The sequence below is a fragment of the Anabrus simplex genome, chromosome 3, assembly GCF_040414725.1.
Source record: "Anabrus simplex isolate iqAnaSimp1 chromosome 3, ASM4041472v1, whole genome shotgun sequence".
NCBI classification, from domain to species: domain Eukaryota; kingdom Metazoa; phylum Arthropoda; class Insecta; order Orthoptera; family Tettigoniidae; genus Anabrus; species Anabrus simplex.
In genome coordinates this window covers 375,479,810-375,623,988 of record NC_090267.1, presented here as the reverse complement: position 1 = coordinate 375,623,988, position 144,179 = coordinate 375,479,810, and positions in this window count along the sequence as shown.

The window sequence follows — 144,179 nt, the reverse complement described above, 5'->3', positions numbered from 1 at the left end:
TCAAAAACACGTGGGTTTGTTTACCTCATGCTAGTTAGGTTAAGTTGGCACTAGTGAGGTTTAGGCCCGTCAAGATGGCAGCAGTGAAGTTAGCGATGCGTTGTTGTCGATGACAGCTGTCAAAAAGCACGTGGCTTTGTTTACAAATTCAAATTTCCCGCCAAAATTCAAATTTTCCCCCAGAATTCAAATTTCCCGCGGGCGGAGGCGGCCGAATCCCTGCATTATACTACTCTTTTCCTATCCCATCGTCACCATAAGACCTATCTGTGTCGGTGCGACGTAAAGCCACTAGAAAAAATGTTAATGAGTATATTACTCAAAATTAGTTTCGGCAGACTGAAGAGCCTAACTTTTACAAATTAACTGAGTGGAATTTGAAAGGAGACGCCTTCAGATATTACAAATTATATACTGTCCCCTTCTCCGGGGTCGCTCAGTCGGCGAAGCGAGAGTCCCAAAAGGGTGGACCGTTCGCAGGGCCGATTATGCTATTAAGGGACAACTTCATAGAATTTATATTTTCAGGACCCTTGGTGACTGGATAGGTGACACAATATAAATGAAAAATCAGGGCAAAATAACAACAACGTTTATTAAAAACATAATGGAAACTCAGTCTGGACAAATGCATGAAAGAAAAAAAAATTATTAAATACAATGTGATTTTTGCAATGAAAGGAATATCTCAATCTTTAATGGCTTGTGAATAAATGAATACGACTGTAAGTCCTCGCATGCTTCTGGAGTTAGATTCCATTGCTTCTCCAATGAAACTCCACCTAAGATTTTACTCTGTAACATCGAATGAATCACTAAATTAGCAAAGCTGTCATTTCCCGTTATAACTCATGTTTAGTCATTTACAGGTAAAATAATTTCATACATTTTGAAGAACAATTACTATTAACTCAGCATTTACTTGTTCAAGAAAATTTCTTGAACATTCATTTCACTCTACCTGTGAAAAATCCTCTAACTCATTTTGTCATCATAAAATTCCTTTACAATTTCATTTTAGTGTTGGGAAATATTTTTTTTTACAAATTCTTCACTTTAGCGTTTGGAAATATTTTTACAATTTCTTTGGCATAACTCCCTCTCTCTCGTAGACTACGCTTGACTGTATTCTTTCTTTACTCTATTTAACCTTTCTAAATTACCTAGCATTTCATGGATGGATAGAGCATCATGTGATCCTACACGGAATCAACAACAACAACAACAATGCATCACAGTCACAAAAAAAATATACAAGATAAGTTTCCTTGGAATGATAAAAGTAAATGACACCAAATAACCCAATTCTACCAACTGGTTATAAGTACATTTTTATCACACAATGAATCTGTAATATTTATTATTATTATTATTATCCAGTCATTTATCACGTCTTCCTCTTGGGTTTTATTGAAGATCCCTATAATCATCTGACCAGAATAAAACTCGCTCATGACTGTAGTTATGATGATACAGAAATCCAAATTTCTCTCTCGAAGAATAACCATCACCATCGTCAGTGATAAGAGCTCAAGAGCCTCGAAAACATCTAATAACGATTAAGTCGTGTATTATTCATATCAGTGGTTGAGCCAGAAATAGACCTATTATAGTCCCTAAATCCGTACATCCTCATAAATCATTATCGCCATAATCATTCATTACAATCATTGTGACTCATAATACCGTTTAGGCCCGACATGCACCCTAGTAGTCCCATGTCGTCCATTAATGGCGAACTCCATTATCACAATGACCATACAAGTTGAATCTCAACAACTTTTACATTATCCGACCTTTACTATTTTGATCATTATTATTATTATTACTATTACCCTATAATGGCTCCTAGATCGTTCTCTCGAAGAATATTTCTAACATTCATCGTTCACTTTCCCTTCTACCATCAATCACTACACATGACTAACAGGGTTTTAAAACTACGATTTAATTATAGTTTACTCCTACATTTAATCATATCTTCATTTACTATTTTTATGAGTTTAATTTACTCTTATTATTATTATTATTATCATGATTGTTAGTAGACCTTATTCCCCTAAATCACTTTCGAAGATCATAATCATTCACTCTTGTCAACTCGAGAACAACTGGGATTATTCATCATCACGTCCAAAAATAAAATTATCATTATTCCAAGAAAATGCAAAGATAGAACAATATTGAAAGTACAAATCAACGAAGTAAGGAATGCTCTCCCATCACCATTACATACAAAATTACTAAGGAAACTACTTTACTCTACACAAGAATACAATCTAGTCATCTACTAAAAGAGAAGAAATTTTACAAGGGTACTCATATTTCCGGTGAAAATCCTTGGCGTCGGGATGCTGCTTCAGGCGACAACGTCTCTTGCCTCATCTATGGTGGTTTACGGATGTACAAAGTCATCGCGTTGGCGTGCACTCTGGAATTTAGTTCCTCATGACTGTAGCTATATTCAGCGTCTTCTTTTTACTCCAGCAAAGTCCCAGAAAATCTCTCGATTTCCCTCTTGATCGCCGCATGTCGACACCTTGGTTTCCTCGGAGATAGCTGAAACTAAAATATTCTATTAACACAGGGATCCACACTAGCTATAACTCACTAAGTTATGTACAACACTTAACTTGGCGCAACGATGTACTTTAGGTCCATTATTACTATAAGCTTCGTCTTCTGAACACATTCATTAAGTTACGATACGCCTTAGGCTGACAAATAATAGGGCTGACTATTATGATGATTAAATAAAGGTTAGATTTCCTCTCGCCTATCCACTTGAGATCGTGATTTTCTTTCATAATGTCCAATGGAACATTCCTAAAGCTTCTATGGCAAGAATCGGCTTTAATGAGCACGCTGACTGTCTGCGGTTTAACATTTTCCACCCGGGAGAATGCACGACTGTAATGAGCTCGCTGGATACTGCGTTGAGCTAACAATGAATTACACTGGCATTCAAGTAATGTAATGATCGTGCCCTACAAGGATTACACTAGTATTCACGTCGTCTGAACATATTCTTCTTTCCCGTAGAGAATACACGGTTCGACTTCTCGTAAGAAACAACTGTCCGACGTGCTCTTGAAAAACTGTTCTGGCCGTCGTCTCGTAAAATTTCTCTTGAACTGTTCTGACGTTCTTACTCAAGAACTTCCTTCGACTTAGTTCCAGAACAATCCTAATATTTCCAGCACTTTCCTCAATTTCTATTGGCTGGTATTCGACCTGCGCCATAGCTCGTCCTTGACCGCTACGAGTGGATTTTATGAGAACATTTCTCCTCCCCTTTGTCGTCTGCCGGTGTCATGACGTAACTGCGCTCTGGTCGCCCTCGATCAGCTGTTGACCTAGTTTCGGCCGGCTCGCTCTCGCACAACTGTGTCACAGCTGGTACACGCGCACTCGTAAGCAATGCTCCGTAATAAATATTCCCAGCTTTCTCAAATTAACTGAGGTACCATTTAGACGGGTTTGTTTACCTCATGCTAGTTAGGTTAAGTTGGCACTAGTGAGGTTTAGGCCCGTCAAGATGGCAGCAGTGAAGTTAGCGATGCGTTGTTGTCGATGACAGCTGTCAAAAAGCACGTGGCTTTGTTTACAAATTCAAATTTCCCGCCAAAATTCAAATTTTCCCCCAGAATTCAAATTTCCCGCGGGCGGAGGCGGCCGAATCCCTGCATTATACTACTCTTTTCCTATCCCATCGTCACCATAAGACCTATCTGTGTCGGTGCGACGTAAAGCCACTAGAAAAAATGTTAATGAGTATATTACTCAAAATTAGTTTCGGCAGACTGAAGAGCCTAACTTTTACAAATTAACTGAGTGGAATTTGAAAGGAGACGCCTTCAGATATTACAAATTATATACAAAATTACTAACTACTGTTAACTAACTACTAAAAGTTTTCATTGCCTCTTAGACGGTGACGCCGTCTCTCAGGGCGGGAGATTTGTTACGGTGAAGGAGATGTGCGGAGAAGGTGAGGGGGTGGGCGGCCGTGGCCTACACTACGAACTGTCCCGGCATTCGCCCTAGTGCAGGAGAGTGGAAAACCACGGAAAACCATTCTAAGGACAGCCGACGGGCGAGGCCAGGCAAGAAATGCAGCACTGTGCCCCAGGCCCGTCTCCCGAATGCAGAGGCGTAGAGCCACGGTAGAGCTGTGACCACCTCTCCTCTGCTCGGTTGACCGGTCAGAGTACAGAGCTTATGGGACAACAACCCACTCTGCATCTACCGACTTATGAGCTACTTAATTGGGTTTCCGAATAAAGTACAATTATGAACGGGAATTCTAAAGGAAATTCTCGTTTAGACATGATGTAGGCTTTTGGGCTTATGCTGCGTTGTTTTGTCTCGGTGTTTTCCAAATTCTTACGTTCCTCATCGCCAGATGTTTCATTCCATGCTTGTGTCAGTGTCACACACCAGTCAATGTTATGTTATGTACACATGTTATGTGACCCACTTATATTGATTCTAATGGTTCGGTCAGCTACCGCTTCGAACGCTAGCGCTGTGCCACGTCCGGGGAGCCATCTGGTGATGAATGAACGTACGATTTCCGCTTCTATCATAACGTCTAAGTTTCAAAGCTCATTGTTTAAGAAGCCTTTCTCGTGGACAGTCGAGATTTTCTTCTGATGACGCAGAGCACAGTTCTCTACGAAACGTAAAGAATTTCACCTTATTTTCTTGACACGGCATAAGCCCAAATGTCTATATCATGTCTATAACTACGGGCCGTGAAGGCATCAACGGCAAAATTCTCGTTTGGCTGGGCTTACAAACAAGCTGTTATTCAGAATACTAAATTTTCTCCCCTTCGGTCAGAATTTTAAACATTTTATTGTTAAATATATGTGAACAAGACCAGAATGCTTTGCTTTGTTAACTTTTTTCTGGAAACTGGTACAGGGATTATCCTTCAGTGAATCATGAATCGCCAGAGGAATCCATTATTGATTTACTACCTCTACTCTCGCGAAGCAATGCATCGTCTCTGGAATTTACAGGAATAAATTGGATCACCGGAAGATGCTACAAGTTTCACCGAAATTGCCTTTCTTGCTCCTATAAAAGAACACTGTGATCAAATCAATTCTAGAGTTCTAGTTCTTCTACCCGCAACGGCCAGAATGTACATCAGTGTAAATAACTTAATTGCTGAAGATGAAAATGAAACTCCCCTATTTCCCACAGAGTTTCTGAATAGCCTATAATTAAGTGGCTTAGCTCCCCATGTCCTTATTTTTTTAAATGCTATTTGTTCGGGGCGTCGATTTACAAAGGTCTTTTGCCCCTACTTGCACTATATGTGAGGAACCTACGAGTATTTTGTAAATGGCGGAAGTGTAAAGTGTTGAATGTGAGGAAAGGAACATTAAGGATGACACAAACAGCCTGTCCCCCGGCCAGGAGTATTAATAATTTACAATTAACAAACTGTGACCCGGGCAGGTATCGACCCCGGGGCCGCCGGGTGACAGGCGGATGCGATGCCCCCTACACCGCGGGGTCGGACTCCCCATGTCCTTAAGTTAAAACCTGGAGCATTGAGAAACTTAATGCTTCACAAAGTCTTGTAAAGGGAACAAAATTAATTGTAAGAAAAATGCATGGCAGTTGTTTGAATCTCGAAATAATTACGCGGTTAAGTGTTGGACAGAGAGGTTTGATTCCTGGAATAGATTTAACACCATCGACACTACTCTTCCATTTAATTTTAAATATGTCAGTTTCCTATTGGCCTTAGATTCAGTATGACAATTAACAAAGCTCAAGGTCAGACTTTAGACCGTGCTGGTGTGTATTTACCCTCCCCCCAAGCCTGTATTTAGAATTCACCAGCTGCACGTAGCAATGTCTCGAATTCGATCATTTGACAGTTTGGAAGTGCAAATAGTGCCAGCGAGCCGTATGACAATAAATGTAGTCTATAAGCGAGATGCTCTAACAGCACTACGTGTGAGAGACATTGAATCTAAATTTATCTGTAAATAGGTACTACTCACTTCAGTCTGTAAGTAAATTCCTGGAGCCTGTATTCAGCCAGCACAGAGGACACTCTCTGTCCCGCGGGCGCCCAGCACTGTAAGTGAGCGGACTGGCAGGCGATGGGCGCAGCGTATGCTATTCAATCACAGTGACGTCACAGGTAGTGAAGGTTGGGCGAAGTTCTCCCAGTCACTCTCGATAACTGCAGCGATACCCGACTTTGAAATGGGAGCAGAAAATAATGAAACAAGGTATAAATCAAAGTCATTTTCAATTTATTTTGTAGGTAGTAAGTTACCTATATTCATTTGAGTGTATGTGTTTTGACCGGATACAATAAAGAGTTGCATACAACTTCAAATTATTTTATAACGTACGTATTGAATTACAATTTTTACATTTTCAGAGGCACTTTAGAAACAGTTCTAATACAATACGGGATTAAGGTGGATAAGTTGTGGCTTGTGATTGTTTGGTTATAAATTATAATTTAATTACCAGATAAACTCACCAAAAACCCATCATGCTTACCGGGAATAAAATCAGTGAGATGGTTTATTTGAAGGCATACTGTGCATCTATCTGATAGATATATTTACTTTGTTCTGGTACTTTAATTTTGGACAGCAAACATGTATGTCCTCACTCGTAATGAAACCCCCATTCGCCATTTAGAGGTTAGCTACTCTCAACGGGCTCTTCTTAATTTTTAAACACCATTTTCAGAAATTCAGTGAACAGGGAAAGTCACACAACACAACACTGTGCAAAATTATTGTTGTATTATGTGATGATATTACTTTTGCTTTATAAATAACAGGAATTTTAGTTTTTAATGGAAGCACTGCCTTTCCCATCCAATTAATTTTAAATCATATATTGTATGCTTAAACCCTGTACCTTGTAGATTGTAACACAACCATTATAACGTGTCTGTTTTCTTTGAATAAATATAAGAATATAAAATTGACTGTTTATATCGAGCTCAGTATAAATCAAACCGGAATATCTTGAAAAGGTCAGTTTCTGTCGCTGTGAATATAAAGGTTTATTTTAAATAATGTACTCCAATCAGCAATTCGTTGAGTAGTGGAGGAGAGCTTCGTAATCACAATCGAACGTCCATGCTCCCTCCCTTCCCTGCAAAGTGTGTTCGCTCTCTCACTTTACTGTGACGTATGCTTGCTACGTAAGCTGCCCGCATTTACGTCGTACCAGCCCAGCTGCACTGGGCTAGCCTCATCGGACGCCCAGCTGAGCACCTCTGGAATGGAAAATGCTGCCTCCCTACTGTTAATAAGTGCTAGATGAACGTGCATTATTCCGTTGAATTTCAACTGGTTCATCCTAGATATAAACTAAAAGAAACACAGTCAATTATGTGGTCCGGATGTGTGTAAATGACTGCTGCGCAGGCAAATGGCTTCCGCATATTGGAGTATCAGTTGTTGGGGATTGCTTGACTCCACATGCAGTTTCTACTGTCTCTGACTGCTGCGTACGAAGACTTGCCACGAAACTGGAACCAGCCATATGGGATGAATCCTTCGCAATGCTCGATAAGGAGTGGGCGAACGTGGGCTGTGAGGTGGGGGGGGGGGCACAAAATAAGACAATTTGTATGTTTTTCATCACATACTAGAGTTTCCACCAACCAAGCAAAGAATGCAGAAGTATGAGATGTGATCAGTCTTGTGAACTTTATCCGAAATGTGAACAGAGAGGAATGCCATTGATTCGGTTCTGCTTCCGAGACTGACTTCACTACCGCATATAAACTCCAATGCAGGTTCTGCGAATTTCAAATTTTATTTCATTCCATTTTATTTGATTACCTCACTTGCCTTTCCTAACAGGGTTTTCTACCTCTCATACTGAACAGAAAGATTTCCAGTTCAGATCACGTTATCTCAGTAAATATGGGTAGTGGGATATTCACACTGTAGGTCAATATGTTTCGTCTACGTACAATCATCTCGTCTTCTTCCTGATATATACGGAATATCACTTAGTATGGTTTCCCAATTGCATTTTCTCTTGACCGCAGATTGACCAGAGTGCGGAGGGGTTTAAAATTGCCCATTTTTCGTAACATTCTTGGCATTTTCCTGATATTGTAACTAGAGATCTCCTGTCTCTGTTTTGTGCGTTTAAATGAGTGTATTTTGTTATTTGGTTAGAAAAATGCCCTAATGTGCAATGGAAAATCAAATGTTTCTATCGGTGTTGTAATGGACATAAGAGAGACCCCCTTGGTGCCCAAAGAAATCCGTATTTTTATATTAGTATCCAGTTGTTTTAGGTACTTCTTGATTCAATATGTGTACAACATCCGGTATTGCTTGTCACAAAGTTAGCAAATGTGAAAATGTTTATTTTAACAACAGTAGAGAGATAGTACGTATGCATATCTTGTGTCTGTTTGTAGTTTTCCGTACAAAATTACTGACTATTTTTCCCAGGGCAAATTGTTGTATAGGCCTACGGAAGTTATTCATTAATATTATTAATTCTACTCCTGTATCTGCTTCACATTACATTATGTAGCACAATAGGAAGTTTAAGACGGAGAAGGCAGCGACCGTGGCTTTAATTAAGGTAGTTAAGGTACAGCCCCAATATTTGCTTTGTGTGAAAATGGAAAACAATCTTCAGGGCGATCGACAGTATGGTTCGAGCCTCACAGTCTGCACCCCTGAAGATGGTTCCCCGTGGTTTCCCAATTTCCCACCAGGCAAATATTGGGGCTGTTGGGGCTGTATCTTAGTTAAGGCCACGGGCGCTTCCTTCCCACTTCTAACACTTTCCTATCCCATTTTCGGCATAGGACCTATCTGTGTCGGTGCGATGTAAAGAAACTTGTGTACTGGGCGAGTTGGCCGTGCGCGTAGAGGCGCGCGGCTGTGAGCTTGTATCCGGGAGATAGTAGGTTCGAATCCCACTATCGGCAGCCCTGAAAATGGTTTTCCGTGGTTTCCCATTTTCACACCAGGCAAATGCTGGGGCTGTACCTTAATTAAGGCCACGGCCGCTTCCTTCCAACTCCTAGGCCTTTCCTGTCCCATCGTCGCCATAAGACCTATCTGTGTCGGTGCGACGTAAAGCCCCTAGCAAAAAAAAAAAAAAAAGAAACTTGTAATAATCAAATATAATATTTACGCTGGCGGATAAAAATCCAAACAACAAGAAGGGGTTTTGCTAGGTTAACGAATGTTGGTAGGCGTGTTCATGACGTTGATTCACATTTCCCGCAAATCGCATTAAAATGGCGATAGTAGCGGCCCCATGACGTCGCACATCAGGTTTGCTTTAAATACGGACTGTACTGTGCGAGAGTGTTAGTTACCTGTGAGATTGGACGGAGTGACTGTGAGTGGGTCAAGAATGCCTTTACGAATACGAAGTGGCCAGTATCAACAGCCCACTGCGGTTGAACGAGGCCATATAATCGCGTTACGTCAAGGAGGATTTTCCTTCCGCGTTTTTTGCAGAACGATTGGGAGGAATATCTCCACTGTGCATGCGAGCTGGCGGCAGTGGTCACGAGAAGGCACGCTCAGAAGAAGACCGAGCACCGGACGTCCCCATGGCACCGCCGAGAGGGAGGACGCCGTATTCGGCGTTTGGTTGTGACGCTGCGGATTGCGCTCGCAGAAGCAGTTGGCACCACAGTAACGCGACGAAATGTTCGAAAACAGTTCCTTGAAGGACTTGAAGGACAGCTGTCTTCGGTTTAAGTGATGTCCGGTGGTATTTGAAGGTGCTCATATACGTCAGCCTCGTGTCGGTAGATTTACTGAAGGCACGTAAAATAACTCCCGCGGGACTAAATTATGGCACCTGGGCGTCTCTGAAAAACATAGAAGTAGTTAATGGGACGTAAATCCAATAACATTAATTATTTTGTACCAACCGCGTCCTCTACTTTGTCGTGTGAGACGTTATTTGGTTCCTGTCCTAATAATCTTCCTCAAACACATTCTCTCTTCCGTCATACGCATTAATGGCCACTCACACCCACGTTGTAGGCATTTAGAAAGCTCATAAGTGAGTAATGAATGAAAGCTTCACCACACAACGGATTTCAGTTCATAAATAACAATATTTTAAATTATTCCTGTTATAGTAGTAGACTGGCACATTTCAGATCAAATTTCGTGGCAATTATTCCACTTGGTGTCGGTGCGTTCAAGTTGTACATATAAACAGGCTTCGATAATGAGGGCATGTGAAGCGAATGAAGGAGTTAGTTTACTACATGAATAATTGGTTAGTACTTGAAGGATGAAAGATGCGGAGGGAATAATTTAAAGATGAGGGTTGTAAACGTATGCTAGGGAACAATGCTAGTTGTAATAGATTATGGTTAATTCATAGAGCCTTGCAAACTGATAGGCAGAAAAATAGTCTATGTTTAGTTTTTAGAGTACTCACATTAGTTTCATCTTCTGCTACTAACCAATAAGGGCATTGAAGGGTCGAATACATTTGTTCGTATAATGATTCAGTATGACCAGGAAAGACTATAAATTGCAATCTCGACGTGCTGTTACAATGTAGTAGCTTATTTTGCATTGTCTGAAGTAAGCTCATAAACTGAGTAGAATGGAGTAAATGTAATTTAGGGCTCTCGTCAAAGGATTTTCATTACTCCTCGAATCGGTTAGACAGACAATTTGAGTCGAGGTGAACTTACGTTCGGAAGCTGGTGAGTGAGAAACCTATAGCAGACAGTTTAAAATTGGACTTAGGAAGTTTGAGTTTTCACATGTCACCTTAATGAATAACTTAGTTGCCACCTTCCTATTTCCAGACCTTTCCTACCAGCACGTTACTACCTGTGACGGGAGGATGTAAATACCTAGAAATAATGAACATTTTAATAAATCATTAGTACAAGTGGCAACCATCGCCGAGTGACTCGCGCAGGTCATAAAATTCTACAGAAAATAATAACTATTGTGACTATTCCGAACATGATCTCATGAATCGCACTTTGTGAAACAAAATCGCTTATATTGGAGGATGAGTTGGTAATCATTCCTGTCGGACCTGCCTTGATCAACTTGTTCTCTTCTGATTGCCACGGATTTAGAATTTCGCAATGCCTTTAGTGTCTTTTCTTTTCCATCCTCATCGTAGTTTTTTTCTTCTTCCAAAGTTCGGAACGCCTGTAAACTTGTCCTCTCATTGGAGTTCGGAATGGATTTTTTCCTTAGTTGTTCTTGCCATTAAAGCAACGATCACCATCGACAATATCACCATTTACTCTTGTGGTGGGGGTGGTAGAACACATCCACGGTAGTTCGCCTGTCGTAAGAGGTAGCTGAAAGAGGACCATAGGCTTTCAATTAAGGAGCGCGGAATGGCGACCACGGTTCACATAAAGATGTCTGGCATTGCTTCTACTTACGTGTGCCAGTTTTCTCGCCTGGCCAACTCTTGTTCTTAATCCATCCTGATGATATCAGGTTTGCAAGGCCTATGAACACACTCATTTTCACGTCCTTAGTGGCTCTTACACATCTTTTACCGATATTATATTTCGAATGGTTGTAACTCTCCTATCTTTCTCTGATTTGTGTTAAAGACAGGATTGTTGCCCGGTTTTCTTCTTAAATCAATCAATAATTACCACTAAGACACCATTATTATTATTATTATTATTATTATTATTATTATTATTATTATTATTATTATTATCTGATACAACCATCTATTGGCTACAAAGCCACGACAGCCTTTAATTCCGTATTCAAAATTATGTCTTTCTTTGCAGTATCCTTTCCTACCCGAGTTCGTTTAGCCTCTAACTTCTCCTTAGCCAGTCCTCTGCAGAATAATATCGGAAGGGGGATCCTTCACCCCTGTATTTTTCGTCTTAAAACCCTTCTGTTCTAGACATCTTTCGATACACCCCTTCCGGGTGTCCTTAGCCAAGGATGTAGTGATTTTTACTTGTCATGAGCGACGAGAAGTGTGTTTGGCAGACTGTTTGTTACAATTATTTTGGTGTGACCCATAAAACATTAATCTTTCCTATTTTATAATAAACCGTGCCAACCCCATGGTGCTAGAGCCATGACGAGCCTTAAATCAATAAATGATCGTAGCTTTACCCGAAGACCTTCAGATTATAAGGTGACGCATCGTAAGTGCGACGAATCCTCTCGGCCATTATTCTTGGCTTTCTATATCGGGACCACTATCTCACCGTCAAATAGCTTCTCAGCTGTTCTCACTTAGGCTGAGTATACATCGAGCAAGGTCTTAGGTCCAGGTAAAAATTCCTGACTTGTCCTGAAATGAAATTTGTGGCCTTCCGGTAAAAGGCAGGTTCGCTACCCCTAAACTGCTGGGCCGGTTTCTTTTTCTCATGCTGACTGACACCCCTTCAAACTTTTTGTAGATATTATCTTAGCACATGGCAAGAACTGAACGCAGGCCCCCACGTAAGAGGCATGCACGTTAACCCCTACGCCGAGGGCGTTATATAATACCATATTAATATTATGTTTTTACAGATTGTTTAAATTGTTCTCGGGGTTTATCTAATATCGATCCATCCCACTGAATAGGCAGTACCCGTACGTAACAAAAGTATCCACCACTGTGTGTATCGAACACCCTGCAGCAGAAGCCAGCGGACTCGATAGTGCAGAGTAATAAACTCGTGTTTGACACAACGAGTTACGAACTAGGTGTGGTTCAGAGTGTTGCGTGACGCGTGTGAAATACGATTGTACAGTTCATGGACAGAGAAGAGATACGATCTGTCCCAGGAGACGGGAACGGATCGAATCTCCAACACACACATATTATGTCGTTTCTCTATTTATCTGTACAACATGAAGTGCCACGAAGTTGCTGTAGTAAAATGATTATAGGATAATTTAAAATTAAAGAAAACTCTAAGCATTCTCTGATGGTAGACCGCTGGCCTTCTGAATCGATCTTGCCAGATTGGAATTCGGCTCAGTCCGGTGGTATTTAATGTGATAAAATACGTCAGCTTCGTGTCGGTAGACTTATTGGCACGTAAAAGAACACCTGCAGAACAAGCTTCTGGCACCTCGGCGTCTTCGAAACCGTAAAAATGTAGTTAGAATTAGTGGGATGTAAAACAAATAACATTATTTTTGTTATAAAGCCTCCTTTCAATTCTCACCGACCTGCAGAGATTCATTAAGAAATCTAGTCATCTCATTCCACTCACTTGCCTTAAGTTGACATATATACATACATCTTCATTATAGACTGTTATAGCCGGGCTGAGTGGCTCAGACGGTTAAGGCGCTGGCCTCCTGACCCCAACTTGGCAGGTTCGATCCTGGCTCAGTCCGGTAGTATTTGAAGGTGCTCAAATACGTCAGCCTCGTGTCGGTAGATTTACTGGCACGTAAAAAGAACTCCTGCGGGACTACATTCCGGCACCTCGGCGTCTCCGAAAACCGTAAAAGAGTAGTTAGTGGGACGTAAAACAAATAACATTAAATTATTATTATTATTATAGACTGTTACCCCTTTCAGTGATCAGTCTGCACGCCTCTGTGAACTTACCAAACCCCGCCACAATCCTCTATTTGTAACTAGTTCTGTCGCCTCGTTTAGTTCTCTATCCCTTATCTATAAATCGTTAGAAACTGAGTCTAACCTCTGTCTTGGTTTCCTTCTACTCTTCTTACCCTCCATAACAGAGTCCATTATTCTCCTAGGTAACCTATCTTCCTCCATTCGCCTCACAAGACCCCAATACCGAAGCCGGTTTATGTGTACAGCTACATCCATCGAGTTCACTCCTCACTTAGCCTTTATCTCCTCATTACAAGTATCCTCCTGCCACTGTTCCCACCTGTTGGAATCAGCAGTCATTCTCTCTACTTTCACGCCTGTTACTTCTACACATCATTCACTCCCGTACAACGAAGCTGGTGGGAAAACAGACCGATGTAAAGATAAAAGTTCATAGTGTGGATTACTGTAGTCGCATCCTAGTTCGTGAACCGTGGACAACGGCTGATGGTCTGAGTAAGTGGTCTCGAGAGTCGGGATGTCAGTTGCTATGGACTGAGAGTGGGCATCTCGGACATATTCTGAGTCATAGCCCTCCTTATGCTCAGGCAGCTAGGGCTATACAATCCACCGGTGGTTCCTAGGCCGTTAGAGGAGAGATCCTCCCATGGACTATGTGTAAGTAGTGTAGTATCCTGCTTTACAGAATTTTCAGCCAGCACGCTCAGAATGTTCTAAGCAAGCCTCAAGTTGATATTAATAACAATCATACTGTACATACATCGTCGTTATAAACTTATGACTTTCAGCGTTCAGTATACATTTCCTCGTGAAACTGAAATAGCTACGCGTCTCCGTACTCCTCTGTTTGAAACTAGATCTGCGACCTTGTTTAATTCTTCACCTATTGTCCATAAAGCATTAAAAACTGAGTCTATCCATCGCCATCTTGATCTTCCGCTATTTCTCGTACATATTACGATCGATTCTGTTCTTCCTCCATTCGCCACACATGACCCACCACCAAAGCCGCTTCATCCATCGTAATCATTCCTAACTTAGAATTTATCTCCTTATTCTGAATACCTCCCTGAAATTGGTACCGTTTAACTATACCGTTACCAGGCGAGTTGGCCGAAGGTTAGGGTTGCGCGGCTGTGAACTTGCATCTGGGAGATAGTGGGTTCGAATCCCACTGTCGGCAGCCCTGAAAATGGTTTTCTGTGGTTTCAAATTTTCACACCAGGCAAATGCTGGGGCTGTACCTTAATTAAGGCCATGGCCGCCTCCTTCCAACTCGTAGGCCTTTCCTCTCTCATCGTCGCCATAAGACCTATCTGTGTCGGTGCGACGTAAAGCCAGGAGCAAAAAAAAAAAAAACCGAACAGGTATTTCTGTCGAATTGAGAAATCCTTATGTTTTCTCCTGTTTTCCTTCACACACGTAATATTGAAATACAATTTCAAGCTCGTTATGTATCATAGGTCTCGCTGCAGTTTCGCACTTACCACTAAGTAAGTAAATTTTGCTTTAAACTGGCCTTATCGCTTTAATTCGCTGTAATTCGCCAAGTAAAAATCACTGTTGTCGTATGGGTGGAAGTGTGTGCTGCTCTTATTATTTCAGGAGAGGGATAGGACAGGTGCTTTGATACTCAAAATGATGTGTTACCTAAGCACATCCCTGGAATATGGGGGAACCGCAAGGAATTACCACATTGACAACGACCGGTGTAGGCGTCGAGATTCGAACTGCAGGCATCCCAATAGTACGGTGAATAAAGGTCTTAACCAAAGAAAAATGCTAAGGAGTTTTCAGTTACAACAAATCAACATTACACGTACCCACTGCTGGACTATATCTGCTAGTACTTTGACTGTAAAACATTCCGTTATTAATATTTCCACTAGTAATCCTTCTATCGGAAGAGTGTACATGAGGGTTTCATTACGATTGGTAGATTGCCATTAAGTTTTCGTGGACGAGTAAAATCATATTTTTTTTTGTCTTCCTCTAAACCCTTCGTACATTTAAAGATTTTGGAATGATATGGACTCCAAAATGTACTCAAAGAAATGTGGATTCTAAATATGAAGTTTGGTTGAAATCTATCCGGTAGTTTTGCAGTTGTAATAACTCAGAAAAACAGACACCAAAGCTAATCAAGTATGTAGATGGTCATTATTACACTTGAAGCGGAGAACTTTAAGAAAATTTCGCTAAAATAATGAGTGTACAGACACACGCTCGTTGAGATTTTATTTATGTAGAATATTAATATATCTTCAGTTTGTACAGATTTTTAAGGGGCGCTGGGCGATTGGAGTTGTTTCATTTAATAACCTACAAATACAACCAGCCTTGGACAGAATCAAATGTTGGAAATAGGACATCATCTAACCGACTGCGTCAGAAAGGACGAGAAATATTTTATCATTACTGTAGAAGGAATCTTTCCTTCAATATTTGTCATGACAACAAGAGAAACTTCTAGGTGTAATGCATAATTCATTAGCTAATTAGTGCCCTGTCAGATCTCAACGAGTCTCACCGAGTGAAGCTCATGGAAGACACCAGTGTTCCGTACATGAAACAAACATGCAGTACCTAAGATATGTCTCATCCATGTCTACAAATGTGATATAAATTTTTGAGTTACCCCCTGTGGATGGGGACGCAAATGAAGAATACACCCACGGTATCCCTTGCCTGTCGCAAGAGGCGACTAAAAGGGGCCCCAGGTGCTCTCAACTTGGGAGCGTGGTTTGGCGACCAGGGGCCCCTTAGCTGAGTCCTGATATTGCTTCAACTTACTTGTGACAGGCCCCTCACTTTCATCTAAGCTGTGGCCTCCTTTGGTCAACTCTTGTTATTTTCCGACCCTGACAGTATTAGAGCATTTGAAGCCTAGGGAGTCTTTCATTTTCACGCCCTTCGTGGCCCTTGCCTTTCTTCGTCCTTTACTTCAATTTTTGAAGTGACGGATCCCTTATTTTTCCTTCTCTCTTTCTTCTCTCTGCCTAACCCCTGTGGGTGGGGGACGCATATGTAAAATACACCAACGGCATCCCCTGCCTGTCGTAAGTGGCGACTAAAAGGGGCGACCAAGGGATGATTGAATCAGAAACATGAAACTACTTGTGATTAGTACCATCACGCGGGGAACATCATCGGTTGCCTTTACTTGCGTGTAGTACCGATATGTTAGGTACTCAATAGTTTTGTGATCAGTAGCAATAGTGTATGGTTCACTATTGGTTTACTGTACCTGTCATTAGTACCACTATATGCGGAACACCACGGGCCTACGTTGCCTGTGATTAGTACCATTGTGAGAAACACCACGTATCTGGGTGTTACCTGTGATTAGTAGCACTATATGAGCGACGCTGTGGGTCTCCGTTACCTGTGTTTAGTACCCACTATGTGAGGAACACCACAGGTTTGCGTTGCCTACGAGTGGCGCCATTATGTGAGAAACACCATAGGTCTGCATTACCTGTAAAACGTACAATACTTACGAGTAGTACCATAACTTTTGGTACACCGTAATTGTGCGCTACTCTTGATTAGTACCACAACTTGAGAAATACCATGGGTCTACTTCACTAGCGATAAGTACCATTATGAGGGGCCGTTGTCCTGGATTTTGGACCCCTTTAGACAACAAGAGATTCAGAATCTTGTTTTGTAGGCAGTCCCTTGGTCAATAATACTACTTTTAAAATATATTTTCTGGGAAAGTGAGGCTTCGCGGGTCGGATCCACTGTTTGTTAAGTTCATATTCATCCTTCATTGTCATCTTTTTGAATTCTAGCCAAAGTATCTATTTTGGAATTATTTATAACTTTCAGTATTGTGCGTTGGCTCCACTGATTATTTTAAATTCATGTTTATATTTTCATTATTCATCATCACGTTTCAAATTCTAGTCAGTGGATGAGTTTTGGACTTTTGAATTCTCATTGAATTTCGTTTCATTTCGTACCATTAGGGGCCGATGACCTAGATGTTATGCCCCTTTAAACAACAAGCAGCAGCATCAGCATCAACAAATGTTGAGTAAACACTGAAATGGAAAATTCACACAATACAATATATAAAATACAACGCATAATTTCAAATATCCTGCTCAGTTAAGAGTACATAGAAGAAATATTTATGGAATACTGCATGGACTTTCAAAATATTCCCCATTGGTTCTTCCACAGAATACCAATATTTGTGCACAGCTAGAATATCTTAATTATCTCCTTATGTGGATGGAAGGGATTAGAATAAATCACCTGTACCACTGTAACTTCTTAAGTGGGATACTAAAAGGACGACTACTATCAGGAGAGAATTTGAAGAATAATGGAGAGATTTAATAGCGTAATAGCGAATGTTTTGTTTCAACATGTAAATATGCACAGTATCGAATGTAATATGAAACGAGATATCAATTCGGTGTCTCATATTACAAATTAAAATTTTGAATGTAATGTGTTACTTAAAAATTCTTTCAAATTGCTAGGTTGGTTGATTGGTTTGGTTGGTTTGGTTGGTTGGTTGGTTGGTTGGTTGGTTGGTTGGTTGGTTGGTTGGTCGGTTGGACTCCAAGCCGGGAAACCCTCCATTGAATCCCGGTCAGGATAAAATAACAAATAAATATCTTCAAATATTATGTTTTGACGTTGCCGGGTATCGTCTGATGAATGCACTTAACCGTATGTGCACACAGGCTAGTCTATGTATAATAGTAATTTTGTATGCATATTTCGTATGTTGGCCTCGCACTTACTTCCCTTACACCTAAGTCGAAAGTAGGTTCAGTTAAATTTGTCGTGTCTGTCTCTCTGTTTGTTTCTCACGATATCGCGCAAGAAACGACATATAATTAGTGGAAATTCGCTGTCTATGTTCAGGAATATGTGGATTTTTCACTAGGCTATATATTATTTGAGTTCTCAGAAGCTAAAGCAGAAAATATCAAATTTCTCCAATATAATTAGCTGTATAGAAATAGTGTACGTAATAAACGTTGCGGAATATATCATTTCCGAACATTTATATTTCATGCGTTTGTACCATACGAGGAGAAACAGTGGTGATATTGGTGATTTTTAAAAGTATTTATTTTAGCTAACTTTCTTCAATGTAGGTTTTAGAAAACACCTGAAGTTGAACCTTCCTGCATTATTGCCTGACCATAAATACAGTATTAGAGCACACGCCAAAGACTTTCATGTCAAAAGTGTGTTGTTTTCTCCTGTTAACCTTACGGTGGCTCAACAATACGTCAGCTATGGCTACTAGAGCTAGTAAAGTATACGGCTGGTTGCTGGTTAATTTGAGTAGTATGTTCGTTGGGTGAATGTCAAATCTATACAGTTTTAATTACAAGTGGCCGATTTAAAGTTCAGTAAGAGATTAGTCGCAGTTATAAATGAATAAAATGGAATAAATAAGTCTAATAACTGACTGTGTCTTCTGGGCCGTTACTTTATTTGTGTAATTTATTTGCGAATTAACTCAAACATCTCAAATCTATCTATTCATTTCTTAATGTCGTGACCCCACTGGCTTTGATGGTACATCTCTGCTGTAGCTTCACCATTCCGAACGTTGTTTGACTTTCCTAAGGACACATTGGAATGATAAACCGGTGATAGTCTTTACTTGTCCTGTCCATCTGCTGACCTCAACTTCCCTTCCATCATTAACTTCTCTAGATTTTCTCCATGTCGTCTCGCAATGTGTCCAAAGACATGTAGTATACTTTAATTGATACAAGAAGAAAGGCGTTCTAAAATCTTCAGCTCCTGAAGAATGGACGCATTGGTTCTTCTTGCGGTCCAAGGCACACGTAGCATTATACGTAAAACCACATTTCAAAGGCATCGATGCGTTTTCTGTCCAAAAGCCTGTACGGTCCAAGTCTCATAGCCATATGAGAAAACAGAGAATACAAGGATTTCAACAAGAAGTATATTTGTATTAGTAATAATGTTATTTGTTTCACGTCCCACTAACTACTATTTTACGGTTTTCGGAGACGCCGAGGTGCCGGAATTTAGTCCCGCAGGAGTTCTTTTACGTGCCAGTAAATCTACCGACACGAGGCTGACGTATTTGAGCACCTTCAAAACTTTGTATTATTAACTTATTGGGTGGTAACCTAGCGACATAGATAGTTAATTATGTAACCCGAACATACTATGTATGAAAACAATTCGTAATGTTCAAATATCGTAGGCCTACGCCATTTAACTTCTGCCCTAATTGTTATAAGTCTACCGCAATTGTACCATTACGTCGGTTCAAACATTCTATATTCGATTATATACGCACAACTAGTCGGTGTTAACATTCATAACTTTATATGAAGCAGAATTAAAAATGCCCACATTTCGCCCCTAAGCAACGTTGTCCCTAATGGTCATAAAGCGACGATTGGTTTATCATCATCTTGGGCTCAGACAGAGAGCTTTCTAACAGTGCAGGCTATGGACGGTCGGGGTTAAAATTTAATGTCCAAATCACCTATTTCTCATTTAAATAGAAATTCAAATCATCCCTCTCCAACTATGCTCAATTTTCCTTTTGGTGTTCGAACCATTGTGTTACACGAATGTAAGGCGTAAAATCCTCAATATCTCGACATCTTAACCACCTTCACATATCTTTCAGTTTCTGCGTATTAATTGCAAACCATATTATATAATACTTTGTCACTGCCTTTTAATTCACTCACACTCCCACGTATTTAACTGAGGTCCATCGATTGTCCTAATTTCTCTCATATCCCACATGTCCAAGGTACGTCAACCATTTGGATCTGATCTTCAGTTCAGGAGCTATAAGCTCGAACGTAAGTACGTGATTTCGTTACAGTAAAGTGCGAATGTATGTAGCCTGATTTTATAGACATTGTCATGTCGGTAGACTGTGACCAAAGTAGCTCAGACCCTTGCTGAGGTACACTCAACTGCAAAATATCTACACTACTGATCATGAAACGGAAGTATACACAGTATTTTTGTGTTTTCAACGTTATTGTTATGTTTGGCAGTACAAGCTATCTTAGGATGCCGTGTGTGTGGTGGCTAAGAGACCCGTATTGGATTAAGAATATCTGACCATAGTGAGTTAACGACTAATTAATTTACTGGCAAGCCTACAGATGAAGTGAGATACTTCCATTTAAATACAGTGGTCTTTGTTATCTGTCAACGCCTTTAATGGTAGGAATTGACGGCGAGGCTGTTTACGTTACGATGAAGTAATGTGTATTGTGCATTCATTAATGTAGAATTAAACGCAAGTGATTAATAACTATAATAAATAATATACCTTCTCTTTAAGCTTACCAGCTCAGCTAAATGACTAATGGACCAAGTACTATCGTACGAACTGCTATACAGAAAATTGAAAAGTCTTAAGAGAATGACGATAAGCGTTCCCCGTTAATATTGTTAAGAATAAAACACCTTCTGTTTTAAAGCTCTAATTTATTTGAGGATGACCCAATAAATGCACGTACACACATAGAGATTGTGGTCCGAAACAACGTGAACTGGGTGTACGAGCGTGGGAGTGTAGATTATACGATGAAGGTTTTGTTTTAAATTTCGATACCTCGCGCCGTTAGCCAATCAGATCACTTCGCGGGCGAATTCTAATTGACTTTACGAGGCGGTGTTGCTAAATATACACGTGTCTTATCCACCTACTCACCTCAGCTACTGACTAAATATCGTGGACCGGCCGAAACTGGCTGTAGACAGGTAGGAACTGAATCCGGACCTCTTACACTAATGACTAATAGTATAAAAGGCGTGAACCCAAAGCAGGGATCAGGTTAAGATAAATAGGATTTATTATCATAAGGTTGCCCGAACAAATAAATGATGAGCACAAAATAAACAAAGAGGAGATATAATGGAAACAGTCACGCATGTACATAGTTTTTGAAGTATTCTAAAATACATACGAGTCTTTCGCCTTTTTATAACCATCTCATAAAATTCTTGCATTTATATTATTCAACAGAGGTATAGGGAAGGTCAATACAAATTGCTTCATCTAATACCAGACATTGGTACATAAGGTTTATTGCAAAATATTTCTTTCATTAAAACGATACATAAATTAGAGATGATATAGCGGCTTTTAAAGAAGGAAATATTGTCGCTGTTCCGGATAAAAAAAGTAATCCAATAACACATAAAACCTTCTCAAAAAGCATCCAATAATATCCAAAGAGTCAGAATCTCCTAGAAATTATAGTAGAATAATTATAGAACATTAGGAAGTTATAAGAAGGATAAAATGGCATTGCCATAGTTACCGAAGCAAAAAAACATGAGTCAAAGATAAGTTGAATACAAAAGATGATCTCGAAGTAGGTAAATAAAATGGTTGATCAAGTCATAAACATCGATGAGATAATCACAAAATAATAATAATAATAATAATAATAATAATAATAATAATAAAATAATGCTAAAGGCAAACATTCATACGGCACCATAAAATAACACCGATCCGACAATCACACAACGCACATGCCCATATACACATGAAGACCAAATAATATGCAAAGTAGAATAAAATGTAGTATCAAGGCACGTTACGATAATGACCGTAACAGCATGATAAAAGTCAGTCGATAGCTTATGTGCTTGATCCGAGAGTACAGATCAGATTATCTGGATGGCCGCTACGTAGGCAAGGCTCACCCAGTTACCTAAATAACAAAACAACGCATAAGCTATGAAACATATTCATATCGCATGAAATGGCGAAATGATTTGTAAACCATTAGTGTTTCAAAGTGTTTCAATCACACAATATGGTCTCAATTCAGACGTCTCAGTCGAAGAGGATGTGAACAGGTCTCAAATGTAAAAGAATCCGCAAACATCCACATCGCACACACACGCACCTATCAAAAATGATCAGTGTTACCTTTAGCCCCTACGTAGGAACGAATATATAACAAGTAAACATAAAGAAAAAAGGAAGACACGTAAATAGGACCGCCACAATAAACAGAAAGAACGAAATACAGAACAGGGATCACATAGTACAGTAACCTACCATAACTGTGACAAGCCAAGGAAAAAATTTAAACAAATACCTGGAGTTCGAAGAAAAAGAATCCAAACATATTGAGTGGTCATGTACGTTGTCTCCAAGCAGAGAGTCACGTAGGGAAATTCATAAATCTTTTTGTTGTACCATTTAAAAGATACGAGAATCATACCGTAGCCTTCCACCTCCACCCAAGCCCAAGCAAGTTTTAGATTGAAATAAATAATTACATATGGTGCCATCTCTCTCATCGGGAGGAAGTAGACGTTAAGTTAGAGAACATGTACCATTTTCAATTAACTGATTTATGACATCGATATCAGAGAACAAAATATGAAGGCACACTTAATGACCGGCTTGAGAGCCATGTCAAGAAATCAACATCTAACGCGAACATACCATGATTTTCATCCAGTGTCACTGTATCCTACTTGCAATGGTGCGATCTTGTCTGTTCGGAGGTCCATGTTCAAATTCGTCGACTGGAGAATTTTTCCTTCGATCGGTGCCTCAAGCTGATCTTCAGCAGTTAATAATGGCATGTGGCCTCCGAAAAGGCCGGGTGCAAGTCTTTCGAGTTGACGTCGTCGAGGTGACCTGCGCGTCTATGAGAATGGGGCCCTACCAGTGAGGAATTCTAATGTTGAAGACGGCACACACACACACACACACCCCCTGCCGCCGAGCCATTGGAATTAACCAATGAGGTTAAATTCCCCGACCCGGTCGGAAATCGAACCCGGGACCCTCTGGACCAAAGTCCAGCACACTAGCCATTTAGCCATGGAACTTCAGCAGCTGATAAAATGAGAACAACGCGAGGTATGGAAATTTATTTTCAAATTAGTTATCAGTATGACCAACCCTCCAACGCTTATATAACCGGTTCAGGTTGTTTCCGACCATCTTGTATATACACACAATTCTATTCAACAACAAATAACTACACTTACTAATTGCTGTCTATTTACAAGTCTCTCACAGCTGCTCCTTTACCTTCTATGAGCGATTACCTGTGCCATTTGCTGTTTATGCGTTATGCGTCGATCTAGAAATGGAATCTTAGTGATTTCTAGCACCCACATACCATGTATGCTTCCGTTTCATGGCCAATACTGTTCTGTTCCATGGCTAAGTGGTTGAGCGTGCTGGCCTCTTGTCCAAGGGGCCCCGGATTCGATTCCGGGCTGGGTCTGGGATTTGAACCTTCATTAGTTAATTCCGATGGTGCCGTCTTCATCATTAGAATTCACCATTCTCGCAAACGCGGAGTACGTACTAACAAAAAGAAATAATATGCCCGTCCGTCTCTGTGGTGTAGTGGTTAGTGTGATTAGCTGCCACCGCCGGAGGCCCGGGTTCGATTCCCGGCTCTGCCACGAAATTTAAAAAGTGGTATAAGGGCTAGAACGTGGTCCATTCAGCCTCGGGAGGTCAACTGAGTAGAGGTGTGTTCGATTCCCATCTCAGCCATCCTGGAAGTAGTTTTCCATTATTTCCCACTTCTCCTCCGGGCAAATGCCATGATGATACCTAACTTAAGGCCATGGCCGCTTCCTTCCTTCTCCAATATTTCTATCCCCCCACAAGGACCCTGTTCAGCATAGCAGGTGCGGCCGCCTGGGCGAGGTACTGGTCATCCTCCCCAGTTGTATCCCCGACCCAGAGTCTGAAGCTCCAGGACACTGCCCTTGAGGCGGTAGAGGTGGGATCCCTCGCTGAGTCGGAGGGAACAACCGACCCTTGAGGGTAAACAGATAAAGAAGAAGAAGAATATGCCTTCTCTTTAAGCTTACATCTTAGCTAAATCACTAACGGACCAAGTACTGCAATATGTACTGCTATACAGATAATTGAAAAGACTTAAGGGAATTACGATAACTGTTCCCCCCTAATATTGTTACGAATAAAGCACCTTCTGTTTTAAGGCCCTTCAGGCGTCAACCCGAAAGACCTGCATCAGGCTTGTCCGGTTCTCTATTGTGGTGGATTCTTAGAATTTAGCCAGCGATGAAATTTTTGTAAGTTTGCAGGTACGCGCACGAGATACTGTATAAATCGCTATGAAAATATGCAATATATTCTATAAAATGTTACTTTAGTTTCCGCACAATATTCGCTATACACTATATTAATATTACCGTGTTGCCTCAGCTGCTGTGATACACGTCTTTCGGGCTAACACCACCTGGGTGAATATTGTGTTGTGTCAAGTTTGACGTTCCATTCTCGCTTACGCTAGTGACTGGCAATGCAGCCCTGGCGATCCCATGAGTTAGCGGAAAATTTAGATAGGAAACTTCCAAGTATACTGGTGATTCTAGTATCCGAAGGAGATAAGTTTCAGGTTGATTTCAGAGGGCAAGGTTGGTTAGGCACATAAATATGTACTCTATACCACCAAGAGAGACAGGCGTGAAAGCCGAGTGTGACCCCAAATTCTAACCAAGGTGGCCTGGGCTCGATTTTGCTCAATACCTGCGAGAAGTACGAAACGAAAAGTCACGCTCCTTTGGATCAGTTTCCACGTAAAACTGGAAGTACAGTACATATAATCACGATACCGACAATCGTGTAAAATTACAAACTTGCCTTTCGTTCTACAAATATATCACGAGAAATAAAAGCCTATACCTTACGCTTCTGAAGAGGCCTCCATACTCTGTATTGGAAATCAGTTTCGATTTGGCGGAATCCAGTCTGTGGTGAGGGATTAATATTATTGTTATTATTATTATTATTATTATTATTATTATTATTATTATTATTATTATTATTATTATTATTATTATTATTATTTGATTCAGAAGAATAACTCTATTCAGAAGTTTTGTCTGCAACTGTGGTAGATATTCTCCGTGACAAGATTTCTTTTTTCTAGGGGCTTTACGTCGCACCGACACAGATAGGTCTTATGGCGACGACGTGACAAGATAGCCTTGATCGAAGATATTTTTTCTAATAAAAATTTCGCGACTACATCGAAAGCAGGAAATACTCAGCTGTTCCGTTCATGCTATTACTTTTTGAATTCTGGAACTCATGATTACCCCGTGGCTGGAAAGTCCTAGGTTTTCTGCATTATGAATGAGTGGCTTTAGCCACCCTCGCTGTGGAAGAGCACTTCGGCAAATCGTTTGGTTTGAGAAGGATACACTGTTGATTACAGACCTAGCGGTACAGCAGGTGGCTAGCTTCTTAATGGGAATTACCGATCCTGTTTAACGCGTTGTTGTAGAGGTGTGCCGTAGTTTTAGTCGAAACGTAGGAAGGAGTAATTTGTTTAGACGACGGTATTCTAACCCGGGAAATTTTACCTCTGTTTTCGCCGAAGTTGATAATAAATATACGTCTTTTTAATTCTCCCTTAATATTATTCTTAGTGTTTATACTTATGAAGGGTAAGTCTTCCGGTATGTATAAATAATCACGTCTTGTAGAGATGGACGAGTTCATAGTCAGACTACGCAGCGCACACATTTGTGCCAAAATTGATGGTTCTTTCCACCATTATGATATAGATAGTAATCAAGGGAGAATTATTTTGCGCTACAATGTTTATCTAACAGAACATGTATTTCGTGTCCTAGTATTTTGATAATTAGGTTAGCAATATGCTCATTGAGTCACACAGCATATGACGCGTGGATGTGTCGAAATGCGACACGCACGGAAGTTGGTGCACCATTTTACAACGGTGGTTTTCGACAGACATGCTGCCCCATGCACAGTCTTCATTCTCCGATGGATGTGCACCGGTGTTTGTCCTTCGGCGGTTTGGGGCATGCAGCTGTGAGCTTGCATGCGGGAGATAGTGGGTTCGAACCCCACTGTCGGTAGAACTGAAGATGGTTTTCTGTGGTTTCCCATTTTCATACCAGGCGAATGCTGGGGATGTACCTTAATTAAGGCCACGGCTGCTTCTTTCCCACTCCTAGCCCTTTCCTGTCCCATCGTGGCCATAAGACCTATCTGTGTTGATGTGATGTAAAACCAATAGCAAAAAAAAAAAACCCTACTTTAGTTTCAATCAAGTTCTAATTCCTAGTTCCTTGAACATATGTCACAACCCGAATTATTTCGTAGAACAGTACGGTATGTATGCAACTCACAAATACAGTATTTATTTTTATTTAGCTCTAAATTGCTAGTTTCGTAGTCCTTTAAGTTACGAGAACCTAATAATGACAAGGTTTTTCTTTTTCTTAAAGTTGGTTTACGTCGCACCACAGAAGTAAGTTTTATGGCGACGATGGGATAGAAAAGGGCTAGGAGTGTGAAGGAAGCGGCCGCAGCCTTAATTAAGGTAGATTATCAGCATTTGCCTGATGTCAAAATGGGAAACCATAGAAAACCATCTTCAGGGCTGCCGTCAGTGGGGTTTCGAATCCACTATCTCTCGAATGCAAGCTCGTAGCTGCGTGCCCCTAACCGCATGGCTAACTCGCTTGGTTGACAAGTGTTGTAGGTTATGTGACTTTTCTCCTATGCTAACTGTAGCCTATAACATCCCGTAAGTTACTTTGCCCTTCTCTCCTTGGTATATTGTCGAGTTACTAGAAAATAAACCACTCGATGATCATAATGTTCCGTACATCCTGTCCGATACCATATTTTACACACAGTATTTCCTTGCCTACTTTTTTTCCGGTTACTAAAGTGACTTTTGAATTAAGTCCTATTTTACGTCTGGAACTCCCACCATTGGTCTGCATGTAGATCTGTTGCCCAGGTGGCATGTTCGCTATCATTTGTTTACCTAGTCCTTTCTTAAATAATTTCTAAGAGCTTGGAAATGTATCAAACATTTCCCTTGATATACTAAAAATGACGATCTTTTTTTAAAGGGGCCTAACATGTCGGCCCGTATTTCACTTGATAAATTGTTCCAATCCCTCATTTTCGTCCCTATAAATTAAAATTCACCCTAATTCGTCGTCTTGAACTCCATTCTTTCCTTCATATTTTGATATTTCGTACCTTAAAAGTTCCACACATACTTCCACATCTAGCAATATAATTCCACCCCACCTCTCCATTGGCTGCTCACAACATACTGTTTACGATTATTCGAGCATCTGTACTCCTTTTAACCAAATTGGAAAGTTTGCCTAATTTTCCCAACAGTACTCTTTTATCGTAAATCACCCAGGATAAATAATGTTGCTTTCTTTTGGATCTTTTCCAGTTCTCTTATCAAATAACCCTGACGTGGGTCCCATTCACTAGAACCATACTTATAATTAGGGTCTGACGAGAGACTTCTACTAAGTATTCTTTACATCTTTACTGCAACACGTAAATACCTCTTAGCCATATGAAGAGGTCTGTAACATTTATTTACACGCTGTTAATGTGACTACCTCATTAAATATATTTCCTTATATTAATACGCAGGACTTACAATGATCCCCTTGAGGTAGTTTCACTTCATCAACACAATAATTTCTTTCCTTTTCTTTTTGCTATTTGTTTTACGTCGCACCGACACAGATAGGTCTTATGGCGACGGTGGGACAGGAAAAACCTAGGAATTGGAAGGAAACGGCCGTGGCCTTCATAAAGGTACAGCCCCAGCATTTACCTGGTGTAAAATGGGAAACCACGGAAAACCATCTTCAGGGCTGCCGACAGTGGGATTCGAACTCACTACCTCCCGGATGTGAGTTCACAGCTGCGCGCCCCTAACCGCACGGCCGACTCACCCGGTCAACACAATAATTTTTTTTTGCTAGGGGCTTTACGTCGCACCGACGCAGATAGGTCTTATGGCGACGATGGGATAGGAAAGGCCTAGGAGTTGGATGGAAGCGGCCGTGGCCTTAATTAAGGTACAGCCCCAGCATTTGCCTGGTGTGAAAATGGGAAACCACGGAAAACCATCTTCAGGGCTGCCGATAGTGGGATTCGAACCTACTATATCCCGGATGCAAGCTCACAGCCGCGCGCCTCTACGCGCACGGCCAACTCGCCCGGTAACACAATAATTAAAACAGAGTGTACTTTTACCCTCGCTGAAAATTACAACCGGACTTTTCGTCCCGTTCATGAAGCCTACTCAGTGTAGAGGAATGTATTGTGTACAGGGAGAACGAGTGTGTAATGATATGGTATGTATTAAGATAAATGTAAATACCAGAGGAATTAACTAGACACGACCTGGTCGATGCCCTCTGAATCGAAGGCACTACGCTCTTCATACTGCAAGAAGCCCAATATTTTGTGCATACTATGTATGTAGGTCGATGTGTAAACACTGCCAGAATAGTGTTTATGTTAGCAAAGTGCTTGGATTGTTGTCTCCAGTTCTGGTCCAAGTGTTAGAAAAGGAAAGCTGTTCGGTCAGCCTCATGAGATCAACGAGGACGCCTGACGTGAGAGTAAGAAAAAAACTGGATGGTGTTAGTTATTATTTTGAGGGTAATCACAGACAGTAGATAGTATCCCCACTTAACTATAATCAGGGGAAACGACGAAAGAGTTTCGCTACTCCGAAGAATGAACCTGTGGCCAAAGGAAAGAAAGTCAAACGACGGGCTTGAAATTGAAATATTTCCAAGGTCTGGTAGCATTGTTAACCTCAGGGATGGAAGAGATTACGAGTTTGTTAAAGGTGACCCGATAATAAAGATAGCACCAAGGATGGCTGTTAATATGTCATAAGTACCGCGGAGTGTAGCCCATTATTTTACACCGTGCAGTGTTTTCTGGCATCTACTATAATTTTTACAGTATTTCTATTCTACCTCCTATTTCTGCTTTAATTCCTTGACTTCGCCTAAACGCTTTAGGCTAAAGTAATAGCACCATAAGTCACCATCTGATCTAAGATCTCCGTGCCAAATTTCTCCTTATTACCGCTTTCTTAAATCCGTAGCTCAAATAATCACAATTTAGTGAGTGACATTTCATTTTTCCAATACATCCACTTGGTATTTACATATTTGCCCTATACGGCTGTCCTCAATTTTTATCCTATTTTCAATTAATATCAACTTTCTTTGCCGTATTACTTTCTTCCTTAATTTCTCCTTATCTATGCGAGTGATAATTCCGAAAACTGGACTTGCTTTTCTTTGAGGAAGAATTCCAACATGTCCTATTGTGTAACTTTTTGACCTGAAAAATATCGAAATATGCAGACAATGTTAACGACTGTGCAGACCTTCCTCTCGGGGTAACTGGTGGCTAAACGGTAAAAATCACAAAATAGATACTACAATCGACGCTCAATTTCCAGAAAGCTACAACTTTGGTCTTATGACATTCAGTCGTATCTCGATCCCTTACACGTCATTTAGAGCTGCATTTCTCGATTATAATCAAATCTGCCCAATTCGTTTGTGACTGGCTTTAGGAGAAGGGGCCTGTGTTTATAATGAAAACTCCACGTCTCCATCGTGAATGATGGTAGACAAGTGAACCTGCTGTTATAGTATAAATTCTCGAACTCGATTAAGAATAGCAGTAGGAAACGTGGCTTGCCATTATCAACAAAACTCCCCAACACGCACCTTCCATCGGAAACAACGTTTGGGGTCCTTTCTCCGATAACGTTAAGGGAAATGAAATTTAATGTTATCTTACTCACAGCGTGTGCAGTAATTTGCTTAGAAATTCGTATACCGTACAGCGTGGTATACAGTAGCGAAGCACGGGTATATTTGCCAGTAGTAGGATAACTCTATAAAAAGTTGTGACACAATAGTAAGATACGCGTTTGTCCTAGACTATATAACTTTGCTAACTTATAGGATATAAATAAATAAATAAATTTCAAAATTACAATTTAGAAATTTATTTTGAAGTAGTTAATAAGTTTAACAGTAATGCTTAATGTAGTAGATAAATCGTAGTAAGGAAAATCATGCATGTATCAACACACATTTTGGATTGCAATTCTAAAAGAGACAGTGGGTTCGAACTCCACTTTCGGCAGCCCTGTAGACGGTTTTCCGTGGTTTCTCATTTTCACACCAGGCAAATGCTGGGGCTGTACCTTAATTGTGGTCATGGCCGCTTCCTTTCTACACTTAGTCCTGTCCTATTCTATTGTCGCCATAAGACCTACCTGTGTCGGTGGGACATAAAACAAAGCAAATTGCAGCAACAATTCTGACTTCCTCTGCCGGATTTGAGCCCGTTATCTTCAGGTTCAGAGGTCGACACTCTATGAATCGACCACAGAGGTAGGTTACTGATAGTAATAATGCAGTCTGATTGTTCTGAATAATCCAGAGACTTCTCATTGAATTACACTCTTCTCATGCGGTGTAACTTCTCTTCGTTGTCTGTCCATTGTTCCGTACCATGTCGTAGCTTATTTCCTCAGTTCAGGAGAGTGATGCTTGGTCATCAGCTAATAATAGCTTGCAGGACACTGTTTCCTACCGAAGTTTATAGGGACATTCATTACATGAATAGAGTCATTTCTATATGAAACATGCGGACGACTGGAATAGGCAGAACATTATGAGCCATCAATAAAGGGACTCACCGTGCCTTAGAGCCATAACCATCTATGTGTTGTGAGCTTTTCGTCGTGTGATAGTGATAATTACATTTCATTAATGGGCTAACTTACGTCACACATCCTGGGGAAACATCAAATTAAACTAATGGAGTCCTCATCATTGTCTGTGGTTTCCTCACTACCATGGAATTTACGCAATTTCCCTCCAGATTACATATTCGGATCCCATAGTGTCATCACTTAATAATATATGTCCTTCCGCCTGTTTCATCATCATCATCATCATCATCATCATCTGTTTACCCTCCAGGTTCGGTTTTTCCCTCGGACTCAGCGAGGGATCCCACCTCTACCGCCTCAAGGGCAGTGTCCTGGAGCTTCAGACTCTTGGTCGGGGGATACAACTGGGGAGAATGACCAGTACCTCGCCCAGGCGGCCTCACCTGCTATGCTGAACAGGGGCCTTGTGGAGGGATGGGAAGGTCGGATGGGATAGGCAAGGAAGAGGGAAGGAAGCGGCCGTGGCCTTAAGTTAGGTACCATCCCGACATTCGCCTGGAGGAGAAGTGGGAAACCACGGAAAACCACTTCGAGGATGGCTGAGGAGGGAATCGAACCCACCTCTACTCAGTTGACCTCCCGAGGCTGAGTGGACCCCGTTCCAGCCCTCGTACCACTTTTCAAATTTCGTGGCAGAGCCGGGAATCGAACCCGGACCTCCGGGGGTGGCAGCTAATCACGCTAACCACTACACCACAGAGGCGGACCCGCCTGTTTCACTTGTATTTCTTTCTTTCTTTCTTTCCTTCCGTCTTGCTTTCTTTCTATTTTCTCTCTGTATATTACAGTATATTAGTCATCAAAGTTTATATTTTTCATGTACCATATTGATGACAATATAATTATTGTAGACATATAAGATTATCCACTTAATCAGTACAATATAAAATTAGCACTTCAATTTATTTCAATTATGGTACTAGTTTCGGCCTATTTTAGGCCATCATCAGCCATAAGATCTTAAAACGCTTAAATCACTATTCGGCCATAGATATAACAAAAATATATAGTATAATACTTGAAGATATTTCAAAAATATAAATCACTGTCTTGAAAATATTTGAACCCTTATATAAATTAAAAGTAATTGGTGAATATTAAGGTAAAATAGATTGACGTTAAATTAGATCATAGTTGATTATGTTATCAAACAATCAATCAATTGGCCGAAACTAGTACCATGATTAAAATAAATTGAAGTAAATTGTATAATGTATTGATTAGGTGGATTACCTCAGTTGTCTACAATAATTTCAGTACATTAGTTACCGGGCGAGTTGGCCGTGCGCGTAGAGGCGCGCGGCTGTGAGCTTGCATCCGGGAGATAGTAGGTTCGAATCCCACTATCGGCAGCCCTGAAGATGGTTTTCCGTGGTTTCCCATTTTCACACCAGGCAAATGCTGGGGCTGTACCGTAATTAAGGCCACGGCCGCTTCCTTCCAACTCCTAGGCCTTTCCTATCCCATCGTCGCCATAAGACCTATCTGTGTCGGTGCATGTAAAGCCCCTAGCAAAAAAAAAGTATATTAGTTGTAATACAGAGCATTATATTAATGTAAACAAGTACCCTCTCCACCCCGAAGAATCGCTCCTAAATTTATTTTACTAATGAGCAGTATTGGATCATATTACTTACGGTTTTCATCGCATTGCTTGGCTCAGATTGTTTCTTAACGAATTCATTTCATGGTATTTTGCCGTAAATTAAGTGTTGTTAATTGGTATTAATATTACCTGGATCCTTGGCTGAATTATCAGCGTCAATGCCCTTGGTTCAGATGTCCTGTGTTGCATTAGTGGTGCCTGGTTAATCCCTCTTTCTCGAAGTCTTTTTTTTTTTTTTTGTCCCTATGCACTCCAGTTCATGTACCTTTCAGACTCACCAAAAACCGAACAAAATCTGAAAAGAATGGCAAATTACAGGGAAAATATTAGATGTAACACAAAATGTATGATATACGGGTTCATATTTGTGTGATGTTCGTCATAACCGTTAGTTTTTTCTTTTTCTGATTCTTTTCTTGTTTTATAATGGGTTGATTTTACGCGTAAATTAAATTTTCACAAAATTTTATCCATTAAATAACATATATTGCTTACGCCCTTCAGTTTGAAGGGTAACGCATAACTTTACATAAGTTCATGGAAACATATTTGCATTCTTTTAAAGGCTCAATTACACTCTAACTGTATCGATTTTTGACAGTTAAATGGTAAAAATTGCACACTATACTTGATGCAGATTTTGAAAACTTTCACATGCCTTGACAGGACACACAAATATCAACAATCACATCCAAGTGCTGTAGCTCCTTGGAGGTTATTAGAATATAAACGGAGAGAGAAAAGCTTGCACAAACGTTTGAACTCTCTAGCGGAAAATACGAAACCAGAAAGAAACACTTTATGTTCCTCACCTACACATGCGTGCAGCCACGGTTTGAAGTGGGTAAGCACACAATGCAGTACTTTACCGACTACCACAGAATCACGCGATAGTGAATGCATCATTTCACATGTCTTTGGCATCAGGAAGAGCATCCAATCGTAAAGCAAGGTCAAGTGAAAGAAGAAGAATAGAAACATTAATATAAGGCTTTTGATGACGATTTCTGGCAATTATCTCATTTCTATGGTAATGTATGCTTGTAACTATCAAATTCTCAGCATAGTGGATAGCAGAGCATAGAGTCTTTTACTGAGTAATGCTCGTTTCGACTTCAGGATTAATACTTTTAACAATACAGTGTCATAGCCAGAACTTAGGTGAATTAAAAAGGGTAAACCACTAAGGCAAAATAGCATCGACTTAGAACTGGACAACAACCAGAGCCTAGGACATCACAGTTTAAGATGCTAAAAGCATTTGAGGATGGAACAAAATTTGGAAATATTTTTTACTCATATTGTTACAAGGTACCCTGTAAATGACCATGAGGTAGTAAAATGAAATAAATAAAGAAACAAACATTGCCTTGAATTCAGATATATTCCAATCTCTCGCATAAGTTTGCAAGTCTGACACCAGCAAGAATGGACTCCAACAAGGACCTGTACTGGCTCCATTTTTGTTCAATTTGTATATAAATGACGTTTCAGAAACAGTGTGTTGAAAATTCTGCTATGCTGATGACACTGCCAAAGCGGTACAAACGCATCTTGAAGATGGAGAGCAAATCTTGAAACAGAAACTGAATAAACCTTATTGCTAGTTCAGAATGTAGAAGCTCCATCCAATCCCATCAAAACAGAGGTAACTGCTTCAATCTTAGTATCCGTCAAGCATAAATTTTACATTTTGTGTCCAAAGATTAAAACATAAACCACACCCCCAAATATTTTGCAGTAACGTTTCAACGCACTCACATACAAAAAACAACTGAAAAATTCTAATGGAATACTTAAAGCGAGAAATAACAAAAGAGGCTGGTAAAACTTCGGGTGCCCACGTCGATACCCTACGCACAATAGGATGATTTTAGAGTACTTTGTGCCTATTACTGATCGCCAGCAGGGTACATAAGTGCTTACATTTGCAAAGTCTATAAACAACTCAATGAGACCATAAGGATCATAATAGTCCCCATAAGATCAATATGTGTGACTAGGTTGTATGTGCTGGCCAATATACCTCAAATACGGCTCATAAGACAGCAAACAGCTGCTCGTGAATGGACGAAATACAATTCCGTCGAATTCAGGCACCTGCCAATTCATTCAATATTGTGTTAACCCACCTAACTCTAGTCTAAAATTCAGGAAGCCATTCTGAAATGATGTCCCTATAAAAGAACCTTAAAAGGTGAGTAAAACATTTTTTCTGTACTAGAAACATACGCTCTTTTCAGATATATTACTTTTTATCGGGCATATGACATACCGCCATAATTTTTCGAAAGCATGCAGGATAAATATGAATGCAAACCAATTCATTGTTCATTGTTATCTTCAGAAAATTTCGTGAACTTTCTTTCATTCTTTTTTTCTTTTTTAATCTGTTTACGTTCCAGGGTTGGTTTTTCTGTCGGACTCAGCGAGGGATCTCACCTCTACCGCCTCAAGGGCAGTGTCCTGGAGCGTGAGACATTGCGTCGGGGGATACAACTGGGGAGAATGACCAGTACTTCACATAGGCGCCCTCACCTGCTATGCTGAACAGGGGCCTTGTGCGGGGGATAGGAAGTTTGGAAGGGATAGAAAAGGAAGAGGGAAGGAAGCCGCCGTGACCTTATGTGAGGTACCATCCCGGCATTTGACTGGAGAAGTGTGAAACCACGGAAAACCACTCCGAGGATGGTTGAGGTGGGAATCGAACCCACCTCTACTCATTTGACCTCCCGAGGCTGAGTAGACCCCGTTCTAGTCCTCGCACCACTTTCCTAATTTCGTGGCAGAGCCGGGAATCGAACACGGGCCTCCGGGGGTGGCAGCTAATCACACTAACCACTACGCCACTGAGGTGGACTCGTTAGCTTTCAATGAATAAAATGTTGGAATATTTTTCGGTTCGAGGTGAAAAAAGAAAGCTTACACAAGGCAATGTGATGGTATATTGAAGGTATATATCCAATCAGAAATAATTCACACAACATAAATAGAAAGAGGACTTACTTCAGAATACAAGAAGGACGTGGACATAGCAAAGAGAACGAGAGGAAAGACGCACCTTATGTCGCGTTTAATTAAACGACACTCAAACATGTCTTGTGGCGATAATAATAATAATAATAATAATAATAATAATAATAATAATAATAATTGTACGGTTGGTATACCTCTACGCCGCACTTTTGAATTTTCCGCCTTAAAGTACTCCCCTACTGCAGAAACTCTGAACATTAAAAAGTGAATTATCTCAACAGTTTCTCAGAAGATGTCACTGTGTTAATTTCGAACTGCTTTTGTTTACTAATTATCAAGAAGTGTGGACATTCTCTGATAGATGTCTCTACAAAACTATGGCAATGCACTCTGGTGCGAAGTGGTAGAACTTTATTTGAAGAATTTTTGTATTCATAAGTTAGTTCTTTACTAAATTTCGTTCTTTCATTTGTGGGTTGGCAATATAAATCTTTCTTTCTGCCAGTTTTGAAGTTAGCCAATTAATAATTTCTGTCATTAATTTTCAGCCAATCGTGTCCTTCATCTCCAATTTTGATGTGTAAATTTTGTCAGCCAATGGACGCCTGTGGGCGTTTCTTAATTATTCGTGAAAGGTCTCGAATCTTCCACGAGGGTTTAAAAACTGCTGATTTTCCTGGCTCTCGGCCACTTCAACAACATCTAGCTTAGTGAATGGAAGTATAGCAGAGGGCGGCTAGCGCCTCTTCCTTCGGGCAGCAGCTCTTCAACAAAGGTAATGGCCGTTTAACATTTTTATTTCTTGCTAGCTCAGCAGTTTAGCCCTCGGGGAAGGTCCGAAACCTTTTCAATGTAACCTACCTGTCTAAACATGTAACTTATTGCCGGCTTATGTAAAATTTTCTTATTACTTTAACTGGAAATCGGGGATAGAGAGTGCTTTACCCTCTCGAGCTCCCCTTCATTTTTGATTCGAGGTGACTACGTTTTCATAACCGATTTTCTACTCTTAATGTATTAAAATTTTCTTATACGAGTCACCTCCATAGTGTGGGAATAGCCCCTGTTTAATCGGCCTAGTGCCCCTTTGGTTTTAACAAGTATTCATGTAGGAGTGCGCCATTAAAGTTAACCTGTTGATTTTATATTTAGGCCCAGTAGGCTGGGTACTAGATACCCCCGTTTCATTATAAGTTGATGGCAATCATGAGTAAAAGTCTGGTATTGCCTTTAATAGGCTTGAAAAATTGAGAGCGGGTCAGCTCTTTCTTGTGTTTGAAAAGTGCCTCTGGGAGGCTTGAGGTTAAAAGTTGGGTGCAAGTGCTCCTTGAATGAAGGGGTTTTCTGTCCTTTGAATAAATTAGTGTACCTTGGTAAAGTTGGGCTAGTAGCTCAAGGATTGTGTAACTGGAGGTCGAAGCCAGAACTTGTAAAGACCCCGAAACTTGTGCTTTCGTTTGTATAGTTATCATTGTACCTGTGGTTTTTTATTGTTATTTCACCTAGTGAAAATTTGTTAAATCTTGTTGTCTATTGAAAATATAACCTTTATTGAAATTTTAATTCATCTTTCGGCCTTGTAGTTAGACACATTCCAGCCCGCACCTTCTTTCACCTGTGAACAGAAGAGGGAAATAATGATGAAGAGGAAGTAGGAGGAGGTATTTTGTGGTCGAAACAACACTCATGTTCATGAAAACCCAAACATCTAGAAAAATTAGTGATAGGAAATTCATACCGGGCGAGTTAGGGACGCGTGGCTGTGAGCTTCGAATCCTACTGTCGTCAGCCCTGAATATGGTTTTCCGTAGTTTACCATTCTCACACCAGGCAAATGCTGGGGCTGTACCTTAATTAAGACCACGGCCACCTCCGTCCTACTCCTAGGCCTTACCTATCTTATCGTCACCATTAAATCTATCTGTGTCGGTGCGACGTAAAACCACTAGCAAAAAAAGAGAAACAGGAAGTTCATATTCACAGGACGTGTGCATTGGTATGTTCTGAAGAAATGATTATCATTTGAACCATGCCGACCCTCAGGTTCAAGGTCTACATCGGTATCTCGGCGCAACACCACCGACTGGTAAAATGTGTCTGCGGCTCTCATTACGCTATAAACCGAAGTTAATGAATCAGTGTAACTTGAGCAGTCGTGCAGGATGCCTCGCAGACGTATGCAAGAACCGTACCGTCAAATGAGTGACTTTGAAAGAAGGCACATTATTCGCATGAGAGAACTGATGCATCCATCCGGGAAATTGCTGCTTGTGTGGGACGTAGTGTGTCGGCGGTGCAGCGGGTGTGTACAGAATCGTTCACAGAAGGCCGTAGAACACGATGAAATGGGTCTGGTCGCACCATCCAGACCACCCCCTGAGAAGATAGACACCTCCTCCGAATGGGATTCCAGGACATATCTGCGTCCTCCTCGGCTCTGGCGCAACAGCAGAACAGTGTAACACATCGTACGCTATGAGGAGTGACAGTCCGTCGTCGTTTATTACGGTCTGGGTTACCGGTGTGTCGTCCACTTCTCCGCCTACCTTTGACTAATGTGCATAAACATGCTAGAAGGTAATGGTGTAAGGAACGACGTTACTGGGGACAGGAATGGCAGCAGACAGTGTTTTCGGACGAATCCAGGTTCTGTTTGTTTGAAAATGATGGCCGCATCTTGATTCGCTACTGACAGGGAGAGAGACAACGCACTGACTGTATTCACACAAGACATACAGCGCCAACTCAAGGCCTTAGGATGTGGGGTGCTATTGGGTACAACAATGAATCACAGTTGGTGCGTGTCCAAGGGCACTATGACCAGTTTGTCCTACGTGAATGACATCCTGCGACTGGTAGCCTTCCCATTTCTGCACGAAATCCTAGACGCCATATTTCAGCAGGACAATGAGCGACCACATATTGCCACATGAACACGTGCATTCTTGTCGTCACACGATGTCAGACTACAGTCCTGGCCACCCCGATCACCGGACTTGTCGCCAATCGAAAATGTGTGGGATGTGGTGAAACCCAATGCTAACCACCAACGATGCACTGTGGAACCAGATGAATGCAGTATGGATGGCTATACCCCAGGATGCCATTCGCGCCTTGTACGGGTCGATGAAATCAAGCATGTAACAAATTATCAATGCGCATGGAGGACCCAGTGCCTACTTGACAACGGGACACATGCTGAACCTACGTGACTGAAATGCTAATCGGTTTTGCAGAACGTACTAATGAACATGTCCTATGGATATTGACTCCCTATATCTAATCTCTCAAGGTGTTCGGTTTTTTATGAACATGAGTGTCGATCATTCAATCATGTACACCTGTATTTTGGTACAGGCATGTTTTAAAGCTGAATTGCTAGACATGCTTTTGAGGTCCACAAGTAGGAGATTCCATTGTCTGGCTGCGCTAACGGAGCATGATTTCGCGTAGACAGTTCTGTGTATAGAATAGGACGGTGCTAGGACTAGGAAGGAAGTGACCCTAGCCTCGATTAACGAAGACATTTTTATTTACCTGCTGCGAAAATAGGAAATACGGAAAGCCGTCTCAGGGCTGCGGACGATGGGGTTCGAGCCCACCTTCTCCCGAATACTAGAACACAGCCAACTAACCAACCCACCTTCTCCTGAATGCAAGCACAGAGCATGCAGCCAACTGTGTCTGTTTGCTAACAATTAATGTGCACTCAGACACATTAGCCACTTCATGAAGCGTGTACAGTGAACAGGATTAGGGTGGATGAGCGCATTGTACAAATACGTACGAACATGAGGCAAAGAGATTGACAGCGACGAATAGCGATTACATTTTCCTGGAATAACGGTTTTGAAAAATTTACTGTAATTGGCCGCTTTTGAGAGAGAAAATTAGGTAATGATTTATGAGCGTCTAAACAGTTCATTTCTGACAAATAGACGGATCAAAGTCTGTGGAATTTATTTCTCAGAGGAGGAATCTAAAAGTTGGTTTTCTGCAGTTAATTAACAATTGAATTATTTTACTTACTAATTCAATAGTATTAAAATATTAAACGGATGATATTTTTTGCAGAGTAATAACAATTAATTACAGGATTGTGAGCAACTGAAACAAGACATCGACAAAGTGTTGGTAGATGGAAAGCGGACAGTGGTATGATGGCAAACGGGGTGAGAAATCAGGTTGTAAATTTCACCGAGAGGAAACGTCCTCACAGTATGGACTGAAAGTACTTCATGGAGAATACTCTAAAATACCTAGGTGTTAGAATGAGGAAAGTTCAGCACTGGGGTAATCCAATTTAAGAAGTTGAAAATAAGTGTTAACGAACTCTCCATATGGTTACGAGGGTATGTAGGGGTTGTACTAAGGAACTAAAGAAGAGGACATACAGGCCCCTGATAAGACCCCGAGTATGGTTCCATTGTACGGGACGCTCAGTAGGATTACTTGTTTCGAGACCCGGGAATGATCCAAAGGAAAGCAGCACGATTTGTTCTGCATGATTTCTGACAAAAAAATTATTCACACATACGTACATACAGTATATAAATTTGTACATACATACATACATACATACATACATACATACATACATACATACATACATACATACATACATCTTCATAATATACTACTATGCCTGCCAGCGTTCAGTCTGTAAGTCCCTGTGAATTTTCTATACGTCTCCACAATCCTCTATTTGTAATAATAATAATAATAATAATAATAATGTTATTTGTTTTACGTCCCACTAACTACCTTTTAAGGTCTTCGGAGACGCCGAGGTGCCGGAATTTAGTCCCGCAGGAGTTTTTACGTGCCAGTAAACCTACCGACACGGAGCTGTCGTATTTGAGCACCTTCAAATACCACCGGACTGAGCCAGGATCGAACCTGCGAAGTTGGGGTTAGAAGGCCAGCGCCTTAACCGTCTGAGCCATTCAGCCCGGCCCTCTATTTGTAACTAGCTCTGTGGTCTCTTTTAGCTCCAAAACTGTTGCCTTTAAATCATTAGAGACTGATTTCAACCATCGTATCTTTGGTATTCCTCTATTTCGCTTACCCTCCATGATATATAAAATAGGTAAAATATACTCCTCCATTCGCCTCATATTACCTCGCTACCGAAGCTGGCTTATGCCCACAGCTTCATCAATAGATTTAATTCTTGACGTGGTCTTTATTTCATATTCCGAGTACCCTCCTGCCTTCATTCTCACCTGCTTCTATCAACTGTCATTCTTCATATTTTTATGTCTGTTTCTTCTAACTTATGAATAAGATATCCGAAATCCACCGAGAACAGTCTTACGAAAATGTTGCGAACTTTGAATTGGGAAGACTTCGAAGTAAGGACATAAGCTGCTTTACTAGGAGGTCTGTTCCAAGATGCTAGTGGAGATATGACGAGGAATGACATTTGTAGAAGAATAAGCTTGAAAGGAGTGTTTAAAAGTAAGAGAAATCATAATATGAATATGAAGTTTGAATTTATAGAAGAGGAATTTACATTTTTACAGCATGGTCGTTAGTCGTAACCACATCGGGAGAGTTTGCCGTGCGGTTAGGTGCACGCAGCTGTGAGCTCGCATCCGGGAGATAGTGGGTTCGAACCCTACTGTCGGTAGCCCAGAAGATGGTTTTCCGTGGTAAATAAAAATAAAAACATGCATACGTATGTATTTGAAATACTACAACTGGTGAGGAATGCAATACTTAGAGGAATTTTCACCCTCCCCTTATCGACAAAATGGCATGAAGGAAAATGGCACGACGAGAAATTAGACTTTCTCGCCAACAAAGTATAACTAACTGTACCATCAATGCCATTATCCTTTCCTTATCCGAGAGGAAGGTTAAGATAAATGAGCAACGAAATGTTCTACAACTAAACTATATGATGTACGCTACTATCCGGCACTCCATCATTCCCATTATACCAAGATTCAACAACCTTGGCAGACGATATATTGCAAATATAATTGGATTACCGAGCTCGATAGCTGCAGTCGCTTAAGTGCGGTTCGTATCCAGTATCCGGATGGTGCCTGGGTTGAACCTGCTAAGTTAGGTTCAAAAGGCCAGCGCTCTACCGTCCGATCTACTCAGTCCAGCTTATTGTTCTTCTTGTTCTCATCACTTTTCAGTACATTGCATGCGTAATAAAATAAGTGCAATTTAAATCATTAACTCTGAACATATTCAGCTGCCTGAGGTTTTAAAATGGGGAAGTCTTTTCTGTCTCTTGCTTAAGAATATAAAATATAACACTCTGAATTAATTATGTGCTGAACAGTCTATCTATCAGCCCCAAATTTTACACTGTGCAGAAGAGATGTTCTTCCATTTGATTAGGAGGTCTCAACATACTCAGTGTTTAGTCCGTATGTGGTTAAGTATTTACCATACTCTCGTAGGTAAATCAAAACCAGGAACACGTTCTGGAATGCAAGGAAAATCATGGAGTTCCGAAGGTGAGAATATCTGTCATTCCTTGGACATTTCTTTGATCAAGTTGAAATTGCGAAGTGGGATGAGAGTCGAACTAGGTGTTCCACGAACCTGCTACGCAGGCGTAGCAGGGGAGAGGTGATACTCCCACGTGGCGCGTCCCAGGTGGCGGATAGGGGGCTCCTAACCGGCTTGCCGGCGGACTTGAGGGAAATAAAATATCTCTCGCGGACCAAACACACAACCCCCTGTAGGTGGGAGACGCAGACGAAGAATACACCCACGGTATCCCCTGCCTGTCGTAAGAGGCGACTAAAAGGGGCGACCAAGGGATGATTGTATTGCAACCATGAAACTACTTGTGATTACTACCACCACGCGGAGAACATCATAGGTCGCTTTTACTTGCGCGCAGTACCACTATATTAGGTACCAAATAGGTTTGTGATTAGTAGCAAACATGAGCACCGTGCGGTCGGCTTTTGCAGTGCCTGTGATTAGTACCACCATATGAGCGGGACCATGGGATGATAGCTACCATGGTTCTGCCTTGCCTATAGTTAGTACCCACCGTATGAAGAACACCACGGGATAGGGGAAGGTCCCTGTGCTTAGTACTCTTATGTCCTGAACACCATAGGGTTGCGTTGCATGTAAATGGCGCCGCAATGTGAGAAAAACCAGAGGTCTATAGTATATGTCGAATTTCATAACCTGTGAATAGTACCATAATGTGTGGAATACCGCGAGTCTCTGCTACTTTTGATTAGTATCGCAGCATGACAAATACCATGGTTCTACATTCCTAGCGATAAGTACCGTTATGAGGGGCCGATAACTTGGATTTTGGACCCCCTTTAGACTGCAAGCATCATCGATTCAATGTTTTGCTATAGCAGCAGTCCCTTGGTCAGTAATCATATTGTTTTACGTCCGAATCTGTGAATGTAAGGCATTGCGGGTCGCATCCAGTGATTGTTTTAAATTCATCTCCATCCATTCATTCTTCGTCCTCACGTTTTGAATTCTGGTCAGTGGAGAATTTTGGACTTTCAATTTGTCATTCCATTTCGTCTCATTTCGTACCATTATGGGCCGATGTTAGGCCCCTTTAAACAGCAAGCATCATAATCATAATCATCATCATCAGAAGGTGTTTGCCAACATGTATGCCGTTGAACTCTTCATGAATGTGCAGTTGTCGATTGTAAGGTGTCTTACGACATTCTGGAATAAGAACACTGCATCTGAGACGATGTGGTGGAGAGATGCGACTTAAGATTGGGAGCACCGGAACGTGGATTGTCTTTATTGTTCCCGTTTTCAGACGAATGGAGTTATTCAGATGGATATCAATCTTCTTCTTCTTTTCCTACCGCTTTTCCCACACCTGTGGGGTCGCTGGTGCGGGCTGTGTCGCACTTGTGGATTTGGCCGCTTTTTAGGACCGGATGTCCTTCCTGACGCCAACCCTATATGGAGGGATATAACCACTATTTCGTATTTCTTTGGTGGTTGACAGTGTAGTGTGTTGTCTGAATATGAAGAGGAAATTGTTACGACCCGGCCGGAAATCGAACCCTGGACCCTGTGAACCAAAGGCCTCAACGCTGACCATTCAGCCAATGAGTCGGACATCAATCTAATTTTTAACAGAGCAAGCGCACAGTGCTCAGCTGTAGGATATACAAGGCCAAGGGCCGAGCAGCGAAGAGTTGAAGCCCATGTTGTTCCACGCAGTTTCCGGAGGATGTTATTTCGAATCTTTAGCTTGGCAACAGTAAGATTGAAAATGGAAGGTACCGAGTGAGTTGGCCGTGCAGTTAGAGGTGCGTAGAGTAGGTAGTTGGTCGTGCGGTTAGGGGCGCGCGGCTGTGAGCTTGCATCGGGGAGATAGTGGGTTCGAATCCCACTGTCCGCAGCCCTGAAGATGGTTTTCCGTGGTTCCCCATTTTCACACCAGGCAAATGCTGAGGCTATACCTTAATTAAGGCTACGGCCACTTCCTACCCACTCGTAGGCCTTTCCTATCCCATAGTCGCCATAAAACCCATCTGTGTCAGTGCGACATAAAACCACTAGCAACAAAAAGAGGTGCGTAGCTGTGAGCTTACATTAAGGAAATAGTGGGTTCCAACCCCAATGTCACCCGCCCCGAAGATGGTTTTCCGTGGTTTACCATTTTCACACTTGGCAAATACTGGGGCTGTACATTAATTGAGGCCACAGCCGCTTCCTTCCCACTCCTAACCCTTTCCTATATCGGTGCAGTGTAAAGCGACTAGTAAAAGAAATGTATATGGTAGATGGCGTACATCGATGACCTATTTTATGCGAAACGAAGTAAATCACGGGGAGGAGATATTTCCTGTAGAAAAGCCTGGAAGTTACATTTTGACTCGGTATTGCAAGAAATCTTATGTATAGTGTATTTTTCACTTCTATATATAAATAATGTGTAATTTGTATGCCAGTACGTTGTACAGATGGCTATATGACCATTAGGAAATCATCTACATATATAAAATAAGAGTTTTGTCTGTGCATTGCTCAGAATTTGAAAATAATGGTATTTCTGTATCGATCATGTCCACAGTAACAAGGAAATGCACTTTCTACTTTTCCGTAATTTGTGTCTGTCTGTCTGTCTGTCTGCCTGTCTGTCTGTCTGTCTGTCTGTCTGTCTGTCTGTCTGTATGTATGTACACGTATCACTAGAAAACGGCTAAAGAAAACTTAATGAAAATCGGTATGCAAAGTCGGGGAATAAGTCTCTACAATCTAGGCTCTAAATAATTTTATTCATGCTGAGTGAAATAGTAGTTTACGGGAAAGCCTAAAACTTAATTTTCAAATATTTATGTTATTAGTGGTCCTATCTTAATAAAAATGGTATACGAAGTCGGGGAACAAGACGCTACAATCTAAGCTATAAATAATTTTATTCACGCTGAGTAAAATGGTAGTTGAGGAAAGCCTAAAAATTAATTCTTAAATACATTATTAGTGGTCCTATCTTATTGAAAATTGGTATGCAAAGTCGGAGAATTTTTTTTTTTTGTTTTTTGCTAGGGGCTTTACGTCGCACCGACACAGACAGGTCTTGTGGCGACGATGGAATAGGAAAGGCCTAGGAGTTGGAAGGAAGCGGCCGTGGCCTTATTTAAGGTGCAGCCCAGCATTTGCCTGGTGTGAAAATGGGAAACCACGGAAAACCATCTTCAGGGCTACCGATAGTGGGATTCGAACCTACTATCTCCCGGATGCAAGCTCACATTGCTTTTAATCGCGTCATTCTTATTGACATCATTGTATGTTCATTTCAGTTGAGAAAAATTAAAAAGGCATTATAATGAAAACATCCCAATCTGATTGTGACTGATGGTATGAAATTGGGTCTAGCATTACAGTGAAAATTCCGTCATTCATACTGTGTGAGAAAAGATGTTGGTGACCTCCTGTTGCATTTCTAGGGTAACGTTAAGAGCTATACAATTTAAGACGATCTTGCTCACAACGTGTACACTACCTAACCTTGAATTCTGCATACAGTGTAGAATTCCGTAGCAAAGCACGGGTACATCAGCTAGTCAATTAATAAGAAAACAGTGAATTCGGATTTGAATTTATTAGCGATGAATATGCCGCTCGGGCGTGGAAGACATTTCATGTTATATCTACACTGAATAGGGTCGGGACAGGTGAGTACATTGTACAAATATGTACAAACGAGAGGCAAATAGGCTGACAGTGAAGGATAACGTTGTTCCTTGCAATTACATTTTGAGCGATCCACATTCAGTTTTAACAGACACAAGTAGGTCGTCAAAGCGGATGTGACTCTGACACTAAGAGCAATTACTACCAGTAATTAACCTAATGCTCCCGAATGGAAGCACGAAGAAAAGTTTCCGTCAGAGAAAATCCTTCCTGATCACACAAGAACTACTGTGTAAGTTACTTTCGCCTCCAGGAAAACTTTTAAAAAACTTAGTTTTACTAGAAGAATGTGTTTGGAATCCTGTCCCTGCTTTCTGAGCTTTATGCTGGCGACTGTGGTTAATATTAAAGGTGATACTGTGTAATATGTTCTTATATCGCTCAGTATAAGCTACCTTCCTTACTGCGCACTGGACAACTTTCTTGGAAATCGTACTTTTTAATATTACCATCATCTATATGTAGTTGATTAATTCTCTCAATAAAGCATTGAAATTCATGTTCCAGCTTCCTTAAGAAAGTGTGAGAAGAATTTAGATTTCGCGTAAATTAAAGAAAATGACCAGAAAAGTAAAAAAAGTGTCTCTCTTTGTTTTGGCAGTTTAATGCTGTTGTAGCCGTTCTACGCTACTGGATTCTCGCAAAGACTGTCTTTGCGGTTTTCCTAACTGAAGTCAAAATAGATCATTACAAAAACGTCAGTAGGAATGTAGCGATTAAAAGCAATGCTATCTTGTGAAACAATCGATCAAATGAAAACCCGTACATTTTCTCACTTTTAACGAACAGTACTACGGTGCCGACCCAACAGTCCAAAGTTCCAGAGCTGGAGTGACCAGGCTGCAGACAGTCGTGAACACTCCTCCGCCATTTTTTCGTTAAATGTGCACATTACTCATTCCAATGAGTGCATAAGAGTAGGGATTGAATAGCACGAATGTTATGATGCACCAGTGTGTTACGTACCATTAGTATCAGAAAATTTATGAACCAGAGGAATGACATGCTAAAGAAGAAAGTTATATAATTCCCCCATCTACTTACCGCCGTAGCCGTGTTGAAACACTGGATCCCGTGAGATCTTCGAAGTTAAGCAACATTGGGCGTGGTCAAGATTTGGATAGGTTGACACGCGCTGTTGGTGGGGGGTAAGAGAATTGAGGAGCGGAAAGGAACTGGCCACCCTACCGTACGTAAATCTGTGGAGGTTTGGACCTGCCTTCGGGCAGAATACACCCCTTACCTCCCGCCAATATTCAGGCAGGCTGTTACACTCGGTACGACCGGGCGAGTTGGCTGTGTGGTTGGGGACGCGCAGCTGTGAGCTTGCATCAGGGAGATGGTTGATTCACGCCACCCCCCTGTCGGCAGCCCTGAAGATGGTATTCCGTGGTTTCCCATTTTCACACCAATCAATTGCTGGGGCTGTGCCTTAATTAAGGCAAAGGCCGCTTCCTTCACACTCCTAGCCCTTTCCTACCCCACAGCCATCATAAGATCTATCTGTCTCATTGCGACGTACAGCAAATTTTAAAAAAATCCTCAGTACGCAGCAGTAATTCTATCTATCAGAGGTGAGTAGCAACAGAAGACACAAAGCACATCACAACAAACAATGGTCAGTGTAATGTTGTTATTGATCAATTTTATGAAGTTCCTATGTTGTACGCCTTCACATTTAGTTTTCCTTCGACTCTGTGATATTAAGGGCGTCTTAAAAAATATTTATAGCGTAGACTTTAGTTTCTTATTCTCCGACTTTACATACCGGTTTTCATTAAATTATGTTTACCCATTTTCTCGTGACTCGGCGCTGATATGGACTCAGCAACAAAAATACAAATTCATGATTATCAGTGATATCATAGCTAAAAATGTATAAACCGAACTCGATAGCAGCAGTCGCTTAAGTGCGGCCAGTATCCAGTATTCGGGAGATAGTGGGTTCGAACACCACTGTCGGCAGCCCTGAAGATGTTTTTCCGTGGTTTTCCATTTTCACACCAGGCAGATACTGGGGCTGTAACTTAAGGTCACGGCCACTTCCTTCCCAGTCCTAGCACATATGGCGACGATGGGACAGGAATGGGCTAGGACTGGGAAGGAAGCGGCCGAGGCCTTAATTAAGGTACAGCCCCAGCATTTGCCTGGTGTGAAAATGGGAAACCACGGAAAAACATCTTCAGGGCTGCCGACAGTGGTGTTCGAACCCACTATCTCCCGAATACTGGATACTGGCCGCACTTAAGCGACTGCAGCTATCGAGCTCGGTAGAATTAAATTTTAGGCCTTCCCCTAAACTGCCATTTCACTCTGCGTGAATAACATTATTTATGGCCTAGATTGCAGAGACTTATTCCTCGACTTAGCGTATCGGTTTCCATTAAGATAGGACCACTAATAACAAACATTTGAGAATTAAATTTTAGGCCTTCCCCTAAACTACCATTTCTCTCAGCGTGGATAAAATTATTTATGGCCTAGATTGTAGCGATTCATTCCCCGACTTTGCATACCGATTTTCATTAAATTCTCTTTAGCCGTTTTCTCGTGATACCTGTACAGACAGACAGACAGACAGACAGACAGACATGACGGAAAATTTAAAAGTGTATTTCTTTGTTGCTGTGGACAATGTACAGACAAAACTCTTATTTTATATATAGAGATTAGAGTAAATTAATAGTTAAGAGATATCCAACAGGAAAAATGACCTGAGAAGTCTGGCAGAAGGATATCTTCTTATGGCTACGATTAGGTTTTCCTCACGCCGTGATGGGGTTGCGGGATCCCGCATATGTACTTGGCTCTGTTTTGCGGGTGAATACCCTCCCTGACGGCAATCATAATTATATGGGAGGGATACTTTCAGCACTGCATATCTCTGTGTTGATTGGTAGCATAATGTGCTGTGTTAATGAAGAAGAGTCCTTCGGTATTCGGTTGGTAGATTTGTAAAATGTTCTCTGAAAGAATCCTTTCAAGTAAGCTGACACAATGGCATTTAATTTATAATGAATAACCTTCTGCGAGTGTTAGCCTAACAGGAGATCTTCCAATTAGCTGCCCAGGGAGCACTAGCTTGAAAACAGGGTATTTTCCAAGGCGTTTCACACACCACTGTACCCGTGGAAATCTCTCGCTTGCTCCCCAGTAGCTTCTGCGATCAGATACTTTCTTTGGTTACGCACATTAAAATATTCTTTCAAAATAGAACGAAATCAGGTGTTGTTTTTCGTTGATATTGTACCGGGAGGTACACCTCTACGCCGCACATACAAATCTTGCGCCAATTGAAACATCCTCTACATGAGAAGTACTGAACTTGAAACTAGACCTACTTAAACTTTTACTCAGAAGATGTCACCACCTTAGTTTTGTGATTGTGAAGTTTCCACTACTGTATGAAATTGTTCGTGTTTCGTTCACCATTTATCAAGAAGTTTGGACTTTTTGCAACAGATGACACTACAAAAACTACGATCATGCACCCTGGTGCGAAGCGAAGGAACTTTATTTGAAGACATTTTGTATTCATAAGTTTGTTCTTTACTAAATTATGTTCATTCATTTTTGGGTTGGCAATATTGATCTTTTCTTTCCGCCAGTTTTGAATTCAGACAATCCCTCATTTCTGTAATTAATTTTCGGCCTATCACAGGCTTATTCTTCGATTTGGTGTGTAACTTTACGCTAGCCAATAAAAGTAAGAGGGTGTGGCTTGATTATTCATGAAAGGTCTCGAACTTTCCCCGAGGGTTTATAAACTGCGGATTTTCACGGCTTTTGGCCATTTGATCAACATCTAAATGTGTGTGTATGTGAAGCAGGAGGCGGGAGGTGCCTCTTTCTTCAGGCAATAGTTCTTCAGCAAGGTAATGGCCGTTTAACATCTTTATTTCTTTCTAGCTTAGCAGTGCAACCCGCGGGAAAGGTCCGAAACATTTACCATGTAACCTACTTTACTAAAAATGTAATTTTCTGCCGGCTTACGTAAAAACTTCATAAAATCTGCAACTGGAATTCGGGGATAGAGAATGATTTACCCTCTCGAGCTCCCCTTCATATTGGTTTGAGGTGACTACGTTTTGTAACTGGTTTTCTTCCTTTCGGTAATGTCTTAAGTTATTCTTATACGAGTCACCTCCATAGTTTGGGAATAGCCCCTGTTTCACCGGCCTAGTGCCTTTTAGGTTTTAAGAATGCATATTTAGGAGTGCAAGTACACGCCTCCATTCCACTTGGTGTTTCAGGCCATTTACTTAACTTGTTCTTTTCTGCTAAGGCCCAGTAGGTTGGATACGAGATACCCCCGTTTCATTTGTGTAAGTTGTGCCTTGATGGCAAGTAATTGTAAAGTCTGATATTGCCTTGAATAGGCTTGATAGATTGAGAGCGTGTCAGCTCTTTTCTAGTGTTGTGACAAGGCCTCTGGGAGACTTGACATTGTAAAGTGGCAGCAAGTGCCCCATGTTATTAGGGGATTTCTGCCCTTGAACAAATTTGTTAAGCTAGGAGCTCGAAATTGTAAAACAAGGGGCTTGTAGCCCAAGAGAGTTAAAATTCTTGGATCCTTCTAAGTTTTGTTTTTAGATTGCTATGTCTTTGTAATTTCCCTAAAGTGGAAAGCTATCAAATTTCTATTGTTTTCTGGAAAATATAACCTTTGTTAAAATTTTAAATTAACTTTGACTCTGTAGTTAGACCTATTCTCGCGGCACCTTCTTTCACCTCCGCTGATCCACCAACCAAGGTAACAGATATATTGGTCAGAATACGACACTATATGATGTGAAGGGCTTCTATTGAACGTTTTAAGAGGAATGCCATGCAAGACCTTATGAAATTTTCTTAGCGACATGCTTAGTAATCACCGTTTTAAGGTGTATCAGATAGAGAAGTAGTAGTTGGCGAATCCTCAACAATGATCATGCGCAGGAATTGGTCCCAATTTAGTTTAATTTTTACGTTAGACACATTCCTGGCCTCCCCTGCCGTATATGCCAGAACGCCTGTGATATTACTATACCTTATAGAGGTACGCGAAGAGGCTATTTTTATTCTTGTACAGCTTTTACCACACCTGTGGGTTGGCGGGTGCGAACTTTGTCGAACATGTGGATATGGACTTCTTTACGGCCAGATGCCCTTCCTGACGCTACCCCATGTGGAGGGAACTAATCGCTATTGCGTGTTTCTCTAGTGGTGGATATTGTAGTGTGTTGTCTGAATATGAAGAGGAAAGTATTGGGGCTAACACAACACCTTGTCCCCGATTTAATCAGAAGCAATTAAAACCCCAACCCGTCCGGTAATCGAACCCGGGACCCTCTAAACCGAAGACCTCAACGCTGAACATTCAGCCAAGGAGTTGGACAGAGGTATGCGAAGAGCGTCCAACATTTAATCTCGGCGAACTTCTTAAATACTTGAGACGATTGCGACTTCAACCAAATGTCAGAAGAACTTCAGTGTGCTGCACGTTTCAAACCACTTGGTATCAGCTCAGATTGTTCCAAGATTTGGTCCTATAGGCATCGAAAAGTTCTAAAGCACACCAAGATACCTCGGTGTTATCCTAGGCAGAGCCGTAACATTTCTAAATAATCTCACTAATACTGTGAGGCAAGAAGAGTTCTGAACGAGCGAGTTGGCAATGCGGTTAGAGTCGCGCATCTGTAACTCAGCGTTCAGGAAAGATCTTCATTGGGGTAATCACATAAATATGATTGTAAATAAAGGGTACAGATCTCTGCACATGGTTATGAGAGTATTTAGGGGTTGTAGTAAGGATGTAAAGGACAGAGCATATTTGTCTCTGGTGAGACCTCAACTTGAGTATGGTTCCAGTGTATGGGACTCTTACCAGGATTACTTGATTCAGGAACTGGAAAAAATCCAAAGAAAAGCAGCTCGATTTGTTCTGGGCGATTTCCGACAAAAGAGTAGCGTTACAAAAATGTTGCAAAGTTTGGGCTGGGAAGACTTGGTAGAAAGGAGACGAGCTGCTCGACTAAGTGGTATGTTCCGAGTTGTCAGTGGAGAGATGGCGTGGGAGGACATCAGTAGACGAATAAGTTTGGATGGTGTCTTTAAAAGTAGGAAAGATCACAATATGAAGATAAAGTTGGAATTCAAGAGGACAAATTGGTGCTAATATTCGTTTATAGGAAGGGGAGTTAGGGATTGGAATAACTTACCAAGGGAGATGTTCAATAAATTTCCAATTTTTTTGCAACCATTTAAGAAAAGGCTATGAAAACAACAGATAGGGAATCTGCCACCTGGGCGACTGCCCTAAATGCAGATCAGTAGTGATTCATTGATTGACTGATTCAAGAGATGATGGGTTCGAATCTCACCGTCAGCAGCCCTGAAGATGGTTTTACATGATTTTCCATTTTCACAGCAGACAAATGCGGGGGCTGTACATTAATTAAAGCCACGGCTGCTACCTTCCCAATCCTAGCCTTTTCCCATCCTTCCGTCACCAAAAATCCTCCATGTATTACTACAATGTTAAACAAGTAGGAAAACAAAAAAAGGAAAAATAACAGTCCCGAGTGAATTCCAGGTGTATCATGGGATGCAGGTACAAGAGTGGTTAGTGCAGCATCCCTTGCTCTTGTGTATTGCTCTGCAGAATACTGTCCACCTGTTTGGATTTGTAGCACCTTCACCAGTAAGATTGATATTGTTCATTTAAATGAAACTATGAGAACAGTCGGTGGGACATTTAGATCTAACCCACTGAATCGACTTCCAGTCTTTTCAGATATCTGTCCTCCCCACCTCCGCAGAAGTGTCCAGACGTTGCCTGTGAGATACAGGTGTGTACTGCTTTCTAGCAGGCAATACTACAGATGAGTCCGTCCCTTTACATGCGGACTTTCAGTTGGTTCATCACTTTTAAGAGAACGAGGTCCAGAAAACCAGGATATGAAGAAACAACGCGACTGTTTGAAAGCACATTCGACCGGCAGACGGAATGGAAACGTGATTGATTAGAGGTCATTCCATGAAATCACCAGTTAATCAGCAATTCACCTGCTCAAGTGACTAATTTTGATCAACCAATACTAGTATGGGTATAGCTCAACCGCAATGGTCAAAGTGCGTGCAAAAACCTGAATCATAAACGGGGTTTCTACTGGGACAAGACGTGACTGTGATGCAATTCAAATCCCACATCACATTTTTGAGGAATGACCCAACTGAAGATTTTCTGGAGCGTTGCGTTCCCTTCAAAGGGCAAAAGAGGAGGCCGTCACTTGGATTAAGTCCTGCGACATACTGCACCCTTGCAGAGCTCCTTCGGTGTTGACTGGATTCCACTGTTGCCTCGGCTGCCCTAAAAAAAAGTAATATACTTACCGAAGGTGGTGAGATCTTCTTCTCAGGCGCGATCAGTCCCCGTCGTCGAATCAGGATGCATAGGGATATTGCGTTTGGTAAACTATTCACTACAATGATTTATGACTCAGACTGATTTAAGTTTAAATATGTATAAAAATTTTTTATTGATAAAACTCAAAGGAAAGAAAGGTGTAGGTAATTTTTTTTTATAAAATGTAAATTAAGATTTTGTTAGTGTTACATTACTACCTTATGAGGCTGTACAACTAGAATTCCCATAATGACACACATGACCACCTCGTTAATCCATAAAGAAAATGCTTATAATTTATCCTTAAATATTTATATTAAATGATATTTTCTATTTGTTCAACAGATTATATGATGCCTGTGTAACTATACACATTTACAAGGATGATGTTGTTTATATTCCAGGTGGATCAGTTGAATAACAACATAATAATGAGAATATTTAATAATAATAATAGTAATACTAATAATAATAATATTGATGTAAATGAATTATATCTGTGGCCAAACCAAGTTATTTATCGAAATACTACCTGCCATCAGTTAAAATAATCATAATAGATATTTCTAAGATATTAAAATAAACAGAATGTCGATATTAATTAATTAATTAAATTATTTTGATATCACTTAATTACATTGGGAGCTATTTAAAGACTTCGGAAATATTTCCACCATATAACCAAATTGTGTATATAAAGTTTGGAAAAACAACCTGGAATGTAATACAATAATAATAGTAATAATAATAATAATAATAATAATAATAATAATAATAATAATTGAAATAATGCGGCGATTTCGTGTAAAATCAAATCCAGAAACATCAGTAATAACCTCTCAAATATGTAAAATAAGTCTACAAATAAACAGACAAGAAGTTACCATAATAAAAATAATTCAAAAAAAATAATTAATTTTACTAATTAATTGCAATCAAATTTAGCAATTACCTAATTAAATGCCTAACTGACTACTGGAAACCATTATTTGTGACTCAAATCTTACAAGATAATGATATCAAATGAATTTACAATGCGTTGAGATGATAATAATAATATTTCAATAATAATAATAATAATAATAATAATAATAATAATAATAATAATAATAATAATAATTGTAATAATTATAATAATAATAATAATAATAATAATAATAATATCACTCAATGAATATTTTTTCTATATTGGATATCATTAATAAATCCTTAAGAATTCAATATTTGTCTACCCAAAATCCGATGTTATTGATAATTAAATCGTGGATAAAATTTGGATTAAAATATAAAATATTAATATGTAATTAATTAATAAATCCACAGTCCACTGACACAAGCGATTAATATTATATTCATGAGGACTCCCTAATAGCCTGTGAATTACATTGATAAATGTTAAATAAAAAGATTCAATAATAATAATAATAATAATAATTATTATTATTATTATTATTATTATTATTATTATTATTATTTCAACCTGACCTGTAAGTACGGTACCACTGATCCACCATCCTGATAAACCATAACATATTTGTGTCGGTTACCTTAGAACATTCATTTATCTTAATCAACACCATTGGAATATAATCTTTCTTAACATTACTTATTGAATTTTCCTTCATCTATAAAACCACGTTTGTTAGGATAAATCATAATTTAATGAAATACCTGACTCACTGTGTAAAGGCGGAACCATAAATTTCTCATGGCAGATTTACCAATATTAATAATAATAATAATAACATTTCTCTGAACAAAAAAATATTACTGACTTCCCAGGTAGATTTTATAATTTCAAATACCCTCCTTCCGGGTGCAATAGACAACAAATTTTTAACCTGATAATTCAGTAACCTTTAACTTACATAATGGACCTTAGTTGTTGCCGTATACGAATCTAAAGCTTTGCTTTCATATATATATGCGAGTGACCCTTACTTAAATACCGTAAATTATATCTGGAGACGATAGCTCTCCTACTTAGAATAAACGTACAATAACTTCTTCTAATATGTACACCAAGCGAGATGACACAGCCAAAAATCCTAACCTAATACCTAAATTTCCACTAATATATACATAGATGAACCCTATCATATGCTCATACCACAGCATTGGGTTGTTTCAGTGTCCCAATACATTATAATTCACTGAAACCCAACCATGACCCAGTGCAAGTGTTACTGTGGTTCCCTCACAATAATATACACGGATAATGTACAGACAATACAAGAATGTACCTAACAAAATGGCAAAATAGAGGCAAAAAAAGAAAAATATATTTAATCATAATAATAATAATAATAATCTGTTGAAACCAACAAAAATAGTTCCCATTTGCAAGCATTCATACCAGCTCAGTTGGATGACCCATGTTACCAACCTAACGCTGGAATGTCACTCAAAACGTATTATAACCTTTCTCTGACATAAACGATATTGTGTCACAGCTAAACCATTTTACGTATCATTTGGTCCTTCACATCATACCTCATCTTAGACTGGCCTATTTTTCTTGCATTATTCATTATACGCCGTCATTATCATTTTTTATTCTGCACAATTTATATCCCAACTCAGCTATCGTGCTGAATACTTACATTTCCAGTCACATATGAGAATATTCATCATACTCTTTGTTCTACATGCATTTCCAGGTCAATACCATCATGTATTACCATAAACTCTTAGCTACGGACTTTCAAATACCTCCAACCAATTTGCCATCACTCAATATCGTTTTATTGTTCGAGACCACTTTACTATACCTGAGCCAAAAAAGAAAACTTTTTACTTAGTACCGTTCATCCAACTGACTAGCCATGTTACTTGCCATAACAACAAAATATGTAAACGTATCACTGTCACTGTCGCCCAATCAACATTCTCGACAGTAACTGTTGAATATATGTATTATCGTTACGGGACTTCCTGCGTCAAGCAAATGAAATTTCTGCCTAAACGAATATACTGACAATGCTACTAATAATAATAATAATAATAATAATAATAACAGTGCAGATATACACAACTGTACATTATATTTGCCTCAAAAAAAAATTTGTTCGATACTGACAGAACGAATTAGTACACACACGACTAATAATAATAATAATAATAATAATAATAATATTTACGCTACTCATAGACAGAGTTATCCTAATTTTCTGGCTGTGTACCCGGGTTTTATAGTTATACACCGTCACTCACATAACTATTTACATTAAGATACCATTATTAAAGGAAAGCTTTAGATTCTAAGTAAACATGAGGTTATGTACTCACATCAACGGCATTTCGGGATCACCAGGACTTGAGGCAGCCATGTTGTCTTACAGATTCATGACAAACATGTTAATATCATTGGTTATTCTTGATGTATCCGACATTGGCTTATACTACTTTCCACTCTTGTTAACACTTTACACACGTTTATTTTCTGCTCATACTTGTTAAACACAACAACTTATTTCAACACTTGACATTACACTGTAAAATATATATATACACATACGCAGTACTCAGATATTTTGGAACTTAGGCCGGATTTTACGTACCATGCTCCAACACACTGCTGCTTCTAACGTAGCGCAGTCTTTCATGCGCTCAACGGTTTCCTTTGTATAGACCCAGCTGCGGGAGAAAGTGTCCAGCCCCACATGACCTAAATATTTATAGAGAGTAAGAGTATTTCCTCCGCTCAACGTTTCAAAACATACTAACAGCTCCGCTGTGGCAGGCTTATATTCTCCACTATTTACGGCTTACACATACATTTTAAACTGTCTGGGTTACTCTGCGGGCTACATACTCAAACTGCGTCACCTAAGATGCAACTACTGCATAATTCAAAGTTTCGTTTCTTCACCCTGCATAGACTGGACACTTGTAAAATCTGTCAATCTAATAATACACTCACTTGGGTGGTTTTAAACACCTTAACAAATCAACTTCTGTTTATAAAGCGTATTTCCATCTCCACTGTAGTAATAAATACACACAATTCTGTACATTTGTACCAGAATACGGAGCAAAGTTAAGACACGTCTGACCGCCACAAGACTCTTGATGATGACTGACTCTTGAGAAGCCACTACTCGGGGGATGTTGGCGCACAAAATCGGCGTAGGAACACTAATTCTTGCCATGAAAAATCCCAATTAAAGGAATGCTGGGTAGCTCCAAAACAAAGTTGCTAAAAACATGAAATGCCTTGTACACATAGACTGCATACATTCTTGTTACTACCGTGATGCACCGTGACTCTTAAATTGTTCGTAATTACTTTTACAATACAGTAGGCGTTAGTTGGACTATATCTTCTGCCGCGCTGGTGAACCGCTCTCCACGCTGGCAAGGGGTTCCCACTGCCGCTGATAACAAACACCTGGATACACAATATTCCAATCCATTTGCCACAAACCAATAAGTTAGTTCAGAATTATTACAATAATTATTGACATCTCCTCTTGATATAATCTTCCTTAAATACTGACAGGGATTAATTACAAGCCACATATCATTTGGTCGCGCTAATTTTGAAATTATTTAAATGCAGCAATCTGATTGGAGCGCATACTCCGATGTTCATCTATATAGACGAGTTCATTCCAGAATAAGGGGATTCGGGTATCTAGAACCATGATTCTCCATCTCAGTCACTCCTGCCAGTACTTTTCCACTCTAACTACGCAGTTTCAAAATATGACGTAATAACAGGTGTTCCAGTAATTTATTTTTAGCAGAGAAAGAAGCGTGGGTTCCTATCAAGGCTTCATTCTCACGAGCTAGCTACCAGAAATTTCCAATGCTGTCCCATGTTTTAACCCGCCGGATTATTACTGTTAATTATTTAATAAAATTATTAAAATTTTAGCCAATCAGACTCAGCTGATGGGTGCAATACAGCGAATACTCAACTCGCACGAAACTGAGCATTCGTTCAGGTTACACAGCTGGTTAGTTGAGATCCGTGGTGCTATCAAAAATTGAAACGGTTGTTGCCCAGAATGATATTACCGGCCATTAACCGTGTTGTGGTTTGGAGCGGTTGGCGTAATGCTCGGCGCGCGGAGGTCTGGCCGTTGTCACTGGGGTTCAACACTCGGCGAGCTGCATATCTTCCTAATGAGACTACGTAAATAACGAAACCCGGAAAAATTCTCGTAGCGTTTTCGTCTATGTGTAGGGTACCGGAAGCAGTCAATGTATACCTGCACGCGTGGTGAATGAAGGAATGAAAATTGGAACGTGGAAATGTAGCAACAGTAAGACATGTTCACGTGCTTCTCGTACTTCGGTTATTTTTCTACGCCTGCTATTGGTACTTAGTACAGACCTGACACGTACAATGATCAATAAATTACACTTTGTTCTTATTTATTCTACATATTCTTGATCGCCGTCACAGAAATGAATATTATTGAAAATGTGATCAATGTATAAGGCGTTTTTAAACGACACAAATTTTTCCAGCAATTTCCTCTCTCACAGAGCACAGACTGTACCAGAAAAACGCTGAATTTAAATCAAAACTCTATAGGGTTTTCAAACGCCGTTTGTTTCCGTGAAAATATCTGGATTTGTACTTCGCATGCGATTAAGCATAGGATAAGCGAGCTGGTACTGCATGAACGTCTGATTACTCAGAATTTTATTGCGGCGATGGTTTTTCATGTACGTGTACTTCAAGAAACTGAAGTCATTTAACGGATTACTACCGTCGTCTTTCAGGTTTCGGTGTTCACGTATTCTCGCTAGGAAGCCCCACTCGACAGTGGGGCTGCGACCAAATATCCACGCATTGAGCCCAAAACCGACCGCTCCGAAATCTAGCAGTCAGAAACGGCCCGTAAAGTAAGTTTGTATCTTTGAGGGAGTGTAGATTATAGTTGATGTGAGTCTTCGCTGTTAGTTGTATGATTTGGGATTGTCTTTGTTTCTTAAATTTTATCTTTGTGTTTACCAGTCCTGTATACTGATGAATAGGGTAATAATAATAATAATATTAATAATAATAATAATAATAATAATAATAATAATAATAATAATATGAGGGGCGTTTGGAAAGCCCATGCAAAAATAAAAACTACTCATGTGTTTGGGGTAAACCTTTTTTATTTTTTCGACATAGTCTCCTTTTAGGCTTATTCACTTCGTCCACCGATGTTCTAGTTTGTTGATCCCTTCCGAATAATAGAATTTGCCCAAGTCTGTAAAATATCCCTTAGTGTTTGCAATCACCTCCTCGTTTGAATAAAATCTTTTCCCGCCAGCCATTTCCTCAAATTGGGGAACAAATATTAGTCTGAAGGAGCCAAGTCTGGATAATAAGGGGATGTGAAACGAGTTGGAATCCTATTTCCATTAATTTTGCGACCGCAACTGCTGAGGTGTGTGCTGGTGCGTTGTCGTGATGGAAAAGGACTTTATTGTGGGCCAATCGTGGGCGTTTTTCTTTCAGCTCTGTTTTCAAACGGTCCAGTAACGATGAATAATATGCACCTGTAATTGTTTTACCCTTTTCCAGATAGTCGATGAGGATTATCCCTTGCAAATCCCAAAAGACAGTCGCCATAACCTTTCAGGCAGAAGGAATGGTCTTCGCCTTTTTTGGTGCAGATTCCCCCTTGGTAACCCATTGTTTAGATTGTTGTTTGGTGTCAGGAGTATAGTAATGTACCCATGTTTCATCCACAGTCACGAAACGACGCTTAATGTCCTCCGGATTCTTCTGGAACAGCTGCAAACCATCCTTGCAACACTTCACACGATTCCAATTTTTGGTCAAGTGTGAGCAATCGCAGCAACCATCTTGCGGATAGCTTTCTCATGTCCAAATGTTTATGCAAAATATAATGTACTCGTTCAGTCGAGATGCCCACAGCACTAGCAATCTCACGCACCTTAACTTTTCTGTCATCCATCATCACATCATGGATTTGATCAATGATTTCTGGATTCGTAACCTCCACAGGCCGTCCAGAACGTTCAGCGTCACTTGTGCCCATATGGCCAGTCCGAAAATTTTGAAACCACTTATACAGTGTTCTAATCGAAGGTGCAGAGTCAACATAATGTTTATCAAGCTTCTCTTTAGTTTCCTGAGGCGTTTTGCCTTTCATAAAGTAATGTTTAATCACCACACGAAATTCTTTTTCGTCCATTTCTTGAAAATCACTCGACTTCCTTGATTCACACGAATGCCAAACACAAAGAAATAGACCAATATGGCTGAAACTTGGTGTGCGTTCATTCAAGAGATGCTACTAACTAAACATGACCTCGATACGCGCCGGTGGTGCATCTCTCGGACTTTAAACGGACTTTTCAAACCACCTTCGTAATAATAATAATAATAATAATAATAATAATAATAATAATTCGTATCCATGTAGCTTGCAGCATACTCCGTTACTCATAGCCGATGTCTCGCTTTCATAAATAGCAACCAGCCACATCACTGTTCTAAATACCTACCCCTTTTGTTGAATCAAATGTCGATCTTACACTAGGTTACTTACTAAAAAGAAAGCTCTGTTTTCAGCAGCTAATATGTGAATCGTCCCTGTATCCTCATCCTTGCTTGTGACCATTGACCTAGGTAGGTCAACATATTCTTATCCAAAATGTTGAACCTATGTCCCTGCACCTCGTATCCTGTTCGATTGTTGCTTCCTTGAGTTAGCTGCATTTTCTTTAGTCTTGCTATCATTTACATTCAAACCTTGTTGCCGATCATACGTATTCAGAATCTCAAAATTTCTCCATTTTTTTTTAAATTATTACACGTATATCACCGGCAAAGCCCAGCATCATCTGGAGAAGGTTGTTAAATAGAACTCGACATCGTTATACCTCGGCGTAGAGAAGAATAACTCAGTAACAGTTATTCCACGACAGATTTACAACCGAAGTTTTATATCACTTTCACGTATTACAGTTGAAATTTAATGAATTTAAGAAGTCGAATTTTGTAAAGCAAAGCAAAGTCACCTCCGTACAAGCCATGAAGGCCGTTGGAGGAGTGGAAGGTAAAGGCTTCCACCATTGTTAACCTCTGCACGTGATGGGGTAGAGTGGTTAGCTCTACGCCCGGCCGCCTTTGCCCCCAGGAATTAACCTGCTACTCATTTTTTGGTGTAGGCTGAGAGAACCTCAGGGCCATATGCACCTCCGGAAGTGGAAATCTCGTTTCTTAAATTTTACGACTTCTTGACGGGGATTCGAACCCACGTCCTTTCGGGCGAACCGAGCACGCCTTTACCGCCTCGACCAGGCAGCCCCCTAGTCGAATTTTGTGATGAACCATAATATTAACCCAATCGTACACGTTGTACAGTATAGGTATTACAAGTTAATAGGCCTACAACATTTAGGATTTCCATTCAGGTTGTTGGTATGATTTACATAACGCTCTTATCATCAACAAGATGTTTCGGCTCCAAAGTCTGGTAAATATATTAATCTCAACTCGGTGCAGAATACATAGAAACATTTTCAAAACACGTGATCGAATGTTGTCGGTTGATTTTTACTCCTTGTGTTTCTTATTGGATGACAGCTTTACTTTTGACTCGTGTTAAATTTAAAGCCATACGACATACGGCGTTGCTGGACGCACGTTAGAGTTACATTGCTATCTGGTGGGATTAGCTGCGTGGTGATGTGTTCATCGATAAATGGAAATCTGCTGTGGATTTACAAACATGCCTTCCGGATTGTTGTCGGCTTAAATATGTTTCCGTACATCGGCTGTGTACGGTTTATTTTTACTGACAGCTGACTCCTGATGTTAGTGAACATGGAATGTCTTGTTTCGTTCGTAAATGAGACATTACTCCTTACCCAGTCGAAGACCATTTGCTAGAAATAACATATTTGTGCTAATAAATAATTAAATGTTAAAATAATCGGGATTTCCTTAAAGGAATCTCACCTCCGACTACGATTTCAGGTTAAAGATCGTTTATTGTTTGTTTCTAAACTATTATAATTGCCTCCTGTCATGAACTGAAAAAAATACTTGTAATAATATATATCATGTAAGAATGTTATAATTACATGTGGGAATTTTGAAAAAAAATCACATCTTCAGGCTCGAATACCACGCTAAATAGGAGATCTTGATCAACAATCACGATATTAACACTCACGCTGTACAGGAAGCACGTTTTCCTTCCGTGTTTTAGCAGACCAGAACATTCCCGGAAGTGAAGCAGAAAGTTTGGCAATAGTGATTTTGCATTTGACCTTGCTTTTCGGAATCCAATCGAATTGTTGTATATATTCCAAACCGTCTCTATATAGACTGTAAGTAATGGGTTTGTACGCCCGACACGAATAGTTCAAATACGTGTCCTAGGGCTTACTCTATTTTATTCATGTAGTGACGTCGTCGATTTGCCAGTGAGTAGTTCACACTGTGCCCTAAGTTGGACTTAATAATGAACTATAGTGCGCGGCATGAACGATGGCGGCCTAGTTTAGCGAGGATCTGCGCAGTTACGTCATTACACCGCAGAAAGCCAATCAGCTTAGTAAACATCTTGAGTTTGTGATGGCTGGGTAAATACTCAATGCAAAGTTTATATGAAGTGAACTGTAGTTATTTTGCGATATTAACAGTACATTCGTGTGTTTAATTATGGAACATGAACAGCATCAGCGTAAGGTTCTGCATAAGCAAGAATCAGATGCTGGAATACCAATTCACGACGTTGCTAAATGACAGGAACGAACATCTGAAGCGTGTGGTATCAGCCTTCGAACTGTACAGAGAATAATTAGGGAAATTAAATATTCGTTGGAGGCAAGTACAAGCATACTCTATTCATACTGCGTTCGGAATACTGAAACCATCCAAGATGATCGCTTTCACCATGAGGTTCTTACAGACAACATAATGGAACCGGTAATAGTCAACCTGCAAGAACCTGCATCGAATACAAATATGAGTGACGGAGAGAAAACCATGGAATAATAAATCAGGTATTGTGGAGTTATTTTATTTATAATCTCTGAAATGAAATGGCGTATGGCTTTTAGTGCCGGGAGTGTTCGAGGACACGTTCGGATCCCCAGGTGCAGGTCTTTTGATTTGACTCCCGAAGGCGACTTGCGTGTCGTGATGAGGATGAAATTATGATGAAGACGTCACATACACCCAGCCCCCGTGCCAGTCAAATTAACCAATGATGATTAAAATTCCCGACCCTGCCGGGAATCGAACCCGGGGCCCCTGTGACCAAAGGCCAGCACGATAACCATTTAGCCATTATATAATTTCTGACAATGTATCGAGAAACGAGATTCCATTACTTTCAGAGCTTACATTCTTATTGCTTTTACGTTGCTTCTTCTTTCAAATATTCATTGCTGTGAATATAAATCCATAAAAAAGGTAGTCTATGGGTTAAGAGTTTCTTAAACTCTGGGGATTTATAGCTGAATATTCTCAACGGCTAGAACCTACTAATTAATCTTACGGGATGATTGTATACCAATGAAACATAACAAAACATAGCCTGATGTAAGGATAACTGGCAGCCAATTACTTTCCCTTCCAACGTGGCAACGTTGTAGTTCGTATTATCCTTCTATCTTCTATTTCTGTCTGTCACTGCGCCACCCGTCCTCGTTCGTATGGTGAGACCAAAGAATGATGGAAATGCATTGCATGTGTAGACTCGTCTAAAGTAACACAGAAAAATTGAGCTTCTTTTCCGATCTCGATCTTTATAGGCATCCCACAATCACGAAAATATTCTCCCAATTATATGGTTGACTAAAACTCTATTGCTACCATGCGAGTTGGTTGTTTGGTATGTTCGCGTAGCTGTAGGCTAATACTCGGGGGATGGTCAGTTAAAATTCATCATCAGTAGTCCTGAAAACGGTTTCCCACTTTTATAGCAGGTGAATGTAAGGGCTGTTCCCTAATTATGATTAACAGCCTCTTGATTTCTAGTTCTATACCATTCCTATCGCAGCTGGTTTGAGACAACGTGAGAATAATTGAGGAGCTGTCTAACGGGAGACAGCGGCACCGGTCTAGAAAGCCGAGAATAATGACCAAGAGAATTCGCCACGCCGACCACGTACCTCATCATAATCTGCAGGTCTTCGAGCTCAGCAGAAATTGAGTAGGCCAAGATCAATTTGGGCAGCGGTGCCATACCTTTTTTTGTGTGTATTTGTGTCTATGTGATGATAGTGATAATGTTGACTGTGATGGTGGTGACCATCATGTGGATACAGATAGTTTTACGGTTTCGCATCAAGGCATGCTCTATCTCGCATTGAGGCCTACTTCCTCAACTCGTCTTTATCCCTCGTTTTATCCTTTTCATCAGTAAGGAACCTTTCTTTAGGGTCTCGCTTGTTTAACCACAGGCGTGCCCTATTGTCTCCTTTGTATTATAACTTTAGCGCCGTCATCTTCATCACTAACTCCCCCGGAGATTCTTTTAATATCCAAGCCTTCTTTGTAAGCCACCCCCCTAATTAAGCTTGGGTCTTATGAGAAAAGATATTTTCTTTGATGAAGTTCAACTCTGTAACACGGAAATATTAAAAATGTCTAACATTACATTACGAGTTATAATTCGGCCACTTGGTACAATATTCTGTAGCAATCCCAGTAGAATAATGGAGAGAGCAATTTATGGACGATTATTCAAAACTGCTGTCGTATTCCTGCAAAATATTGATATATACCCAGTACGTTCATGGGAATAACTGTGGAACATACAGTGAGTTGGCTACTCGGTACAGGTCGTATAGCGATAAGCTTGCATTCGGGTGATGACGGGTTTGAATTCCACCATCAAAAGCCCAGAAATTGGTTGTTGATGCTTTCTGTTTTCACTGGCAAAATTATTGGTTATGCCTTAATTAAAGGCACGACTACTTCCTTCCCAGTCCTATATATTTCCCATATATGTGGAACTTCTACGAGACCTATTCAGATTCTTTCTAGCGTCAATCAATCAATCAATCAATCAATCAATCAATCAATCAATCAATCAATCAATCAATCAATCAATCAATCAATCAATCAATCAATCAATCAATCAATCAATCAATCAATCAATCAATCGTTTGTTCAAGTGTTCCCAATCGGAAGAGGTGTTTAACAAGGTGATACCATCCCTCCCAAACTATTCTCAGCTGTCTTGGAATTGGCAATGTCAAAGCTCAAAGGTAAGAAAACAAAATAAAACAGTGTGAAATATGTTAATAAACTGATATTCGCAGATGACATTTCATTGTCTGGTAATTACTTAAAAGAACTCAAATTCTTGACTTCAGACCTCTTCTCGCAATGTTAGTCAGGGGGCTTGAGCATTAACCTGACAAAAACTAAAGTTATAGCAGCAAGTGCGTAACGAAGGGCAGTGCAAATATCAAGGAGACACCGCTAGAAAAGACCATTTAATGCATGTACCTTAGCCAGCTTGAAAATATGAAGGTGGATCCAAAACCAGAAATCTTTCGTCGCATCAGACAGGAAGATTAAGTATTGTTGTTGTTCTTGTTTTTTTTTGTTGCTAGTTGCTTTACGTGGCACAGACACAGATAGGTCTTATGACGACGATGGGACAGGAAAGGACTAGGAGTGGGAAGGAAGCGGCCGTGGCCTTAATTAAGGTACAGCCCCAGCATTTGCCTAGAGATTAAGTATTAGGGAGTTATTCGGCAATCTATGTATCAAAGAAGCTCTCATATATAAGCAAGAGGGTTTTGTACAGCATTATCCCCTTACTGACTTATGGCAATGAACTCTACTCTAATACCATTCTTATTCATCTCTAGTCTTTCTTCCGAGCATTATGTCCGGCCCAATGTAATTTCTTTTCAGGAAGTCATTAACCTGTGAGACCGAGCTCATGTCTCCTGCCCTCTTTTTGTCTTTCCATATACAACCTCATATTGATTTCTCCATATTTATTCAGGTTGTTCTGAGTTTCCCTCTTGTAAACTCGTTCAGTGTCACGATTTCACTGCATAACTCAGTACGAGTAGAATGGCGGTTTGAGAACACTATTCCTGATATTTACTTGTATGTTTGATTCGAAGATTGCCGAGCATCTCCCTAATACTTAGCCCTCTAGCTCAGGGCCCCTCAGGGTGCATGCACCGGTGCACTGCGCGGAGTAAGGTGCAAAAGACGACTTTGCTCCAGAGTGCAGACCACCACTCCTCAGTTTTGAGCAATAGCACTATCCCTTTCCCTACGCTTGTCTCCATCGCTCCGCTATCTCCCCCTTCCTCACTTACTGTGCTGTGCTCCACCATCGAGCAGAGTTGAGACGACCTTAGCCGAGTCACCCCCAGACAAAACTCTGGTCCGAACCGAGCTGAATCTGACCGATGCACGGTGTGCAGAACCTCTGTGCCTCGGTTTGCATGCGTGAAAGTTTGGCCGTTTGAGAGGCCCTGTTCTAGCTTGATGCACTGAAAGATTTTTAGTTTTCTATCTCCCTTCATATTTACAAGATGGCCAATGCAGATGGCCATTTCTAAGGGTGCGTCTTTTGCTATGTTCTCTGCCTCCTTCTACACGCCATGCCCAGTCTTCGGACGTTGCCGAACAAAATCGGTAATGTTGTTTTATCTTTCGCAACACGGTAGAGCTGTTCGACGGCTCTTAATCCAGTTTAGTCCTGAATATTCTTCAGACATGATATTCTTTTTCCACCTACACCTCGCTATCCTTGAATTTTGGTTTTTAAAATGAGGAGCAATACTACATACATTTCGCCACGTAACACATGCCAGAGGTAAGCAATTGTTCTGCATTTTATGGTGGTTATCAGCTCTCTTTCAGGGTTTTCTCTCTGCAATATCTGTTTATTAAAGACATACACTATCCAGACAACTTTTAGCATTATTCTATGCGACCCTACTTCCAGAGCTTCCAACCTTTTTATGGTGATCGATTTTAAAGTCCAATCTTCAACTTCATAAAGCCAAATTGACCAAACGTAACATTTAACAATGCGCTGTCTCTGTTTTAAATTTAAAGAGTTATCACAGGGTAAAGCCTTCATTTCCTTGAACGCTGATCTTGCCAATTCTATTCGGGCTTAATTTCGATATCTGGGGTTTAAATCATCTGATATTAAACAACCGCGTTATTTAAATGTTGTATTTGTTCACCTTTCAGTTTCAGAATAGCTTTGTCTCTTCCTCGACTAAAAACAGCTAGTTTTGTTTCCTTTGTGTTGATTGTGAGACCCATTTCGTCCCTACCTGTATTAAGCTTGTCTACGAATAGTAGTAGTCTTTCAGTACTACTGGCAAGAAGTACTATGTCATTTGCATATCTGCGTAGTTCTCCGTTGACCTTAATTCCAAGTTCTGTATCTGCTACTGCCTTAAATACAGATCCCCAGTAGAGTTTGAATAAACTGGGGACAAAGCAGAGCCTTGTAGAACCCCTCGACTAATTTCCATACTGATACAGCATCATCAGCCTTCACCACAGCTTGTATCTTACCCTTCATAAGTTGAATTAGTGCTTATTTTTGTTTCACAACTCTTTATAGAGGACACCACGCTGTACGAAGCATGAAGCCATATTCAACATACAGTACATATTGAAAGAACGAATTCATGGATGATTGATTTCATGATGGAATTGTATTCATGCATGCATGAATGAATAATCACTCATCTCTCCCAGTCACGGATAACCACCAATTGGTGAGAGAGCATTCATTATGAATGAATGGGTGATTTGCATAAAATGAATTTAATGAATGAAATGAATTTAATGAACGATCTCAGCTGATAGACGATGCCATTATGGATGAATAAATGACTGACTGAATGAATGAGTGAATGCACAGAATTTCTGCTTGCATGAATAAACAGGAGGAAAAAATGTCCTCTCTCAGAGTCACGGATAACCACCAGCTGGCGAGAGAAATTCATGAATGAATGAATGAATGAATGAATGAATGAATGAATGAATACATGAATGGATGAAAAATGAAAGTTCGGTTGAGAGTTAACATCTCATTATCCCTCTTATCACGAATGTTTAATGTCGACCGACATTATTATATACGCTTTGTATGAAACTTCCATTTTCTGAGAGTCCGGCTTCATGGCAAAATGGGCAGCGTGCTGGCCTTTGGTCAGAGTAGTCCCGGGTTCGATTCCCGGCAGGGTCGGGAATTTTAACCAACATTGGTTGATTTCCCTGGCGCGGGGGCTGGGTGTATGTGTCGTCTTCATCATCATTTCATCTTCATCACGACGTGCAGGTCGCCTACGGGAATCAAATGAAAAGACCTGCACCTAGCGAGCCGAATATGTCCTCAGTCACTCCCGGCACTAAGAGCCGTTCGCCATTTCATTTCGTTTCTTTTCCTGAGAACACCGCACTGTACGAAGCATGAAGTCACATTCAAACTACCACCCTTCTCGAGCTTGGGAATGTATTGTCAGCCATTTCACTAAAAGTCCCGGCATTAGTAATATTCAGAGTATATCCAGCCTGGTTCCCTCTCTCTTCAGATACATTGAGTGCAAGCAGGTCACGTAAAGGAGAGCAGAGTCGTATTGTCTTCATATTACAAAATGTGCTCCACGGAATAGCAGAATACGTCGAATTCAAATATCTGAATGCCATGATATAACCATAATAAACTGGCAGAGTTAATTAGAACAAGCATCAGAATTTTTAATATTATGATTCGTCAGATACATGTAATGAAATTAGATTTGATTTTTCATTTGTACAATATATTATAACTCTTTGTGTATCCACCAAATTTATCACCAACTTTAATTTTTGAGGAATTTGGTGGGTAAATCTTCTGAGGAGCTCCTGATTAAATATGAAACATACACTTGAGCAGGGCCTCTCAGCGTACATTCATCGTTGCATTGCGCTACGCAAGTTGCAAAAAACAACTTCGCTAGTTTCACCTGAATGCAGAGCCACACTCCTAGATTTTAACCAATAACGCGGTTTCTCTTTTTGCTACACCTGATCTTTCTGTAAATTCCATGCATATCTAACCGCAAAGTTAAGACTGGAATTGGAACTCGAATTAATATTAGTGCAAACTGATTCATAAAAATCTGTGTCAAAAAAAAGTCGGCACAGTTGGTTGAAACATGTTTTTGATAAGTACATGAAATTACATTCATTTGCTAAAAGAGTGTTATATCTAATTCTGCTGTTTGTTTCAACAACTGTGTTCAAAATTGAACTACGCCAAGTCAACATGCGAACATTTAACACTGAAATGAACGCATATTTTAGTGAAACAATTGGAAATATGAAATAAATATAATTAAAACTAAAATCCTACAATTGCACTGACCTAGTACCGTCAATGAGCCAGCTCAAGTTAAAATAGACTAGGAAGCCAAAAAATAAACACCCCAAAAATACATTAGAAGGAAAATAGATATGAAACTTACCTAAGCTGGTTAGGGTGTCACAAATTACCCGAGAATCTATGCATATTCTGGTATGGTACTATGTTAACAAGAGTTAACAAAGAAAAAGAACACCCTTTTCAGGAAAAGTAAATAATTTTAATTCTGAAGACAAATTTAAATTAAGATCACTGAATAGAGATATAGTCCTCGTTTGAGTAAAAGAAATTTTAAAGTCAGAGTTCAATTAACAGGTTAGAAAGTTTAAATTAAAGTTAATCGCTGCCGGCCGATTAAAGTAAAGAAAATAAAACAAAAGCTAAAATGATTACAATTACAGTAAGCTAGGAATACATCTTTAAAGCTTCAGCAAATTCGTGCTTTTTAAAATTCAATTTGAATAATTCTCTCAAATGATAAGATTTCCCCTTTATTTTAAATTTAGTTACACTTCTTTAGTGTTGGGTTCCTTCCAGGGAGCTTCCGCAAGGATATCATAATTCTCATTTACAAGACACAAGTAACATCGGTTACAATAACCGCTTCAAAGAGAGAGAAAATAAACACGAATGAAGTAAGAAAATTCTCAAAATAACTTACAGGGGAAAATTAACGTGAAAATAGTACACCTTGACCCAAATCCTTTACAGAAAACATTAATTACACCAAGCAGGTCAATCAAGAATAGTAATCAACACCACCATCCCTATGGTAACGTACACACGCTAAAAGAGAATGGTAACGACTAATCCCGAAACCAATAGGAGCTTACATGGAAAGAACAAATGAAGAACTAGTGTATCATAAAACTCAAGAATTACAAAATAAAATTAAAAGGGAAGAAGGGAGTTGTTATTAAGAATGGTATCTAACCAAAATTTTAAAACACTTAGGGAAACTCACATGGTTGTTAAACCGCCTTTAACATGTTTAGTTTAAGTAACACACAATAGAGCAATAGTGCATGCAGAAAAATATGTTTCCGATACAATTATATGGCAGTGAACTGTTTAACGTAACAATAAATATAAGGCAAGGACTTTTAGGGGATTTAAATTCATAGTACAATTGGTAACCCGATTACCCTTTCGAATTCAGAGAAGAAAAATATTTAAAAGTTCAGGAAATAGACGTAATTTCTAGAAGTTACACCAAACACACCATAGATGAAGGGGATTATTTGTTTCCTTAAAAGCATAATTCACTCTCCACGAAGAAAATCCAGAATTAAAAATGCATAAGGGAAACTTATATTTTCAGCTGGACCTTGTAGTTGTAGATGTGACTTATTGGAAGATATTGAATTCTCATCAAATCAAAAAAGATTTCGAGAACGATCAAAGATTGTACAAGAAAAAATCTTCTCAGGGTTATAACACCGTCGAACTATAACATTTATCCTGGATCCATGGCCCAGGCCAAAGCCAGGACGCGGCGTCTTCTCACAGCACCACCTTCTCCAATGGCGGCAGAACAGAGTGATGGCCGTCCCAAGCTTACAAAGGCGATGCCTGCAGCTTGGCATGAAGCCGCGCGCTGATAGGCCAGACACAGCGCCAACAAGGTTAGTCCGGCTGCCTCAGAGAGCAGCACAAAGCAGGAACGAACCAGCGCTGCAAGCGCAGATTTGATGAGGTAACACATTGAAGTATTTCAGAAACAGGAGCTTACCGCTCAAAGGCGTAGTGGATATTAAAATTTAAAATTTGACAGCAAGTCACATAGAAAATAACAGTAGAAGAAAAACTGGAATTTTTTTTCCAGTAACACAGATTTTCACGGCGAGTTTGCCAGCCTAAAAATGTTAATGGAGAGTGCCCAAAAATGTAACATCGGTTACACAATTTATCACATTTCTTTTGTAGTACATACAAACCATAACAAGTATTATTTTTGTTATTCAAAGTAAATTTGCTATTTTTCCCGATGAGATTCAATCTTTGTTTACCAGATATGTCTCTTCCATTATTTCACCACACACCAAACGACGACGTTCGTCATCTTTCTCCTTTTGACCTTTATTCTTCTCTATACCCCATTAGGCACCACAACGTCAAGTACATTATATTTCTCTATTTGTGAGTTTTTCTTTATTGTCATCCTTTTGCTTAGTTCACATATTTATAGCAGTGTACTTTTGATCTTACATTCTGAGATTATCATCTGTTCCTTAACATCCTTTTCTCTCGCTGTTACCTTTATACTTCGCATCTTTCCCTCAATCTGAACTTCTTTATCAGTCTCCCTTTCCTATTACGAACAGCATCCTTTTCATCTTTTATATCCAACTAGCAAGATACCCGTGCTTCGCTACGGTATTATACTGAAATTTTTAATTGAATCCTTATTGTTTTAGGTATATAATCTGCCGATATTCGCAATCAGACTCGTTTCTGCGAGAATCCGCCAAAATTCGCGATCTGACTTGTTTTCTAATAGATTACGGCAAATTTCCTCCCAATTTTCAATCTTTCTTTCCAGCAATCGACTTCGTACTTCCCGGGCTAGGTCCAGGTATTCCACCCGGTCAATTAGGTCCCTAAATCTTTGCCATCTTTCCCTATAAGCATTTTTAATATGGATCAAATCCTTCGGAAGATCCGGCAAGGTGTCGTCTTGGGTGCCTTGGCGGTACTGAACCCGCGACCGGACTGCATTCTTAGTCATTACCCGTCCAGGACCCGTTTCCAGTGCGGTCCGCACATTAGACGACGGTCCACAACATTATTATTATTATTATTATTATTATTATTATTATTATAGATGTTCTAGACCCCACAGCAAGATGCAAGACCGCTACTTCTACTGCCATTGTCATTGTTCAAAATGTGACCAGCATCATTGTCGTGCGTAGGCAAGTGTGCGGGGTTTCTGGCAATATAAATGACATACATCCGTGTATTATTGGCCTTAATATAGAGGTGAACAATTTGAGGTTTCCCATTTTCACACCAGGCAAATGCTGGGGCTGTACCTTAAATAAGGCCACGGACGCTTCCTTCCCACTCCTAGCCCTTCCCTATCCCATCGTCGCCATAAGACCTATCTGTGTCGATGCGACGTAAAGCAACTAGCAAAAAAAAAAAAAAAAAAAAAAAAAAAAACAATTTGAGGGGCAATCTCATTCCTATTGTTTACTTCAAATGTGTTTAAATTTTTATTTATATGTCAGGAGAATCTACTGTATTCTAAGAACGTTCTCCGAAGGAAAAAATGGCTGTTGAAAACGAACCCAAGAAAGATTAAAAATGATCGGTTTATGATCAGAATAAGTACATCAAAAATCTACAGCCTGTTTCTAGTCATTCGGCAGGGTCAGGAATGGAATGAATAAAGCCCCATCTAGCGGTGACAATAGGAATTATGCCGGCTGCCGAAGCACCCTTCTGGGGGCAATGATCGATGAATGACAAATTAAATGAAGTATTGGACAGTGTTGCTGGAATGAATGATGACAGGGAAAACCGGAGTATCCCGAGAAAAACCTGTCCCGCCTTCATTTTGTCCAGCACGAATATCACATGGAGTGACCGGGATTTGAACCATGGAACCCAGCTGTGAGAGGCCGGCGCGCTGCCGCCTGAGCAACGGAGGCTCCTTATAAGTACATTATGAACAGTAAAATCAATTGGTCTCACATCCTTTTACACCCCACTGCCGTTAAGTTTATTTACACCCCCTTCCCAAAAAATTAAAAGGTGTGTTTCTTTATGTTTCAAGGAGATTTCAAACACCAATGTCACGTCTATTACCTTCAGTTTTCATATATAAGTATCCCCATAAAAATAATTCACTTTTTTACGCTTCCTTTCACACCCCCCTCCCCCATGTGAAATTTCCGGCAAAAATACTTGTTTCTTTAATAGTAAAGGATCTTCTAAATACCAATCATGACGACTCTAACTTCTTCAGTTTTTGATGCTCATGAAAGGAATTCAACACCTTTTCACTCCTTCCCCCCAAAATGGTTTCCCCTCCAAAAACGCGTTTTTCCTTGTTTTCAAAGGGGATCCAAATACCAATTTTCACGTCTGTAACAACTTTAGTTTTTATTAGATGTATGTATTCTCATACGATTAAGTAAAAAATTTTTTCCATTCTTTCACCCCCTCCCCCCCACATTCACTGGATTTTCCGAGAATACGCGTTTCTTTAAAAGCAGATTCCATGTATCAAATTTCATGTCTGTAACATATTCATTTTTGATATATCAGTAGCCTAATTAAAATAATTCAACACCATTTTCAGTCACTTTTACCCCCTCCCTCCACCCAAGTTGTATTTCTGAAAACTAAAGATGAACGTTTCTTTATTTTTAATAGAGATATAAAGTACCATTTTTCACTTCTGTAACATGTTAATTTTTTTGAGATATACTGTAGAAATTCTCATTTTAGAACTTCACCCCCTTTTAGTTCCCCTTAAGTGGAGTTTCCAAAAACAAATCACCTATGTTTCTTTACATTTACAGGAGAATCCAAATACCCACTTTTTACGTCTGTATCATTTTATATTTCTCGTAGATATAATCTTTCAAAACATTCACCCCAATTTGTCACTCCTGTTTAACCGCCATTAATTGAATTTTCCCAAAACAAAAAATACGTGTTTCTTTATTTTTAAAGGAGATCCCATATACAAATTTTCAGTTCTGTAATATCATCAGTTTCTGAGATATATGTATCCTCATTAAAGGCATTCGACCAATTATTCACCCTTTTACTCCCCTCCTATTGGGATTTACAGAAAACAAAAAAAAACGTGTTCCTTTATTTTTAAAGGAGATTCAAAATACCAATTTTTACATCTGTAAACTTTAAAAGTTTTGAGATATAGATACAATCATTTTAAAAATTCACCCCCGTTTCACCCCCCTCCATTTAAAAATACGTGTTTATTTTTAAAGGAGATCCCAAACACCAATTTTTAGGTCTGTACTATCTTGTTATTGAGATATAAGTATCCTCATTAAAGGCATTCAAACCCCTTTTCACCCCTTTTCACCCCTTCTATTTGGATTTTCTGGAAACAAAAAAATACGTGTTCCTTTATTTTTAATGAAGATTCTAAATACCAATTTTTACATCTGTAAACTTTTAAAATGTTGAGATAGATACAGTTTTTTTTAAATTTTACCCCCCTTTTCACACCCTTAGCGACGGAATATCCAAAAATCCTTTCTTAACGAGCACCTACATCTTAATATGAATATATCCCCAAAATTTCATTTCTTTATGACCAGTAGTTTTGGCTCGGCGATGATGAATCAGTCAGTCAGTCAGTCAGTCAGGACAAGTTATTTTATATATATATAGATAGTCATCGTGCATATGTTTCATGAGGTGTTGGTACGCTATATTTAATATTTTCTTCCCTTTCCCCTCTCTAATCTTAGGCAATATTTTATAACACGTTTAGCTATGTATCTGTGCATTCCGGTAAACCCATTACTATACTGAAGAACTTGTTAACTGTGTCATCTAAATGCTGACTACCTTCTTCAATCCACCACGTTTCTACGTCGTCCAATACTTGGGATTTTACTAGGGAAATTAGAATATTTTTCTATATCTTATAATCAATAATTGACACCTTCCTCTCGAAACACATCGTGCGAGATAGAGAGGCCACCCCTTTTCATTTTTACTAATTTTCGTTTGTTCATCCCATTTACTAATATCCTATACTATATTTCCTCGATAATCTGTTTTATTGACTGCTCTTCTATTTCGGTTCCTCATACCCACCACCGTTTTCTGTTCAGTTTATTTCTCTTTGTACACATCATTTTCGTTTTTTAAAGTTAATTTGTAAATTCCATTGTCTTCAATGTTTGGTAGTTTTTGTGACGATGCTCTGCTTTCCATCTGATGGTAAAGGAGCAGAAGTGTTACACAGATGGGAGCGTCTGCATTCGGGAGATAGTGGGTTCAAATTCCTCTGTCGGCATCCCTGAAGATGGCTTTGCGTGGTTTCCCAGTTTCACACCAGACAAATGCTAGGGCTGTACCTTAATTAAGGTCACGGCAGCTTCCTTTCCACTCCTAGTCCTTTTCCATCCCATCGTCACCATATGACCTATCTGCGTCGGTGTGACGTAAATCGAAAGAAAAGAAGAGAGAAAAAGGATGTCGTCCGCGAAAACTAGGTCACTAATTTCCTTTTGTTGGAGCATAGATTTGCAATATTATTCTTTCCTTCATTTTCCTTATATCGTTAATGAAAATATGAACTAAACAGGTGACAGTTTATATCCCTGCTTCAGTTCTTTGAATAAAAGTACAATTTAGGCGTTCATAGTCAATTTCAATTTTTAACAACGGAATTTAGACAACTTTTAGTTAGTGTACGTTTGACTGGTGCGTTTGTGAAATATGTATCGGTTTGTTAAAAATAGATTCTATTCATTTTTCCCTCCCTTCCCATTAATAAAGTTCTGCATAATTTATACAATTCCCATTCAACGTTTTGGAAAATTCAACTCCTAAAATCTGGAACATATACCGGGTGGTTCAGCCGCCCCTTGCTGTGAAATTTAAAGCGAAACGCCTCGTTAGCAATTCTGAAACACATCGGTCCTTATTCCACAACTGGGGTAATGTAACGAGATGTGTGTTACAGGCTAGAAAATGGCAGGAATTGTGAGCTCCATTATTAATTCATTATGTGTACCCCCCAATGAACCCGAAAAACTAGCACAAATGCTAGTACCTTATAACAGGTGGTGATAAACATACCAGCAAATATTATTGTATGGGCTGGGAACAGCCCGCTGCATGACAAGCCTCGCAATAGCTCACTTGGCAGGGGAGCGGTCGAAGATATGAAAGTGAACAGTGCTCGAGGATGAGGAGCTTCGAGTCCCCCGGAAGTATTTGTTTCCTTCCTTTCTTTCTTTACAGCCAGTTGCCTGTGATGTGGCAAGGTTGCATACTTAATAGTTCCCACATACTGATTTGTATATTTGGCCCTGAAAAGGGACGTTCGTGTGGTGGTATATGGTATAGAGCTGGGTTGGATGAGGCTAGGAAACATGTGACAGGATTTCAGTTAGCTACGTCGTTTAACGCAGCACCTGATCAAACTGACGAATTCCGTGATCTATACAGAGCTGCACGCGATGTTTTAAGAACCGGCCGGCACGTTGCAACATCTCCGGGGTAACGGATGGGTATGCCTCGGTGATGAGCTGACTAAGAGGAGCAAGACTGGCCGGCTGCTGTGCTTACACCAATTGTTTTATATAGCCCCACCACAAAAATATCCAGGGACGTAAGATCGGGCGTTCGGGCGGGCAAGGGACTGCTTCTCACCTTCCTGTCCATTTATAAGGATGCAGCGCGTGGGGAGGTTTCCGGACGAAAACTACCGCGTGCGGTAGAGCTCCGTCACATTTAATCCACATTATGCATCCAGCAAGGAGTCGCACGTGTTCTCAGAACGATGGTAGTTCATCTTGGAGAAACCACAGATAGCGTTCTCCCATCAGGTCCCTCAAAGAAATGGGAGCAATGAAGTGATCACGCACGATGCCGCACCATGTGTTCACGCCCGTCTGTACCAGAAAATCAGCCTGTCGCACTCAATGGGGATTATCCACACGCCAGCAATGCATATTTTGGCAACTAACGGTTCCATTGTTGTACTATCGCGCCCCATCAGTAAATAAAATGGTCGCTAAAAAGGTAGGATCAGTGTCCACATGCTGTAGGATGCATTGAAGGAACGCCTCGCGGGCTTCGACATCATGACCATGGAGTTCGTAGTGTAAGTGCAGATGGCATGGCTGAAACCTCTGGGTATGCAATAATATCACAACAGATGTCCGGCTGATGTAAATCTCCCGTCCAATGGCCCATGTGCTAGTGTGAGGGTTATGTCGGATAACGTCAAAGAAAACCTCTTCAGTTTGAGCAGACGTCACGGGATCTTGAACAGGCCGTGTTCTTCCCAAGGACGCAGAAGACCGCAGACGTCTTTCCACATTTCAAAATGTTATGCTGTCGGCTGTTGTCTATCCGGATAGCGTTCTTGTTACAGGCGTTGTACCTGGTATGTATTCTGTCTAGCTTCTCCAGAGATTAGTAGCATATCCACATACTCGTCGCTAGAATACATCACTAGGCTGTGAATAAGTTTTGTGTTGTGTTCTGACTTGCCTCGAATGAGTGGAGTTCGCACAGCTACATACGTACCAACCTGCCGCCGCCTGTTGCTATCGTTCCACTGCGATCTAAAATGCTTGTAACAAATACGACGTCGCTAATTGGTTTCCTTTGTCCTATTTTCAGGCCATCACCTCCCCATCTTCGCCCAACGGAGCTCAATACCCTATGCCACATGATACACACCGCCCTTCGCAGGGCCAAGTAAACAAATAAATATGTGGAAACTATCAAGTATGCAACCTTAACGCATCCCAGGAATTTGGTAGTGAAAGAAAAAAGTACTTGCGTGGGGTTCGGACCATCGATCACTGTTCACATTCACATCTCCCAGCTTGCCCTTGCCATGTGAGCTATTGCGATACTTGACATGCAGCGCGCAGTTCCGAGCCTATACAATAGCTGCTCTTGGTCTGTGTATGCACCTCCTGTTGTAAGGTAATTGTTCTTCGTATCTGTACTCGTTTTGCGGATTCATTCGAGGTTCTCGTAATGAAATTACAGTGGCGCTCACGTTGCCTGCTGTCTTCTAGCCAGTACCCACACATCCAGTTATATTACCCTTGTTTAGGGAGTGGACCGATCGATTTCAGAATTGGAATAAAAGCGGTGGGATGCATAAAACTGTTGGTGGGCCACCTGGCATGTATCCCAATTTAAACTGACAATGAAAAATATAGTCGCAATAACTATGTTTCTGTGACCTTCGTTTCTTTACCTTGTTGTGCTTCTTGAGACCGAGAGAAATGCTCTGTAAATTGAATTTTAAAGAGAAGTTAGCTCTTCCAGGCAAGGGAGGAATTCATTGTGATTTCCACTGGACGTAACCATTGTTTACAAGGAAACCCTCCGAGCAGTTTTTACAAAATTTCAGTCTCCCCAAATTTAGCATATTTCCAGGTTGCCTTTGGGACTCACCGTCAGAATATTTTAGTTCTATCTCTCATTTCTTGGCGGGCAACACTTCCACACAAGCGTAGCTGATTGATTACTAACCGGGCCTAACTCGGAATACTTAATTTAAGGGATATATTACTAGATTAATAATGAGTTCATTTCAGTGACGACGACGGCCGGTTGAAATGATGATCTGGACGGCAACAGCTGTCTCCCTGTCTGGCTTCACTTTTATTAAAATACCTTTGTATATCGGTGACGAGCTCTGCCAGTGAACGACGCTTCATTGCGGCGGGGTATTTAGTATCAAATACGAGGTCATCTATTATCTATTTCCCGTGAACGCATGTATGAATTCCCGTTCATTTTCAAAATGTACCTATCATAATTATAAACTTTAGTCTCTCATTATTTTAATGATGTATTTTCCATTGTATTTTCGTTTCGTATTTCATTTGTACTTAATTGCATGTACGTACACAAACACCCTTAATAACATGTGGACATATTTTTGTTCCCGAGGAATGTGCCAGTGTTTTTGTACTGATTTTCTGTTTAAATACACAGTAACTGAAAGTTCCTTTTTAATCACTCTCCTTTTAAAAAAGACATAAAAAGAGTAATTTTTCTGAGACATGCGGAAAGTTAAAACATCTAGCTTGAAGAATTTGGAAGCGCTGGAAATGTGGATTTACCGCCGAGTCTTATGCATATCGTGGACGGAACACTGAATCAACGCTTCACTTCTCGAGGAGCTTGGAGTATAGGAGAGGATCATGGACAAGATCAACCGAGCATTCTTGGGATACTTTGGAAGTATTTCTTGGAAAAGGGAAGCCATAGAGAAGAGGGTGGTAGAAGGGAAGGAACCAGGAGGGAGATCTCAGGGGCGGGCACCTGCGAGATGGGTCGATTGGATAAGGACACCTGCTGGAAAGTTTTTATTCGAGGATTCCCAACTGGCCAAAAGTCGATTAACATGGCGAAAACTCTCCAATTGCTTGTAACATGTCACTATGCTCTGTCAAGAGTATGAAAAGGAAAATAAAGAGAGAATTTTCTCTCACCTCTTTATTAGTATATTTTGAATAAAAATACAAGTTTTTTCTCATTCCTAAAATACTTATAAATATTTGATATAAGAAAATTATTATTACTTACTTCATTATAACGAAAATATGATAAATATTCGTATACTTTCTCAGAAACAATGTCACAAACTATTTGAGAGAAAATTAGTATTGTCTGGAAACAATTTGAGAGCAAAATAAAAAGAAAGAACGCCTTAATTTGAAACGAAAGTAAGAACGGGAACTTATAGTTTTCCACTTACACTTCCACTTCTAAGGATTGCGCACCGGGCGAGTTGGCCGTGCGCGTAGAGGCGCGCGGCTGTGAGCTTGCATCCGGGAGATAGTAGGTTCGAATCCCACTATCGGCAGCCCTGAAGATGGTTTTCCGTGGTTTCCCATTTTCACACCAGGCAAATGCTGGGGCTGTACCTTAATTAAGGCCACGGCCGCTTCCTTCCAACTCCTAGGCCTTTCCTATCCCATCGTCTCCATAAGACCTATCTGTGTCGGTGCGACGTAAAGCCCCTAGCAAAAAAAGAAAGGATTGCTTACTGCGACAATAAAGCAAACCTTCCTCTCAAACAACGAAATTCTTCGAGCAGTTAAGCAGATGATGGCACCGAAATTTGCCTTGGCAGCTAATTCAGCGTCTCACCAAAATCTACTGATATGCGCGACGTGAATGATTTGTTTTGAGAACGCTGAACGTGTGAGCCTGGGCCTTAGTAGTGAGCCACAACCGACTCAAGAGCCTACAAGAAACTGATTTCTCTAACTGAGATGCAGCATGGATTTTCTTCCCCATCCATCCAGTGAGCCTGATTCAATAACCTCGACAGGCTAGGATACGGCTGGAACAGTCTGAAACAGATTACCACTGGTTCAGATGAGGCGCTTTGTTTGGATTGATCGCATTATCACGCTCAGGGTTTTGAGATACATTCAGGCTAAATACACGCGGCTACCTATGACCATTTCCACTTTTACCAGTATGTTATACGACATTTCCCTGTTTGCTCTATCCACATATCATTCAAATGTTAATAAACCATCCATCATAACTTAGTCAGTTATGCTGCAGTGAAATACATTCAGGGTACTGAAGAATTCATCGGCACGGAAATACGGACAGTGTGTGGTTATGCTCAGAAATCACACACTGCGGTGTAATGCTACCCCCAAAAGCCTCGGTGTAACTTAACCCTAACCTACCGCCATCACCGTCATAAACTGGCAGCTAAATTGAAAAGTCGTAACAACCTTCTGGGTAGACTAGCTGGAACATCATGGGGTGCAGATGCGAATTCACTATGAACAACTGCTTTAGCACTGGTATATTCTTCAGCTGAATACTGCTCTGCTGTATGGCTGAATAGTTCCCATACTCGTCTGGTCGATGTCCAACTGCGCCATACAATGAGAATCATATCTGGCACCTTGCACTCCACTCCTGTACAGTGGTTACCCGTACTGAGCCACATTCAACCTCCTCACATCAGACGTCAAAATGCCCTTGTCAGATTATGGACTAAGGTGATGATGAACAGCTCACTTCCTATCCACCAGGATGCAGAAGAAAACGCCGTTGCGAGACTGAAATCCCGGAAACCTGCCTGAGAGACGGCCGGGGAACTAACTGACATACCTTTTAGACCTGACGAAGCATGGAAGCAAGAATGGACCAGATTACACCCACACGGTCTAATCAACATTGATGACCCAACAGCAAAACCTCCTAGACTCAACCTCCCACGCGCCATCTGGACTAGATTAAACAGGATACAATGTTGTGTTGGAAGAACTGCTTCTGTACTACACCAATGGGGGTGGTTGGAGTTTTCTTCCTGCAACTGTGGTGCTGAAGTGCAAATCATCAGCCACATCGTGAAAGAATGTCATCTACGAGTATTCACTGGGCCTATGGGGGAGGTACATCAAGTAACCCCTACGGCAGTCACTTGGCTGGAAGGTCTTGACATCAGCTTGTGATGAAATCTCAGAACCTGCAGTTGTGTGAGTGTATGTATGTGTACCTCCTAGTTAGTCTGTAAATACTCTATATACATGTATCTAAATATGTTTATATTTTTCTAATAACACTTATATGTAAAATACCTTTCAAACGATTGTCAAATGAAGCATCATACTCTAAATGAATAACTTAGTCGGTAAGCTATTTTCCTTGTTGGGCTTGATGTTCGTGTTCAGAGTAGGGAATGGATACGTGTTTTATTGTTAGTTGTGTGCCGAATTTGTGATATTGACGCTTAATTATTCTCGTATACACAAACCAATATATCTATAATGTGTTCCCTTCTAGATTTTTCCCAACTACTCGAGGTCAGCATTATATATGCAAATGAAGCTCAGTTCTTCTTGACCCCAAACTAATGAAGAGTGATGTATTCTCTTACGCTTTTCCTTCGTAGCTGGTAAGTGTAGAGTAACATATGCAAAAGAAGAGGTGTGAATTATGACGAACGTCGATACTCACAACTAGAGAAATTACGGAATGAAGCTCAAATGCTCCACACGGAAATCGAACCTTAAGCCTTACCGATCGAACTGGCCCCGCAGTTAGGGGCATACAGCTGTGAGCTTGCATTCGGGAGATAATGTATTCGAACCAAACTGCCGGCAGCCCTTAATGTAGTTTTCCGCGGATTCCCATTTTTACACCTGGAAAATGCTGTAACTTAATTAAGGCCACGGCGGCTTTCTTCCCACTCCTATCCCTTTCTTATCCCACAGTCACATTAAGACCTATCTGCGTTGGTGCGGCGCAAATGAACTTGAAAAAAGGCCCTTAAGCCCACGAAAGTAGAGGCCCCTACGCTTACCATTCAGTCAAAGAGACAGTGAATTCTTATTTTATATATCGTGCCCGGTCTCCCGGAAATCGGCCATCAATATGGACAGTGTTCTTCTATCTTCAGCAAAACGGTAGAGTTGTTCGACGGTTTATATTTCAGTGCAGTCTTAAATTTTCTTGACACATGGCGTCTTTTCTGCCTACTCCTTGCTCTTTTCTAATTTTGCTTTTTAAAATGAGGTGGAATATTGCATATCTTTTACCAAGTAACACGTGCCCCTCGTACGCAATATTTTTGCATTTGATGGTGATCAGTAGCTCTGTCTTATAATGTGCTCCCTGCAATATCCGTTCATTAGAGACATGTATCCAGGAGACGTTTAGCATCCTCTTATGAAACAACATTTCAAGAGCTTCCAGCCTCTTTATGGTGGACCATTTTAAAGTTCAAGATTCAGCTCTATTAAAAAAATGACCAAACATAACATTTAACCATGCGTTGCCTCAATTTTAAATTTGATACGTTATCACACAGTATTGCCTTCATTTTCCAGAACGCTAATCCTGCCATTTCTATATGGGCCTTAATTTCGAGATCTGGATTTAAATAATGTGATATCTAACAACCAAGGTATTAAATTTATCTCGTTGGATATGCTGACCTCATAGTTTCAGAATAGCTTTATCTCTTTCTCGGCTGAATACTACAGTATTAGTTTAGTTCTCTTTGTGTTGATTGAGAGATTCATTTTCCCTGAAAGTGAAGTCTGTCCGCAAACGAATAAGGGTAGAAAATCTCCAGGACGAGGAAATTAGATAGAAGTACATGGATATGATTAGTGAGAAGTTTCGAACAGTAGACAGTTAGCAGGTTCAGGGTATAGAAAGTGAACGGTTGGCATACAGGGATACTGTAGTAGAAACAGCAAGGGAATGCCTAGGAACAACTGTGTGTAAAGATGGGAAAAGGCGAACATCTTGGTGGAATGAAGTGAGAGCAGCCTGTAAACGTAAAAAGAAGGCTTATCAGAAATGGCTCCAAACAAGGGCCGAGGCAGACTGGGACTATCTTTACATCGGTCTGTTTTCAGACCAACTTAGCTTTACGGGAGCGAAAGCTGGGTGGACTCAGGATATCTTATTCATAAGTTAGAAATAACAGACATGAAAGTAGCAAGAATGATTGCTGGTACAAACAGGTGGGAACAATGGCAGGAGGATACTCGGAATGAGGAGATAAAAGATAATTTAGGAATGAACTCGATGGATGAAGCTGTACGCATAAACCGGATTTGGTGGTGGGGTCATGTGAGGCGAATGGAGGAGGATAGGTTACCTAGGAAAATAATGGGCTCTGCTATGGAGGGTAAGAGAAGTAGAGGGATACCAAGACGACGATGGTTAGACTCGGTTTCTAACGATTTAAAGATAAGAGGTGTATAACTAAATGAGGCCACAACACTAGTTGCAAATCGAGGATTGTGACGACGTTTAGTAAATTCTCAGAGTCTTGCAGACTGAACGCTGGAAGGCATAACAGTCTATAATGATAATGCATGTATATATTAGGCTTGTCTAAGTATAGTTGCAGGCTTTCAGTACTACAATCAAAAAGTAGGTTACTGTGTCATCTACATATCTAAAAATCCAATGTTGCTAATTATCTTGGTAAATGTATATCAGCCTTCCCGGATGTGTAGGGTTAGCATGCTTGCCTCTTTCCTAGAGACGCTGGGTTAAAAACGGGGCTCAATCAGCATCTTGAAACGAACTGAGGAGATGTCTGGTACGAGAGCCAGCGAACACGGTTGCGAAAGCCAAGTAATAGACTGAGAATGTCATTATGCTGACCACATGGTACTTAAGTATGTGCAGATCATTTGGCCTTAACGGACGGTTGGGCTACAGGTTTGGGTTGGTTTGAAAGTAAATTAGCCCCATATTAGTTACAAAATTCGTCAGGAAACTTCATTTTATTCTCTATATACTTGAAACGCTGGGGCATATTCTCCCTCAATTCTATTTTCACCCTCCATAACAGCGTCTGTAAATGCTGTTAGCTTATTTGCTTGAAATCCAGAAAGAAGGGAAACTAAATTGCCAATATTGACTCACGTCGTGTCGTCCTGAACTCACTAACGCTGTCTTCTTTGGAATGTCCATCATTAAATAACATTACATTCCTCGCTCTTGCTACGTCAGTATCAATGTCATGAACTCGTTGTTTCCTAGGCGCCCCGCTGTCGATCGCGCAGTTCAGCTAACTTATTGAGAGACGAAAAGACTTTCTGAAAGTCTTTTTAAGTGTTCCTTCAGTCTACTTCTATCCACCCGCAGTGCACCAATGTAATATGCCACGTAAGTTGTAACCTTGTTTGTTTCAATGTTCAGACTAAAAGTCTCATGTCATTCAGAAACTGATTACTAACTTTGTTATGGAGAGTAATTTACTCGATTTCTTACGAATGAGGGACCGTAAAGGTTACTAATAAAGCATAAGAATAGTAGCACGGTAAAGTCAGGATTTCAAACAAGAGAATGTATATTAATAAGTGAGTCGCGCAAATTTAATTCCATTGTACATGGAGCGCAGTATTTTACTTAGGCCTAAACTAGTAAATATTTCATGAATTACCCAGCTCGATGGCTGCGTCACTTAAGTGCGGCCAGTATCCAGTATTCGGGTGATAGTGTGTTCGAGCCCCACTGTCGGCAGCCCTGAAGATGGTTTTCTGTGATTTCCCATTTTCACACCAGGCAAATGCTGGGGCTGTACCTTAAGGTCATGGCCGCTTCCTTCCTACTCCTAGGCCTTTCCTATTCCATCGTCACCATATGACCTATCTGCCACGAACCTGCTACGTAGGCGTAGTAGGGGGAGAGGTGATACTCCCACGTGGCGCGTCCCACGTGGTGGGTAGGGGGGTCCTAACCGGCTTGCCATCGAACTTGAGGAAAATAAAATTCCTCTCGCGGACCAAACACACACCGCCTCTGGGTGGGGGAGGCAGACGAATAATACACCCACGGTATCCCCTGCCTGTTGTGAGAGTCAACTAAAAGGGGCGACCAAGGGCTGATTATAGTAGAACTATGAAACTACTTTTGATTAGTTCCATCACACGCGGAACACCATGGGTCGCTTTTACTTGCGAGTAGTACCACTCTGTTAGGTACTGAATAGTTTTGTGATTCGTAGCACTCAAGCGGGGTTCAGTGTGGGTTTCCAGTACCCGTGAGTCGTGCCCATGTGAGCAACACCACGGGTCTGGGCGTTGCCTGTGAGTTGTAGCACTATATGAGCGACACCGTGGGTCTGCGTTGCCAGTGATTAGTACCCACTATGTGAGGAACACCACCGGAATGCCGGCGCCCGTGATTAGTACACCTAGGTGAGGAACCTCATCGGTTTGCGTTGGCTATGAGTGGCGCCATTGTGTGAGAAACACCATAGGTCTGCGTTACCTTTACGACGTACAATACTTGTGAGTAGTACCTTAATGTTTGGAACACCGTGAGTTTACGCTACCTTTGATTAGTACGGCAGCTTGAGAAATATCATAGTTCTCCTTTACTACCGATAAGTGCCATTATGCGTTATCGTTGACAAAGATATTGACCCATTCAGACAAGCATCATTGATTCAGGATTGGGCTTTGGAAGCAGTCTCTTGGTCAGTAACATTTTTTTCTGGGAATGTGAGGCAATGCGCGTCTTATCCACTGCTTCTTTTAAATTCATATTCATCACTTCATTCCTCACCACCACGTTTTGAATTCGGGCCAGTGGATGAATTTTGTACTTTTAAAGTGTAACCCCATTTCGTCTCATTTCGTACCATAGGGGCCGATTACGTAGATGTTAGGCCCTCTAAACAACAAGCATCATCATCATCATCATCAAGATCTATCTGTGTCGGTGCGACGTAAAACAACCCGTAAAAAATCATCAAATGTTTACAGACATTCATGTAAGAAATAATAATAATAATCATTTGGCCTCAGCTACCGTGTGAAGACATTGAAATTTGACGCCTTCTGGCTGTCTACTCGTCCATTTCGACGTTCCGTTTTGCTGTAGGCCTACTAGATGACAGAGTAAACAGAATCTCTCTTGGGCGTCCTCAACCTGGAGGTTAGTTGAATCCTCAAATAACACCACTAAATTTGTGGTCGTAAGGGAACTGTAAAAATTGATGGAGGTACTGCTATGACGCGATCGAAACATAATGAGGTGTGAGATAATTTGCATTGTTTTCCTCACCAGAGAACGAATGGTTGTATGAGTAGTAGGTATTCCACAGAATCCAGACCTCCATTTCGCGCTCCGAATGCACTCAGCTTCCAAATTGTCATGGCCATAAGAATTTCATGAACGTTTTGTCACTCTATCAAGCGAGTAGCCAGTTATATTGTGGTGGATTATCATAGTCCTTAGAACTAAAATTGCTAACCAGTACATTTTAAAACTAACATCAGTTATTTACAAATTCGCTGGTGTTTGAGTCTTCCAGTTCACATCCATCCCTATCTCACTAACTCACTCAGCCAATATCATAGCTCTTCGCAGTGTTTAACTTCAGCTCTCCAACTGGCCTTTTGCAATGCAGCCTCATCTCACAGCTCACCGCACGCCAGGTAATCAAGATCGTCTTGATTCACTAAGTACTCGCTGACGCATAGAAGTCGCCGACGTCTCGTAACTCACAACTGACGCAATACTGACTCGTGCTCACTCACGGCATTTTGTAGGGAAGGTGAGGGGTACAAAGCCTATACTTGTACATGCAAGGATGAGGGCTGGATGTTCTACAGGTTACAATAGTTCCGTTCTGGTGTTCTCCCAGGAGAAAAGACCATCCCGGCACTACTGCGGCTAGCGCTGGTCTTGTCGGCTACTTCATCATGTCGCTAGAAATCCTAGGGCCTGCGGCACAGCTTGCTCTCCATGGGGCGCCTGGTACTGAGTCTCTAAGCCCAGAGAATGAGGCTCGTCCGTCGAGGCGGGGGCCTAGTGGCGGCGTCCCTCCTCCTTCTCTATCCGTGCCATGGCGCGGTGAACAGGAAAACTGTGATGGGAGGCCCAATGGCCGAACAATTGCTGAATACCGGCACCTGCCTGCCGAACGAGCTGTGTCGTGGTGGTGGTGGTCAACAGAAAGCCACTCGCAACGAACCAGGAGCCAACATATAACTTAACGTTGTCCCCACCTCATGCAGTGGAAATACTGCAATAGCCGTTGAGGAGGGACATTTACGTCCCACCTGACTGCTGCTTCCTGCTGGGGTCCTCTCCTGGTTGAGCCCTCGTTCGACCGTTGATCCCTCGTTCGACCGCCTCTCTTCGCGGAATCGTATTCTCCGGCTGTGTAGCGCTCTCCTGGTGGACCGGCTTCTCCTTCTTCATGGTGTGGCAGCAGACTTTTCTTCCTGGATTCCTTCTCTGATCGACAGGGAATGAAGCAACGTCCTGGTGTTGCCCCATATCGCTCCCTGGGTGCCGCGAAAGCACAGGCTACCCCACTGCAGCTCCAGAATCTTCTTATTCTTCGTGGCTGGCGGTGGCATTAGGCACTGGTGACCTGGTATGGTCGCTGTCCTGTAGGGCTTATTCAGATGCCAGCGTCGTGAAGGTTGTACTGGTAGGCCGTGAGGTCTGGGTAGTAGCGTAAGAATGCCAGGGGCGGTCTGCCTCCAATCCCGTGCTGCAGTCTGCTTTCTGGGGTGCCGTCCTGGATTCTGCCGTGATGACAAGCTCTTCCTGGTTTGCGCTGGTTCGTTTTGGACTTTTCTAGTTTTCGGGTTTGGGCGTCTGCGCCAACTTGGCAAAGAAAGGCAGCTGGACATGAACTGCGGCATTGCGATGCCTGGTGCATTCCCGTCTAACTCAGTGATCACGTCCGTGGCCTCCATTGCAACTGAGTGGCATGAATCAGTACCAAACGACTTGTTCCTCAGCCCCTTATGCTACCTGGTGGTCGACATGACGGTGGTAGTCATCATAGCTTGCGGTCTCTGCTTCTCTCCTGGTAAGTTCGCGGAAGATTCTCGTAGTTTTCATTGCTAGATCATCTTAGCGCATTCTACATTGTTAACAAGCTCCCAGCTTTTTAAAGGTGTCTTTTTTAACGCGAGTCGCAACAATTCTCTGGTGGGTTTGTATTGCTGGCTGCTGGCCCACGCATATCGTCTCCTCTGCACCGTTATCGTCGCATACGTATCAGATCTATACATACAGTACGGTACATCGTTATAACTATCTATTTGAAAATAAATATATATGGATTATAATGTATTGGAAATAAAATAGGGAACAGCACTATGATCTAGGAAGAGGGGAACTGAACATTTTGGGAATGGGCATGACCGGATATGTCTCACAATGCCAGAAGTGCACTGCGCTATCTGAGCTCTGATTCACGTACTATACTAGTAGGCAGTCTAGCTTGGCACTGAAATTTATTTTCGAGCTTTATCTCTATCTCTATTCTTCGGTTTACATCATTGCGTATTATCAAAAGGTATTGTTGGTACTATAAATGCTCTAAATGGGGATATCATGAATTCAAAGAAAATTAGAGACTATGTCGTTATGACATACTGTAACATTCTATATACAACTGGGAGCCTACTCCGTGTAGAAATCATATAGTAGAATTTCGACATAGACGTAATATTTTACCCGTACTTATTCACACGTGTATGCTCTTTTATACACACTGATGATGAAAGTTATGCAAAACTCAATCTGACTTAATTCTTAAGAAGCCCATAGACGTGCCATATTATTGCGCAAAATGGATTGTGCAATATATTGTTAGCTGCCTATAGACGTACAATATTAATGCACAAAAATCGAGTTTGTGCAATAAATAGAATCGTGTGGAGGTAATATTGATAGTTGTGCAATATATTGTGCAAAGCGGTCATAGACGTACAATATGCGTTGCAATATATAGTCAGTCCATGCCGGTATTTTATTTGGTGATTATGTTGATTGACACTGATCTTTGCTGCGTTTTGATCGCCGTGGGCGGAAGTGTCAGAAAGAAGCAGAAACGGAAAAGAAGCACAAGGGCCAAACAGTGGTTTCTAGACAGAGAAAAGTACTCATGAATTTAGAAAATAGGAACCAAATGATTTTCGAAACTTTCTGCGCATGAATGGTGAATTATATGATGAACTCCTCGCTTTTCTCTTAACGTCCCACAGAGCCGGAAGGCCATGGTACACTTCGATAAACTCCAAAATAAACTTTTTCTCCTCCTTTTTGCCTGCCATTATGATACCTTCTCCAACGCTTGTTGATACAAACTGGCGGGAATACGGGATATTGCACAGTATTGCCAACACACAGCACAGTATTTTGCGATTTGCGCAATATATTTCAAACTTTCTTCATTTCGTACAATATATTGCACAACCCTTCAATATCAAATACACACTATCAATTTTATTGCACAAACCCCGATATTGCGCGATAATATTGCACGTCGATGGGTCCCTTTACACATTTTGATTTGCTCTTTCCTCTTTGACCGTGCGGTCGTTTTTCAGGCTGAACTCACTCCCAGAAAACTGCTAGCGCCTCAATATGTCCTTGCCCGACTTTACGCCGTCTGATGCGGCATGCAAAACAGCGCATGCTGTTCTTACTTATATGTCAAATGTAATTGTCCGATTTTGAAAATACTTACATATTTGAACTTGTACGCAGACGAACTTTTAAATCAGCTGTATAAATTTGTGCCGTTCTATTTAAAAATATGGAGTCAGTATCAGTATCTCAGTTGTTGATGATGATGATGATGCTTATTGTTTTAAGGGGCCTAACATCGAAGGTCATCGGCCCCTATCTCGGTTGTTAATCACACCATGAGACTAAGTAGCACGTTATTTTACAAGACCCTGCGTGCCATTTACGAATATGAAAACAGAATGCTGATATCTTTAATGGTTTAGAAGTTATTTGCGTATAACATGCTAGGTGAATAACCCTGTTTAATACAATTATCATTTCCTCTGGCATTTTATTGTTATAAAGAAAGCAAGGTATTTTGAGTTGTATTTAAATATTCTCCTTCAGGCAACAAAACTTAATTTTTTGAAACTGAAGACTTCCGTTCATTTGTGTTATTTTCGTGCCATCTGTATGTCACACAACTCAACATGAATTATATCGTGTTACTCATTAATGAAAATGAGAGGGCACTTCATCAACTTCAGAAAGATAGAATCGACATCCACAATACCAAACACGCAACTTACTTATCTCGATCAGTCCACCTACTTTCTAGACATATGTTTACATAAGATGATGAACATATGTTACCTGACAGTTAATTTTGAGAATACAATTTGTGTTAGACTACGTTGACCGAGCGAGCTGGCCGTGTGGTTAGTCGCTTAGATGTGAGCTTGCATTCGGGAGAGGATGGGTTTGAATCCCACCGTTGGCGGTTGTGAAGATGATTTTCTGTGGTTTCCTATGTTAACACTAGGTAAATGCTGGGGCTGAACCTTAATTTTGGGCACGGCCACTAATTTCCCAATCATAGCCCTTTCACGTCTTTGCATCGCTGTAAACCTTAAATGTGTAAATGCGACGTTAAACCACTGACAAAAAATAATATTATATTGATTTATCATTTCAAGTTTGGTAATATGTAAAAGAATATAGATTTCCATGTGACGCATTCAATTAATGTTCAGAATACATACCTTCATTTGGATTGTGTGTGTTAGTACTGGATAACATAAATTATTTACGGAATGTTATTCCATTTATTGAGAAAGAAACTGGCATGAACTTCGTTAGGGTCTATATGAGTTTCTAGAGATGTCTGTATTCGAAAGGTTAAGAATTAGGAAGATTGTTTATCCTTAACGTTAAGTACAGCCCCGATTTTGCCTGGTGTAGGAATGGTTATTAAAGAGGAGAAACTTTCAGGCTGCTGATGGTGGGTATTAAATCTGACATTCCCCGAATACAGCGTACCACTACTTGACTTGTACCCCCTGGCTCAGATAAACCACTCTCCTGGTACTCGCTGTTATCTATATATACCGTATAAAGTAACTTGTCCTGACTGACTGATTCATCATCGCCGAGCCAAAACTACTGGACATAATGAAATGACATTTTGAGGATATATTTATAGTACGACGTAGGTGCTCGCTAAGGGAGGATTTTTGGATATTCCGTCGTTAGGGGGTGAAAAGGGGGGTGAAATTTTAAAATGATTGTATCTATATCTCAAAAATTGAAATTTTACAGGTGTAAAAAGATGGTATTTAGAATCTTCTTTAAAAAAAGGAAATACGTATCTTTTGTTTTCGGAAAGTCCAAAAAGGAGGGGTGGAAAAGGGTGTAAAAGGGGTTGAATGCCTTTAATGAGGATACTTATATCTCAGAAACTGAAGATATTACAGATCTGAAAAGTGGTTTTTGGAATCTCCTTTAAAAAAAGAAACACGTATTTTTGTGTTTTTTTTTTTTTTGGAAAATCCAATGAAATGGGAGTGAAAATGGGGTGAACTTCTAAATGAGTGTATATACAGTATATCTCAAAACTTTTAAAGTGTACAGATGTAAAGTTTGGTATTTAGAATCCCTTTTAAAAATAAGGAAACACATTTTTTTTTGTTTTTGGAAAATCCAATTAATGGGGGTTAAACAGGAGTGATAAATTGGAGTGATTTTTAGAAAGACTTTGTCTACAGTATATCTCAGAAACGTAAAATGTTACAGACGTAAAAACTGGTACTTTGAATCGCCAGTAAAAGTAAAAAAAGGTGATTTATTTTTGGAAACTCCACTTAAGGGGAACTAAAAAGGGGGTGAAATTTTAAAATGAGCATTTCTACAGTATGCCTCAAAAACATAACGTTTTACCGAAATGAAAAATAGTATTTTTATCTCTATTAAAAAGAAACATGTATATTTTTGTTTCCTGAAAAACCCTTGGGTGGAGGGTTAAAAGTGACTGAAAATGGGGTTGAATTATTTTAATTACGATACTGATATATCAAAAGCTGAAGATGTTACAGATGTAAAATTTGGTATTTGGAATCTCCTTTAAAATTAAAGGAATATGTATTTTTTGTTTTCGGAAATCCACCTAAAGGGGGGGGGGTGAGGGAAATAGAAAAAATAGTTGAATTATTTGTATGAGGATACTATTAACTCAAAAACTAAAGATTTTGCAGACGTGAAAATTGGTATTTGGAATCTGCTTTAAAATTAAAGAAACACGCATTCTCGAAAAATCAAATGAAAGGGGGGAGGTGAATGAATTGAAAAATTAATTGAATTAATTGTATGAGGTGAGTCTTTCCTAACTCACTAACTTTTGAAACATATAAATCTGTATTTTAACTTGAAAATCTGAATATCTGCATTTAACATGAAATTTATGAAAATTAATATTCATTAAAAAAATAACACTCGTCGGACCTTGTACTCACACTTTCTTGTTACCTGCTTACTTACACATACGTTATTTGAAGGGTGCCAGCTACCACTCAGTGCAGCAATAATAGAATTAGAATCTTGACTATCTCTAGGGTGTGGGGTAATAAGCTTACTTTTGACAACATACCATATAAGTTCTGGGAAAAGGAGATTGGTGTTCGGTTTCCCCATTAATTTTCATGTTAAGATTTTACTGTCATTGAAATAAAACTATGAATTCGTTTGATAGAACAAAATATATTCTTTAAATAATATATAAAAAAAATAGTGAGTCTTGTTGCGATAAAACACATGAGAATATGAAATTATGACATTGCAACTGAAAGAAACTAGGCATGAATTTGAATTCTTCTTGACCGGACATTTAGCAATTTATACGAAATATTTCCCTCACTGATTCACTTGACTGTACCTTCAACATTCTGAGTGTAATTACGACGTAATCCTTTGATCTGGTGTTTACTGTAGATGTGTCACGCCTAACTTAGTGATACATCCTTGTGACTGCTTCTTCTCAATATCATCTGACTAATTTGTAAGTCAATATGGTATCACCTCATGGCAGGTCCAGGGTTGCCCTCTCTGACTCCATGGTAAGCCCTTGCGTCCGTGTCTTCAACTAAGTGACCGACAAACCTTTGGCCTCACTCTCTCAATGACCAATAATTAATAGCTCACTGAGTCTTCTCCATCTCTCGTTCACACTCGTTGACTGACCGACTGAGGCCTCTTCATCTAGTAGACTTCACTGTTCAGCTTCCGTTTAACTAATGACTGACGCTCCAATATGCATCCACCTTTTATAGACGTTGGTTGACACAGCTACGTAATCTCCAGAAATAACAATGACATACTCCCACAACGCCTCAAACCGTTGCCTGTAATGGTGAAATCCCCTGGGGCGGCTGAGCCTCTGAGCGAAATGCTAAAAGCTCACGATGACTTGGCAGAATCGCCAGTAGTGCAAAATATAACGTCATATCCAACATCTGATATATAACAATTCTCACTGTACGTGTATTGTTACTTTACACACACGTATATATGCATACATCTAAGTACAATCCTGCAAGCGACAAGCATTGTAAAATTGAATTGAATAAGAATTATAACAAAATAATAGTAATCACACAGATAAAATAATAATAATACGGAAATAATAATAATAATAATAATAATAATAATAATAATAATAATAATAATAATAATAATATCATCTTGTAACGGGATTTGAACCGTTACAGAGGATACTTACATCTAATAAAAACTAGAGTTGTTACAGACGTGAAAATTGGTTTTTGGATCTCCTTTAAAAATAAAGAAAAAAGCGTTTTGGGGGGAAATCATCTTGGGAGGCGGATGCGAAAAGGAGCTGAATTCCTTTTATGAGGACACGTATCTCGTAAACTGAATATGTTAGAGTCGTGATAATTGGTATTTAGAAGATCCTTTAATATTAAAGAAACATGTATTTTTAACGTAAAATTCACTTGGCGGGGGGGGGGGGTGAAAGGAAGTGAAAAAAAGTGAATTCCTTTTATGGAGATACTTATATCTCAGAATTGAAGGTAACAGACGTGAACATTGGTATTTCGAATCTCCTTAAACATAAAGAAACACACCTTCCTTTTGGGGCGGAAGGGGGGGACGGGGATAAATCAACTTAACGGCGGTGGGGTGAAAAAGGAGTTGAGTCCAATTGATGTTACTTCTCATAATGTACTTATTCTGTTCATAAACTGATCATTTTTAATCTTTCCTGGGTTCGTTTTCAAGAACCATCTTTTCCTTTGGAGATCATAAAGTTAGATTACAGTAGATCCTCCTGGCATATAAATACAAATTTAAAAACATTTGAAATAAAAGATATGATATTGACCGTGCAATTGTTCACCTCTATAATAAGGTCAATAATGCACGGGAGTATATCATTCGTGTCGCCAGAAATCTCGCGCATTTGCCTATGCGCGACGATACTGCTGGTCACATTATCAGAAATGACAATGCCAGCAGATGTATTTAGCGCGAAGTAGCAGTCTTGCATCTTGCTGTGGGCTCCTGACCATCAATAATAATAATAATAATAATAATAATAATAATAATAATAATAATAATAATAATAATAATAATAATAATATTTCTGGACCGTCGTCAAAATGTGTGGACCTCGCTGCGAAAGGGTCCTGGCCGGGTAATGATTACGATTGCAGTCCGGCCGCGGGTTCAGTACCCCAAGGCACCCAAGACGACACCTCGACGGAACTCCTCAAGGATTTGATCCATATTAAAAATGCTTATTGGAAAAGATGGCAAAGATTTAGGGACCCAACTGACCTGGTGGAATACCTGGACCTAGCCCGGGAAGTACGAAATCGATTGCTGGAAACAATTGAAAAATGGGAGGAACGTTGCCGTAATCTCTCAGAAAACGAGTCAGATCATGAATTTTGGCGGATTATAATATATAAAACGTTAAACATTCGACTATAAATTTCATTGTAATACCGTAGCGAAGCTCGGGTATCTTGCTAGTCTCTATATATAAAAGGCTAACTCTGATTGACTGTAATCAGCACCCAGCCAAAACTGCGCAACATATGGAAATGAAATTTTGGGAATACATTTATGTTACCGTGTAGGTGCAGAGTTTCTTTATCTAATTTTATTAGCGTTAAGAGAAGATAGTTATCCAGTTGTGCTTTCTCTTAAAATAGTAATGACATCCTCCACGACCATCAAAGAGTATACGGAGTTATAATATTATGTTGGTATATATAAATATTAATGACGCTGAAGTTCTCTCTTTATTCCTCCCTCAGTTATAATGACATCCTTAAAATAGACTCTCGAAAAAGAGTATTTTTATGATTTATTACATGTTGTGAAAAATGTGACCAAATTTAATGTCAAAATTGAGATATCCAATCTTGTTTAATATACTGAAATATATCATTCGAAATACTTCCGCAGTGATAAAGAAGTAGAACTTGATTTACCTTTAGCTATCATATTCACTTTGTTGTTTTTTTAGAGGAATTAGTTTTTTCCTCTACACCGCTGAACTAATGTAGGCCGAGACACTGAAATTGGCTGTCCTGTCGTGTTTCCTTATAAACCCATACCAACGTTGAAGAAACCTAGATGTATTTGCAATAAGTTTTATACCAAGCTCGTCAGAGAAATTCACGATCCGCGGTCAAAGGATCGGAATTGCATGTTACGAACATTTTACTAGAATTAGGTGGATGTCGTGTATCTTTTAGCTAGTAACAACTTATCTGGTCAAACCTGGTGACACATTTTCCGTTAGAATATATTCGCTTTAAAACTTCGATCCTTAGAGTACGTTGTAATATACACATGTCGATCTATGACGTGAAATCGTGAATATAAATGTGTGTTCCTTAGTCCGGAGACTGTTTGAATCTTCAGAAAGTACCACCGAAGTTTATGAGGTTATGAATAAACCGCAAAAGCCGTTGGTGACACTATAATGAAGCGAAGAAGATATAATGAAGTATTTGCAAGTCCTATTGCAACATGACTGAGCCTATGAGTAGCACGATTCATAATATCCATACACAGCAGTCGTGCTACAACTGTACAGCAGCTTCTATTCTGTCAGTCATAAATGAGATTGCGACTTCAATGGAAACGTAATTTTTTTAAATTTTTTTTATTATTTTTTTTTTTTTTGCAATTTGCTTTACGTCGCACCAACACAGATAGGTCTTATGGCAACGATGGGACAGGAAGGGGCTAGGAATGGGGAAGAAGCGGCCGTGGCCTTAATTAAGGTACAGCCCCAGCATTTGCTTGGTGTGAAAATGGGAAACCACGGAAAACCATTTTCAGGGCTGCCGACAGCGGGGTTCGAACCCACTATCACCCGAATACTGGATACTGGCCACACTTAAGCGACTGCAGCTATCGAGCTCGGTGGAAACTTTATTTTTACCTGGCCTTGACAAGGGAGACAGATGTAAAAATACTGCTACCAAGAGACAATTGCAGGCGGAAATATATTTAATATCCACACAATGTAGTACAAGAAATCTGGTGACTACACACCTGCGGAAACATAAATCATTCCTCGTCACATTTTAAAGGAAATGCTTGCGGATTATGTATTGAACGATACAAGGTTGCGGTGACTGAGAAGTAGTTGATACGGCACTATCGTGAAGATCAAATATACAAATATTCAAACATAACTCACATGAGAAGTGATGGTGGTGATTGTTGTTTTAAGAGGAAGTATAATTGGACAACTAATCAGAAGTGGGAAAATTGAAGAGGGACACTTAAATGAATGAAGATATCGGCAAAGCAAAGGAAAGGCCACAAGGGGCGCGAAACTGAAAGACACCCTAGGCCTCGCAAAGCAAAGCAAATTGCAATCGGGCATATCACACTGAGTAAACGCAGATGGCCTGTGGAGCTTATGGATTTTGTTTCCTGCGGGAAGAGACCTCCGAACAGGGTCGGAGAAGAACAAGAGATGACCAAGGAACGTCTGAGAGGAAAGATGAAGGCGAGGAACCTGATACAAGTAACTGGAAGTAATGCCAGACTCAGCTAGGATACCCGTGGTCAATAAATCATGCCCCTAAGACGAAATTCCCCTGCGTGTGCTTTTAATTGCCTTTTTTTACGGCAGGCGGGGGATACCGTTCAAAATTCTAGCGCCCCACTCACAGGGGCAACATGAGAAGTAAGCACGTTCTAAACCCCACTCTCGGCAGCTCTGAAAATAGTTTTCCATGTTTTCCCATATTCACAGCAGGCAAATGATTGGGCTGTTCCTTAAGTAAAGCCACGTCCGTTTCCTTCCTACTCTTAGCCCTTTCCTTTTCCATCGTCGCCGTAAGACCTCTCTGTGTCGGTTCGACGTAAAGCCAATTGTAATTGTGTAGAAGTAAGTACCTCTTCTGGGCAGGGCGTATCACACGAATGAGTAAACGCAGATGGATTTTGTTGCCTATGGGAAGATGTACAAAAGGGTGCACTGAAGGATAACGCGCCCCCTGTGGGTGGTGGCGGTAGAATAACACCCACGGTCTCCCCTGCCTGTTATAAAAGGTGACTAAAACAGGCCCCAGGGACTCTGAACTTTGGAGCGTGGGTTGGGGCCCTTATCTGAGTCCTGGCATTGCTTCCACTTACTTGTGCCTGGCTCCTCACATTCATCTATCCTTATCGGCCTCCTCTTGGTCAACCCTTTTCTGACCGCGACGGTATTACGTATGGAGGCCTAGGGAGTCTTTCATTTTCACGCCCTTCGTGGCCCTTGTCTTCCTTTCGTTGATACCCTCATTTTTCGAAGTGTCGGACCCCTTCCAATCCTTTCTCTCTGATTACTGTTTTAAAGAGGAGGGTTCCTCTTAAAAACAATAATCACCACCACCGCCACGCGATGGTCTGATTTAGGTCGACACTGGAGACGATTGTCAGGAAAGCGTAAGGGACAGGACACGGTAGAGAGGTTGACTACTACTACTACTACTACTACTACTACTACTACTACTACTACTACTACTACTACTACTACTACTACTACTAAAATGATTTAACTCCTTCCCTGCAGGGGGTGGCGGGCTTCCTAGATGGTGACGCCGTCTCTCAGGCCGGGAAATTTGTTACGGTGAGGGAGATGTGCGGAGAAGGTGAGGGAGTGGGCGACCGTAGCCTATACTACGAACTGTCCCGGCATTCGCCTTAGTGCAGGAGAATGGAAAACCCAAGGAAAACCATTCTCAGGAGAGCCGACGGGTGGGGCGAGACGTGAAGTCTGGCACTGTGCCCCAGACCCGCCTCCCGAATGCAGAGGCGTAGAGCCACGGTAGAGCCGTGGCCAACTTTCCTCTGCTCGGTTGGCCGGTCAGAGTACAGAGCTGTTGGAACACGGGCAAGCCGTGGCCTCTTAAGGGACGAAACCGAAGGGCCGAAACCCACTCTGCATCTACCGACGGAGAGGATGCCGTATGGTTGCGCGTCTTGCTCTGAGCCTGGTCGCGAAATGATTAAACACGGTAGTCGAAAACCGTGCATATGAGCGTTAGAGAGAGAGTTGCTCATGCTTCGTATGGGCTTTCTACGGCAGGGTTGCTAAATCTGCACGCTTGAGAGCGATGCCTAGGAATCAGCATCAAACACACCGATGGTTTCAGCCAGCGTCACCGCCGCGTACTTGCTTTGGCGCGATCCTGTCAGCTCGGAGGTCGGAATTCAAACCCCTCCGCTTGTGAAGGGTTATTCTTCCACAGGTGCTATCATGCCGGTCTTAATCCACGTACAGATTTAGCAACCGTGCCGCGCAAAGCCTATTTGAATTCGCTCGCGAAGCGATCTGATTGCCTAAGTTCAGCAGCTAATAAAATGGCAACGATGCGAGATATCGAATTATTTTTTCAAATTATTTACCAGCATGATCAACCCCCTAGCGCTAATATAACGCGTTCAAGTTGTTTCCGAACACCCTTTATACTCTAACTCAACAAACTTTATCGTGGACAAATCTGAAGTCAAAAGCAGAGTACTCAATACAAGGTCACCGAAAACGTTGATATCCAACTTGTAAATGTATTCGTGGATCTACCGAGTGAGTAACGTAATTCATTTTTGTCAAATTTTTAGGGTATTACTTACGCCTTCAATGATCATTTAAAAGGTGCTTTACGGTGTCGAAGGATGGACACCAAAGGATTTGTCAATGAACCGCCTTCATGTTTTCCAAATGTGCATGCATCGCAGGATGTTAAAAAACCGCGTGGGTAGAACACGCCACCATCTAAGAGGTACTCCAGCCTGCCTAGAAACAGCCTATGTGAGGAACTAAAACTCTCAAAACCAAACACGGGAACCCTGATACTAGAAGCGCTAAATAGGAATAACTTCTCCCAGATGGTCATCGTCCTTCTGTGGAAGAAGAATAAGAACAAGAGTATATAAATGATCTTTATGAATAAACATGCTAAATTTTAAAAAAACATGTAATTAGTGAGAGTAAGAAAGGATTAAATAGACACGCTGTGAAGAAGAGAATGCAATTTCAGAGCATTACCTGGATCGAGAACGTAGTAGAAGGTAAACTATTCCTACTAACGTTAAAAGTAAGAACATTTCATAGTTGAAACTTTCTGAGAGAGAATAACATAGATTATTGGGTCCTTGATTCCTCGTTTAGCTCCTTTAAAGCTCTTTCATCATACAATAGTTTCTTGTACATCAATCTCATAAAACTCCTCCTTTTATTCCAGGACACTATAACGAAGTTCATTCTTTGATACAACTCCTGCTCGTCTGTATTCAATTATTCATGATTTCTGCACCGTGTCGTTCCCCGAGAAATGATATTCTGAGCTCCTATTATACATTCAGTTGTTTTTCCAACCTCCAAATACTCCTTAGATTCTTCTTTATGCAAAGCCTTTCTTTGTACAGCAATGCCACAGTATCTTTCAATCATTTCTCGCCTGTAGGTAGAAGTGAAGGACGCATCAGCGGTATGATCCACTTATGCCGCGCGAACTCCATTTGAATTCACCCGCGAAGCGATCTGATTGGCTAAAATCAGCACCTGGCCATAAGGGGAACCTCCAGGAGCTCGCAGCATGTAAGAGAGGGTTAGCGACCGTACGTTCCTTAGGCGAATTGGGTATTACTTAGAGTACTTCCTAAAACGCTGTGCAGAATACTGGGTATAATATTCCTCCAGCTAACCCGACCATTCGCAACGTTGTCGACTTCACGTCCATACGTTCTAGATCTTTCGCGAACGTTCATTTCCAGATGTTAATAGTTTTCTTCTACTCCCATGTCCATCCAGATGTACCCACAACAGTGGTATTCTGGGAAGTCTGTCACTGCCCATAATTAAAGCATACCTACCCCGAAACATTTTAATCACCGAGATCGATAGCTACAGCCGCATAAGTGCGGCTAGTATCCTGTATTCGGGAGATAGTGGGTTCGAATCCCATTGTCGGCAGCAATGTAAATTGTTTCCCGTGGTTTCCCATTTCAACACCGGGCAAATTCTGCAGCTGTAATTTAATTAAGATCATGGCCGCTTCCTCCTCACTCTTAGACATTTCCCATCCCATCGGTGCGACGTAAAGCAAATTGTGAAACAAACACAAAACACTTAACGCTGTACTGGGTAGTTCTGCCGAGTTGCAGTTCGATGCGTCCTGAAAGCAGAAAATGTATTTATAATGTATTGAAATATCGTAAAGAAGATTAGAAGAAGGTGGGTTTAATTTTTTCTTGCCGGACTGAGTGGCTCAGACAGTTGAGGCGCTGTCCTTCTGACCCCAACTTGGCAAGTTTGATCCTGGCTCAGTCAAATACCTCAGCCTCGTGTCGGTACATTAACTGGCACATAAAATAACTCCTGCTGGATTAAATTCCGGCACCTCGGTGTCTCCGAAAAACCGTGAAAGTAGTTAGTAGGTCTTAAAGCAAATAACATTAATATTATTATTTCTCTCAATAAAGAAACTGCACGGGAACAAATGTTGAGTGTAAGATTATAGTAGTATCAGAAATAGGTCCACGTGTTTGTGTTAGTTGAGAAAAAGGTATTGTGCAGCAGCCATGAACCATGATATCGCCATTCCAGTTGTCAGGGGATCAGTTCGTCTGGGCACTGCCGTGACTAGCGCGGGCCTTGCCGATTGTGGAGCCATGCGTCAAGTACCACTAAGGCCTGCCGCACATCGCCATCTCCTTGGGGTCCCTCGTACCCAGTCTCCGATTCCGGAGAATGAGGCCAAACCCGCCGGGGCGGGGGCCTCCTGGATGGGAATGGGTCATGACGCCGGGTCGCCTTCCTCTCCGCCTGCACCATAGCCCGGTAAACAGGGCAACTGCGATGAGAGGCCTCTTTATGTGCTGCGGAGGCTGTGTAGTGGTGATCTCCCCCACAACGGTTTCACCTCACTAAGAGCCCACACCTCTCCTGCCGGTGTATTCCTCGAGAGTCTGACAAGGCCAAAAGGACATAAGCCGAAAGCGATCTTGATGAATTTGAGGAGCCAGAGATTCGCAGATTATTTTGGAATTGTATGAACAGAAAGATAAATACTAATTTTCCGGAAATCACTGAGCGCTCTTCTTTCCTTCTTTCTTTCTTTCTTTCTTTCTTTCTTTCTTTAGTGCTAGGAGTGTCCCAGGATATGTTTGGCTCGCTTGGTGGTCTTTGTATTCGAGACCCATGGGCGACCTCGCGCCTGGATTTGGAAAAATGATACTCATCTGCTTCCTGGAATACCCGACTAATCGGATATTCACTATTTGCTTTCACTGGTGGGGAAAAGCGATCTGTGTTGTGAGGAAAATTTACTTCCAAGTAAGAGCATAAACCCCGTTTTCAATACATTAATTTGAAAAGTAGTAAAATAAAAATTATGGAGAGAAATGGAAGCAGAATTACTATTCTCAAGAAAAGAATTTTCAATGTTGTTACAAAAATTCAGGTTTAAACTTAGGAAAGGTCAAAAAATTTGCATTAACTCAGGTGTTCAAATCTTGTACTCGGCTTCTTGGTCTTTATTATCTGTTTTTAAAGTACGTTGCCCGCGTCCGTATATTGGGTAAGGAGTATCCTAGACTTGGTCTTTTGCCTGTTTTATTTATCTAAGAGCTAACAGTGAGAACAACGCACCAGGCCTCGTAACCAAACAGCAGAATGGGCCAAATATGTGATTAATAACTATTTATCTTAAAGTTACTAGACATACGTACATTTTTTATAAAACAGAAGTTCTAGGTCAGCCACTCGTGCCGACTCTCGATGCAGAGCCTATTCTAAGTAAAGGCTAATAAAGCTTTTTCTTATCACAGTCCCCTCCTTGCCCCATTCATCGGGCTTCCACTTACAAACACGTAGACGGCACATCTTGCCAACATGTGATACCAGTCGTCATTTGCTCTCACGAAACATTCTATAAGACGACATACGTAACTACACAACATAATACTCTCAATACAAGTGGAACATGCTTTGTGAATATTGTAATTTCATGTTTTGTTGATGGATCGTTGTTGTTGTTTGAGTCACCAGTCCATAGATTGGTTTGATGCAGCTCGCCATGCCACCCTATCCTTGCTAAACTTCTAATTTCTACGTAACTATTGCATCTAATATCTGCTCTAATCTGCTTGTCATATTCATACCTTGGTCTACCCCTATAGTCTTACCACCTACACTTCCTTCAAGAACCAACTGATCAAGTCCTGGGTGTCTTATGATGTGTCCTATTATTCTATCTCTTCTCGTCAAATTTAGCCAAATCGATCTCCTTTCGCCAATTCGATTCAGTATACCTAAAAGAAAACATTCAAAACAATTACAAACAAATACTTTCCCTGGTTACCTGTTGATCAGACATCAGGCCGCAGTAAAACCATTCGGTAGTAGACAAGAGAACCATCTGAACCGGTTGCAGGACGCTTGACATCGATCCACCCCCAGTGTTAGCGCCATGTTGGCGCCCACACGCCTCCGTTAATTCTTTCCGCCGGGCAGTGCTTTCGATTCTCGCTCGCTGTATCGAACGAGAGATGCTGACTCAGTGCTGCTCTCGAACTGTCACTGTTGTTTATTATACGACGAAATTCAGACAGTAAACTTCACCCATTCGTTTTCTTTATCTAGAGAATACTGCTCAGCATGATAATAGTTCCAGTCACCAAATGCTGACATATATTTTGAATAAGAAAGCATAAGATCGTAAAACGAGAAAATGTGAGTCTCCGTGAAATATACAAATTATGTACGGTGATTTGGGTCTTGGACGCCATGCCTTTAGATTCTGACTAGACCAACGAGACTGAACATTATATTTATTTTGGCTCGATCAGTGACTCAGAAATAATACGTTTATTCTTTCTTGCATTACATAAAAATGAGATGTTTTCCACCTCATTAGGAACAATAATAGTTGTGTACTTAAGTAGAAATTAAGGATAATAATAATAATGTTATTTGCTTTAGCCAACGGCCATAGCCGTGTTGAAACACCGGATCCCGTGAGATCTCCGAAGTTAAGCAACATTGGGCGTGGTCAGGAGTTAGATGGGTTGCCACGCGCTTTTGGTGGGGGGTAAAGGAATGGAGGAGCGGAAAGGAACTGGCCACCCTACCGCAAGTAAACTCCGGCTCAGGAATACCTCTGCGGAGGTTCGGACCTGCCTTCGGGCAGAACAACCCTTTACCTTACCTTATTTGCTTTACGTCCCACTAACTACTTTTACGGTCTTCGGAAACGCCGAGGTGCCGGAATTTAGTCCCGCAGGAGTTCTTTTACGTACCAGTAAATCTACCGACACGAGGCTGTCGTATTTGAGCACCTTCAAATACCACCGGACTGAGCCAGGATCGAACCTGCCAAGTTGGGGTTAGAAGGCCAGCGCCTTAACCGTCTGAGCCACTCAGCCCGGCAGAGAAATGAAAGGTTGAAATACTGTATGTGGACAGTTTCTTGAGTCCAATATCTCACCATTTACTGGCTGGAGAGGGTAACGTTTGTCTTTCTAGTACATCAATATTTTCGCCATAAGACTACCTGTGCTGGTGCGACGTAAATTTGCAAGAATTAAATTTGCAATAATGTTGAGAGCCCTCATTCATGTAACACCATCGTGAAGAGTTGTGAACATATAGCACGCATCATAGATAAAATGAAGCCACTGCTGTTACTAGCTTCAAACATTGTACAGCAAGTGTAGGATATCACGGAGCATTACATAATGACGGCGACGATGGGAGGGGAAATGGACTAGGAATGGGAAGGAAGCGGCCGTGGCCTTAATTAAGGTGTGAAAATGGGAAACCACGATAAACTATGTTCTGGGCTGCCGACAGTGGGGTTCGAACCCACTATCTCCCGAATACCGAATACTGGCCACATATAAGTGAATGCAGCTATCGAGCTCGGTCATTTAATTTTAAAATTTCTAATGGGTCCTACTAATCTGAATAGGAACATCATACTGTATAAGCTAAAATATATTATTTCTTGATCCAATTTCATTACATTGAATTGTCATTCTCAGAAAGATTCCAAGCGGAGTTCATAAGTTAGTAATGAATAATAATTTTATCCTCTAATTATCTTAAAAATTCTTTTAGATAACCGAAATTCCTCATTTGAGATAGCCCTTGAAGTGCTGACAGCTAATGAATTTAATTAAAACCGCTCTTTGTTGACGGTTTCACCTTTATTAACCCTAATTCAATGAACAGAGCAGGCTCAGAACTTACGAATAGAGGCCAAACAACAAGGAAGCTCTTTGTTTTATCCGTCTTCACTCAAGAAGTGCTAATAGAATTTAGTCCAGCAGATTCAAATTTAAATCGACAATTAAATTACACCACCACGAGTAGGGTATTCCTTTAAATTATAAGAGTTGAACTGCTTGGTTTTGACAGTTTTGACCCTGATTTTTATTCCAAACGACTGCTGCGCATTTTTCCTAGAACGGCCTGGTCTCTCCGATTTAGTCTTTCCAAAGGCATTTTCAGCACCTTTCCTGTAGTTGACATTATGCAATATTGGTCATTGATAGGAAAATATGGCAGACTTAACGACGATTCATCACTTCTGCCAACTTCAAAAGTTACTTATGAAAATAAGTAAACATAACCAGAACAGCAATAGATAACAATGACGGATATTTTATTCCTGTATAAATTATCCCTAAAACAATATAATCCTGCAACTACTTTAAATAGTACACAGTATTCTACTAACCTGATATTGTCCTAATAGCCTTACAATCCTGAACAAATGCCCGGCACAGTGACAGTGACTCCGACGGTTGAGGCGCTCACCTTCTGACGGGTTCGATCCAGCTCAGTCCGATGGGATTTGAAGGCGCTCAAGTACGTCAGCAAGTACTGGCACGTAAAAGAATTCCTGTGGGACTAAATTCCGGTTCCTCGACGCCTCCAAAAACCATGAAAGTAGTTGGTGGGACGCTAAAACCATTCATGTTATTTTTTCTTCTCCTCCTCCTCCTTAGAACTGTTCAAGCAGGCAATTAGTCGTGAGATCCAAGAAATTCCGTTGTGGCGCAAAAACGAAGTTTGACAATTTATGCAAGCCTACTCTGTTCTGAGAATAGTTTTCCGTTGTTTTCCATTCTCCTCACAGTTCCTTTCATACGCTACGGCCACTCCCGTCTGACCGTTTCTCCTCACTTTAAATCACCGCAACACATCTCCTGGCCTTAGAAAGGCCGTCACCCTCTGGGAGGTCCAGGCTACGGAATGAATGCGTTTTAGTAGTATTTCCCCCTTCGAAGAGTAAAACTAGCAATATTGTTGTCGATGTCATAGAAAGCACCTCACAACGTCTACTACTACTACTTTTACTACTACTACTACTACTACTACTACTACTGCTGCTGCTACTGAATGTTTTCATGACGGCGTGTCGAAGGAGATGTGCGGAAAATGTGGGAGGGTTGGCGGCCTTGGCCCATACTAGTAACTGTCCCGGCATTAGTGTAGGAGAATGGAAAAGCCATGAAAAACCATTCTCAGGACAGCTAACGGTGGAGACCAGCCTCTCTCCGTCTCCTGAATACGGAGGCGTAGAACTACGTTAGACCCGTGGCCACCCCTCCATTGCTCGGTTACCCGGGCAGAGTGCAGAGCTGTTGGACCACGGACCAGCCGTGGCCACTTGTAGGCCGAGACCCATTCTCCATCCGCCGACCACACAACGTCTAGTGGTTTGCACGCTCAATATTAGCTGCTAATGGACAATCTTGTTCGGGACAGAATCATGTAAATGTAACCCTTGGAAAGCGTGAAAACCTTCTGCCTCCGGATAGGAGACAGTTGTACAAAGCGCAATTGAAACTTCCATTATGAACAACAACATTGACCGAGAAAGTTCAACCATTTAGTGGTGTTAGAATATGTGTTCTTCAAGCTTGTCAGATTTCAAATTTAATAAGGAATGAACCCGGTACCTCCTGATGTAGGAATGCAGTTTTGAAGTGCCATGCACAGTGTTAAAGTTGGCTATCCTTCTGTTTAAAATATAGCAGATTCGATCCTGGCTGAAACGAGTAGCATTTGCGGAACGATCTGCTGTTTTCGGTGCGTTAGCGAATTCTTACACGATAAAATCTTAACACCCTGGAATGTCTCAAAAGATGTAGTGATATCGTTGACAAAGGAAAAGCAAGGGGAACCTGTAGTAAATGGTTTTTAATTTCTAACTTAGGGACGTCGACACTGCAGAATGATGTAGATGATTATATTATTTTTATTTTTATTTTTATTATGATTATGATTATTATTATTATTATTATTATTATTATTATTATTATTACTTTACTGTCCTTTGTCCCAGCAGTCGGGATTCAGCACTAATTTTGATTAAGCCTAGTGTATCGGTAGCCGGCCCCGTGGTGTAGTGGTATCGTGCATGCCTCCCACCCGGAGGCCCAGGGTTGGATTCCCGGCCAGGCCAGGGATTTTTACCTAGATCTGAGGGCTGGTTCGCGTCCACTCAGCCTACGTGATTAGAATTGAGGAGCTATCTGACGGTGAGATGGCGGCCCCGGTCAAGAAAGCCAAGAATAACGGCCGAGAGGATTCGTCGTGCTGACCACACGACACTTCGTAATCTGCAGGCCTACGGGCTGAGCAGCGGTCGCTTGGTAGGCCAAGGCCCTTCAAGAGCTGTAGTGCCATGGGGTTTGGTTTGGTTCTAGTGTATCGGTCGCATGTTCTTTCTGTCGCCCATCCTATTTGGAGGAATGTATTGTTTATTGCGTGTTTTTGTGGTACTTAGTATTGTGACACGTTGTATATAAACGAAGATGTGTGTTAAGGAGATCACAAGCATCTCGGTCCCAAGCCAGAGGGATTAACCGAACAAGGTTAAAATACCGTCCCGGCCGGGAATCGAACCCAAGAATTTATGATCCTAGAGTCCCTACGCTTACCATTCAACCAAGGAGACGGACGTTATTTGTGTTCCTGTTGTTTTTGTTGTTGTTGTTGTTGTTTTACAACGAATCATGGAAATTGATTACAACAGCTAATCGTAATGTGTAATATTTAGGAACATTTTATGTAATGTTCTTCCAACATTTGTGCACTTTTTCTTTTGTAAATCATGTAATATTTAGCACAATACGAAGAAATTCTCAAGAAGAAAGAAAATATATCGTTTTATTACCACATTTGTGTAACTATAGTCCATGTTCGGGAATTTTGCTGACCTCTGGTCCAGAATGCAACATACGTGTTGTAGAGTAGTTGTTGTGATCTGAGTCCAGTGAGTGTGTAAGACGGCCGGATATAATCCTATCCCACTGAATATTTCTTGTCAACAGCAGACTACTCTCCAACAAACTGGAAGCCGAATTTCTTCTTCTGCCACTGCTTCCAATACGAACTGTGTTTTCCGGGAGAACGGATCCAATACTACGCAAATTCAAATCTAATATGACTACCGCCTACTTCAACAAACAGGGCAACCCTCAAAGAAGTACATTCACATCTCTCTTTAAAGAAAGCAGTCATTAATTCCAAATTATTGATGCAATTTCTTACGTCATGTTATAAATACAGCGGTTTACTGCGTCGGGCATGATTTTCGAGTGGTATCGTCACTACTTTCGCACTTCGTCGGCCGTAGTTCGAATCACCAGTTTATGTGAGATGTTTCGTATGAAGATTCATGATCCTATGGTTGTAATTCCGTGTAAAATTAGAATGTTCCGTGCGTACGATCATGAAATAAACAGTCATGATAATCTGTGATATCCCTTTATTCACTTCATTAGAATGGTAATATATAAATGTTGAAAAGATGGGTTCGATTTAATTTAATTTAATTTAAATTTAATCTAACAAATTCTGTGGATTAAATTTCACAGTGAAAATCAATCACTACTCAATTATAATTTGGTTTTCTTGATTTGTTTCTATAGTGACGAATTGCAAAGATTCATTTGGTAGCATCCGAATTCTAATTAAAATGTGTATGTATGTCCAGTCCTCAGACCGAAGGCTGGTTGTATCCTGAACAGCTCTACCATCAGCTGTCATAGATGACCTAAGCATCAGTGAAGAGGCTTAATAGGGGAAATGAGGACTGAGTTAGTTAACCGCTTCTTTCCTCAGTGGGCCAGAATTTGTTACTATATATCACTTTGCAAAGCCCACTGAATTGCATTCACCAACCCACCCTATGATTAACATTTTCACACCGTTCATATCAGGGAAAGGTTGCATAAGGAATGGAGTTACTAGCATCGCTCATACCTCAGTCACTTTCATATTGTCAAATACTAGGATAAAACTGAGACAGAGCAATGAATGTAACAAAATTATTCTAGGAAATACCAGAAGACATAGTATAGTGAACTGTAAACACAAGGTGTTGCCAGCAAAGGCCAGTAAATTAAGTATGGAATTTTAATTATCAGCTGCATTAAGACGGAAGATATTGTATGCTATTTTAGGAAGCATAGTGAGAGTAATTGTTAGAGCCCGGATTGTTATGCAGTAATAGGTTAGAATGTAAACTTACTGCAGCTGGTAACGAGTATAGTATGATCTGCATAACGTTTATGTTATGAGTTTTGTTGTGATTTTTGCATAAACATTAGGGGTTTTGCTCATCAGAACCCCTAGAAGGTATGTTACTCTCTCTACATTACGGAAGAGCGGCTTAGACTACGCCTCCTAATAACCAAATTAGTTTGCAATCTAACCCGTTACCGCATAAAAATCCTGGGTCTAGTAAATATTATTCTCTGCACCTTCCGTGTAGAAGAGCGTGTTATATCAGAGTACAAAATGCCAATATTTGCCTACTTCAACAAAAACACACAAAGAAAATCTATTTGAAACTAGGGCTAGTAATTTTTAGAAAGAGGAAAGTATTCACTATGAAAATCGGCATCATTAGTCAATGTGATCTTCGATGATCTGTAATACATGGTGCATTATTTTAATCAGTCACACAAATTATCTGTCTGCTCACTTCCTTGAATGCAAACATAATACGATATTTCACACTTATAGAACTAATAGCCTGTAATTTAAAAAAAAAATCTAATCGTGCTCTGCGCACATCTGTTTGCTCTAGGTCTATTGTTCGTTTTTGTTATTCCAAGTAGATAATACAGTGCTAGAAAAAGTTTCGCATATTATGGTTTAGTGTACACATTTTATATGCACGTATGTATGCATCATTCTTATATTATTATTAAATTTATTTGTAGTAAATCAAATTATTGCAAAGTAATACACTGTAATATATGTATATTCCAGTGCCTGGTTAGATAGAAGAGAAGGCCTAAAGGCCTTAATCTTGGTCAAAAAGAAAACCTATGCCGCAACAGCCTCGAAGGGCCATGGTCTACCAAGCGACTGCTGCTCAGCCCGAAGGCCTGAAGATTAATAGGTGCTATGTGGTCAGCACGACGGATCTTCTCGGCCGTTATTCTTAGCTTTCTAGGCCGGGAACGCTATCTCACCGTCAGATAGCTCCTCAGTTGTAATCCCGTAGGCTGAGTGGACCTCTAACCAGCCCTCAGATGCAGGTAAAAATTCCTGACCTGGCCGAGAATCGAACTCTGGGGCCTCCGGGTAAGGGGCAGGCAAGCTAACCCTACACCGCGGGGCCGACTATCTTTATCTTGCCAGGTAAAATAAAACATTACTAACTACTAAACTATGTACGTTATACATTTCGAAGGGGATATGCAAAGAAATATGACATGCAGTCAGCTATAGGAAAGCAATAAAAAAGCAATAAAACACAAAATTGTTAATTTGGGATTTTGAACACACAATAATCGTTCATTGCGTGGCAAATTAATACAGTTTATAGCCAGGCTCTATGGCTAAGTGGTTAGTGTTCTGGCGTTTGGTCACAGGGGGCCCAAGCTCGATTCCAGGCAGTGTTGGGAATTTTAACCATAATTAGTTAATTCCGCTGGCACGGGGGCTGGGTGTATGTATCGTATTCATCATCATTTCATCCTTATCACGAAGCGGAGGTTTCCTACGGGTGTCAATTCAAAAGAACTGCCCATGGCAAGCCGGACTTGACCTCGGACACTCCCGGCAGTAAAAGCCAAACGCCATTTTTATTTGCTTTTTACCGTTTATGGCCACCTCAGACCCTGAGGCATGCTTCAACACGATATGCACTCAGCACCAAAGTATCCAACTTGTTTAAAGGCAGAACGGCCCACTGCTGGACAGCAGCTTCAGTCAGTTGCTGAAGGTTAGCAGGAGAATCTATATAAATAAAATTGTAGGGGGTCCGCTGTCTGTAATTTCTTTTGTTTTGCCAATTTTTCAGATATTTATCCGTTTTAGGTCAACTCAAGACCGAATCGGTGGTTTTTACGTTTCGTGTCTGTTTGTCTGTTTGTTTGTCTGTTCCACCATCACGTCGAAACGGCTGGATAGATCTCAACCAAACTTCATATTTAGAGTATACTCATCCAGAGGAAGGTTTCGATATGCATATTATTTTAAAATCTTTGAATACTTTTATAGGAAAACCAGAATGTTTTTTTCCACCATCACGTCGAAACGGCTGGATAGATCTCAACCAAACTACACATTTAGAGTATACTCATCCCGGGGAAGGTTTCGATATGCATATCATTTTAAAATCTTTGAATAGACGGGGGTTTATAGGAATGGTTTTACTCCATTTTCTCTTGATTTTCTGTAAACTTCGTTTACCGTACGTGAAACATCTCTTCATTATAAACAACTTTCATTATGTTCATAATTTACCTTACTCTTCACATGACGGAGAATTTTACAATTTTCCGCTGGTATCATGCTCTGCATTGAGTGACCGACAGACCGACAACGAACCTACAGGTTACCATGGCAACGTCTCTGACTGCATGCCAGCAGGGAAGTAACGTATTGCCATTTTCCTCATCATGCTTTTAAATCTGTGGTTGTTCCTTGGGTAGAAGGCAAGAGAGGCGTCAATCGGCCTATCTGCGGGATATTGGCGGAATATCGTTGGATGTTATAACCACCCTCGAATAGATTAAGTAATAACACCGTTAGTCATTTTACACTGACTGACAGTGACAATGCAACACCAAGGAGGAGTGGTTCGAAAGGGATGAAAGTTGGGGAAAAACCAGAGACGGCACGGATGAATAATTGATGTTTATTTCAAACCGATATGCAGGTTACACAATGCGCACGGCATCGACTCAGTAGGATGTAGGACCACCGCGAGCGGCGATGCACGCAGAAACACGTCGAGGTACAGAGTCAATAAGAGTGCGGATGGTGTCCTGAGGGATGGTTCTCCATTCTCTGTCAACCATTTGCCACAGTTGGTCGTCCGTACGAGGCTGGGGCAGAGTTTGCAAACGGCGTCCAATGAGATCCCACACGTGTTCGATTGGTGAGAGATCCGGAGAGTACGCTGGCCACGGAAGCATCTGTACACCTCGTAGAGCCCGTTGGGAGATGCGAGCAGTGTGTGGGCGGGCATTATCCTGCTGAAACAGAGCATTGGGCAGCCCCTGAAGGTACGGGAGTGCCACCGGCCGCAGCACATGCTGCACGTAGCGGTGGGCATTTAACGTGCCTTGAATACGCACTAGAGGTGACGTGGAATCATACGCAATAGCGCCCCAAACCATGATGCCGCGTTGTCTAGCGGTAGGGCGCTCCACAGTTACTGCCGGATTTGACCTTTCTCCACGCCGACGCCACACTCGTCTGCGGTGACTATCACTGACAGAACAGAAGCGTGACTCATCGGAGAACACGACGTTCCGCCATTCCCTCATCCAAGTCGCTCTAGCCCGGCACCATGCCAGGCGTGCACGTCTATGCTGTGGAGTCAATGGTAGTCTTCTGAGCGGACGCCGGGAGTGCAGGCCTCCTTCAACCAATCGACGGGAAATTGTTCTGGTCGATATTGGAACAGCCAGGGTGTCTTGCACATGCTGAAGAATGGCGGTTGACGTGGCGTGCGGAGCTGCCACCGCTTGGCGGCAGATGCGCCGATCCTCGCGTGCTGACGTCACTCGGGCTGCGCCTGGACCCCTCGCACGTGCCACATGTCCCTGCGCCAACCATCTTCGCCACAGGCGCTGCACCGTGGACACATCCCTATGGGTATCGGCTGCGATTTGACGAAGCGACCAACCTGCCCTTCTCAGCCCGATCACCATACCCCTCGTAAAGTCGTCTGTCTGATGGAAATGCCTCCGTTGACGGCGGCCTGGCATTCTTAGCTATACACGTGTCCTGTGGCATACGACAACACGTTCTACAATGACTGTCGGCTGAGAAATCACGGTACGAAGTGGGCCATTCGCCAACGCCGTGTCCCATTTATCGTTCGCTACGTGCGCAGCACAGCGGCGCATTTCACATCATGAGCATACCTCAGTGACGTCAGTCTACCCTGCAATTGGCATAAAGTTCTGACCACTCCTTCTTGGTGTTGCATTTGCTCTGTCAGTCAGTGTATTATTTGTTTACCTAAGAATCACTGGACCTAAATTTCTCCTCTGTTACCGCTTTATTATATCCATAACTCACACTAGCATAATTTAGTGAGGGGCATTTGATTTTCCAATACATTCACTTGGCATTTACATATTTGTCGTTATCCGGCTGTCCTCAGTTATAATCCATTTTCTATTACTTTCAACTTTCTTAACTGTATTATTTCTTCTGTAATTACGCCGTATGTACGCGAGTGCTACAAACTACTGGATGTACTTCCACCAAGACTCATATTTAGAATACACCTATCCTTGATAGGTTTTAGGGCAAATATTGTTTCTAAATCCCTGAACTGACTGGGGGTTTATACGAAACCGAAACAGTGATTTTGCACTTCCACAAAATATACACAACCAAACTTAATGGAAATCTACCTAGCTTGGTAGAAATTACTTTCTAAACTTTTTTTCTCATATGCATCATTTCGATACGAGGATTAATAAGGGAGATATCATTAACGGACCGTTTTTCTGTACAAGTCCAATCGGACTTGACTCACGAGCGGGTGCGTGTAAAGCGTATTCCTTACAACTTGAAAACTACTGAAGACATTCGAACCAAAATTTATATTTAGCATCCACCTTTCCAAAGGTAGGTTTTAAACGTAAATAACATTTCATGTTCCGGAATGGACTGGCGGTTTATAGGGAACACAAATGGTGATTTTACTCTTCCACAATATATACAGAACAAGACCAACCTGACTGGAAATCGACCAAACGTGATGGAATTCCACCTCTAAAACTTTTTTTTTCATGTGCATTTTTTCGTCAGGAGGATTAATAAGGGAGATATCATGAATGGTCAGTTTTGCAGGTTAAGTCCAGCGGACATAGCCCAAAAGGTGTTTTACATGGAGCAGATTCCTTATCTATATAAATCAAATCGTAACGACTGTGTGCCTCTACACTGACTATTTTGGCGAAATTTTCGTACAGATTTCCGTTTAAGGGGTAATAATGACCATTTCTATAATTTTTGGTTTAGTTTCCTGAAAGTCCTAATTTTTACCCGCCTCGCCCAACCCACATTGCGGCATAATCTGCCAGAAGAAAAAGAAGATAATTGAAATTTGACAAAATTATACGTTTTAGCCTATAACGAACGGAAAACATCCTAGATCATTAAATTTTTTACTTTTTATCCCCGAAGAATATCGAAATATGCAGGCAATTTTAATGATGGTGCAGACCTTCGGAAATTCCTATCACATAACGGATTGCAAAATCTCCGTTCAATTTGGAATGATCTACAACCTTGGTCTTATGACTTTTTGCCGTAGCTGTATCCCTTTTACGTTTGATTTTTCTCTATTAATCGATGTTAAGTCAATTTGGAATTTTCAAATGCATAATTCATACTTTCAATTACTTACATGAAATACAGAATCATCAAACTCTTCACGAAAATTGGCCCACCCAGTAGCCATATGTGAGCCAAATGCTATGTATGTAGCTGTCACATAATTATCCGAAACGTAATGTAATGTGAGATAATCTTACAAAACCTTTACCCTGTTCCACGCTTCTAACTCAATCTGACCCAAGAATAGATGACATATCATAGGACCAGCCATTTAGGCCACTAAATCCGGCGTGTCTTATGGTATAATCCTTTGTCGACATGACGTACGTTCAGTAGCAGTTAATCTGTAAATGAAGGTCTTCAATATTGTAAACACGCATATACTTTCGTATGTCCATCTATATATATTCACTGATGTCGATTTTTAGCGATCGAGAAAGGTTGTGTCTGCTATTGTAATCAGTACTCCCCACACCGACTTGGACTGGCAGTAGGAAAGGGTTCCTTCTCCAACTCCTGTGTAACTGTCATTAGCAAGGAAGGCCTACAATTGTAATGAATAGTTCCCTTCTCGATTTGACTTGCAGAAGGCAAGTGAGCATGCAGTTTTGTTTAAAACTCCCCTACCCGATTGTGTTTGACAGTAGGCAAGGGTGCCCCGCCATTATAAAGAAATGTCCTCATCTAAAATGTGACTGGCATTAGGCATAATGGCCTGCTATTTTGATGGAAACTCACCAACTTGGTGTGACTGGCAGTAAGCTGGCTGGCAGTAGGAAAATGGGCCTGGCATTATAATGATAACTGCACAACTCAATTTCGAGTGATAGTAGGGTAATTGCCTACCATTATAATAGAAACTCCTCAACTGTAATCTGTCTGGAAGTAGGAAAGGGGGGCTGCCATTTTAACGAAAACTCCCCAAATCGATTCTGTCCGCGTAGTAGGCAATGGGGCCTGCAATTATAATGTAAACTTCCCAACTCGATTGTGAATGGCAGTAGGCAAGTGAGCCTGCCGTTATATCACAAATCCGTAACAAACACTTTACATTGGAAACAACGTACGGGGACCTCCCCATGCTCTTTCTCGGATAACGCTAAGAGACATGCAATTTTAAAACAATCTTATTTACTGCATGTACACTATTTACTTCGATATTCGAATACAATGTAGAATACTGTAGCGAAGCACGGGTACATTCGCTAGTTAATAATACTGTTGTTGGCTTTACGTCCCACTAACTACTCTTTTTGCGGTTCTCAGAGACGCCAAGGTGCCATAATTTAGTTCCGCAGGAGTTTTTACATGCCAATAAATCTACCTACACAAGGCTGCACCTGCAAGTACCACCGTACTGAGCCAGAATTGAACCTGCCAAGATGGGATCAGAAGGCCAGTGCCACAACCGTCTGAGCCACTTAGCCCAACAGCAGGAGGATTCGGGCGGTGGACAGTTACTCTCTTCTGTTCAGGCCATGTAGGTTCAACACAGTAAATGTCTGCAGATTATTGCTGTCTACCTTGCGTTCCAAGGAACTGATTGTGCACCTGACCCAATAGGCACGATCATTATAGTTCACTAGTGCAAATCAAATTCTGTAACTACAGGTTACTAGACTCATCTTACCCTGGATGCGAATAACAGGCGTACGACGATTAAACGTTATACCACGCCAAATCATGAAATGTTGCTTATGGTGCTCCAGGATGAGGCCCTTTCATCTCTCACTGCATCATCTCCAGAACCTAGTGCTCCTCTTACATGGGTGCAAGCTTATGATGACCTCATAAAAATGAGGATACGCTTCCTGATGCTGTGGACTGTGACTTGTTGCCCATTTCACACGAGATGCACTATGGTGTGGTTTAAGAGGAGCATTTGGCACAGGCCTCCTTGATCCCAGTCTTTCTGCGTGAAGCAGAGTCGAGTTAACACTCGCTGACCTGACACATTCACCCAGATGGCCCTATAATTTTCCTTTCAGAACTGGGTGGCAGTACCAATGGGCTTACAGGATGGTCAAGGGAACAAATACCGAAACTCCCGGTAAGTTGTTTTGCCTGGGAATGCTATCCATTGTCGGTCAACAAATTTTTCTGTATCCCTGAAGCTTTCTCAGACTCTGGAGATATAATTCTGTCTCATATCAACATGAACTGCAACATCTACTTGTCACCATCCTTGTTGCAACAATGTCACAATTAGATTGCGCTGTCTATCACAAATGGGTACTCCTGTCATGTTCATCTCAGCTCCACACGTGCTGTCTGCACACCGCCGACCTTACAAGTGATGTTATGAAACTAATTGACACAACAGATGCATCCTATCGGGCACATACCGAACGTAATTCGGGTTTAGCGACGCCATATGTCTCAGACATTGGCCTGTAATTCACAGATGGCCTTCATTTGAATCACTGGGATTAAAAATACTAGGGGTTGTTTAAACGGATTATATGGAGGTTCATTAAGAGAGGTGGGGAGGACGAGGGAGCGGTGACGAGAATACAAAGAGTAGGAAGTCAAGCAAGGATGGCATAAAATTGTTAGTGGTAAACTGCGGAAGTATTCTAAGGAATGCAATAGAATTAAGTAAGTTAATAGATTTGCTTTTATCAGATATTGTAATAGGAATTTAATCATTACTAAGAAGTGATATTAGGGATGCTGAACTTATCTTACGAAACCGGGGTGATTTTCGTTGACACAGGATATGGTGGAAAGGAGAAGTATTCACTCTGGTAAAAGAATTTGAAAGGTACCGGTACGAAAAAAATTAAAGACGAGAAAAATGAAATTCTACGCGTAAGGCTCATCTTTAAAGATAATAGGCAACTTGATGCTTTTGGGGTGCACAGACCTGCAAGGAGTGATGCTGACGCTAACGCGGTTTTAGTTGATAAGACAAAGAGTTTTGGGGAGGAGGGAGGGAAGCGACAAAGAAAGGAACGTGATTATAGTCGGTTATCTCAATTTACCAATTGTTGAGCGGGAAGGTAATGCAAATGACCTAAAGCATTACTCAAAAATGGTAAATAAGTTAATCTGGGAAAGACAGCTCAATGAGAATGTGATGGAGCCAACTAAGGGAAAGAATGTTCTGAGAGCGGCGCTGATAAAATTCGATGAGTTCTATAGGGAGATTTAAGAGATAGATGGTATAAGTGATATCGAAGCTGTTTTTCGTAGTGAGAAAAGTGATAGAACGGAATTTTTTGAAAGTAAAATTATTAAGTAGTACTGTATGGTTGATAAGAGAGGCATGAGGTTTGAAAGATGAATGAAAAATCCTAAATGTGTAAACAACCTTTTTGATGTGTTTAAGGCAGTTTCAGAAAAGTATGAAAATAGGGTTTACCTTTAAACGTGTCAAGAAATGGTATGTATGTTGGGTATTCAGCCCGAAAGCTCCATCAAAGGCTACGATAGACAGCCTAGGCGTCACTGAAATAAGACTTAATGGCCGTATAATGGGATACAACAATAGGTTTCAAGTTTACAAAGTAAGCATGAAATACTGTCACACAGCATACTGCTATTTACAGTTGCTCCAGGCTGTTTAGTCTTTGCTATAGTCAACTATGCTCTTTTCCCTGTTATACTACACAATGTCATGTGGTATTTGTCGCATGGCTTTTCACACAGAGAACATATACATTCTTTGTTCGGTTCATGATATTTTATGTTTTTGCAAATTTTGTGATGGAAGCCGTGTACGGCGAGTCTTGTGACTACGTTTCTTAGTTCCTGATTTTCGTGTGTCCATCGTCTATCGGCCATTCCCTCCGTTGCGTAAAAGTACAGTGTTATGTCTTGTTGCTTCAGATGCTTCTGCTCAAGTACCTTCTCCATTTGCAGGATAGATGGCAGGTGTAGTTTGAATCGGAGGTCTTCGATATAGAAAGGTTCCCTTGCTAATTCATAGATTAGTCTGGGCGGTGACGATCTTGCCACAAGTATGCTCATGCTTTCACTTTTTCTATCGTGGTGAGGTCTGTTATGGTCAGCCTTTCCCATATTATCTCTAGGCCGTATGAGATAGTGGGAGATACTTTGGCGTGGAAGAGTGTCATTGCTGTTCGTAGTGAGAGTTTGGTTATGTTCTTCAGATCCTATAGTCCTCTGATGGCAGTTGTTGCTCTCTCCTTTATGTGGTGTCTGAAAGAGTGGCAGGTTGTTTGCAGGATGATGCAGAGGTATTTGTGGGTATTAACCGACGTGAGTTCTTCTTCGCCGAGAATCATTTTGTTTTGTTGTTTTCCGTTGCTAGTTTTCCCCCTTTTCAGAAAGCCATATACACTGTCTTCCTCTGGTTTATGCTGAGATCGTTATCAACTGTCCAGTTGTGAAGGTGGTTTAGTGCTTTCTGTAGCTTTCGCCGGTTTGGGGAACCCAGGACCATGTCGTCTGCGTAAACATAGAGAGAAACTGAAGTTTTTTCTTCTAGAATCATTCTGGTGTCTGATGTCGCGACGTTAAACAGGGTGGGACTCAGTGGGTCCCCTTGCAGAACTCCATTCGTCTAGATTATTTATTTTGAGGTCGATATTCCGTCACATACTTCGACTTTGTTGTAGGCCAAAATGTTCCTTATTACCCGTGTGAATCCGCGGTCCTCCGTTAACATATGTTCTAGTTTCTGAACTGGCTTTGGTTTGGTCAATAAGTCGAAAGCTTTTGTGAGTCTACGAATACTGTGTGAAATATTCCTTTGGGATGTCTAAGAGCTTCCTCTATGTCATTCAGTAGATTGCTTACGGCATGTAAGGTGGACCTACCTTTTCTGAACCAGAATTGCTATTCAGGGACCATTGGATCTAGTGTCTCTTGAGTATTAGTTTTGTAAAGACTTCGAAAATGGTGTTCTTAAGAGCAATACCACGGTGTGAGTATGGGTAGTTGCTTTTGCCTTTACCTTTGTAGATGACTTTTATCGTTGATTTCCTCCATTCGTCTGGTATTTCCCCTGATGACAGACATCTTTTGAACAGGTCTGTCCATAGCTCACTTAGTGTTTCTGCTGAGTCTCTTAGCATCTCATTGTAGATCCCATCTGTGCCGGTCGCCTTCCTGTCTTTTGTCTCCTTTATTGCTGCTCTCACTTCCTCTGCTATGAATTGTGAGACTGGGCTAGTTCCTGTGTGGTGGGTAGTGTTGTATGCAGTTTGCGAATTGATAGGTTCAGAATCTGTGGGAAGTGCTTTTCCCATACTTCCATTTGGATTTCCGCTTGTTTTCTATTGGACTTTTTCCTGGGAAAAGGGTATTAAAGTGCTTCTTCTGCCTTCCTAAGGGCTTGATTTTCTAAATATAGTGCTTTTTTCGCTTTCAGCATGGCTTTGTACTCTTTACGCTTGACCGCGTATGTTTCTAGAACGGTCCTTTCTTTATGTAGTTTGGCCTCAGGTAGGGCTTGCAGAACTTCGTTTCGCAGCAGATAGCATTCTGTATCGAACCATGGTTTTGCCGTCCTTTGTATGAGCGGCATGGTTGCAGTTTTTTAGGGCTTCTTGTATCATTACCAACGCACGGTTTATGTTGTTGGCTTTTAGATGTAATGAGCTTCATATTGCTCCAGTGGTGTTGTTTAAGGAATTGACATCTATCTTTCTGGAAGTTCTTTTGGTTATTTTGTTCGGCGCATTTTCTTTAGGTTCTTTGAGTATGATGGTCGTCCTGCTGGGTATATGTTTGGTAAGTGGTATAGTGGTTGCCGTCCAAAGACAACTTTGGTTTCTTATGAGATGTTCGCTCTGTAAAAGCTAGATTGATCACACTTGTGCCGTTATGAGCGACGTAGGTTATTTCGTCTGGTTTGTTGATCAGGGTGTATCCTTCTTCGTATAGCATATTCAGCATGGCCTTCGTTTTAATGCTGGGCTTGTCGATTCAACAATTGAAATCTCCCGCCCGGATGATGTTCTTGTCTGACTTTGTTCGGGTAATGGACTCGGCTATTATCTCTATTGTGTCTTCTAATGAGGAGCCGTACGTTATATATAAACCTATTGTTAATTTTGAAGTTTTCAATATTACGGAATTGTCTTTCTTAAATATTTTATTGATTGATCAAACTGAAGGTTTGTAGAGTAAGAAGACCCCTCCCTCTGGTCTGCCTCTTAGCTTTGATTTTGCAAGTGAGTTCGTTGAGTAGTGGTTCGCAAGACTGAGTGGTTCTATCAAAGTTTCAGTGGTTACTATGAGTGGTGGTGGTGGTGATTATTGTTTTAAGAGGAAGTACAACTAGGCAACCATCCTCTATATAACACTAATCGGAAGGAAAAAATGGAAGGGGTCCGACACTTCGAAAAATGAAGATGTCGGCCAAAGGAAGAGAAGGGCCACGAAGGGCGTGAAAATGAAAGACTCCGTAGCCCTCGCAAACCTAATAGCGTCGGGGTCGGAAAAGAACAAGAGTTGACCAAGGGCGGTCGGATAGGAGAGATGAAAGTGAGGAGCCTGGCACAAGTAAGTGGAAGCAATGCCAGGACTCAGCTGAGGGCCCCGTGGTCGCCAACCCACGCTCCAAAGTTCAGAGCCCCTGGGGCCCCTTTTAGTCGCCTCTTACGACAGGCAGGGGATACCGTGGGTGTTATTCTACCGCCCCCACCCACAGGGGGTTGGTTACTATGATGTCACACTCTGATCAGAGGCACACTAGGGAAATGAGGAGTGAGGTAGTTTCCTGTTGCTTTCCTCACTGAACCAGAAGTTGCTATTGCATATCAGTCTGCCAAGCCCACTGAAATGCATACACCAACCGACCCTATGGGCGATATTTTCACACCAATCATAACAGGGACTGGCTGCATAAGGAGTGGTATTACTAGCATCGCTTATACCTCGGTCACTTTCATATTGTCAAAGCCAAGTCAGTGAAAGTAACAAATTGCTCTAGCCAATACTAGAAGACATAGCGCAGTGTAAACACTACATCTTGCCAGCAAGGGCTCAGGAAATGGTCAAGATATCTATATTGTAACATAGAAATGAAGAGTATAAGAAAGAGGTGCAGGTGAGGAAAGATACTAGGAATGGTGATAGTGGTGAGGAGAGGATGAATTGACTTAGGTACTGTGAGGTACAACTTGGTGAGAAGAGGAGATGCCGTCGAAGATGTTCGAACTCGCCATCTTCCTTAACCGAACTTACAGCTACATGAGCCAACTCGCTTTGAAAGCAAGTGAATGGGAGGCTCACTCGCCCCTGGGTGTGGCCTGTAAAACACGCCATCACTCTTAAGTAGAAAATGTTTTGATACGTGTGTTCTACGTGGATTAACAAAGCTTCAGATTAAAGACATATTACATTTCCAGTTATTTACAACATCGGTGACGAATATGATGAACTCTGAAACTGGTACTCAATCTTGATTTAGTCAAACGATGCTTAAACAGATGCCTACCATGGGTCGTTATCTCCAATAAAAAGATGTGAATTTACAGTTTTACCCTACATCCAGTCTCCTAGAAGTTACGTTTGACCGAGCTCGATAGCTGCAGTCGCTTAAGTGCGGCCAGTATCCAATAATCGGGAGATAGTGGGTTCGAGCCCCACTGTCGGCAGCCCTGAAGATGGTTTTCCGTGGTTTCCCATTTTCACACCAGGCAAATGCCGGGGCTGTACCTTAATTAAGGCCACGGCTGCTTCCTTCCAATTCCTAGGCCTATCCTATCCCATCGTCGCCATAAGACCTATCTGTGTCAGTGCGACGTAAAGCAAATAGCAAAAAAAAAAAAAGTTACTTTTTTAATTGCCGACGAATAATATATACAGACCCTTCTGGACCACATTCCGATAGTTCTGTACCGTGTGGATTTCGAGTTGAAATCGCAAAGCAGAACTGCTAGTAGTTCATTCTTCCCTTTTATTAAGAATAGTCCACAGAATTCGATGACATCGTTTGGACTTGACTGTCCAGTACGGAATATCGGCAGGCATGTGAACTGAAGTAAACTCGGTTATTATCCTCACCCGGAAGTTTCGCAACTCATTTCAGACACACCTCAATTCACCTATTGAACTCGGACCCCAAGTACTGCAACTACATGTGCTATGTGTTACGCTACGAAGGCGGACGCTAGTGAACCGGAAATGATGAACGCCAAGTGGGGTATAACAAACTGGAAGCCGAGGTCCTGGTTGAAAGTAGTACCTTGAACGTGGATTTCGAGCTCCCATATTCCCTACGACATTTCATATAAGAGAATAGCAGTTACCTGCGGCGTCGCTAGCGTAGATTTCGTGATTTGAGAAAGGTAATCGTTTCCCGGTACCGTACTAGGACGTTACATGAAAATCCATGAAGTATCACAACTCAGCGAAAAATTGACCTTAATTTACCCCAGAAAGTATTCGTAAACTATATTTGTGTTATTGCCTTTCCAGTCTAAGATGGCCAGGCAACATAGGATCGTACATGTGAGAAACAATCTTCTCTCAAGTCGAAAACAAAAATACATGTTCATTTATTTTTAAAGGAGACCTATTTTCACGTCTAACATCTTTTAGTGTACGGCTCCATGGCTAAATAGTTAGCGTCCTGGCCTTTGGTCACAGGGGTCCCGGGTTCGATTCCTGGCAGGGTCGGGAAGTTTAACCATAATTGGTTAATTTCACTGGCAAGGGGACTGGGTGTACTGTATGTGTCGTCATCATCATCATTTCATCCTCATCACGACGCGCAGGTTGCCAACGGGTGTCAAATAAAAAGACTTGCATCTGGCGAGCCGAACCCGCCCTGGGATCTCCCGGCACTAAAAGCCATACGCCATTTCCATTTCATTTTTAGTATTTTGAGATATAAGTATCCGCAGGAAAAGAATTCAACTCATTTATCTGTCCTTCCGCCATCCCCACCTTAGTGATTTTTCGAAGACAAAAAAATGCATGTTTTTATATTTTTAGAGTAGATTCCAAATGCCAATTTTCAGGTCCGTAATATCTTCAGTCTTTGAGATACAAGTATAGTCATAAACAGATTTCATCTCCTTTACTTATTTTCCCCTTCCCCTAAGTCGATTTTCTGAAAACAAAAGAATACATGTTCATTTATTTTTAAAGGAGATTCCAGATACCAATTTTCACATCAGAAAAATCTGTATTTTTTAATATGTAAGTATCCTCATACAAATTATTCAAGTAATTTTTCAATTCTTTCATACCCCCTGAAGTGAATTTTTCTGAAACAAAAGAATACGTGTTACTTCATTTTCGAAGGAGATTAATAATACCAATTTTCACGTCTGTAACATCTTTAGTAATTTTTAGATATAAGTATCTTTATGCTATTAATTCAACTAATTTTTCAATTCTTTCACCCGTCTTAAGTGGATTTTCCGAAGACAAAAGAATGTGAGTTTCATCATTTTTAAAGGAGATTCCAAATACCAATTTTCAGGTCTGAAAATTATTCGTATTTGGTTTTTGAGATACGAGTATAAGCATCGTCAGACCAGAAATACATACATACATACATACATACATACATATATACATACATACATACATACATACATACATTATCATTATAGACTGTTATGCCTTTCAGCGTTCAGTCTGCAAGCCTCTGTGAATTTACTAAACGTCGCCACAATCCTCGATTTGCAACTAGTGCTGTGGCCTCATTTAGTTCTATACCTCTTATCTTTAAATCGTTAGAAACAGAGTCTAACCATCGTCGTCTTGGTCTACCTCTACTTCTTTTACCCTCCATAACAGAGTCCATTATTCTCCTAGGTAACCTATCCTCCTCCATTCGCCTCACATGACCCCACCACCGAAGCCGGTTTATGCGTACAGCTTCATCCATCGAGTTCATTCCTAAATTAGCCTTTATCTTCTCATTCCGAGTACCCTCCTGCCATTGTTCCCATCTATTTGTCCCAGCAATCATTCTTGCTACTTTCATGTCTGTTACTTCTAACTTATGAATAAGGTATCCTGAGTCCACCCAGCTTTCGCTCCCGTAAAGCAAAGTTTGTCTGAAAACAGACCGATGTAAAGATAGTTTCGTCTGGGAGCTGACTTCCTTCTTACAGAATACTGTTGATCGCAGCAGCGAGCTCACTGCATTAGCTTTACGACACCTTGATTCAATCTCACTTACTATATTACCATCCTGGGAGAACACACAACCTAAATACTTGAAATTATCGACCTGTTCTAGCTTTGTATCACCGATCTGACATTCAATTCTGTTGAATTTCTAACCTACTGACATCAATTTAGTCTTCGAGAGGCTAATTTTCATACCATACTCATTGCACCTATTTTCTAGTTCCAAGATATTAGACTGTAGGCTTTCGGCACAATCTGCCATTAAGACCAAATCGTCAGCATAGGCCAGACTGCTTACTACATTTCCACCTAACTGAATCCCTCCCTGCCATTTTATTCCTTTCAGCAGATGATCCATGTAAACTACGAACAGCAAAGGTGAAAGATTACAGCCTTGTCTAACCCTTGTAAGTACCCTGAACCAAGAACTCATTCTACCATCAATTCTCACTGAAGCCCAATTGTCAATATAAATGCCTTTGATTGATTTTAATAATCTGCCTTTAATTCCATAGTCCCCCAGTATGGCGAACATCTTTTCCCTCGGTACCCTGTCATATGCTTTTTCTAGATCTACGAAACATAAACACAACTGCCTATTCTTCTCGTAGCATTTTTCAATTACCTGGCGCATACTGAAAATCTGATCCTGACAGCCTCTCTGTGGTCTAAAACCACACTGGTTTTCATCCAGCTTCCTTTCAACGACTGACCAAAAATTCAACTAATTATAAAATTACTTCAACCCCTAAGTGGATTTTCAGGGGAAAAAATACATAATTGTACGTTGTATATTTTTAAAGGAGACTCCAATACCAATTTTCACATCTGTAATATCTTTAGTTGTCGGGATATCAGTATCCTAATCAAAATAATTCAACCTCCTTTTCAATCTTTTTACACCTTCCCCCCGAAGTTTTTTCTGAAAATAAAAATACAAGTTTGTTTCTTTTTAAAAGAGATTAAAAATGCAAAGTTTTACGTATATTGCATGTTACATTTCTGGGATATACCGTAGATATAGTCATTTTAAAAATTCTCCTCCTTTGTCACTCCTGTTTATCCCTCAGTAATTGGATTTTCCAAAAAACCAAAAATAAGTTTTTCTTTATTTGTAAAGGAGATTCCAAATTCCAATTTTCATGTCCGCAACATCTTCAGTTTTTGAGATATAAGTATCCTCATAAGATATTCAACCCCTTTATCACCCTTTTTTCACACCTCTTAATGGAATTTCCCGAAAACAAAAAGAAAATACGTGTTTGTTTATTTGTAAAGGAGATTCAAAGTACCAATTTCCATGTCTTTAACCTATTACGTTTTTGAGATATGGATATACTTATTTAAAAATTTTACGCCCTTAGCGCAGGAATATCCAAAAATTACCCCATAATCTAATATAAATGTATACCAAAAATTTCAATTCTTTATGTACAGTAGTTTTGGTTCGGCGATGATGAATCATTGTCAGTCAGTCAGTCAGTCAGTCAGGACATGTTATATCGCTCCTGCTACAGAAAGTTGTTCACAGATAGATTAGATAGATAGATAGATAAGAAATGGGTGAGCCCTGTTTTCGCAGAGCTCCACACGTAGGTCTATGAAGACCCTTTGTGCCCAGATAGATTAGAATATCGAGAGTAGAAATTTTGCCGAGGTAACACCAAAAGAAGCAGCATTAGTAGTAGTAGTAGTAGTAGTAGTAGTAGTAGTAGTAGTAGTAGTAGTAGTAGTAGTTTGAGATATTGTTGTGAGTGATGTAGGAAGATTTACGGATCTATATCTTTAAATTATCAACAATTACCCGTATCGAATCTGAAAATTAGGAGGAAATAAGTTACCCCCACTGACCAGTTCATTCCCTTTCATCTCTTGTGTCGAAAATAATATAAGAAGTTAGAAAGACTGAACGATCGGGCAGCGTGGTTCGATTTATAGCCGGGAGCTTGCATTTGGGAGACGATGGGGCCAAGCCCCACTCCCAGCGATACTTAAGGCGAATGCTGGGGCTGTACATGAAGTCCACTATTGCTGCCATCACAATCCTAGCCCACATCGCATCGTCCCTGTAAGAACTGTCTGATTCGGTGCGACGTAAAACCAATAGAAATGAATCTGAAGGGTGCCATGTCGGGGTCTCACAGCAAGTTTTGGCATAGATGACGCATTGCGTGTTAGGTATAATCGAAGGGTTTTGACGTTTAATTGTTGATATATTCTTTCTTAATTCTAAACAACATAGTTGATAGATTTTCTAGATGATGAGTACCATACCACTTTCGACCACTAGGACAGTAAATGTGCTCGGCTGGCGCTCGAGTAACGCGGAAACTCTTCTCACAACTCTCGGTCGCCTTAAATTTGAAATGCGCTCGATACGCATTTTGTCGTTCGAAGTTGCTATTATGGGCTTTCTGCTTTTCTTAGAACCACCCTATGCTCTCGAATGCTCTTTCATTTCTTTCTAAAATACATTCAAAGCCTTTTATTGTTCTTATTTTAAAAATAAATACATTTTTATCACTTTTCTTCGCTCCTCACTTTTTTCAATGTTCACAATCTGATTTTGTTTTACGAGTGGAATTATTAAAGCCACTGATACAAATTAAACGTCACTTCATACATGCTATCCCGCCAGAGCCCAGAGCTACACTTATTTTCCTACCACTTGTTCCCACACCTGTGGGATCGAAGGCGCGAACTGCGTCGCACATGTGGATGTGGCCCTGTTTAACGGCTGGATGTCCTTCCTGACGCAACCCTAAACGGAGGGATGTAATATCTATTGTGTGTTTCTGTGGTGGTTGGTAGTGCGGAATGTTGTCTGAATATGAAGAGGAGCGTGTTGGGATGAACACAAACACCAGTCCCCGAGCCAGAAGAATTAATCAGAAACGATTAAAATCGCCGGCCCGGCCGGGAATCGAACCCGGGACCCTCTGAACCGAAGGCCAGTACGTTGAGCATTCAGCCAACGAGTCGGACAGCCCAGAGCTACACTAATTTTATGATTTATTTTATTATTATTTTTAATTTTTTTTTGAAGAGGCTTAACATCAAACTTAACACATCGAGTATTTTTCGGCGCGTAAGGATAGGAAATAGCTAGGAATGGGAAGGAAACGGCCGTGGCCTTAGTTAAGGTACCGCTCCAACGTTTGGTTGGTGTGAAAATGGGAAACCACGTAAAATCATATTTACGCCTGCCAACGGTGTGATTCGACTCCACCATCTCTCGATTACAAACTCATAGCTACGCGAAATTTTATGATTTAATTATTGAATTATTTTAAATAGCGTGACTCAGGCTATGAAGCCTTCAGTTATGACAAATCATATTGTGTGTGCTGCATTGTACTGCAGTTTATTATTAAATTAAACTATGGAAAACCTATTCTGACTATAAGGAGTCATTATATTATTATATAATTTCTTAGGTTTATATACTATTTAAACCTCTTTATAAATACATTTCTACTACTATATATCTAATTACAGCAGGAAGGGAATTCTAGTAGTGTATGCTTGCAGGTATGAATGGATTGCCATAACTTGTGTGGTAAATTCGTAAGCTCAGCGGAGAAGAGGTATATGACCTTTTAGACGTACTGCTTGGGGATGACAAGTATTTAAGTTCCGTTTCCAGATAACTTGGTGTAACAATATAAAGGATGTTGTTGCCAAGCGAGACCAACTGAAAGTTTCTCTCTGCTAAATACAACCACAACAGCTGTTTAAGACAGGGTGAATATTGTAGTACCTGGGTATATTTTAAATATGAAATGGACATACGTATTACAAGCCCGTTGAAGTTTAGCACTGGAAATGGTGTTTAGGTTGTTGTATTTTACGTCACCATAATCTAAATGGGAAGAATTAAACTCTGAAGAAGTGACTTCGGGTGGCATGATGATGTTAGTACCCCAATATGGCAGCACTACTGCAACCATTGATGACGTTATGCTTAAGTCAGACATTCTGACGTAAAAACGTTTTTCCTTTCGGTCCAGCGCTGGGCGTGTACTAGTGCTGAAACCCCCGTCAAAGAACGTAATTCTGAAGTGCAATCGCTATAACTTTGGAATCATCTGTTCGATTCCGAAAAACAAAGTGTCATTTTTAAAAGTTAAGAGTTTCGGTCTTAACGACCATTGTATGTTTCTAATTATATTATGAATTGACAATTTTGTATGTTTCCGATTATTAATTATGAATCTACTTTGATGAATTGAACTTATACATTTAAGACGAACACAAACACCCAGCCCCCGAGCCGGAGAAATTAACCAGACGAAGTTAAAATCCACAACTCGGCCGGGAATCGAATCCGGGACCCCAGTGATCAAAGGCCAGCACACTAACTATTTAGCCATGAAACCGGACAAAATGTCATTTGGAAGCCTATAATTATAATAACTTACACTACTACAGTCAATAAGTTCGTGGACTGGCGCTGACAGTGCAGGCAACGCAGTATACACCTGTGTATATACTACATCCTACATATTCGTGGACAGGCACTAAAAGTTAAAGGATCACATAGTCGTTTGACCCATCTTTTTGCGTCTATTTCCCGTCGTGGTGATCCGGGTGATTGTTATTTGATCATCTCAAACGTTTCGCGAGCAGATTTGTCCAATTTTTGGCAAAACTTAAAATTGCCCATTGCTCAGACTCCGCCACTGAATTTCAACTACCCTTCACAAGAGACCATAGTTCTGGCACGCGACTGCCTCTTGCTGGGACTAGCAAAGAAGTGTCATGGCAACATCATGCGGTGCAAACTTTCCGCTATAGTGCTACACAGTGAAACTAGACTGCCAGACCACAAACTTACTTACTTTTCAGTTGGTGACACCTTCAGGGATGTCGGCTTTTAGAAAGAAAAAATATGTGATATATTCGACAAATTTTCACAATGTCCAAATTTAAACTACTGTAAAACAAGTAAAAATATTCGATTACTCTACCATTGATAAAAAAAACTTTCAGAAGAAATTGAGAATGAGCACAGGTCTGCAGGACTACAATACAGTGAGCAGCGATCATAAGAATATCGTCAGCTCAAAGAGGAGGAGGAGGTTCAAAAACAATGTTAATTAATTATTTATAATTTCTTCCTAATACTCATTCATCATAATACCGAGCGAGTTAGCCGTGCGGTTAGCGGCGCGCGGCTTTGAGCTTGCATCAGGGAGAGAGTGGGTTCGAATCCCACTGTCGGAGCCCTGAAGATGGTTTTCCGTGGTTTCCCATTTTCACACCAGGCAAATGCTTGGGCTGTACCTTAATTAAGGCCACGGCCGCTTCCCTCCAACTCCAGGCCTTTCCTACCCCATCGTCGCCATAAGACCTATTTGTGTCGGTGCGACGTAAAGCAAGTTGAAAACAAATAAAAAAACAAATAAAGATTTATTAAGGAAAATATTGTTTTATGTGAAGCTGTGCGTGTAAATTGGCGTTAATGATGAGAACATGTGATAAGAATTCAGGATGATATATTACTAGGAATCTAGGGATCCCGTATGGGAGGAGAGCCTAAGAGATACTTACGAAACTTGTATCTAACAGTATGAGTGCAAGAGGAAAGAAATCAAAAGAGGCCATCATATGTACCAATAGCTTTGCTCGATTGCTGAATCTCCTAAATTACCCTTTAAAGACATAACGAATGAGCTTTCTCTGGAGTGATATTTGATTAGCCACAGCTTATATTCATTTACACGCGTAAAATATATAGGAAATAAAGGTAAAATTTGACGCATACTAACTCGATTAAAATAAGTTAGGCTATTTATTAGGCTGGAATGTAATGAATATCGTACTTTCACTTCTCTTGGACTTAGGAATGTGTTCAATAGTTGTAATCATCACACAATTAATTAATTTATTTATTCATTCTTTCTTTTCAATATGTTTACAGTTGCCTAGTTCGAGAACTCCAAAAGTATCTTCGGGAAGGTCAGCACATCATTATAATCCAGGTTACAGAACACTATAGCTCGTTGTTCTATACTTATAGTAAACCACCTTTGCGTATTATCTCCCATTCTGGTTGAAATATATTTCGTACAAATTTTGTTCCTTTCATCCTTTATACTGATCCACGTACAAGCCATATGCTATAATACGCAATAAAATAATGCATATCATGGCAAACGCTCGTAATAGCACGTTATCGTTCATAGTGGTATTCTCGTCAGTCACAGATCTAGATACTTAATTACTCGAGTTCAGGTGCGGAATATCGTCTAGCAAGATAATTTCTCGCTCCCGTCTCAAGTCTATAAACATATTTACGCAAAGTCATGAGCTTCCATGCTTGCACTTAACGGATAAAGCTAAGTACGATGTGAATGCTGAAGCCTAAGGCTATATCAGACAAATATTGTTCGTATTTGATATTAATATTATCCCTTAGGCTTGTGGAATGTTCATAATATGAACCTTTCGGATAGAATAAAGAAATTGCCCGTTAGCTTAAGTGTTTACATAATTTGTACCGTGTTCTCTTTTATCTGAGTTACAGCACTTGATATTGTGAACTGTACTGTGCATTACAACCGGAGCTAAAATCTATTTATATAATATGAGTTATGTCTGTACATTGCTCAGAATTTTAAAATAATGGTATTTCTGTATCGGTCAAGTCCACAGTAACAAGGAAATGCACTATTATTTTTTCCGTAATGTCTGTCTGTCTGTCTGTCTGTCTGTCTGTCTGTCTGTCTGTCTACGCATAACGAGAAAATGGCTGAAGAGAATTTAAGTAAATTCGGTATGTAAAATCGGACGATGAGCCACTATAATCTAGGATATAAAGAATTTTTTTCACGCTGAGTGAAATGGTAGTTTAGGGGAAGGCCAAAAATTTAATTCAAGTAGTTATATTATTAGTGGTTCTATCCATAAATACTAAATAAATAATGTTATACAGAATTAAATTTTCGATCATTTAAGTCTTGCACATTCTTATCGTACCGGCTACGATAACACAGATATTCATAAATTTGTATTTTTGTTGCTAAGTCATTATCAACTCCGAGCCACGAGAAAATTGGCAAACAGAATTGATTGAAAATCAGTATAGAGAGTCTGGGAATAAGGACAAAATTGTAGTTTAGGGGAAGGCGCTTAACATTTAATTTTTAAGAACCTATGTTATTGATCCTATCGAGGAGCACTACATGACAAAAGTTGTAGAGAATAGCATTTCCGAACATTTATGTTTTATTCAGTTTTACCGTACCGACTATGATAAGTGTGATATTTCAGAGTCGGAAGAAAAATAAATGTGAAGGCCTACAATATCGAAAGCGCTTAACATTGATAAAAAATAACATTACATTGACCATTGTTTGTTTGTTGTGATGTTCTTTTTCTCCTACGCTGCCATTGAACCCCGATAGATGGGATTACAGCTGCGTACTGAGTGTAACAGCCTGACTGAATATTGGCGGGAAATAGCTGTGGAGTTAGAAAACTTTCTTCTTCAGTATGCCATTCCTCTGGTTCATACATTTTCTGATACTACTGGTACGTAACACACTGGTTAATCATAGTATTCCAGCTATTCGATCCCTACTCTGACGCGCTATTTTGAACGAACAGTGTGCATATTTAAGGCAGAGGCTCACGTCGTAGTAGTAGTAGTATTAGTAGTATGGCCTGGTCTAGGATTACAATTTAGGCCTATTCCAAATTATAGCACCACAATTCACTAAATAACTCAAATTCAACTTTGAAAGAAGCCGTTTCATATGAAAAGCTTCTTCCGCTTCACATTTATTAAATTCTTCATTCATTTTATTCGAAATTAGCAGTGAAGAAGGGGTTTCCCTTCTGGCTTGAAGGAAATATTTGCCTCCAAGTCAGATAGATTTTTCCGCCGCCAGTAGTGAATTGAAATTTTCCGAATCATCGAATACTCCTAGGAAACAGATTAGTAAAAGGGCATAGTTATTGCCCTGGGACTCTCCACTATTCAACTCCCCTCCCCCGGGCGAAAAAACACGAAGAGTATTCATGGATCACGGCTGTCTGCTACTTGGTCATTCCAGCTCTGGAAATTCGGACTGTTAGATTAGCAGCGTAGTAATGTTCCGTTAAAAGTGAGAAAATGTGTGGTTTTCATTTGATAGCGTATTTCATATGAAAGCATTGCTCTTCAACGTGCCATTCCTACTGACGTCATTGTAATGATGTATGTTCATTTCTCTTGGGAAACCCAGGACATTCTTCCTGACGATGTAAAAAGGCAGGTGGAGGGTGAGTGTCTGCCATTATAATTAAAACTCCCCAACCTGATTATGACTGATGGTAGGTAAGCGGGCCTACAATTACAATGAAAATTCCCTACCTATTTTTCATTTGAGGAAAGACGTTTCGTGACTTCCCCGTCGCGTTTCTAGAGTAACGTTAAGACAATTTAATACAATCTTGCCCACAACGTGTACACTACCTAACCTATAATTCTATATAAAATGTAGAATTCCGTAGCGAAGCACGGGTACATCAGCTAGTTTTTATAAATTGGTATAACAAACTTTTCAAGACTCAAAAGTGATTTTTTGAGTAAAATAATTTCCGGATGACTGAACATGAGAAGTAATATTGAAATAATATTGATTCACAATATAAATCGTATGAATGAGGACTGACTTCTGTTTATTTATTTATTTATTTATTTATTCATTTATTTATTTATTTATTTATTTATTATTTATTTATTTATTTATTTATTTATAAAAACGAAACGGTGAGATGTAGAATTACACAGTATCGCAGTGAAGTAGATATTCATAATGGAGTTAAACAATACAAACATAAAAAATACAACTTTTAGAGCAACCAAAAAATCTACTGATAACAAAAGTAGTGGAAGAAAATTTAAAACTAATGTAATAAATGTAGGTAAATAACAACTAACAATATAAGTACGGTAAAGGCAAATGAGGAGGGTGAGGAAAATTAAAAATTGAAAGTAAAACGATCAGAAGAACTTACAGGTAGACAAAGTAAGTTAAATACTGATACGACGCACATGTAACGGGGTTGTTCATTAAAACAAGAAATTATGTACAATAGAGGGGAAGGCAAAGTGAAGAGGCAAAGAAAGGTAGATAAAGAAGAGGAGCTGGATTAAGTTCAGGAAGATTCGAATAAAGGAGGGATACGAAGAATAAATGTTAAATTTCTTGTGAGAAGAAAGAGTTTAAGAGGGTTGGAATGTGAGTAACTAAAGTTATTTGAATAAGAGGGAGGTGGAAATATGATATATGAACGGGGTGAATTTATTCTGGTTTACTATTTGGTACATGTAAAAAAAATAGAAGGATACAGTTTCAGGAGATCGAAATAAACCGTCAACAACGTTATATAGGAATTTAAGGTTGACTATTTCCCTGCGAGTACTAGGGGTGTCATGCCCCCACAGTAAACACATTTCTAGATAGTAAGTGATAATTGTACTAAATTTGGTTGAGAGTTATAGATAGTGAGCGAAGGTTCAATCAATCAATCAATAAAACAATCAATCAATCAATCAATCAATCAATCAATCAATCAATCAATCGATGATTTGCATTGAGAAGACTGTTACCCAGGTGGAAAATTCGTTATCAAGTGCGTACCTATCCTTTACGTAAATGTTTTCAAACAACTTAGAAGGTCATCTAACATTTCTTTTGATAAATTATACCAAACCCATCCCCTCGTCCTATAAATGAATATTTGTCCCAGTTTGTTCTCTTGAATTCCAAATTTAACTTCATGTTATGACCCTCCCTACTTTTAAGAGCTCCAGTCAAACTTATTCGTCTACTGCTATCATACCATGCCATCTCTCCACTGACAGCTCTTGTCCTTATTCCCAAGGCTTCCCCCTCCACCCAATGTATGCAAGATGTTTTGTAAAACTACTCTTTTGTTGGAAATCACCAAGACGAAATCTTGCTGCTTTTCTTTGGTATTTTTCCAGTCTTCATATGAAGTAGTCCTGGTAGTCTCGGTGTGGGGTCTTAGCAGACACTTACACGCCCTATCTTTTATATCCTTACCGTAACCTCTAAATATCCTCATAATCATATAGCCTTTCTTTAAAATATATTTAATGTGATTACCCTAGTTAAGGTCATTCCTTATATAAAAACCTAGGTACTTACGTCAGTGGACTCTGCTCCATTACGGGACAAACTCTAAGAATATGACGATGTAGACCTAGGTCTTTCAGTGATACTCATGAGGTACTATCATCCCATCAACACAGTAATTGAAACACTTCTCTTTTCTGCCCGTTTACCATCATACTATTGAGTGGTGTCCTCAAAATATTGTCTAGGTCCTTAAGAAGTATCTCACTATCATTTAACTTACTTATTATTCTTTACAATGTAACATCATCCGCAAATAGCCTTATGGTTACAGTACTTTACTCTTGTCATTTATGTAAAGAAGAAAACATAAAGGTCCAATAATATTGTCCTGAGGGACCCCACACTCTTAATCGTTACAGAGTAACATAACATCTCACCTACTCTGATTCTCTGAGTTCCATTTTCTAGTAATTTAGTTAGCCATTCAACCATTCTTTTGTCTAGTACAATAGCCCTCATTTTCGTCAGTTATCTAACATAATCCACCATATCAAAAGCTTTGGATGGGACAATAGCGATACAATCTACTTGATTTCCTGAATCTAAAATATCTGCTATATCCTACTGGAAACCTGTAAGTTGAACCTGACTGGAGTAATTCGTCCAAAACCCGAACTGTCTTCTACCAAACCAGTTAGTAATTTGGAAACATGTCTAACATAATCAGAAACAATGCTTTCCCATAATTTACAAACAAAACGTTAAGCTGACTGGCCTCTAATTATCCATCTGATACTGTATTTATCACCCTTTCCCTTGTATGCTGGGGCTACTATTGCAACTTTCCAGTCATTTGGTATCGCCTCTTCATGCAAACAGTAATCAAATTATTACGGATATGTTGCTAAACCCAGTCCATTGCCTTTAGTATATCCCCAGAAAACTTATCAATCCTAGCTGCTTTTCCAACTTCCATCTGTTGTATATTTTTATACAGTTTCTGTATTATCATAGGTAAATATTATGATTTTGCCATATTAGTCTTCTCATCTATCTGGACATTGATCATATATTCAACTAAATTCTCCAGTACCCGGTTGTTTCAATTTTCGACAATTAGATTTTCTGTCTCTAACAATGGCATAGAAGAATGACTGTATGCGTCAATGTGACTAATATTAGCGCGGGAATAGGCAGACCAAATGGAAGACACGAATTCAATAATCACTATGATTCATTCATTCATTCATTATTTATTTACCATAAACCTTTACAGCATCTATGGAAGGTCAGGGGAAAAGGACAAGCCCCCTACACGTTGTGCCCCCTGACCTTTGAAATAATTACCTAAATCCTAAACAGTCATATACACTATTTACAGGTAAAGTAACAAAGTATAGCCTAATATATACATATTTCTCATTTATACAACCTTTCACTCCCTCATTCATTCTTCCACATGTTCACATGCATTTTCTCACCGTATGTGCTTCCTAACATAACATTTAACTATATTTACATTTCTGCATTTAATGTCGGCGGGTAGATCGTTCCAAAGCCGCGCTGAACGAGCAAAGAAACCTAGTCTGTAGGACTCAGTTCGCGCAAAGGGGGGTATAAGACACACCCCTTTGCCTCTACGGACGGAGCTGTAAGATAAGGAGAGCCGAGGGAATGGTGAAAGGTGAATGGCCCCTGTGAGGGACTTGTGTAAGAAGGTGATGTCGCTTTGTTTACACAAGGAGGCGATTGACGGGAGGGAAGACAGGCAGCTGTTCTTGTTAATTAGTCGTTCAGCGCGACGTTGGATTCCTTCTAGTTTGTGAAGGTTAGCTGCAGTGGTAGGGTGCCAAGCAGGTAGACCATACGTTAGTATAGGTCTCACTAGTGTCAGGTAAGCCGTCCGTATAGCATTCGACTTGCACCCACGGAGGCTTCTATGCATAAAACCGAGCACCCTGGCAGCTTTGCATCTCACTTCCTCTGTTTGTGCGTTCCATTTTAGTTGTTCAGAAATGGTTATTCCTAACAAATGCATAGTTTTAACTCGCACAATATGTACATTATTAATGTTATATATACTTTCTACTGGGTGTCGAGACCTACTTAACCTAATATATTTACATTTGCCAGCATTAATGTTGAGACCGTTGACGTAACACCACACCGCTATAGTGTCCAAGTCCGACTGTAACCTCAGACAATCCTCTGCACATTGTATATCCCTGTACATTACTGTGTCATCAGCGTACTGAGCTATGGTTGAGGTCACACATTTAGGTAAGTCAGAGACAAATATATTAAATAATAAAGGTCCGAGGACGGTGCCTTGACATACTCCTGAGGTTACTTTAACGGTCGACGATCGAACTCCATCAAACACAACACGTTGTGTTCGTCCCTCGAGAAATGACCGCAACCATGCCAGTACACTTCCCCTGACATTCATCTGTCTTAATTTTAACAAAAGTCGTTCATGAGGGATTTGATCAAAAGCTTTAGCCCAGTCCAAAGCCACGCAGTCAACCTGAACAACTTTAGATTTCTCCAGAGAGAACTGCCACTCATCAATAACCTTTGTTAATAAAGTATTACAGGATCTTCCTGGAAGAAAACCGTGCTGGCTTTCACTTAGCAGATTACCTTCCCGGAAGTATTCCCGTATATTAGAGGCTACCAGTCGTTCCATACATTTACATACGTGGGATGTGAGAGACACTGGCCGATAGTTGTCAATGAGTGCTTTGTCCCCTTTCTTGAAAATTGGAACTACATCAGCACACTTCCAATCTTGGGGTAGTGATCCACAGTGAAGCGACAGGTTGAATAGTTCGCAGAGAGATGGTGCCAGTGACTCAGCGCAGTCACGGAGTATACGGCTGGGTATTTCATCAGGGCCGCTCGCAGCATGGGGTCGAATCCTCTTCAAACTTGCTAGCACCTCAAGTTCCGAGAAGTAGAGGCTGGTGAGAGGGAGGGGTGGTACGGGTGTGTTGGTTATATACATGTCCCCAGCTGATTGTGCCTGGGAGAAATTCTCTTTAAATTTGTCACTGAAGGCTGAGGCAATGTCTGCGGGCGTGGAGATGGATTTCCCGTTAGCTTGAAAGGAGCATGGTGCAGCGCTGCCACAGTTCCTTTTTAGTAGCTTCCACAGCTCTTTGGTATCTGAGCAAGCCTTGTGAATGTACTGATCGTAAGCCTCCTTGATCCTATTCTTAGTGTCTTTGCGTGCGGATTTGTACTTTTCCCACGCGTGTTCCGTTTGGCACTGTTTCCACTTTTTGTATAGATTGTTCCGTTTCCTTATTAACTTCAAAAGTTCTTTCTTAATCCACGGGGCTTTCTTCTCTCTTTTTAAAGTGCATTTCGGTACAGTTTGGTCAACGCACCAGAAAAATGTATTTTTCCAGGCGAGCCACAAAGAGTTTACGTCACAGGTTGATAAGGAGGTTGGAGTGGGTAGGTGATTCAGTAGTAAGGTGGAGAGGGATTTCCAGTCAGCTTTCCTGAAGTTATATTGAGGCCTGGATTTGTTTTTGACAGGTTTTCTGCAATCTAGGGTAGCTAGAGTCGCTTGAATGGCGTGGTGATCACTGAAGCCGGGTATGACTTCAACTCGAGATACTGAGGAGGGATGATTGGTGAGAAATAGATCTAATATAGAGCGGGATGTTTTGGTGATACGTGTTGCTTCTAAAACAAGCTGTTCTAGAAAGAGATCGTAGAACGCGGTTAGAAATGTGTCTGCCAATGGATTTCCAGGGATGGGAGCGGAATCACGGGTCCATATTATGTCCAGATTAAAGTCGCCTGTGAGGTAGACGGCATTGTACTTGTGCTGGATGAGTTGCATTCGTCTTAGAGATTCCAGTAATCCTTCATTTATACAGGGCTTGGATTTCGGAGCCCGATATATGCTACCTATCAAGAATTTGTTGCCCCTACATGTCACCTCCACCCATAGAGCTTCACTGTCAGTTTCCAAGTATCCAAGTCGGATTGGTTGTAATTCTGGTCGTATAGCCAGGAGAACACCCCCTCCCGATGTCCAGGTTCTATCCTTCCTGAATAACAAGTATGGTTGTGGAAATACTTCACCGTCATAAGTAGCACTGCTCAACCACGTTTCACAGACACTTACGATTGATGGTTCAATACTTGCCAGTGATGTTCTTATCTCCTGCTGTCTCCTATAACCCATTATACTACGGGCATTAAATGAGAGAATGGTGATGTTTCGGGAGCCCTGTACACTGGTAACTGAGTCATTACTATTTACAGAGTTATTTACACAATTTACTTTGTCTGGAACTTCGAAGAACGAGTCCGATGGTACCGGGAGACAACACTTCCAGCACTGCCAAGACGAAAGGCCACGTTTAATTTTATGGTAATCAGATGGAGAGATTTTCGCGCAGGTCTTATGCGTCGACATTTCACACGACACACACTTCACGTACAGCTGATTGATGCGGCCCTTAGAACAGCAAATATGACATTCTATGTTAGTCGCATTTCTGTTCGGAGGTCCTGGATTTGTTTCTACATCTCCACACGCAGCTATGGTAAGGAGAATGAGGTGAAATGTTGAAGAGGGTGGTCTGGCAACCCTGCGCCTTGCTTGAAGCGCACTGCCAGTACCAGCGGTCACGTACACATTTTCACTGGCGCACCATGTTAAGCACGATATTTTACAATTTTTCACAATTAGCAAGTTCTCTTGGAGGATTGAACCGCTAGGACACTCACTGAACACCACACCATTAAAGATCACTTTGTTATTTCCACACGTGACGCGTTTAACCACTATAACCACTATGATGCAAGATGCGTAGGTTTTTCAAAGTACCAAGTACTTATCAGAAAATATCGATGGGAAATGGGGAATAATATAGGTTATTTATAACAAAATGAGGTCAGGCTTCTTGGATGAAAGGTAAGCGTTGCGTCTTTCTGTTGAAAGGAGCCAGAGTTCGATGCCCAGCTGGGCCGCGTGTTTTAACTGTGACTGGTAAGTTCTTCTGGCTCTGGATGAGGAAATTAAACTCCTGTGTACTGATTAACGTTACTAAAGCTGCCAGCTATGAAGTTACTGTCCGTTTAGATAAGTCTCCTTTGTCTAGTTAACTTAAGTGACCTGATTCCTATTAAGTACTGGATTGCTGGGAGATGGCATGATGGAACAATAACATATGCCATTTGAGTCGTCAATTCATACACTGGTTTAATCCAGCGCTCCATGCTACCATCTTATCCTGAGCTAACCCTTGCATATACCCGTAATTACTGCATCCGACATTTACTGTAGTCGTTATACTAAAGCCTTGATTCACTCCTACCATTCTTACCCTATACTATTCCCTCGTAAACTAAATACGTGTGGCGTGTCTCAAATTGTAGCTTATTAATCAATCTTCTCTGATGAAATTTCGACAAATCATTCTCCCATTACCAGCTTTATTCAGTATTTCATGGTGTCATCGAATCTACTCATTTCATCGACATTATTCTTTAGTAACATTCAATTTTAAAAAGTTCTGTTCTCTTTCTTCCTCCGCAAGGTTTCTCTGTATGTTTCATTTGCAGACAATGGCATGCTCCAAATAATTGTCTGAAGCGACCGAATTTCTTTTGTGAAGAAATATCTTCTTTGTCTTTGATATTCTGTATTTTGTTCTCCTTACTTCTGCGGTTGTTAATTACTCTACTACCAAAGTAACAATATGCAACTCCTTCATTTAACACTTTATTTCCTAATCTAGCATTTCCTGCATTACCTAAAGTTATTCGACAGTGTTCTTTTGTTTAGCATAGGAATACCTATATTACTGAGATCTGCAGCGCTGGGGCTGTACCTACATTCAGGCCACGGCAGCTACATTCCTTTATTCGTCTAAAACTTTCGATGTGTTAGTGAGGCATTAAACAATTAGCAAAGTAAAAAAATAATTAAGTGAACTGATGACAGATTCTAGATGACCACTTGATCTATTGTAGATTGGAAGAGACGAGAGAACTGAAATCTCGGAAGAAAATAGTACCTCCTCTCTCGTCTAGAAAAAAAAAACCACGTAAATTGTTTTCAATCCAGTACACAATGTAGAAGGCAAAGAGGGACCCACGAGCCCTTCTCAAATATGATGTATATCATACCCAATGTTACATGTAATATAACCTGCTAATTTCATAACATTACGTAGCGAGTTATTTGACACGCTACTGTACGGCCAATGTTGCATGACACGTTAATGGAAATCGGGCACAGTGGTGCAGTCTCAGAGGAGACAGCGTGTCAGACGTCCCGGTGTGTCGCTCATCTGACTAGAGCTGTCACCTGCTTTGCACAGGTCTCTCAGTGTAACAAGCTGTCTTGTCCATAACCGCTTGGAGTTGAAAAATGGAACATACACAGTTTAAATATTCACATATTAAAATGCAAAATAAATCATGTTGGAATATGAAAAGTGAGCAGATATTCGACTATAAAGAGCAACTATTTTTCTGAAACACACACAAACCTCGTGACCATTATTTTAGAAGCTTTGACAGCAGGTTTACAGTTGATAGTGATTTGACTCTAAAACTAGGTGGATGTTATTATTTAATAATAAGTAGAAATGAATCTCCTAGATGACGCAAAAATAGTTAGGCATTATTCTTGAGGTTAAGGTTAGCTGAATTATTATAACTGGATTTTCAGTCATACCAAACCTAACCACATGGCAATAGAGCCATGAAGGGCCTTGGCCTACCAAGTGACTCCTGCTCAGCCCGAAAGCCTGCAGAATACGAAGATTCCTCTCGGCCGTTATTATTGGCTTTCTAGACCGAGGCGGCTATCTCACCGTCAGATAGAGCCTCAATTCTAATCACGTAGGCTGAGTGGACCTCAAACCAGCCCTTACCTGGCCGGGAATCGAACTTGAGCCTCCGGGTAAAAGGTAGGCATGCTACCCCTACACCACGGGGCCGGCGTTCACATATACAACACGTGATAAGTATCAGGTTAATACCTGTGACAAGAGCACCCACTAATGGAGCTGCTCTCTCTATTCTATTTAGAGCGTGGGTTACAGAGTTCGACTCCTCCAAGGCCTTAGATTGTATATCTGAACATAGCTTAGTTTGACTTTGCCATCTAACATACATTAGACGTAGTATTTTGTACAACCGGCGTACGGTTAGAGTCGTGTAGCTGTGAGCTTGTATTCGGGAGATGATGGATACGAATCCACCGTCGACAGGCCTGAAAATGATTTTCACATCGGGAGACATTGGACAATAATGGACGTACCATGAAGGATAAGAGAAATGGAGGGAGACTAGATGACGATGTTCACACTAAGATAAGAGGCATAGAACTAATCAAGGCCACAGAGCTGGTTGAGAATAGAGGATTGTGGTGTGGGGCTTAGTTAGTTCAAAGGGACTAACAGATTGGACGTTGAAAGCCATAACAGTATTAATGAAGACCGACTCAAAACCCAAGTTGTTATATTCTGTAATTAAGCAACTGGTTCTCAACCAACTGTTGGTTAATCCTCTCACAGTGGATTATCGTTCAAAATGTGTCGAAAAGTCAGAAACTGTTTGAGAAGGTTTAGGGGTAATTCTTATAATCACTTATCAGAGAAATATTCTGTTAAATAAACGTTAATTAGCTAAGAATAAACAATACAATAATAAGAGTACACCTAATAAAACACTTGATTAATAAATGTTACGTAGGTCTTTTACGAAAACACTGCGAATTCAAGGCAGTCATATACAATTTTATTAATCGAAATGTCCATTTTAATACTCAGATTTACTATAAAAAGGAAGTAGTTAGTCTAATTCGGTTAGATTTATTTTCTCTGGAAAGCTTTGGCCCTCTTCCAGATTGAGGTACAATGTTTATAAGATACAATAATAATCAGAAATAAAAATTACTTACAACTTGATTGAATACCAACAGGCCTACAGATAATGATAACACTGTAGTGACGGACGATGATGATGTGAAATATGATAATCACGAGACAGTAAATCAATCTACAAAGAATGTTAAGGTACAAAAGTAATTCCTTACTGCATAATACCCATAATAATCAAGTAAAATACTATGAATCTCTGCTGCTAACAGTTTATAACTTAGGAAATCCAGTTGTAGATGGCGAGATATTACTGTTACCGTCTCCTGAAACTAGCAGGGGAGGCTTCTCTCATGGAGATAGGTAGATTATTCCACAATCGTGCTGTAGAAACAACAAGAGAGTTCGTGTATCGTGTTTTAAGAAGGGATGGTACAGATCAGAGCGTGTTTGTTTTTGACCTCGTTCTGAAATAGTCGTCGGATGACAACGAATTAAACTGAGAATGAATGTTACGTAGAGATTATACAGGGAGAATTCGTTTAATAATTTATGAAGGTTACATTGTTGTTGTACTCTTAACCAGCCAAGTTTGCGTAGGCCGAGGTAACATTGCCATACCACTGAATGACACTTACCTAGCGCACACAAGTGGTTTGAGCACATTGTCGTTTATCGGGAAGAGTGGCAGTCACATCACTTAAATTACATCACTAAATTAAAAACGAGGTAACACTGACTTACAGATAACCCGCTCTTTCAACACCCAAGAAAATGTCCTAGAGAATCTGCGCGTTGAGTTTTAAGCTGAAAGTACGTTTCTAGAGATACTCGTGATGTTTGCGTCCAAGAAAGATGCTTACCTAGGATTATTTATAGATCTTTGACCGATTCAAGGCATTCAATTGGTGGCTGACGTAGGTATGAATTTGGAAGATATACATTATTGATTTCGGGGCGAATTTTGCGGTGCGAAATTACGGTTGTTCGAGATTTTGCGTAGTTCAGTCTAAGTTCATGTAGGTCTATAAAGTTACAGATTTCTTTTATATCTTTGTTTATAATACAAACTCCAAATATAAGTAGATACTGGAAGAAAAAATCTATTTGAAATATAAAATTAAACTTTTCCCAGCCAGCAGTAGAATGTTGTACAATTTCACGTTTATCACGTTTATATGTTAAGTTCCTCTTATACAGATATGT